General features: G+C 39.3%; 9 protein-coding genes and 2 long non-coding RNA genes across 39 annotated transcripts; 8 read left to right on the top strand and 3 right to left on the bottom strand.

Moving 5' to 3' along the window:
* Window positions 1-7191: 7191 nt before the first annotated feature.
* Window positions 7192-11000, top strand: LOC125561389. The gene is made up of 2 exons (XR_007307415.1): window positions 7192-9352; window positions 10918-11000. It is a non-coding gene; the product is annotated as an uncharacterized LOC125561389 (long non-coding RNA).
* A 3699-nt stretch (window positions 11001-14699) lies between these two features.
* On the top strand, window positions 14700-23470 carry LOC125561126 (uncharacterized protein DDB_G0271670-like). The gene is made up of 11 exons (XM_048724464.1): window positions 14700-15318; window positions 16020-16120; window positions 16296-16339; window positions 16429-16583; window positions 16783-16873; window positions 20471-20757; window positions 21459-21559; window positions 21735-21778; window positions 21868-22022; window positions 22222-23087; window positions 23402-23470. The coding sequence occupies exons 2-11, from the start codon at window positions 16055-16057 to the stop codon at window positions 23468-23470; spliced, it is 1878 nt and encodes a 625-aa protein (XP_048580421.1). The 5' UTR covers window positions 14700-15318; window positions 16020-16054.
* A 1002-nt stretch (window positions 23471-24472) lies between these two features.
* On the top strand, window positions 24473-32569 carry LOC116604799. The gene is made up of 7 exons (XM_048725260.1): window positions 24473-24672; window positions 26721-26824; window positions 26942-26985; window positions 28498-28664; window positions 29005-29058; window positions 30061-30183; window positions 30767-32569. The coding sequence occupies exons 2-7, from the start codon at window positions 26774-26776 to the stop codon at window positions 30820-30822; spliced, it is 495 nt and encodes a 164-aa protein (XP_048581217.1). The 5' UTR covers window positions 24473-24672; window positions 26721-26773; the 3' UTR covers window positions 30823-32569.
* Window positions 32570-36291: 3722 nt separating this feature from the next.
* On the top strand, window positions 36292-47903 carry LOC5522312 (cell wall protein DAN4). 3 transcript variants are annotated; one of them, XM_032367415.2, is made up of 10 exons: window positions 36292-36509; window positions 37890-37961; window positions 38106-38306; window positions 39668-39718; window positions 41357-41448; window positions 42302-42339; window positions 44903-45069; window positions 46075-46137; window positions 46438-46536; window positions 47016-47903. In XM_032367415.2, exons 1-10 carry the CDS (start codon window positions 36431-36433, stop codon window positions 47036-47038), a joined length of 885 nt encoding a protein of 294 aa, XP_032223306.1. In that variant the 5' UTR covers window positions 36292-36430; the 3' UTR covers window positions 47039-47903. The 3 variants fall into 3 exon arrangements, with proteins under 3 accessions (XP_032223306.1, XP_032223302.1, XP_032223304.1); XM_032367413.2 differs by adding an exon at window positions 36796-36885 and having other exon boundaries at window positions 36362-36509; window positions 37890-38306; XM_032367411.2 differs by having other exon boundaries at window positions 36297-36509; window positions 37890-38306.
* On the bottom strand, window positions 39173-44178 carry LOC116604702. The gene is made up of 2 exons (XR_004291196.2): window positions 42361-44178; window positions 39173-39428 (listed from the first exon to the last, which is right to left on the bottom strand). It is a non-coding gene; the product is annotated as an uncharacterized LOC116604702 (long non-coding RNA).
* Window positions 47904-48091: 188 nt separating the features above from the next.
* On the top strand, window positions 48092-54776 carry LOC116604701 (putative GPI-anchored protein pfl2). The gene is made up of 3 exons (XM_032367416.2): window positions 48092-48339; window positions 50013-52262; window positions 52602-54776. The coding sequence occupies exons 1-3, from the start codon at window positions 48279-48281 to the stop codon at window positions 52667-52669; spliced, it is 2379 nt and encodes a 792-aa protein (XP_032223307.2). The 5' UTR covers window positions 48092-48278; the 3' UTR covers window positions 52670-54776.
* Window positions 54616-57695, bottom strand: LOC5522310 (methylthioribose-1-phosphate isomerase). The gene is made up of 3 exons (XM_001641895.3): window positions 57478-57695; window positions 56102-56753; window positions 54616-55480 (listed from the first exon to the last, which is right to left on the bottom strand). The coding sequence occupies exons 1-3, from the start codon at window positions 57607-57609 to the stop codon at window positions 55212-55214; spliced, it is 1053 nt and encodes a 350-aa protein (XP_001641945.1). The 5' UTR covers window positions 57610-57695; the 3' UTR covers window positions 54616-55211.
* A 199-nt stretch (window positions 57696-57894) lies between these two features.
* Window positions 57895-63937, top strand: LOC5522195. Its single transcript, XM_001642012.3, has 3 exons — window positions 57895-58182; window positions 59800-60171; window positions 60520-63937. The coding sequence occupies exons 1-3, from the start codon at window positions 57942-57944 to the stop codon at window positions 63636-63638; spliced, it is 3732 nt and encodes a 1243-aa protein (XP_001642062.2). The 5' UTR covers window positions 57895-57941; the 3' UTR covers window positions 63639-63937.
* LOC5522194 (signal recognition particle receptor subunit beta) lies at window positions 63745-69595 on the bottom strand. Its single transcript, XM_001641894.3, has 8 exons — window positions 69442-69595; window positions 68857-68951; window positions 68696-68773; window positions 67281-67366; window positions 66914-66973; window positions 65746-65822; window positions 65000-65054; window positions 63745-64708 (listed from the first exon to the last, which is right to left on the bottom strand). Exons 1-8 carry the CDS (start codon window positions 69539-69541, stop codon window positions 64498-64500), a joined length of 762 nt encoding a protein of 253 aa, XP_001641944.2. The 5' UTR covers window positions 69542-69595; the 3' UTR covers window positions 63745-64497.
* Window positions 69596-69599: 4 nt separating this feature from the next.
* Window positions 69600-73786, top strand: LOC5522309 (DDB1- and CUL4-associated factor 10). Its single transcript, XM_001642011.3, has 2 exons — window positions 69600-70830; window positions 73343-73786. The coding sequence occupies exons 1-2, from the start codon at window positions 69855-69857 to the stop codon at window positions 73687-73689; spliced, it is 1323 nt and encodes a 440-aa protein (XP_001642061.1). The 5' UTR covers window positions 69600-69854; the 3' UTR covers window positions 73690-73786.
* Window positions 73787-76573: 2787 nt separating this feature from the next.
* Window positions 76574-116523, top strand: LOC116604733 (serine-rich adhesin for platelets). Of its 27 annotated transcripts, XM_048725266.1 has the most exons (87): window positions 76574-76732; window positions 76999-77120; window positions 83257-83301; window positions 83404-83448; window positions 83558-83602; window positions 84070-84120; window positions 84525-84566; window positions 84668-84712; window positions 84875-84916; window positions 85030-85074; window positions 85186-85236; window positions 85642-85686; window positions 85785-85829; window positions 85993-86034; window positions 86148-86192; window positions 86458-86508; window positions 86767-86811; window positions 87096-87140; window positions 87425-87469; window positions 87754-87798; window positions 88083-88127; window positions 88258-88302; window positions 88587-88631; window positions 89070-89111; window positions 89242-89286; window positions 89399-89440; window positions 89571-89615; window positions 89728-89769; window positions 89900-89944; window positions 90210-90260; window positions 90518-90562; window positions 90847-90891; window positions 91004-91045; window positions 91176-91217; window positions 91656-91700; window positions 91986-92030; window positions 92143-92184; window positions 92315-92359; window positions 92798-92839; window positions 92970-93014; window positions 93127-93168; window positions 93299-93343; window positions 93782-93823; window positions 93954-93998; window positions 94111-94152; window positions 94283-94327; window positions 94593-94643; window positions 94901-94945; window positions 95230-95274; window positions 95387-95428; window positions 95559-95600; window positions 96039-96083; window positions 96369-96413; window positions 96681-96725; window positions 96856-96900; window positions 97338-97379; window positions 97664-97708; window positions 97994-98038; window positions 98151-98192; window positions 98476-98520; window positions 98621-98674; window positions 98805-98849; window positions 98962-99012; window positions 99250-99291; window positions 99407-99475; window positions 99700-99729; window positions 99894-99974; window positions 100301-100350; window positions 101099-101234; window positions 105336-105587; window positions 105833-106020; window positions 106389-106599; window positions 107041-107406; window positions 107702-108084; window positions 108431-108707; window positions 109308-109533; window positions 110012-110205; window positions 110641-110743; window positions 111426-111568; window positions 111684-111817; window positions 112420-112603; window positions 112733-112998; window positions 113087-113353; window positions 113507-113783; window positions 114196-114332; window positions 115134-115329; window positions 115691-116523. In XM_048725266.1, the coding sequence occupies exons 2-87, from the start codon at window positions 77045-77047 to the stop codon at window positions 115906-115908; spliced, it is 7245 nt and encodes a 2414-aa protein (XP_048581223.1). In that variant the 5' UTR covers window positions 76574-76732; window positions 76999-77044; the 3' UTR covers window positions 115909-116523. The 27 variants fall into 27 exon arrangements, with proteins under 27 accessions (XP_048581223.1, XP_048581224.1, XP_048581225.1 ...); XM_048725267.1 differs by lacking the exons at window positions 97338-97379; window positions 98151-98192 and adding an exon at window positions 97013-97054; XM_048725268.1 differs by lacking the exon at window positions 98151-98192.
* Window positions 116524-118752: the final 2229 nt, after the last annotated feature.

Consider the following 118752-nt stretch of genomic DNA (forward strand, 5'->3'; position numbering starts at 1 on the left):
AAAAATGATACTGACTATAAGTGCCCCACTTAAATGTAACTTAGAAATACTATTTAATTTAAGTTACATTTCGTATTTGTCTTGAATTTATTTAAATTCCTTATTTCGTCCAGTATCATCTTATTTTTGTTTGAAACACTCTTGTTTAACATAAAATAGCATTGTTCAAGCGGTTAGTATTCTCCCTCTATCTGTACTAGAAAAGGATACCACTTTATACATTCAGGTGGCGTCCACCAGTCTCATACTTTTTAATACAAAAATGGCCAGCATAAATATTATATATTTTTTTATTTTATTTCTACCAAATGTACGAAATGTATAGTGAAACATTATAATGATAATACAACATGGTGAGGCATATTCAGTGTTTGTCAGTTATGTACATGGTAAGATGGCACTGTCCGATAAATCTAGATTGTTTTGTAAACAGAAGCAACAACATACTGCGTTATAATCATTAAACAAATTACTGTCGCGAATGGGGGGAGGGGGGGACTGGGGGGTGTCAGTGAAACCCGACTGGCGCCCGCCGTTCGGCTCGCCGCGCCCCCCATCCCGTTTTCCGTGGCCTGGGGTATACCGTCTGGGGAAGCAGATAGGGGTTCACGTACATAAACAACTGGGGCAACTGTGTATAAAGGCCGGGCGCGTCCGGACTGGGGGGTTTCGTACAAGCGGGAATAACCCGCGCCGCGCCCCCCAGCCCGTTTTTTCAACCCGATAAATCCACGGTTGTGAACGAGGCATTCAGAGGCGCTACCTTCAAGAATACCCATGGATGGCCTACAGCCCCTCCGAAGATGGTGCATATTGTAAATAACGCGCCGCGATGTCGATAATAAGTGGAGACAGCAGAAAGGTCCACTTTATACAAGCCCCCTTCACGAAGTGGTACAAGCTTGGAAAAAAAGCGGGAAAACATCAAGTGTCACCAAGAGTGCATGATCAGTGCATGATCATGTCAGTGAAACCTCCCTTCCCCCTTTCTAATGTTGGATGTAACCATGCTGAATTCCTAAGATTTACACCCCGAATTGGACAACATTGTACTGGGGGGAGGGGGGAGAAGCGGGCAGGAGGAGTGGGTAACATTGAAACCCCTATGCAGTGGAAAATCAAAAAAGGCGACAACAGTTTTGTCCAGCATTGTGGGTCCTGTAGGATTTGCCGTACTCGGGTGGGCCGTTATTTGTACAAAAGACAAGTGCAAAAGGAATACAAGGAAAACAAGTGCAAAAGGAATATGGATAAAAAGTTAATGATGTTGGTCTTTATATGTAGTCTTTGTTGGAGTAAAAGACCTAAAAATATATAATAGGCAAGGGGTGTATGCGCTATAGTAACAAGCATATGTAGCTTGAAAAAAATCCATAGACGACGGTATATAAGGCACCGGTACTCTCAGTTTTGTGAGACCTGAAAGATGATTAAGGGAGAAAATGCTGGACGTTTTCCAACTTAAATACTCAACATTTGTTGAGGAAGTCGTAAAAAGAGCAGATATGGGGCCACTAAGCAGGGAAGTTAAGAGGAGAAGATAGGTTATGATAGACAACATCCGATTTTTTTGCAGGGGCGGAGCAAGGGGTAGGGCACTGGTGCACACCTTAACCCCCCCCCCCCCCCCACCTCAAACCCCTTAAAACTTACCCCAGGACACGAAACGATTGCGAGCAGTTCCGAAATGAGCTCCAAGGGATTGCTGCAATGGACTAAGGGAAAGCTTAAAGAACTTACATGCAATTCTAAGCTTAATAAAGGGTTTCCAGCAAATGAATTTATTTAAAAAACGTGTCTCTTAAAAGCTACAAATTCCAATACAATAACTCTATTTATTACATACAATGCCACAGCGTCTGATCTGTGATAAATACGGCTAAACCCATTCACACACACACACATTTGTGTGGGATGCTTTTGTATGGAGTCCTATTTTTTTACCCTATGGCTGGGGGAGGGGCGTGTCCAATGGGAGGACCTTTTTTTCGCATATTTTTTTGCAAAAATCATAGCCCCCCCCCCCCCCCCCACTACCACCCGCTAAATAATGACACGACCCTTAGATTTCTAAACCAAGAGTGTTAGACCCCTCGGTTGCTGGGGATAAAATGGTTCTGATGGGAAACATGTGGAGTTAAACTTGTTGTGTTACGAATATTTTTTGGGGCGCTTGAGCGGATGCTTAGGAAAATCGCCCCGATGGGTTATACGGGCAATAATTCATGTGCTTAAATGTCTAACCAGTCTCTCCAGCTGTCCCCACGTCTTGCCCATATGCTTGGCGTCTGCATCCAAATCTCGGCGCCAGGTGTTACGAGGCCTCCCTCTCTTCCTCTTTCCTTTGGGATTCCAAGTGAGGGATTGTCTTGTGATGTTGGTTGCAGGCTTTGGAAGGGTGTGGCCAATCCATCGCCAGCGTCTGTGAAGGACGTCTTGATCAACAGGCTGCTGCTTTGTACGCTGCCATAATTCCTCGTTGCTGATCTTGTCGGGCCAGCGGATCTTCAGGATCTTCCTCAGGCAGGTGTTGATGAAAACCTGGATTTTCTTCATGGTGGTGACGGTGTTTCTCCAGGTCTCGGCTCCGTAGAGTAGTATTGGCTTTATGATGGTGTTGAAGAGCCTGATCTTGGTGGTGATGCTGATCTCGCTGGATCCCCAGATGTTCTTTAGTTGATGGAACGCTGCTAGGGCTTTACCAATACGGGTTCTGATGTCGGCATCCGTTCCTCCCTGATTGTCCAGGATGCTGCCGAGGTAGGTGAAGGTGTCCACCTCTTCCAGCGCCTCGCCTTGGACTGTGATGGGTGTCTCGTTGGATGCGTTTGTCTTGAACACCTTGCTCTTCCCTCTGTTGATGTTGAGGCCCAGCCTGGCTGCGTTGTCCGCAACAATGTTAGTCTTTTCCTGCATCTGTTGCTGGGTGTGAGAGAGAAGAGCCAGGTCATCGGCGAAGTCGAGGTAGTCCAGCTGCTTCCAAAGTGTCCACTGAATACCGTTTCGTTTCTGGTCTGTTGACGTCTTCATGATCCAGTCTATGGCCAGCAGGAACAGGAAGGGCGAGAGTAAGCAGCCTTGCCTCACTCCGGTTCTTATTTCAAAGGCTGTCTGCCATGCACTACTATGCAGGTCATTCCTTCATATGACTTCCTGATGATGTTGGTTATTTTCTCTGACACTCCGTAGTGTCTCAGTAGTCTCCGGAGGGTCTGCCTGTCAACGCTGTCAAACGCCTTCTCATAGTCGATAAAGTTGACGCAGAGGGGCGAGTTCCACTGCAGGGACTGCTCCAGAATGATGCGCAGGGTTGCGATCTGGTCCGTGCACGATCTCTCCTTTCGGAAGCCGGCTTGTTGGTCACGGAGATGCGGGTCCACGGCGTCTTTCATTCTGTTCAGCAGGATGTGGTTAAACGCCTTCCCTGGGATGGACAACAGCGTTATCTAGACTCGACGTCAGCCTTCAGCGCTTCTGCCGGGATGCTGTCGGGTCCTGCAGGCTTGCCGTTCTTCAATTGCTTGATGGCGCTGCAGATTTCTTCCTTCGTGGGTGCGCAGCACTCGATTGGCAGGTCACTGTCAGCTGGCGGTATCTCCGGTGGGTTTGCAGGAGCTGGCCTGTTGAGTAGCTCCTGGAAGTGCTCGATCCACCTCTTCTTCTGTCCTTCTTCGTCTGATATTACTCCTCCATTCTTGTCCTTTACTGGCCTCTCTGGCTTGGCAAACTTGCCCGATATTTTCTTGATGATGGAATACAGGTCCTTGGTGCTGTCCTGGTGAGCTGCTTCTTCTGCTTCTGTTGCCAGTGTCTCTATGTAGCTTCGCTTGTCTGCTCTGATGCTTCGCTTGACGACTCTGTTTGCTTCTGTGTATTCCTCTTGTGCTTTCGCTTCCGTTTCCGTTCTGCCTCAACCTCCGTCTGGGGAAACTCTTAACTGGCATCTTTGCAGAAAGGGTCCACGATACCTTTCTGTAAACAACCTTTTGCATGATCAACAAAAAGTTTGCCGCGAAAGCGCTAGAGGTACGAAGGACCATCTTTCTGTATAAAAGCTGTTTTGAAGAGCAATGAACGAAGGAAGATAAATCTATGCATGGAATGGGTGGAGATTTAACAAAGCTTATGAATTTGCTACCCACTCTTGGGTAGTTAAGTGCCTAGGAATAGGTGAGCATGCCCGGGAGAGGGACTTCGAGAAAAACAGACGGATGTGCTCGAGAGCAAAATCAGTTTTTACCCTAAGGGATAGGGGCATTAAGGGCGTGGTAAACAAAACTTCTTACCCCTAAGAGATAGCACATTGGGTAGGAATTTTTAACCCTAAAAACAATGCCCGTTTTAATTCGCTGACGTACCCTGTATTCTATGTTACCGACAATAAAGCCGGAAGTATCAACCGATCAGATGACTTGTGGTTTATTGTAGAATACGTTTCGAGCGGAAGGGCCACTATTTTGTGAGACACCCTAAAGGATAGCAGCATCGGAAAAAATCCTAAAACACCCCCCCCCCCCCCCCCAAGAGATAGCATAGAAGACAGGTCGATCTCCTCCGTCTACTTTTCTGGAGAGCCCCCCCCCCCCCCCCACCGGAGAGCATGCCCACTTGGAAAACTAATTTGTATACCAACAACCAACTTACTGGATCAGTCAGTATAAAAAGAAGTATTTTCCAAGGTGATTCTTTCTCGCCACTTCTTTTTGTCATCACCATGTTTACAATGGTGAGCTCATAAATGATTTCTCTCCTTTTTTATGCATTTTAATGTTCCTCTTCACAGTTCTTGATCCCCTTTCTTTGCGGCGTTTAGCTCGGCCAGCCTACTATGGTACCTCTCACATTCCTCGCCCATTCCTCCGGTGGTGGTGAACACTAATAGGGTGTAATCCTCCCCTTTCTTTGCGGCGTTTAGCTCGGCCAGCCTACTATGGTACCTCTCACATTCCTCGCCCATTCCTCCGGTGGTGGTGAACACTAATAGGGTGAAAGTTCGCCAGTTTTCATGGTTGAGGTGGGGGGATCCAGGTGGGATATGGTCCTTGTGGATCCGTCCTTGTTAGAGGCATTTTGTTTTTACCCGATAACGCTTCATCGGGTATTTATATTTACTTTTACCCGATGACGCTTTATCGGGTATTTATATTTTCTTTTACCCGATAACCTGATAACGCTTTATCGGGTATTTATATTTTGTTTTACCCGATAACGCTTTATCGGGTATTTATATTTACTTTTACCCGATAACGCTTCATCGGGTATTTATATTTTGTTTTACCCGATAACCTGATAACGCTTTATCGGGTATTTGTATTTTGTTTTACCCGATAACGCTTCATCGGGTATTTATATTTACTTTTACCCGATAACGCTTCATCGGGTATTTATATTTTGTTTTACCCGATAACCTGATAACGCTTTACCGGGTATTTATATTTGAAATAACTTTTACCCGATGAAATGTTACCGGGTATTATGCTTTTAACCTACTCCAAATTCATCGGGTATTAATAACCTTTACCAGATACCTTTTATTTATACCTGGTGGCCCTAAAGTCCAATTGATCCGTAAGTTGTTCGTTGGTCACTAAAATTTGGAAAGAGTTTTTGCGCCAAATAGACCAAGGGTGTCGCGGGGATCGGGCACACAGGGAGCGCGTGAGAAACAAAGAGGAGTGAAAGACCTCTTTTTCCTTCTCGCATGCTCCCTGTGTGCCCGATCTCCGCGACGCCCTGGGTCGCCGAGGATGATTCTAGAGTTGAGAATGCGTCCTACAAACATTTCGACGTTTGAAAGCACTTTGAATTGTCTTTTTACTTCGACCAATCAATGGCTAGAAGCCCGTCATACCACTACGTTATCACGCAAAACTCACGCTAAATCCCAAAATAGCTAAAAATGTGTTTTTGCGTATCGCGCCACCATCGCCGTGATCCTAGATACTAATTCCTCAGATACTAATTCCTCAGATAATAATTCCCAGATACTAATTAGGGTGGAAAAGGGGGGTATGGATCACCTTTTCACAGACCGAAAAAAGACTTTCACGTTTCACTCCAAAGTGCTACATCTCGCTTCACGGGAAGAGTTGGATCACGTTTCACGGACGTCGAAATTGAAGATTTCGCGTTTCTCGCATTGAAAAATGGCAAAATCTCGTTTCAAGAAAAAACCCTTTACCACCCTGACTAATCAGAATCTAAACAGATACTAAAAGCGCTCAGTTATTACAGTAACTGCGCTACATCGCAACAATCTGGAGAGTTAAATGGCGTTTCACGCTCAACTGGATAGCGCAATATCTATAAAAATAAGTGTCCGATTTCTCAGAAATGAGTTACTAAGAGCTGGGTATGATAATTGGATTGGTCTCTGACAAAACATGCAAAATATAATATCCATAATCAAAGCTACCGACGATTATACCCAAGAATATTGATAACATAGACTAAAAAGATAATTAAACAACTTTTTCCGATTTCCCTATGAATAGCACCCATAAGATCTTCCTAAATATGGGGCGATAAAAGTGACCATAATTTTTTACGCAAATATCATTCTCGACCCGCGATCAAAGATTTTTCAAAATACTGTTTTCTGGCACTGGCTGATTCGGGTGGTACAAAAAACAAAATTCTGTTTGCCTTTTGTGTGAAATGCTGGTCAAAGAATATATCTCTACAGTTTAAAAACAGTACGGGTTTGTGTCGTAAAATTACACATGCGCCATGTTGATCCTGGGGTTAATAAAGTACCGCTAAAAATTAATACAAACAGTTAATAAAAAACAAGATGTATCGTCTTCTCTTCAAGCAATCAATTTATACATGTAACGCTTGATTCATAATAAGGTATGTAAATCGCGCGGTGCAGAGCCAAGAACCTATACTTTAGCTCAAGCTATAAAACCAGGTTCCGCTTTCAATAATTTCACGTTTACTGTCAGCAAGTAGATTGCACGTCAAATACCTAGAAATAAAGTAATATTTTCACGCGGGGAATTGACGCAAGGTGGCGGGTTTCTCAATTGTACTTGACCCTTGTAGGAGTCCTCACTGTTTCCAAGTGATACTCTAGAATCGTAAATCGAGCGCCTATTTCCGTTCCGTACGCATAAACTATCGGTAGAAAGTTGGATCTGACTTCTCGAGCAGGTAACTCTAGGTAACGTCTAAGTGTATTGAGACTCTGGTATAGCCAGGTTCGGTATTAAAAAAGCAAGTGCAAATAATTGGGGTATTGTGTCAATCATTGTAGTCACGTGTGAAACTTGCCATGGACACTAGCACAGCAAGCATGTGGTGTGTTACCACCGTTGCCAGTAGCGACCACAGCAGTCCAAGGGTAACTCGCTGGTACACCCACGTAGGAAGGCTTGTAAGTTTTTGTATGATTTTGTTTATTTGTTAAAACTGTTGAAAAAAGAGGTCCAATCTTACATGCTAAAAAAACATGCGGCATTATATAAAGCTTCATCACGTGATTAGGGTATTATATAATGTTTCATAACGTTTCATGTTCGTTATTATGTTTTTTTTATCTATTAAACTCCAATATTTGCCAGGGTACAACTTCTGTTCCCTGACCATACGCTTCAGGTTTGTTTGGTGTATTGCCCTGGGGTAGAAAGCCCCTCTCACGTTTTCAAGAAGGTCAACCGATAGAACAACATGTGTATTGAATATTGATGAGTGGGATTCCATGCGGTTTATAGCAAAGATGTCCTGAGGATGGAAGTTTCAAGATAGAATCAAATCATAGCAGGTGATTAATTGAGCGCAATCATGAACAATTCTACACGGCAGGCTAGACATTTCTATCTTCGGATTTTTTTAATAGTGTTCAACGAGAATCGAAAGAGATTGCGCCCGCCTCGTTTCGCTAGACCCACCAAAATATCTGTGGTTTGTGCAAAAGCTTCCCATTAGCGTCCCAGACAAGTTGTCTGTTTACATGAGCGGCCACTAAACTGACGACAGTAATTACTTTGCGTAAAACCCATTCTATTTTGCTATTGAAGTCTTGGCCTGTGCTTAGGACAGCAAGTATTTATCGCAAGTCGTTTTTGTAAACGAGCTGCTAAATACACGATTACACAGCCAGTTATACGCTTATTGCAGAAATAATCACAGATAGGGCATTAAATTATGGAAGAGGGTAAATGAAAGGCTACCGCTCATTTAGCTTACGCAAGACCTTGAGCGCAAGACCATATAGCGTTATTCTCAACCCATCACGTCTATCTGTTGGGATTATTTTTAATAAAGATCTTATTATTTTTACTGCTGATCGATACAATTTACTAAATTCCACTGCAAATGCTATGGCAAAGTATATCAAATTAAGCCATGGAATATCACTGTATTTAGAAACAAACAGATAAAATATAATGTAATGAGTCATGGCAACAATGTCCTAGCTGTGACTAGTGAATTCTTGCTTCACAGTAGGATAAAAACCATTCAATTCCAAGAAGCATCATAATTTGTAAAACTCAACAAGAGATCTATAGTCTAAACAACCGATGGAGCGTTACGTGAGTTGTCTTTTCAAATGACCTCCAAATTTTTCTTGATTATTTGATAATTTATAAACTAGTGCAGATATAGAGTGCTAGGAACACAATTTTTACGAAGAAGCCTTTTTTTAAGATTAGTATGGTATCTCTATTAGGCGATTATCCTTGGGCCCCGAGACAAGCATCCGTTGATATCTAAATACTGCAGCATTTTAATAAAAACCAAATATATTTCGGGCTCTATATAGTGGTTGCCTGAAAAGATGCAGCATTTTAATGAAAAGCAAATCTCTTTTGAGTTCTATATAGTGGTCGCCTGAAAAGAGGTTGGCTGCTTGATCAAGGTACCGCCAGTGCCATACTTCGAGAATCTGTGCCGTAACATCAAAGCGTCAAGGTATCAAATAAATGGGCAAATCTTATACGTTAACATTCGGTTCAGTTGAAAATCTTTGAAAATTCGATTAAGTTGAAAGTATTTGAAAGGATGCGTCATCGAAATTGCCCGAAGGGCAGACTACAATTGTAAAGCAGCATGAAACTTGAGATAAAAAACATGAGTCAAACTTTGTTTTGGTTATAAATTCCATAGCAGTAAAACTGTCGGTGTCCAACCAACTGCATAGGGGAGGGCATTGTGTTCTAGTGATCCGTGCGTGTCCAATAATGCATACCGCAAAATACAAAAATAAGCAGCGAAAACAGTTCGGTGTTCATTCTCACCAAGTGCTGTTCAGGTAGAGTGTGGGAAATGGCTAAGATGAGGCGCATCTGTGTGGTTGCGCTTTTGATTTCATTCGCTATTTCCGTCAATACACAGAACTCGACAACAGGTAGGTGCGGTTCGATAGCTATTTTGAAAGTCTGTTTTCTGCGCGGTTCACAACATTCTCAACAAGGCTCAATGCTCGTCATTTCAAGAGTTATGTAACCAGCCAGTGGTTAATGTCTTTCTTGCTTTGTACGGGACTTGCCGATACACTAAAATCCCGGGTTTTGATTGTTTTTTATTCTTATGTAATCAAGTGGTTAAAGTATAAAAAGTGTTCACTTATCTCTCTCTCCTCGCTTGTCTTGTCTCGTGTTTTTCACTCACGCTTTGCTCCCTCTCTATGTCACACACTCCCTCTCATATTACAATCATGGAATCAAAAGACTATTCACAATTTGTCACACGCTGGCACCAAATCAGTTCTGGTCAGCTTGTGACTGAGACTAATCTTGCAAGCTGCTAGAAAAGGTGAATTCATTTATGATTTTCGTAAAATTGCGATTAGAAGTGTATAGGGTATCATGTTTTCACAACCTGCATTTAATAATTCGTAAAAGTTGCATTGCAAGTTGCAGAAATGCAGTTTATTGATTGATATTTTACTATTGTCGGACTGTTTCGTAATCCAAGCGATATCTAGTTGGGGATGTTGATCTGGTCCTTACCTGAAAGTTTTACTACTAGATATATTTATACGCACTGCAAAAGGGGAGCCCCACACCTATTAATGTTCGTATCTATAGGAACAACAGAAACAGTTAAAAGCAGTCTGTTAGATATCCAAGAGCTGTTATAAAAATATGTGAAACTTCAACAAGTGTGTTGAACTATCTATAAATCCTGTAATTTCAAATCAAACGTAGGCCTCAGTACCCAGGCCTTTGGACGGATAATTAGTGTCTAATATTACCTGCAGTATATACAGTTGATATCAGCTAAAATCTTTCTTCTTTTTTATGGCCGAGCACGTTTGCCGAATAATGTTTTGCTTTCAACAAAGTAAGATAAATATACTTTGAATTATTTTTCATGGAATGAATGCACCAAGATTGAACTAATGGTAATGGTGTAACAACTCTTTTTGGAATGTAGGCCCATAAACGGTAAAAAGATTTCTTCTAGAAAATGTAAGGACAAACAGAAGGTTTGGAACAGATGTGAATGACGTCATTGCAAATTTGACAATTTGGGGTGAACAAAAACTTGAGGCATCTGACGACTAACGGAGTTCCAAATATTGTAATGACTAATGAAGCCATCAATAACGTCATCGTTGTGGAATTAAAGCTTTCCTGCTGATGTTATTTTCATCTTGTAATATTTTTGCCTGTATGTCATATCTACAATCAATAATTATTTATATATACTCGAAACGAGTCCTATTTCAAAAGACTTTGAAATCTCCGGATTTTCTTGCCTATTTAATTTTAAGTATTTATGATATATTTTTGTAAATAATAACTGACTCAGCATAAAGTATTATTCCATTTTCTTCAAACACAGCGATTGATATTTGGTCGAATTCTATAAAAATAAATAGGGTTTGCCTTTGCCTTACACTGTAGATTAAAACCTAAAATCACCCTTTACCCAAAGTTAATACGACCTTATTATCGATTGTAACAGCCACTTCGATAATAACGTCATCTAGCAGTGTGGCGCCATCTACAACAGACTCCAGTAGTGTGACACCATCTACAACATCGAAATTATCTAGCAGTGTGTCTTTATCTACAACATCGACATCATCTAGTAGTGAGTCACCATCTACAACACCGACATCATCAAGCAGTGTGACACCATCTACAACATCGACATCATCTAGCAGTGTGACAACATCTACAACATCGACATCATCTAGCAGTGGGTCACCATCTACAACATCGACATCATCTAGCAGTGGGTCACCATCTACAACATCGACATCATCTAGCAGTGTGACACCATCCACAACATCGACATCATCTAGCAGTGTGACACCATCTACAACATCGACATCATCCAGCAGTGGGTCACCATCTACAACACCGACATCATCAAGCAGTGTGACACCATCTACATCATCGACATCATCTGGAAGTGTGACACCATCTACAACATCAACATCATCTATTAGTGTGACACCATCTACATCATCGACATCATCTAGCAGTGTGTCTTCATCTACAACATCGACATCATCTAGCAGTGTGACACCATCTACAACATCAACATCGTCTAGCAGTGTGACACCATCTACAACATCAACATCATCTAGCAGTGGGTCACCATCTACAACATCGACATCATCTAGCAGTGTGACACCATCTACAACATCGACATCATCTAGCAGTGTGACACCATCTACAACATCAACATCGTCTAGCAGTGTGACACCATCTACAACATCAACATCATCTAGCAGTGGATCACCATCTACAACATCAACATCGTCTAGCAGTGGGTCACCATCTACAACATCGACATCGTCCAGCAGTGGGTCACCGTCTACAACATCGACATCATCTAGCAGTGTGACACAATCTACAACATCGACATCATCTAGCAGTGTTACACCATCTACAACATCGACATCATCTAGCAGTGTGTCACCATCTACAACATCGACATCATCTAGCAGTGTGTCACCATCTACAACATCAACATCATCCAGCAATGTGACACCATCTACAACATTGACGTCATCTAGCAGTGGGTCACCATCTACAACATCGACATCGTCAAGCAGTTTGTCACCGTCTACAACATCGGCATCATCTAGCAGTGTTACACCATCTACAACATCGACATCATCTAGCAGTGTGACACCACCTACAACATCGACATCATCTAGTAGTGTGACACCATCTACAACATTGACATCGTCCAGCAGTGGGTCACCATCTACAACATCGACATCATCAAGTAGTGTGACACCATCTACAACACCGACATCATCTAGCAGTATGACACCATCTACAACATCGACATCGTCCAGCATTGGGTCGCCATCTTCAACATCGACATCATCTAGCAGTGTGGCACCATCTACAACATCAACATCGTCTAGCAGTGTGACACCATCTACAACATCAACATCATCTAGCAGTGGGTCACCACCTACAACATCGACATCATCTAGCAGTGTGACACCATCTACAACATCGACATCGTCCAGCATTGGGTCGCCATCTACAACACCGACATCATCTAGCAGTGTGGCACCATCTACAACATCAACATCGTCTAGCAGTGTGACACCATCTACAACATCAACATCATCTAGCAGTGGGTCACCATCTACAACATCGACATCATCTAGCAGTGTGACACTATCTACAACATCAACACCGTCTAGCAGTGTGACACCACCTACAACATCGACATCATCTAGCAGTGTGACACCATCGACATCATCTAGCAGTGTGACACTATCTACAACATCAACATCGTCTAGCAGTGTGACACCATCTACAATATCGACATCATCTAGCAGTGTGACACCATCTACAACATCGACATCCTCTAGCAGTCCAACATCTTCCACAACATCGACATCATCTAGTAGTGTGTCACCATCTACAACATCGACATCATCTAGCAGTGTGTCACCATCAACAACATCGACATCATCTAGCAGTCCAACATCTTCCACAACATCGACATCATCTAGTAGTGTGACACCATCTACAACATCGACATCCTCTAGCAGTCCAACATCTTCCACAACATCGACATCATCTAGTAGTGTGTCACCATCTACAACATCGACATCTTCGAGCAGTGTGACACCATCTACAACATCGACATCGTCCAGCAGTGGGTCACCATCTACAACATTGACATCATCTAGCAGTGTGACACCATCTACAACATCGACATCCTCTAGCAGTGTGACACCATCTACAACATCGACATCGTCTAGCAGTGGGTCACTATCTACAACATCGACATCGTCCAGCAGTGGGTCACCATCTACAACATCGACATCATCTAGCAGTGTGACACCATCTACAACATCGACATCATCAAGCAGTGTGACACCATCTACAACACCGACATCATCTAGCAGTATGACACCATCTACAACATCGACATCGTCCAGCATTGGGTCGCCATCTACAACACCGACATCATCTAGCAGTGTGGCACCATCTACAACATCAACATCGTCTAGCAGTGTGACACCATCTACAACATCAACATCATCTAGCAGTGGGTCACCATCTACAACATCGACATCATCTAGCAGTGTGACACTATCTACAACATCAACATCGTCTAGCAGTGTGACACCATCTACAACATCGACATCATCTAGCAGTGTGACACTATCTACAACATCAACATCGTCTAGCAGTGTGACACCATCTACAATATCGACATCATCTAGCAGTGTGACACCATCTACAACATCGACATCCTCTAGCAGTCCAACATCTTCCACAACATCGACATCATCTAGTAGTGTGTCACCATCTACAACATCGACATCATCTAGCAGTGTGTCACCATCAACAACATCGACATCATCTAGCAGTGTGGCACCATCTACAACATCGACATCATTTAGCAGTGTGACACCATCTACAACATCGACATCATCTAGCAGTGTGTCTTCATCTACAACATCGACATCGTCCAGCAGTGTGTCACCATCTACAACATCGACATCATCTAGCAGTGGGTCACCATCTACAACATCGACATCGTCCAGCAGTGTGACACCATCTACAACATCGACATCGTCCAGCAGTGGGTCACCATCTACAACATCGACATCATCTAGCAGTGTGACACCATCTACAACATCGACATCCTTTAGCAGTGTGACACCATCTACAACATCGACATCGTCTAGCAGTGGGTCACTATCTACAACATCGACATCGTCCAGCAGTGTGTCACCATCTACAACATCGACATCATCTAGCAGTGTGACACCATCTACAACATCGACATCATCAAGTAGTGTGACACCATCTACAACACCGACATCATCTAGCAGTATGACACCATCTACAACATCGACATCGTCCAGCATTGGGTCGCCATCTACAACACCGACATCATCTAGCAGTGTGGCACCATCTACAACATCAACATCGTCTAGCAGTGTGACACCATCTACAACATCAACATCATCTAGCAGTGGGTCACCATCTACAACATCGACATCGTCCAGCATTGGGTCACCATCTACAACATCGACATCATCTAGCAGTGTGACACCATCTACAACATCAACATCCTCTAGCAGTGTGACACCATCTACAACATCGACATCGTCTAGCAGTGGGTCACTATCTACAACATCGACATCGTCCAGCAGTGTGTCACCATCTACAACATCGACATCATCTAGCAGTGTGACATCAACATCGTCTAGCAGTGTGACACCATCTACAACATCGACATCATCTAGCAGTGTGACACCATCGACATCATCTAGCAGTGTGACACTATCTACAACATCAACATCGTCTAGCAGTGTGACACCATCTACAATATCGACATCATCTAGCAGTGTGACACCATCTACAACATCGACATCCTCTAGCAGTCCAACATCTTCCACAACATCGACATCATCTAGTAGTGTGTCACCATCTACAACATCGACATTATCTAGCAGTGTGTCACCATCTACAACATCGACATCATCTAGCAGTGTGGCACCATCTACAACATCGACATCATCTAGCAGTGGGTCACCATCTACAACATCGACATCATCTAGCAGTCCCACATCTTCTACAACATCGACATCATCTAGCAGTGGGTCACCATCTACAACATCGACATCCTCTAGTAGTCCCACATCTTCCACAACATCGACATCGTCCAGCAGTGTGTCTTTATCTACAACATCGACATCATCTAGCAGTGTGTCTTTATCTACATCATCGACATCATCTAGCAGTGTGTCACCATCTACAACATCGACATTATCTAGCAGTGTGTCTTTATCTACAACATTGACATCAACTAGTATTGTGACACCATCTACAACATCGACACCGTCAACTGGCAGCTCTAATACAGAAGGTATTTGACACGGCAGGTGCCAGATACCAAAGTTTTGCTATGCAATTTATGCTATTGCATGAAGTTATTGTTAAGATTATTAAACACTTTAATTCACAGGATAGCTACAGCTTAGCTGAAATATTGTGATAATATCTTTGAAAATATGAACCTGTATTTAAAATGTTAAGCTATTACCAAACAAAACGCAAATCCGCGTAAGATGACGCAAGTTTTGCTACTTGTCGTCAGCATAAATAGGAAAAACCTTGATGAAAATAAACTTGTGAATTTGCATTTTTAATGTAAAGCCTTGGACAAACAAAATGCAAGTCAGCGCATAGTTGTGTTACGTTTTGCTACTTGTCGAAAGCATGGTGTACAGGGGCTCAAAACAGCCGACTTAAATCACATCTTTCGTTTCGTTTAGCCACTTCATGGCAATTAACGCAAGTCGAAACCTGCGACAAGTTGCGCTGACTTGCGTCTTGTTTAGCCAGCGCTTAATTCTAATAAGTTTTGCTTCGGTGGTGGTTTAATGTAACTTAATGCTTTCCCAGTTTCTAACTAGTTTTGTTTTTGTTTGTACAAAAATTCGTGCCCGACAGAAGGGGTAAATGAAATCATTTATAAATGAAACTCGACCTTCCCCTCCTCACCAACAATATCTGCAATCGTATTGATATTGATAAGATTTGATGTATTAATTCTATTTCTTTCAGTGATTGTTGAATTTGGATTAAAACTCGAAAACTTGATGTACGAAGAAAACATGAAGAACGAAAGTTACTGCAGGGAGAAATTAAGTGGGGTAATAAATGAGGTAAGCATTTAATGGTTAATGTTTTAAAGCTTTTAGTAAGATACCAGGAATATTGAATTAAGTGATATGTATTTTATATTTATATTTATTGCAGTATCTTTTTGTTATATTTAGTATCACTTCGATTGGCTATCATGCTTCAGCAATTTGCTTTGTTTACCACATATTATGACAGGTTGAAAAGAATGGTAATACAGCGGTCAAGAAAGTGGAGTGCTTGTAAGTAAGCAATCACCCTATTTGTGATGGATCTAAGACTTGTTTTCATAAAGCTGATCTTCTGATATTCTTTTGATAATGATATTTAGGCCAGGCAGCGTTATTGCCAACATGGAAGTAGCAGTTGCTGACGAGCAGGCAGCCAACACATTCGTACAAACAATGAATGAAACTGTGAATTCAGGTTCGATTGGAAATTTCACGGTTGATTCGAATTACCCATTGGGGGCTAATATCACCATCAGTAAGTATCAACTTTACCCTTCGATATCACTTCCAGCCCAAAATGCTATATCAATTGCTTTCTTGTGCAGCTATAATCTGTATCGTTATAACTGCAACTCACCTTAGAGAACCTCTGTTACCACTAGTATTGCTAACAATGTTTCTTTCTCCTAACCTTTTGTATAAACAAACCCTGATTGTTTCTATTCAATTCTTAGCTAATTCTACGTCATCATCTATTATGGCATCAACGATGGCAATCACCATTTCGACAATGACATCCACTAGCAGTGTGGCACCATCTACAACATTTACACCCACTAGCAGTCAAATATCTTCCACAACATCGACATCGTCAAGCAGTGTGTCACCATCTACAACAACGACATCATCTAGCAGTCCCACATCTTCCACAACATCGACATCGTCCAGCAGTGTGGCACCATCGACAACATCGACATCATCTAGCAGTGTGTCACCATCTACAACATCGACATCATCTAGCAGTGTGGCACCATCTACAACATCGACATCATCTAGCAGTGGGTCACCATCTACAACATCGACATCATCTAGCAGTCCCACATCTTCCACAACATCGACATCCTCCAGCAGTGTGGCACCATCGACAACATCGACATCCTCTAGCAGTCCTACATCTTCCACAACATCGACATTGTCCAGCAGTGTGTCTTTATCTACAACATCGACATCATCTATAAGTGTGTCTTTATCTACATCATCGACATCATCTAGCAGTGTGTCACCATCTACAATATCGACATCATCTAGCAGTGTGTCTTTATCTACAACATCGACATCATCTAGCAGTGTGTCTTTATCTACAACATCGACATCATCTAGCAGTGTGTCACCATCTACAACATCGGCATCATCTAGCAGTGTGACACCATCTACAACATCGACATCATCAAGCAGTTTGTCACCATCTACAACATCGACATCATCTAGCAGTGTGACACCATCTACAACATCGACATCATCTAGCAGTGTGACACCATCTACAACATCGACATTGTCAAGCAGTTTGTCACCGTCTACAACATCGACATCATCTAGCAGTGTGACACCATCGACATCATCTAGCAGTGTGACACTATCTACAACATCAACATCGTCTAGCAGTGTGACACCATCTACAATATCGACATCATCTAGCAGTGTGACACCATCTACAACATCGACATCCTCTAGCAGTCCAACATCTTCCACAACATCGACATCATCTAGTAGTGTGTCACCATCTACAACATCGACATCATCTAGCAGTGTGTCACCATCAACAACATCGACATCATCTAGCAGTGTGGCACCATCTACAACATCGACATCGTCTAGCAGTGGGTCACTATCTACAACATCGACATCGTCCAGCAGTGGGTCACCATCTACAACATCGACATCCTCTAGCAGTGTGACACCATCTACAACATCGACATCATCTAGCAGTGTGGCACCATCTACAACATCGACATCGTCCAGCAGTGGGTCACCATCTACAACATTGACATCATCTAGAAGTGTGACACCATCTACAACATCGACATCGTCCAGCAGTGGGTCACCATCTACAACATCGACATCATCTAGCAGTGTGACACCATCTACAACATCGACATCATCTAGCAGTGTGACACCATCTACAACATCGACATCGTCTAGCAGTGGGTCACTATCTACAACATCGACATCGTCCAGCAGTGGGTCACCATCTACAACATCGACATCCTCTAGCAGTGTGACACCATCTACAACATCGACATCATCTAGCAGTGTGGCACCATCTACAACATCGACATCGTCCAGCAGTGGGTCACCATCTACAACATCGACATCCTCTAGCAGTGTGACACCATCTACAACATCGACATCGTCCAGCAGTGGGTCACCATCTACAACATCGACATCATCTAGCAGTGTGACACCATCTACAACATCGACATCATCTAGCAGTGTGACACCATCTACAACATCGACATCGTCTAGCAGTGGGTCACTATCTACAACATCGACATCGTCCAGCAGTGGGTCACCATCTACAACATCGACATCATCTAGCAGTGTGACACCATCTACAACATCGACATCATCAAGCAGTGTGACACCATCTACAACACCGACATCATCTAGCAGTATGACACCATCTACAACATCGACATCGTCCAGCATTGGGTCGCCATCTACAACACCGACATCATCTAGCAGTGTGGCACCATCTACAACATCAACATCGTCTAGCAGTGTGACACCATCTACAACATCAACATCATCTAGCAGTGGGTCACCATCTACAACATCGACATCATCTAGCAGTGTGACACTATCTACAACATCAACATCGTCTAGCAGTGTGACACCATCTACAACATCGACATCATCTAGCAGTGTGACACCATCGACATCATCTAGCAGTGTGACACTATCTACAACATCAACATCGTCTAGCAGTGTGACACCATCTACAATATCGACATCATCTAGCAGTGTGACACCATCTACAACATCGACATCCTCTAGCAGTCCAACATCTTCCACAACATCGACATCATCTAGTAGTGTGTCACCATCTACAACATCGACATCATCTAGCAGTGTGTCACCATCAACAACATCGACATCATCTAGCAGTGTGGCACCATCTACAACATCGACATCATTTAGCAGTGTGACACCATCTACAACATCGACATCATCTAGCACTGTGTCTTCATCTACAACATCGACATCGTCCAGCAGTGTGTCACCATCTACAACATCGACATCATCTAGCAGTGGGTCACCATCTACAACATCGACATCGTCCAGCAGTGTGACACCATCTACAACATCGACATCGTCCAGCAGTGGGTCACCATCTACAACATCGACATCATCTAGCAGTGTGACACCATCTACAACATCGACATCCTCTAGCAGTGTGACACCATCTACAACATCGACATCGTCTAGCAGTGGGTCACTATCTCTAACATCGACATCGTCCAGCAGTGTGTCACCATCTACAACATCGACATCATCTAGCAGTGTGACACCATCTACAACATCGACATCATCAAGTAGTGTGACACCATCTACAACACCGACATCATCTAGCAGTATGACACCATCTACAACATCGACATCGTCCAGCATTGGGTCGCCATCTACAACACCGACATCATCTAGCAGTGTGGCACCATCTACAACATCAACATCGTCTAGCAGTGTTACACCATCTACAACATCGACATCGTCCAGCAGTGGGTCACCATCTACAACATCGACATCATCTAGCAGTGTGACACCATCTACAACATCGACATCCTCTAGCAGTGTGACACCATCTACAACATCGACATCGTCTAGCAGTGGGTCACTATCTACAACATCGACATTGTCCAGCAGTGTGTCACCATCTACAACATCGACATCATCTAGCAGTGTGACATCAACATCGTCTAGCAGTGTGACACCATCTACAACATCGACATCATCTAGCAGTGGGACACCATCGACATCATCTAGCAGTGTGACACTATCTACAACATCAACATCGTCTAGCAGTGTGACACCATCTACAATATCGACATCATCTAGCAGTGTGACACCATCTACAACATCGACATCCTCTAGCAGTCCAACATCTTCCACAACATCGACATCATCTAGTAGTGTGTCACCATCTACAACATCGACATCATCTAGCAGTGTGTCACCATCTACAACATCGACATCATCTAGCAGTGTGGCACCATCTACAACATCGACATCATCTAGCAGTGGGTCACCATCTACAACATCGACATATTCTAGCAGTGTGGCACCATCTACAACATCGACATATTCTAGCAGTGTGGCACCATCTACAACATCGACATCATCTAGCAGTCCCACATCTTCTACAACATCGACATCATCTAGCAGTGGGTCACCATCTACAACATCGACATCCTCTAGCAGTCCCACATCTTCCACAACATCGACATCGTCCAGCAGTGTGTCTTTATCTACAACATCGACATCATCTAGCAGTGTGTCTTTATCTACATCATCGACATCATCTAGCAGTGTGTCACCATCTACAACATCGACATTATCTAGCAGTGTGTCTTTATCTACAACATTGACATCAACTAGTATTGTGACACCATCTACAACATCGACACCGTCAACTGGCAGCTCTAATACAGAAGGTATTTGACACGGCAGGTGCCAGATACCAAAGTTTTGCTATGCAATTTATGCTATTGCATGAAGTTATTGTTAAGATTATTAAACACTTTAATTCACAGGATAGCTACAGCTTAGCTGAAATATTGTGATAATATCTTTGAAAATATGAACCTGTATTTAAAATGTTAAGCTATTACCAAACAAAACGCAAATCCGCGTAAGATGACGCAAGTTTTGCTACTTGTCGTCAGCATAAATAAGAAAAACCTTGATGAAAATAAACTTGTGAATTTGCATTTTTAATGTAAAGCCTTGGACAAACAAAACGCAAGTCAGCGCATAGTTGTGTTACGTTTTGCTACTTGTCGAAAGCATGGTGTACAGGGGCTCAAAACAGCCGACTTAAATCACATCTTTCGTTTCGTTTAGCCACTTCATGGCAATTAACGCAAGTCGAAACCTGCGACAAGTTGCGCTGACTTGCGTCTTGTTTAGACAGCGCTTAATTCTAATAAGTTTTGCTTCGGTGGTGGTTTAATGTAACTTAATGCTTTCCCAGTTTCTAACTAGTTTTGTTTTTGTTTGTACAAAAATTCGTGCCCAACAGAAGGGGTAAATGAAATCATTTATAAATGAAACTCGACCTTCCCCTCCTCACCAACAATATCTGCAATCGTATTGATATTGATAAGATTTGATGTATTAATTCTATTTCTTTCAGTGATTGTTGAATTTGGATTAAAACTCGAAAACTTGATGTACGAAGAAAACATGAAGAACGAAAGTTACTGCAGGGAGAAATTAAGTGGGGTAATAAATGAGGTAAGCATTTAATGGTTAATGTTTTAAAGCTTTTAGTAAGATACCAGGAATATTGAATTAAGTGATATGTATTTTATATTTATATTTATTGCAGTATCTTTTTGTTATATTTAGTATCACTTCGATTGGCTATCATGCTTCAGCAATTTGCTTTGTTTACCACATATTATGACAGGTTGAAAAGAATGGTAATACAGCGGTCAAGAAAGTGGAGTGCTTGTAAGTAAGCAATCACCCCATTTGTGATGGATCTAAGACTTGTTTTCATAAAGCTGATCTTCTGATATTCTTTTGATAATGATATTTAGGCCAGGCAGCGTTATTGCCAACATGGAAGTAGCAGTTGCTGACGAGCAGGCAGCCAACACATTCGTACAAACAATGAATGAAACTGTGAATTCAGGTTCGATTGGAAATTTCACGGTTGATTCGAATTACCCATTGGGGGCTAATATCACCATCAGTAAGTATCAACTTTACCCTTCGATATCACTTCCAGCCCAAAATGCTATATCAATTGCTTTCTTGTGCAGCTATAATCTGTATCGTTATAACTGCAACTCACCTTAGAGAACCTCTGTTACCACTAGTATTGCTAACAATGTTTCTTTCTCCTAACCTTTTGTATAAACAAACCCTGATTGTTTCTATTCAATTCTTAGCTAATTCTACGTCATCATCTATTATGGCATCAACGATGGCAATCACCATTTCGACAATGACATTCACTAGCAGTGTGGCACCATCTACAACATTTACACCCACTAGCAGTCAAATATCTTCCACAACATCGACATCGTCAAGCAGTGTGTCACAATCTACAACAACGACATCATCTAGCAGTCCCACATCTTCCACAACATCGACATCGTCCAGCAGTGTGGCACCATCGACAACATCGACATCATCTAGCAGTGTGTCACCATCTACAACATCGACATCATCTAGCAGTGTGGCACCATCTACAACATCGACATCATCTAGCAGTCCCACATCTTCCACAACATCGACATCGTCCAGCAGTGTGGCACCATCGACAACATCGACATCCTCTAGCAGTCCTACATCTTCCACAACATCGACATTGTCCAGCAGTGTGTCTTTATCTACAACATCGACATCATCTATAAGTGTGTCTTTATCTACATCATCGACATTATCTAGCAGTGTGTCACCATCTACAACATCGACATTGTCAAGCAGTTTGTCACCGTCTACAACATCGACATCATCTAGCAGTGTGACACCATCTACAACATCGACATCATCGAGCAGTGTGTCACCATCTACAACATCAACATCATCTAGCAGTGTGACACCATCTACAACATCGACATCATCTGGCAGTGTGTCTCTATCTACAACATCGACATCTTCAAGCAGTTTGTCACCGTCTACAACATCGACATCATCGAGCATTGTGACACCATCTACAACATCGACATCATCTAGCAGTGTGTCACCATCCACAACATCTACATCATCTAGCAGTGTGTCTTCATCTACAACATCGACATCAGCTAGCAGTGTATCTTCATCTACAACATCGACATCATCTAGCAGTGTGTCACCATCTACATCATCGACATCATCCAGCAGTGTGTCACCATCTACAACATCGGCATCATCTAGCAGTGTGTCACCATCTACAACATTGATATCGTCAAGCAGTTTGTTACCTTCTACAACATCGACATCCTCTAGCAGTCCAACATCTTCAACAACATCGACATCGTCCAGCAGTGTGGCACTATCTACAACATCGACATCCTCTAGCAGTCAAACATCTTCAACAACATCGACATCGTCCAGTAGTGTGTCATTATCAACATCGTCTAACAGTGTTTCACCATCGCCAACATCGACATCATTAAGCAGTGTGACATCATCTACAACATCGACATCATCTAGCAGTGTGTCACAATCTACAACATCAACATCATCGAGCATTGTGGTGACACCATCTACAACATCGACATATTCGAGCAGTTTGTCACTATCTACAACATCGACATCATCTAGCAGTGTGTCACCATCTACAACATCGACATCATTAAGCAGTGTGACACCGTCTACAACATCGACATCATTGAGCAGTGTGACACCATCTACAACAACGACATCATCTAGCAGTGTTTCACCATCTACAACATCGACATCATCTAGCAGGGTGTCACCATCTACATCATCGACATCATCTAGCAGTGTGATACCATCTACAACATCGACATCATCTAGCAGTCCAACATCTTCAACAACATCGACATCGTTCAGCAGTGGGTCACCATCGACAACATCAACATCGTCTAGCAGTGTGTCTTTATCTACAACTTCGACATCATCTAGCAGTGTGTCACCATCTACAACATCGACATCATCTAGCAGTGTGACACCATCTACAACATCGACATCATCGAGCATTGTGACACCATCTACAACATCGACATCATCTAGCAGTGTGTCTTCATCTACAACATCGACATCATCTAGCAGTGTGACACCATCTACATTACTGACATCATCTAGCAGTATGACACCATCTACAACATCGACATCATCGAGCATTGTGATACCATCTACAACATCGACATCATCTAGCAGTGTGTCTTCATCTACAACATCAACATCATCTAGCAGTGTGACACCATCTACAACACCGACATTATCTAGCAGTCCAACATCTTCAACAACATCGACATCGTCTAGCAGTGTGACACCATCTACAACATCAACATCGTCTAGCAGTGTGACACCATCTACAACATCAACATCATCTAGCAGTGTGACACCATCTACAACATCAACATCATCTAGCAGTGGGTCACCATCGACAACATCAACATCGTCTAGCAGTGTGTCTTTATCTACAACATCGACATCATCTAGCAGTGTGTCACCATCTACAACATCGACACCGTCCAGCAGTGGGTCACCATCGACAACATCAACATCGTCTAGCAGTGTGTCTTTATCTACAACATCGACATCATCTAGCAGTGTGTCTTCATCTACAACACCGACATCATCTAGCAGTGTGTCACCTACTACAGCATCTAGTATAGTTGCAGGCTCATCATCTGCAGCTCCTACTCAAGCAGTTCCTATTGAAGAAAGTGAGTCGAGAAAAATCTTGTACTACTTGCTAAACCATACACACACCAAATGGGGTGAAGCAGTCTTTATTCCATGTAACAAATATATGAACTACATGAACTACATCACTACATCATATTACAATCTTAATTGATTATGTAACTAATCTGTGATTACTCTACTACTTTACTAAACTCTACAACATATAATTACAACTAAAGACTGCTAAAGGCGAGGGTGAGCGGGATAACGAAAAACTTGCGCACTATATTTGTATGCGTATTGCACGCGCGCGAAGCATAGAGTGTAACTGGAGCATGTACTGTTCAACTTAGCACTATAGGTCTAAGTGTTGCGTTTCCCGCCTGCCTTAGGCACGCGGGATGCCGGAGTTGAGCGTCACAGAATTCAGACTTCTGGACCCCAGCGGGATAGTTCCGGTCTAGATTTACGTTAATAGTCGCGCTATTAATATTCACATTTCGACTCCAGAGTCTGTAATTACAAGAAGGGACACGTCAGTTTGTTAAGATCATTTGAATCAACTATATTTTTCTGTGTGGCTGAGTTTAATTGAACGACGCAAAAATCCACGGCTAAGCGACTTGAAAAACCTGACTCGGCGATCTGTGAAGTCTGTTTTCAAGCTTTTTGTATGCTTTTATGTAGATGATTGGAAAATTATATAGGAAGGGGTTCTGCAATTATTTAGCTAAACATACCTAGGATAAGGTTTTTTTCTTTTTTTTAATTTATCGGCTGTGGTTCATATTATCGGACAGACCGAAGTTAATAAATTATTTATTATATGGCTTTTTTGAATATTTGTACGAGAAGTAAAACTTATGCTGCTGAAGTGAGAGAAGAAACCCTTTCTGGTTTACAAGCCACCAGTGCTGAACTCCAAAGCTCGAAACTCGATTTTTAAGATTTGTCGATTTATAAAGTAACCATCGAAAATTGCTTTTTACGCCGATTCTAACGACCTTCACGTAAAACATCATTTCTTTTCATGTTATTTCCTTCAGATTAGTTGTCTTTAGGGAAAATCGTCTTCAAACTCCCTTTGTATGACAATTTCCCGCCATAATGATTTTGGAACGCGCGCGATAATTTCAAGTTTGCTGAAATTTTATTTGCGATAAAAAAGGTTGCAAATCGTCTCTTTATTGGGGGGGGGGGGGGGCTTTATACGGGGAATAAAGGCAAATCACTCAAGGAATTTACCTGCATAATGTATCTTCATTCAAGAGAGTATTCAAGAGTATTTTAGTGAATATATCTGTCTGTGGAGAATTCAAGTGAAAGAAAACATCTCTACGATCAATTCGAGTGGAAAGCGACGATCAATTGGGACTAAAAGTAAATTATTTTTAAAAAAAATTGTTGGTAAAAATTCAGAGGATATCTTTAATTAGAAGTTCTGCATTTGTGAATGATTTAAAGCATTGTGTGGAAATACGAACTGGATTTCACTGAATGGTCATTGCGAACAAAATCTTCAAGAACATCAGCGAAACTCTCAGAAGCAAGGTTAACAAAGTTGGAAATTATATTGAGGAAAAAAAAATAAATAAGATAAGTAAGCTTATGTAATAAAACTCACTGTCTGAATGAATATAACTATTGAAACTCATCCTTGCAGAAAAATGGCAATAAATTGCTATTACAGTGTTGTTAATTTTCTCGAGAGAGTCGTCGGTCCGGAAATTTTTTTTGTGACGACCGCGGTCGTTACAGGAGGATACGGACCGCTCAACAGCCAAACAGGGTGCGCCATTCCACCGGAAGTGTTTGTTGCCATATAGTAAGGACTCTTAAAGCGCAAACCTTAATATGTAAAATTAGTGCATAAAAGTGTTCACATTTGTGACCTTCCATGGGAAAACATACACCGTGCTCAAGGGAAGAAATTCCGTGCTCACGGAAAGAAACTCGTGAGCATGGAAAAAAATCCCGTGGGCATGGAATGAAATCCCGTGTACTAGGCTTGTATTTTCAGCCTTCACAAGGAAAACCATTATAGTTTTCCCATGAGGGTCATATTTCTTTGGTTTCTTTGTTCCAGCACAAAGAATTGAGTTTGAAACAAGATTTCTAAGTTTAGAGTACGATGAAAGAATGGAAAACGAGTCATACTGTAGAGAGACCCTAAAAGGCCCCATAAAACATGTAAGTTTATCCTGGCTTTGATTACCATACAAAGTCGCAGTTGTTCCTGTTGTTTCATCGGTTCTTTTATTTTTCCAATGTTCTTTCTCTTTGATGGCTATCCTTTTTTCATTACAGTTTGAAAATAATTATGGAGCAGATGTCAAAAAGGTGGAATGCAAGTGAGTCAGTTGAACCTTTTTTCACATACATTTACATCCCTATCCCTATTCTTATTTTAAGACGCAAATACGTTCTAGTTTTTATAGCAATAAAGGCGATAGTTTAGTTTAATTAGTTTAGTTTAAGTAGCAATAACGGCGATGGCAGACGAAATATATCAATCCTTATAAATATCAATCCTTATAAATATCAATCCTTATAAAAACCAGTTTGGAGTTAGGCTCCAATGGCCCTAGAAGGCCTCAAAATATTTGGGAGGGGCGAAATACAGAGACATTAAATACACAATGGAGGTGCATAGCTTACCTTTACTAGTCGTTTCCTGAAAATACTGGGGAAACAAGGGCCCCACAACCCCATGCTATTTATAGATCCGACGCGCGCACGAATATCAAATCAGAAAGCAGCAAATAGAAGCCAGCGAAGTGCAACCCAAATGTCCCACAAAAGTCCCACAAATTGTACAACATGTCGGATGAGGTCAGTGAGTCCTGCCCGGAGTTATTTTAAGTACAGACGTTTATAGGGGTTTTCCTGCGACTTGAAAAAAAATACACAGTAACCTAACATGATGGAAACTTGTCTTGTTGTCCAAGCTTGGTGAAAATCTTGTGAAAATGAAGCATAGAAATAGATAACTACGAGTTTGGTTGTTGAATGGAAGAGGCACGAATCCAGCTCGAAATACGAAATATTGGAAATGATAAGATAAAGCGGTGCTCTCTACGGTAGGTGCTAAGTGTTTATGTGTTTTCAAAGCTATTTTTGTCACTTTGCAGTGATTTAAGTGCGGGGAAAATCAGAAGAGAAAGCCGAATTCGCTGTTTACGACCGACTTCTAACTACAAGTTTTATCGGCAAACGTCAAAATCTACAGTAAAAATACAAACGACAGTCTCATTCTTATATGTAATTGAAATGACCTAGGTATAATATCAAACACAAGTTGCTCTTGTAAGTGGTTTGTTTGCTTTTTGTTTTTCGTTTCTTCGTAGTAAATTTTACGTGTTTTTCTACAATTGAGTACCAACTTTACACTAAAAGTGGCCGAGCAAAGAAAACAGGGCTAGCACTTTCTACGCTGACCGGAAAATGCTTATTTGCTTGTCCAGATTCGCAGAAAACCAATCTTTTTCGGCGTCGATTGCCGACTTCTTGTGGGACATTTGTGGGACAACATGGCTGTTATTGAACCATCTTTTTCCTGATTGGCTATTTGTGCGCGCGTGATTGACATGTCGGATCTATGAATTGCCCTGGCGCTTAGCGTGAAAAGGCTGAAAGGACTTCTTGCCTCCCGTGGACGCCAAAAAATGGGTCATTATTTATTGTAGGACCGTCAAAAAGTATCCTTTTTTCATATGACACCTATGATGGTGCATCTTCTCTCAGCAATTTCTAAGAACGCGCCTGCCCCGTCAATCTCGTCCCCCATGCTAAAGCTCCCTTGTGTATATGTTCGCAGTTGTTAACAAATATACTCATAATTGATTATATTCGTCTATCTTAAGGCCCGGCAGCGTCATCGCCAAGTTCCAAGTAGTCGTAAACGCGACAGGTGACCAGAATGCCGGAACAGCATTCATACAAGCAGTCCGTAAGGATATCGATTCTGGCATGCTGGGAAATTTAGCTGTCGATAAGAAACATCCGTTAGGGGCAAAACTTACAACTACAAGTGAGTATTGATAACCTCAGTCACGACTTGCCGAATATTGATTTTGATCGACGCACAATCACCAGTATCAAAAAAGTATTCATTCTAAGTCTTGATTTAACTGGGCGTCTCTAATTCCACAACGGGTTACACATGAGATGGCGATTATCGTATTAAATAAGAGAGTCACCACCGACAGCAAACGGACATTCGTTAGTTTGTGTGACGGGAGCCAGAAGGGGTTTTCAGTTGGAGGTTTATAACGACCTCGGAGAGTAAATAGAATCAAATAAACTCACATTAAATCTAAGTAATATTTTCGGCGGGGTCACAGGCAGCCAAACTTTTATTTTCTTTTTAGCTGTTGTCAAAGACTTAACTCCATCTCCAACAACCAGCAATGTCAAAATCGATGGTGAGTTAAGAAATTTCCTTCAATTTATCTATTTATTTATTTTATAAAAGACTCTGGATCCGACTTGTGTATTGTGAGGGTTTTATTGAAATATCTTGCCATTTGTAAAATATCATTTTGTTAATGTATTAATGTATTTGTACTATGGATGTATTATATTAGTGCCCGTCATTTAGCCATCATGTTTCCGTCCTTTAGCTATCATGTGCCCGTTATCCAGCCACGACATGACCGTCATCTAGTATCACGTACAAGTCCTCTTTAGCCATCTCGTCTCTAACCTCTAGGTATCACGTGCCCGTCTACTAGCTACAACTTGCCCGTCCTCTAGTATCACGTACAAGTCCTATAGCTGCCATGCACCTAACCTCTAGGTATCACGTGCCCGTCGAATAGCTACAACATGCCCGTCCTCCAGTACATCGTACAAGTCCTATTTAGCTCTCTCGTCTCAGTCCTCTAGCTACCACATGCCCGTCCTCTAGTATCACGTACAAGTCCTCTAGCTACCACATGCCTGTCCTCTAGTATCACGTACAAGTCCTCTAGCTACCACATGCCCGTCCTCTAGTATCACGTACAAGTCCTCTAGCTACCACATGCCCGTCCTCTAGTATCACGTACAAGTCCTCTAGCTACCACATGCCCGTCCTCTAGTGTCACGTACAAATCCTCTTTAGCTATCTCGTCTCTAACCTCTAACTATCACGTGCCTGTCTACTAGCTACAACATGCCCGTCCTCTAGTATCACGTACAAGTCCTCTAGCTATACCGTATACCCGTCCTCTAGGTATAACATTTTCGTTCTTAGACTTCCTTGTGCTCGTCTATTTTGTCTAGTTTTACACGTGACTAATGCTTTTCATTACAGTCCTTTAAATTGGACTCGACTCGATATTTGAGCTTATTATATTTTACTAATGGAGGGACGCGAGGAAAGACCAAATGCTTCATCTGCTTTCACACTGTATCTTAACTATTAATTGTTTGATTTGTTCTAGATATAAGCTTAGCCTTACTGGTCTTGCTGGGCGTGTGCATCGGTTTATTGGTGCTTGCCATAGTCGTCGCTTCTGCGTGTTTCTGTTGTTACAGAAGAAGAAGAAGAAGAAGAAGAAGAAGAAGTAAGTACACATTTGTTTATCATTGTCATAGCCAAATTTTACGTAGGAGTCACGAATCGTTGATGAATTATTCTTAAATCTTACAGTTAGTTTTGAATTTAGAATGATTTTGATGAGTTCTGAGCTCGGGGGTGGGTATACTCCGATAAAAACAGACGGGGATGATTGTCGGCAATGTCAATTTTATAAGGGATAGCACTTTGGGTGTGTTCAACAGAAATTCTCACCCCAAAGAGATAGCAAATTTGATGTGGTAGAAGGAATAGCAGTTGGTCAAATTTTATACCCTAAGAGATAGCAGAATCGAAAAAATCCTTCAACATCAAATCCCCCCCCCCCCCCCCCCCGGCTCTGAGGGTCAAGGTTTGCTGTACGCAAGTGAAACAGAATTCTTCTTTTACCATTGAACTCTCAAAATATATCTCACTATGTTTTAGCCAATCAGGACGCGCATGAGAAATCATCTAATAACATTTTATCGGAAGTATTTTTACTTCACGAATGGTGTTTAGATTGTACAAAATTTGTACAATTTGTATAATTATAACGATTCTAATCAAATATAATGATTTTTTTTTTCCAGAGGCAAGCTTAAACACCTATGCTGGTGTCTCCGATTTGGAAAAGTCATTTTTCTAACGCAGTATAATCTACGTTGAAAACGTACTACTGCTTTCTGATTATACTTGGCATAAGCAATAGTTTCTCACTTAGTATTCTGTAAAACTTGAAGCACTAGAAAAGGAATAGAGCAATAACGTAATATTGATTAAAGAATTGTAACACAGAAGCTTCATGAATTTAAAGCTTTTTAATATAATACGATTTCGCATCGTAGGAATTTCGCATTTATAGAAACTGTAACTAGCCAGCAATTAGGTTAGTAAACATTTCCATTGGTCTGCTTTTTGATGCCAACAAGATTTCGGAAAAATAAAAAAAAGGCAGGATCAAAAAAGGACCCCCAATTTTGTTTTTTATTGCATTGAATTTCTCTCTAGTGCGACATTTTTTTTATCCTGTTGCCCTAAACAGGTCTCCTGTGGTGGTTAAGGGAGTGTGACGACACAGAAGAGTTTGTCCCAGGCCTCACCTTTTTTTACGCTTTTCTTTATTACAGGAATCCTTTAACAGGCATAAGAGACAAGTTTTTACTCCGTAATTGGGGCAGAATCTATGACTACACTTATTTTAAAATTGCTGGGCGACTTCCTACTAAGAACTAAAAATAGACTTTGACGGTACTAGAGTATCTCTTACCAAGGCTGAATATACCATAACTTCTAGAAATCACACGAATAAGTAGGTTTTGTACAGCTGTATCATGTTGGTTTTGTACAGCTGTATCATGGGTCATCAGGCCCGTACCCAGGATTTTTCTTGGGGTGGTGCGGAATCCTGGGGGGTGAGTTCTTTGATAAAAATCTAACCACACCCGATAAAGCAAAAAAGGATATTTTATGCCTTTGCAGTATCCCATTGAGAACCGAAAGTGGACCTTCGGCCGGGGACCTTCGAGGGTACAGGGGGTGTGTTCGCACCCCCTGCTAGGCCTTTCCAGATTGCGCTCGGCACTATTATAGCGTAATTTAGGTTTGGGAGCACTATTTTGTTCAGAAAGCACTTAATTTCTAGCTTTTTTAACCCAAGTTACTAGATTTTGTTGTCTTATATAGACATTTCTAGTTTCCTTAACTACAAATAATATTATCTCAACTAGGCTAAGACTGTAAAACAGATGATTTCGACATTTTAATGGGTAGCCTGTGCTTTGGGAACCACAAACATTGGGTAGCCTGTGGGGTTCATTACAATAATAGAATGAATTATCTAGAAGATCTGTTTGCCATGTTTTCCTGTTTTACATCTATTGTAATTATTTCTCGTTAGGATATTGTTATAATTAAGGTCTGTTATCAGGTTTGACATTATCGACATGATGTTTGTAAATGAACATTGTTTTTATTAGTATCCAAATAACAATGGTAAACAAACACAAAAGAGAACAAAGTCATTTTTTATACACTAAAGTGTGATTTACCCGTTCATGGACAACAATATAAGATACTCTAATGCATGTATTTAATAAAAGCAATATTCTTTCTTTTATTCAAATTTTAATTAAAACACAACTCATCTCTAAATTGTTTTAAAAATATACGCTAATTTTCTTTTCGCCAATGAGCACTATTTGAGCACTATTTTGGTTTTGGAGCACATTTTAAACACTTTTTGGGTGATTATGGGAGCACTTTTCTGGCTTTTTGGGAGCACCTGGCCTGATCATGGGATGATCTTTATCGCAACGGGCCACTATATTTTATAAATGCTCATATCCTTGTAGTATTGTAGAAGCGTATTTGAATAAAGTAATCGAGCAAAAGTCTGTATGTGATGGACTGATTTTTAAATGTTTGCCATTTTTTTTTACCAAAACAAATGTCATTCTTCTACAGCGTCGCATGGGTATAAAACTCTCGTTTTTCTCATATAATAAAAATGGTAATATTTTTTAAGACATTATAACTCTTTATCTCTTGGGGCGGGTCTTGGGGTAAGGAATAAAAAGCAATTCCTTTTGATACTTGAAAAGGGGGGACTGTAGTGGGTTCGGGAATCCGTACTGGAAGTAAAGAATGCGGAAAACGTTCAAATAGTATACTGGATGCTGAGAGTGTACGAGCTAGGAAAACAATGTAGCGAAGTAAGGCCTGCGCCACGCATGGGACAGGCGAGTAGCCAAAATAGAGGCAGAAAAGAAGGTAGGCGTGTAGTTGTGAAAAGTGATAAACACATCATTTGTGAAATGCACTCTTTTTTTATAAGAACGTCTGAATATGTTCTAAACGATGTTCTAAAATGTATATAAGTATATATGAATTATTAGGAAGGGAATTACACTAATAATCAATAGCAATAATAAGGTTGTTACTATGAGCACAATTTGATTATGCATTTTAGAACGCATCAGGACTAAACAAATTTTTTTGCTGCAATCGGAGCCTCGGCATGTTCTTAGCATGTTTTTAAAATTTGGTGAATTTGGTGAAGTTCTTATAAAAAAGGTTCTTATATAAAAAAAAATTGTATAATCACGAATCAATTGCTACAGGACACTTAGGTAAGAATTGGCGTATCAGGGCGTTTGAATAGATGAATTTCTCAAAGAGTTTTTCTAAATTCCCCGTCCAAGGGGGGAGGCCACTTTTGACCCCTCAACCCTGGATCCGCCACCGGGAGACTGGTACTGGGATATGAGCCGTTGCTTACCGCTCTGTTAGCGACGGTCAGCAAACGTCGAGTTGTTGTACAGAATATTAGGCTTGAAAATCTGTGTAACTAGTTTCTGACTTATGCTAAACTATATGTATGTGGTTCTTTAGCTGATAACAATAGAAGCAGTCCAAAAATATATGACTTTCACAATTGCGTCAAATGAAAACATAAACAGTTACAACTTGTATATCTCATTTGTTTAAATTACTTAAATGTAACGATGAGCGGTGAAACGATGGCCCCGCAACATAAGCAACGAAGTTTAGCCTAACACTGCTCAAACACCCCTTCACGAATTGTCAACTAAGGGGTCGTTCTCCGTCGCCGCAATTCGTTTTAACCGATATAAGTCAATTTCGAAAAACTTCACCTGTCTACATCATTCATAGCCTGGCCAAAGAAACTGGTGTAGACTGATGGACGAGGCTTGTGGCAACATGAATCTACAGCACTGTAGCCATGGTGACCCTGAAAGAAACCAAATCAATTGCGTCCATTCATGCTAACATATAAAACATGTATCATCCAGGTATCAGGCAAACGAAAATATAGGATTTCTATGGCTTTGATTTTTGGTAATAATGGGTTTTCCCTACAAATTTTTTGCCTGGGATAGCTTTTTTTCTATAACATACACCTGCTATCAACCACGGAGACAAAAATCAGCACAAGGTTGAAGGGATATGTTCTTACATCTGTTTGAAAAAAAGAATAAGCCACGAGCAAAAAAATTCAAATCTTCTACGAGAAAAAGACTGTTTGGCTCTTTTTACGAGCTTGAAACTACAGTGATTGCATACCAGTCCGTGATACAAGAGGGGCTTGCGGAACCCTTTCGAATTAGTACGATATTTACACACATTTTCGATACAATGTGTAGTTCCAGAAAATATCCATCCCTTCCCTCCATGGAGGGGGTCGGAGGTATGACCCCCTACCCCTCTGGAATTTCCATCCCCCTGGAAAAAAATGAATACGGTAACTGTTAAGAAGAAAGCCAATTCACCCCCCCCCCTCCCCCTATAGTATGGGTATGGAACTACACAATTCGATAAAATGTGCAAAGTTGTTTTTTATCCATTGACCCCTGGCTATTTCTAAAATGAATTTATACATAACAGACCAAAAACAGAACAAAAACATATTACTCCCCCCCCTATTTTTAGTGTTTTTACAGCCCGTAGGAGTGAAGGAGTTTCGCAGTACAGTTACTAATAAGAAATATGTTATTAATTTTGACTTGGACTGTAACTCAGATTTTGTTGTTTATCTAATTACTTGCTCTATTTGTAGCAAGCAATACGTAGCGTCTACTATCAATAGTTTTGAGAAGCGTTTTAATAATCATAAAAGTAGGTTAAATAAGCACCCTAGTTTACCGGTTAGTGAAAGAGTTAAGGATGACCTTATCTATCAACATTTTCATTGCGACAATCATTTAGGTCTTAATAATGTTATGGTACAACTTATAGATAAGTGTAACTCTGAGGCTCAGCTTAGGGAAAGGGAAGGCCAGTGGGCTTATCGGCTTAAGTCTATCTACCCGCGGGGTCTTAATAGTGATGACTTTTTTTTGCAGTAGGAACCCACGTAGAGATGTGTAAATTCTTTTTATCCATAGCGCGCGCTATTCTAAAAAATGCGCGTTTTTGTCAGTTGTAATGTTTTTGCGTCTCGCGCCACTATTCTTATGTAAATAAGCTTGTAACGATTCACCTTCTTCAGTCTGCCCTGAAGAAGTCTTATTAAAGACGAAAATTTGGCAGAGTCGATTTCCAGTTTTTGGTGTATTGTATTCATTGTTCTGGTACGAGATCGCGACAGTTTGGGCTTTTTGATTCTATTTTGAATGACTGTATAGTAAAACAAAGACACTGAGTTGAAGCGCTTCAATGATTTTAATCCATGCCCATGAGCAAATTTTCTTTTGTGTTTATGTTTGTTTGAATCGGATATAAGTTAACTGATTGTCAATAAACGCTACTGATTGCTCAAATGTGTAAATGAATTTCCAAACGCCATTCCAGCTATCAGCATGCAAGCACACACACCATACAGTGCGCGCTTCGTTTGATGTAAGCTTAAAAAAAGCGCGCGCTGCATTCTGGTAGTTGAGGTAGCTGGAATGGCCTTTTGCGGGCAAAAGAATAATGCTAATGAATTTTGACGATATTCAAGTATTGTTATTAATCGAATAATCGCGCAGTGCCGTGCGATGCAATGATTTTTCGTGTGATGATAATGGCGCACAAAACACGTCACCGATGCAGCTTTTGGCTTAAACGAATGTCCCTTTCCTGTCAATGAACAGCGTAAGGTGTAATACAACATTGTATCAATGAAAAAGTTCTAAAAGCGCCAAAATGGCCAAAAGACTGCAAATAAACTTCCCCTTTTAATACTTCCGAACCTAAATTTATCTTTCGCGTCAGCAAACTGTACTCATTTGATGAGAAAATTGTCCTGGTAACCTAAACAACACATCTTTGCAGAAAGAAAAAGATGTTTATCATGTATGCTAATCATTATTCCATTTGAATAGAATATATTATTATCTTAATTATCTATATTAAACTACGAGCAGCCATTCCCATAGACCTGCAATCTAATCCAGCGTGCAGTTTGCGTCAAAATGGCGACTTATGCCATCGAAAATATAACATCAGACATCATCCGACTGTTCATCTATTAGGATATCTTATTCCAATAGTATTGTTTTTCATAAGGAGTAAAAGCGTCCAATTATATGGCTTTTATTCTTTTTGCGCATATATAGTAAAAAAAATGATAACACGTCAGGATTTCTATGACGCTAATAAACGAGAACAGTGATTGGCGAAGACCCCTTATGGTGCGATACGGCTCGCTGGATAAAGACAAAAGAGCTCTTGCCAGATCACAGAAACCACGAAACAAAAATTTTCATTTCACAAAAGTAAGAGCGAAGACAGACCGCTTTGAGAAGTAAAAGATGGGCTTTATCTTTGTAATTACGCTAATGCTGGTGTCACTAAGTGGTACAAATGGCCAAAATAGCAGCACGGCAACAGGTAGGCTTATACATGACAATGTGTATCTCTATTTCTAAATACGTAGTCAGCGCAAATGGTGAATGGCAATTGCCAAATGGCGGTGCTGCAATCCAAAAATACCCTGGGACTCGTCATATTTTTACTGAATGCAGAAAAATGTGAATAACTCTTGCATTAGATTAGTTAACTTGTATTTATCGTTAGGGATATATATATATATATAGAAGCAGTGAAAAGTTTTATAACCAGCATTTATCATTCGCACTGAGAGCGTTTTTTAAATAGGCGTATGCTGTTTTTGTAGAACACAAAGCTATACAAAGAGAGAAAGTCTCTCCAGGTTTTCAATTGCGATTGACGATGTAATCCGGCGATGAGTTAACCAATGGTGATGGTGAGTGTGTTGGTGTCGATTTGGCATTAAATCGTGAGTGATGGGGTACGTGTGAGCATAGACGAAGGATTCACTGTCTCAGATTTACAGAAAGACTGACTTTTGCATGTGCCGGAAATAAACATAAACATAAGTCTGGACCACTGAACCATCGCGACTCTCTCTAGAGAGTTCTGGGTCAGTTAACTCTTATAGGAAAAGAGTGGTTATTGATCAAAAAAGACACTTTGAGTAGTAGCATTTGTGATGCACCAATTACCAAATCCTGAGATTTGTAGCATAAATCTCATAAGATGGAATGGTAATAGTGCATCAACCCTTCTGCAGACTTCTCTTGCCTGTGTCTTATAGACGTGAAAAATCCACTTCTCTCGATCACATAGATCCATTTCTCTAATCAACAATTAAAAATCAATTAGAACTCAAACAGGCTTATAAAAATTTTAAATGACAGAAAAATAAAAAAGTCAGAAGCTAACAGCACTCAAATAATCACCCCAAAAGAACTGACTTCTTCAATTACCAAGCTCATAACACGTCAAAGCTACTCTCCCCCTCTCCCTTCGGCGTCATGAAGAACGTGCAGTTATGTGTTTATGCGCTTGATAGACAACAATGATGACAAAGCTAGGTAATTCACACCCAGTCAACCATGCAACCAAATGATGTCATGAGTCAACCAAACAATATACTTTACGCATATTATTTGAACACCCCGGTTGTTTAATCATTTAAGAGCAGTTAGACAACCGATTCTGATTCCAATTTTCAATAGATTTTTTTATCATACAGAACGTCAAAATATAACAAGACTTGCATATTATGGGTGTTCCCAAACGATGAAATTACAAGCAGCAAAACATGATGCCGGCATTTTTAATAAAACGAGTGATTTTAACTGTATGATTATTTCTTTTCCATTGTATATAAAGATAATCATTAGCTACTGTAAACTATCATTGTAGCATTTTGGCTTTTTATTTGAAACATTTCCAATTCAACAGTATCAGAGTCTACGAGTGCAGCCAGTATGACGTCGTCTGTCTCCTTGACGCCGTCTCCTAGTGTGACTTCAGATTCGTCCATGTCGCCCAGTGCGACACCAACGTCATCTGCCACGCCGTCTTCCAGTGCGACTTCATCTGCAGGTTCGTCCATGTCGCTAATTGGGACACCAATGTCATCTGCCACGCCGTCTTCCAGTGCGACTTCATTTGCAGATTCGTCCATGTCGCCCAGTGCGACACCAACGTCATCTGCCACGCCGTCTTCCAGTGCGACTTCATCTGCAGATTCGTCCATGTCAGCAAGTGCACCAATGTCATCTGCAAAATCATCTACGAATGTGCCAAGTGGTACATCATCAGCAACACCGGCCTCCGCTACCTCAGGAGCTTTCAGTTCAACAGTGCAAGCACCTGGTAAGTTTTCGTGGCAAAGCGCAGGCCCGTAGCCAGGGGGGGGGGGGGGAATCTATATACATTATCTATATACATTATCCATTTACATTAATTTACAATGTTAATTTTTGGAGAGCCATAGCAAAGGAGCAAACGGATCGACACTCCTTTGTCTCTTGTGGGAGCGAGTTCCAGAGTTTTGCGCCGCTGTACTCAAATGTTCTCTTTCCATAATTATGTTTTATCCTCGGTAACACGAGATCGTTCTTTGCTTGGCGAGTGTTTTTTAATTGAACGTCAGTAAATCTCTTGAATTTAGCCATGAGGTGGTCTGGAGCCATTCCATTAAGGACTTTAAATACCATTGTGCACTTGATTCTCCTATCTCGTTTAGTGAAAGGCTCTATGTTGAGCTCTTCAAATAGCGCCATCGAGTGATCGTACCATTTCTTTAAAATGACTATAAAAATCTTTTTTATAATAATTATCTTTATTATTATCTCTATATGTTAAAAAGTACCCTATTAATAACATTTTAAATACAAGATTGATTGCCTGATGCAATAAGGCGAGGAGGGGAGTATACCGGAAATTTGGTCCGCTGAAATGGATAAACGAACCACCCCGCTCAAAATCCTTGCTACGGGCCTAAAGCGCAAGATACTATTCGACACGAACGCGACTAGACCAGGGCTTAGGAAATATCGAAAAATCAAAGCCGCAGATTGCCTCAAATCTGTTTTTGAGAACACTGTTTCCCACATGCAAGGCAATAACAGAAAACTGTAGGGAATCTATAACAAGGACGACAAAAAGTGCGACTAAAATTAAATTAAAAAAAACCGCGCTCGTCTGAAATATGCTTCTCTATTGCGAGCTCGTGAGAATAAGAAAAACTGATTTTTTTATTTATTTTAAAGCCTTTCAAATCTCTATCAATCTCATCTCCTGTAGCCCCTGTCTTTTGCTTCTTGTAAGGGAGCTCTGCACTGAACGAGGTCTGGGAATGACGACTAACCGAAGGCACGTCCTTGTTATAGCGTGTGTTTGATATATAGCAGAATAACTACCATCCTAGCGCGCCGATGTCCACCTCTCTCATACCGCTAGGGAGTGGCCACAATGTGCTTCTTTCTATTTTCCCTACGCAAAACAAAAAAAGTTTTATAAACTCTTTATAGTTTGTGCTTCCACTACGGGTGACATTGCATAAACAAGATACACAGTAGCTGAGTATTTTAAATATGACACACAACAATAATTCCAGACTCACATTGTGCTTGGAATTTCTATATCCTAATTATTAGATTTGATAGATCAAACCTTGGGAAACTTTCGAATCTACAGTGTTACTAAATGATATACTTTTCTGATTTGCTTAGCAAACGGCTCCTCTGTAGCACCAACCACCCAGACACCCAAGCCTGGTCAAGGTATGTCGTTTGGAGAAATAGAAATAGTTAGAAATACCAAGTTAGTGTGAGAAATACCAAGTTAGTGTGAGAAATACCAAGTTAGAAATACCAAGTTAGTGTGAGAAATACCAAGTTAGAAATACCAAGTTAGTGTGAGAATTACCAAGTTAGAAATACTATTAAAGACGAATTCCAGTTTTTGTTGTATTGTATTTTATTTAACACAATCAAGAATATAGATAAAACGAAGAATGTCAAAACAAAACCTGTTATGCTCAAATAATTTGATTACTAAAATAAGTACTCGCATTCTCAAAGCATACAAAAAGGACAACAAAAAGCCTAATAACTGTCATATCCTCAATAGACAATACAAATCGTCGTCCAAAACTCACCATGCATTGTTTTTTTTATCGTTTTCTTGTGGTTCTTTTCGCTTTTTAATGTGAACTGTTACTTCTTAAATTTACTAGCTAAAACCAGATAAATCTTGGCGTGAATCAATGTTAGTAGATCTCCTCTAGTTGACTTTATCCTTAAGTCACAAAATTCGAGGCAAAATAAATAATCATCGCATAATCGACAAAAACTTTTTCCCTTGCTCCGTGCTTGTATTTAGTCGCCATTTCGGGTCCGAGTGGGGCCTGGGAGTCGCGCGGCGAGTGACACCACAGGGTACCCGCGCGATGACCACAAAAACCAAGTCGCATACCTATACCATATTTCTATGCCTATGGGGCTACGCTTAGCTCCGCTATAAACAGCTTTGCGAAATTATTAGTTTTTCTACAAAATGAGACTTTATTTACTTGTTCTTTGTCTTTCTTTCGAAAAATGTCGATGCCACAGCAATTTTTGGGGTGCAAGTTGTCTACAGACATCGACAAAACTAGGATTTCAATAACTATTTAGCCAATCTATTCATAACTTTTGGAAATTATAATTTACTTGTCGGGAACCCGTGTCGGCGCACTACGCAAAAGCTTTGTTTTGATAAACACTCTTCCTCGCCAGGGAGTTCGAAAACTTTTCTAAATAACCGGTAATTGCCGGGTCTGTTAGGTTACCGGGAGAGTTTTTGGGATAATTTTTCGGGCAAAGGAGCGTGTCTGAAAAATGTGTGCAGCTACAATTTTTAATTGGACAAATAAACGACGATCAAAAATAGTTCATTGGCGTGCACATGAGGATACTTCCTCCGTGAAAAGCACCACAAAATTCGCTGGATTACCTCATTAGGATCACTGATTCCATATGAAACTTTCGCGCTGTATAGCCATTTAGGAAACAAGGTAGACTAAATAATAACAGAAATTTTTGGGGGGTCGTAGCTTTTGGGGTCGTAGCTTTAGGGGTCGTAGCTTTTGGGGTCACAGGTTTTAGGTATTAGGTTTTAGGTCTTCGTTTTGTAGACACCCAAGTTTAAGTGTGAGAAAAACCAAGTTAGTGTGAGAAACATCAATTTAGTGTGAGAAATACCAAGTTGGTATGAGAAAAACCAAGTCAGTGTGAGAAATATGGGTAAGGCAAGAAATGAAATGTAAGTGGACCCTTGCAAACCTTATAAATTGGTGTAACATAATTATATGTTATCGCGGAAAAATATAGACAGATGTGATTGGATAATTGATTGGATCTATCTTCTATCTCAAACAGTACAATACGCAGCTTTTGAGATGAGGATTATGGGGATCGACTACAATCCTAATCAGGACTGCAAAGATCAAATTCCAGGAGTTGTAAAAAAGGTAAACTACATCTAAACAAATTAAAATATATATCGAGCGATTTGTCACAGTCTTGTTGCGTTTCGCGCCGGCTCAAGCCGAGCACCATAGGTATATAGAAAGTGGTTAACCATGCGATCAAGACCCCGTGGTTACGACAGTGTTACTGCGGCGAGGCGTTTTCATGTACGTATAACAATTTCGAGAGTAAATAATTTTCCGTATATTCGCTATAACTTTCAAAAACGTTTTTCGCAAAGGTGCAAGCAGTGTGGATAACTTCCGACATTCAAAAGCTACATCCTAAATTTATGAAAAATAAGGAAACTACCTCTAGAAGCTACATTTTAAATCCATGCAAAAAAGCAAACAACCTCACTAAGACACGACTTCTGACCGTCGCTAATCGAAGTTCTAATGAATTTTCTCTAAAGTATTGTTATCGTCGTTTTTAGTCATGTCAGCGCCATTGTCATCATCATCATAATTAAGATTAATTCGGTGCTAGGGGTTCGTGATGTATTAAAGGAAAAAGAGCGAAATTTTCGTGTTGAATTTGTGTTAATTCAGTGTTCTATGTCAAATTGGCGTTCCGAATAACTGTGCATATGAAGTTCTAAAAAGACTTTTTTACAGTTAGACGTTTTTATATGAAACACCTATGCTACGAGGCTACATTTTTGTGAAAACTATGTATGGACGAGTTGACTCTATTTTTGTGGACGAGTTGACTCTACTTGTGCACAAATTTGTGGACGAGTTGGTTGTGGACGACACGGTTTGTGGACGACACGGTTTGTGGACGAAGTGACTGTAAACCCACCACCACTGTTACCGTAAGCATAACTCCTTCTGCTTTTCAAAATCTCAATAGATAGAGGAAAAAGGCAAGGTGACAGACCTCAAGTGCAAGTGGGTATTTAAATCTCACACCTTTTACTTTGTAATGTGTAGTTCCAGGAAATATCCATGCCCCCGAATTGTCAGCGGTTTTCCAAACCATGTAAAAAAAAACATGGCGGCCGTAGTTGAATTTACTTTGTAATGTGTAGTTCCAGGAAATATCCATGCCCCCCCCCCCCATTGTAAATTCAAACGCCCAGGAATTTCCAGAGGGGAGGGGGGGAAAAATGCCCTTATTAAGTGGATAGCGAAGTTATTCAGGACTTTTTGCGGTTAGCGGGGTTGTCACTCGCTAATAGCTAATCGTCGACTCAAGTGTAACCTATAGCCAATAATAACTCTTCTATTATCACAACTCTTGGCCAATCAAATCAAATGTTTTAGCGAAAAAGCCCGCGAATTGTCAGCGGTTTTCCAAACCATGTCAAAAAAAACATGGCGGCCGTAGTTGAATTCTTTGAAGGTTAAGACTATGATTTAACGTCATTCCTGCCTTTTTTGCCAATTATAAATCGAGCCACATTCGATAAATAGCTATCTGAATGCAAGTTTTCGCTTCAAAGTCCGTTCGTTATCAGTTCAGCTTTCACGATATATCATGTTGTCAACACACGAAACGCCACTGGTAAGCCATTTCCACTTCCCCTTTACTACTGCTGGCTGTGCACCAAATTCTTTGTTTATTTCTTGCATGCATGCTTGCTGGATTAGCTCCAACACATTCTTGCTCTTATAATTTAAGCTTCGGAATTTATCCGCACTTTGCTACGAGTAGCATTGTCTCCAATGTCTCCATGAATTTCTTGACTGAACTTCGTTTGCCAAGAGCAGGAATCAGTTCTTTAAATGTCTGTAAGCAAAATCACCCAAGAGCTGGAGGGTCCCTTTCCATCAATGGTATCTGGGTCGACTGGTTGTCCCCAGGGAATCAATCAGATGGGCATTGAATTACCTCAAGCAGTTATTCCAATATCACAGTAGTACCTTTGTTTACACTTGTCTAAGACAAAATACCCTATGTATAAATAAAACCACATAAAGCCAAGAAATTTATTGGTTTGGTCCATACTCTACATACCATTTTACTCTAAAGTGTGTTAAAATAAATGCACCAAAACCAAGCTTTTGTCTCAAATTACCATTTTATTATCCATGACTTGGCAAGGGCCTTGTCTTTTGATTCCTTAAGGTCTCGGTAAAGGTAAACGACCTGTCCGTGTGTTTTCACTACATTTACAAACTATATATCAACTAAAAGATAAAAGATTGAATTATCTCATGCAAGTTTTATTTTTGCAATAGCTAATTCCGTGTTTAAGTTTTGAGGCCTCAAACTCAAAAGTACGGAGTTTACTCTAGAGCGTAATGCACCTTCGTGTTATTGCGCATGCACTTGCACGTAATTGCATCTCAATGACAGATAGATGATCTATCAAAGTGTGTGGGGGCTTTTTTTTGACAATGTAAACAAAATATCACGAATCAAAGTTGAAAATCTCATTTCTGGCGAAATTTGATCACGAAAAGTGCTATAAAAGCGATTTTCATTTGAAAATTCCTTACACACTTTATGACATGGCATAATTATCTATCAGATCCCGAAAATTTGAAGGCGATAATCTTAAAACTCGTCGCATGGTTACGCCCGACAAGCTTGAGTTCTCGCCTCAAAATAATACACTAGAAAAGTCAAAGATTTGGCGTGAATTCAAGGTCAACAAGTCACGGGAAACAGCAAAGGCCCATTTTCGCAGTCTTAAATGCGATTTATGGATTTTTTTTTGCAAAAATAAAGTTTAAGAACTATTGATACAGGTTTTGCAAAACCCACAAAAACAAACAGTGGTGTCAAATTTACCTTTACTAAGACATTAACTGTTACTGTATTTATTTTTTTCCAGGGGGTTGGAATTTCAGGGGGGTGGAGGGTCATACCTCCGACCCCCCCAATACGGGGGTATGGATATTTCCTGGAACTACACAATAGAAATTCGTCATAATAGAATCGTTGTAGAGTGGTTTTCAAAAACCGTGAAATACTATTTAATTTATTTAGTGCTAATACACTGAAAAGTCTTTGTTCTCTTTTGTTCTGGCTTGATCATTACAATTTAACAGTTACATTTTGTTGCACGGGATTTTGAAAACCACTCTAATAAAAGCTTAAAATAACAACTAGTATTGCAAATAGGATTGCAAATTGGTTTTCAAAAGCCTGTGAAATACTATAAGTTATTTATAGTACTGATTTGACTAATACATTTTAACAATTACATTTTGTTGCACAGGATTTTAAAAACCACTCTATTGTAATATAATTTAATCATCTAATTCTCGATCTAAAATCCTACCAAATAGTATAAAAATGCGCAGTTAAAAACATAAGTTGATAACTGCGAAATATAAATGCAATAAATTATTATTATTGTTACAATAATAGCATAGAAGATCAGATAGTATAGAAGATCACATAACACAGAAGATCACATAGCATAGAAGATCACATAGCATAGAAGATCAAGCAGCATAACGATCACATAGCATAGAAATTCACATGTGTGTATTATTTCAGAAATGGAAGCATCATTGCGGAGTTCACCGTTGAGGTAAACAGCACAGGCAACCCAAATGCCGCCCAAGAATTCCTTGAGACGCTCTACAAGGAGATCCAGTCGGGAACGTTTGGGAATTTGACGGTGGATGAGAAGCACCCGATGGGAGCCAAAATAACGAAAACGGGTAAGATTTCACACGCTGTATTGCATTAGGAACTTATAGTAACTGTGATTTTGAGTAATCTCCAAACTCAACCTTAATTAAAGCCACATTGTCACCAGTTTACTTCCAGACGATTACGTAACAGTTTCTGCTGATTTTTAACGGAAACTACGGAAAATATTTCAAAATTTTAAAAACAGTTTGTCTTTTTGGAAGTTTCTTCGAGGATTTGACTGATAATTTAGAGCGGATGGCCCGTTTTATAGCGCGGATTCTAATAGATTCTTTTGTCTTTTGGTGGTTGAGGTTTCCGACAGACCTCCGGAAGTAAACTGGTGACAATGCGGCTTTAATGTCAAGCGACAAGAAACATTTTGGCTTCTGACAGTGAAGAGCCTTGAACTGTTTATATTGGGTTAAACTTTGATGGCTTCCTAACAAGCACTGCATTGACCAATCAGAGAGTACAAAAAAGCTCGGTTGACAGGAGTGGGGAGGGAGCTTGAGTATTCTAGGAATCGTTGGCGAGAGTTCTCAAAATACATAAAAGGGGCAGAAAAATGGGGGACACGGCAGAGTGTGACGAGACAACGTGAACTCTTCTTGAACACTTCACCAAGTCTCAGATAGACAGGTTTTGCTTGTAATATTAGATTATCAGAGGGTCTAACTTACCACACAATGACCACACCTCGTGAAAAATGAGATACTCGTAATAAAAAGCCTTCCATGTTTATTAAAATGTGAATTCAAATGAGAACATTCTTTAATAAGCACATTCTTAATCAGCATTTCTATTACAGTACGGTAAAAGAGCTTATAAGAACTCGTGGAAGCTACCTCAGAGAACATCTAGATTTTTATAGTTTTAACTCATTGTTGGCAATATATTTCACTACTAAACCCACGTAGTTTGACTCGAAACTCGTAGATTGTTTGGCCTAATAGAAGTTTGAAGTCCAATACACCCTGTGCACCCCCTGTGTACGCCCCTGGGCTGACGTTGAACTGTTGATAACTTTTCAGAAATAATTGGGGATCCTACTGCTAAACCGAAACCTAAGGATGAAGCTTCAACCAGCTTTGAAGGTTAGTAGAAAATGCTAATTTTATTTTTATTCATACACAAATGAGCCACTGTTAGAGAGAAAACATTATAAGGTTACTCTTGAGAATCCACATCAAATCCAGGATGTGAAATTTAATCGTTTTTATTCGTCATATGCATTTTAACACCAGCAGGGTTTTTCAAGACTGCGCATTTATTGTTTATTTGTCACCCATGATGCAACACAGACCCTCACAGTGCAAAGCTCATTAGAAATATCTGTAAGCCGCTGGAAGGTCACTTTTGGTTGTGAGATAACAATGTTTAACGTTCTCTCCAAGGAATGGCGTTGGTAGTGTTGATCCTGCTCTGCGTGTCTATTGGCATTCTACTGTTTGTCATACTTGCGGCGTGTGTGTGCTTTCTCCGCATCAAACGAAGTAAGTAACAAGGCAAAGTACCCCGCTATAATAATTTGGCTTTCCATTTTACGTTACATCGCTATTCCAGAATCCTAAAAAATTACACGAGTAAGAATCTTCTTTTTACGTTTTGTTTTCCTTCATTCAGCTTAATTGGATCTCAGCTTTTTACCGTAGTATATCGTGTGTTTTTTGTCCTACCGTTAAACCAACATTACACTTACAGCCTTACAAGCTAACCCTGCAATCTTTAAGCCCGGTGCTCACGGTGTGGACAATTTTATGCATTGACTTTACTCACTGAATCTCACTGTGCGGACATCGATCTAACCCGCTGACGTCTAACACGCAACTGTGGCAAAATTATTTCATGCTTGTGATTTTTTGTCATCGCGAAGCAGTGAACAAAGTGCACGCGCGCTTGGCTTTAAGGGCGCTCCTCGCGCGGCGGGAAATCGCACATTCACTGTCAATGAGAATTATTCATTTACTTGCAGGAATGGAGCTGAAAGAACCGTAGAGGGTCGATTCGCCTAAAAAAGCGGGTCGCGTTTCAGCAACTGCGATAGACAATAAGATTACACGATTGAAGTATACAGGTCATAGTAAAGTAGATTACAGCAAGTTAACGCCCAGTACGCAGACCAATAAGGTAGCTGACAGCGGTCCCAGTAAGGTAGTTGACAATAAATATAGTAGGCAGACCCAGTAATATAGTTAACAGTAAGCCTTGCAGTACAGACCCTGTAAGGTAGTTGACAGTAAGCCTTGCAGTACAGACCCTGTAAGGTAGTTGACAGTAAGTCTAGCAGTGCAGACCCTGTAAGGTAGTTGACAGTAAGCCTTGCAGTACAGACGATGTAAGGTAGTTGACAACAAGTCTAGCAGTACAGACCCTGTAAGGTTGTTGACAGTAAACCTTGCAGTACAGAACCTGTAAGGTTGTTGACAGTAAGCCTAGCAGTACAGACCCTGTAAGGTAGTTGACAGTAAGCCTAGCAGTACAGACCCTGTAAGGTAGTTGACAGTAAGCCTAGCAGTACAGACCCTGTAAGGTAGTTGACGGTAAGCCTTGCAGTACAGACGATGTAAGGTAGTTGACAGTAAGCCTTGTAGTACAGGTAGTTGTCAAAAAGTCTATAAAATGCAGGCATCAGTGAGGCTTCAAGAAGCGAGAAAAGAGTGGTAGAGTCAAATGCGCAGTAGAGACCGTTTTCAGGTAGAACACTTAGCTAGTAAAAGATGAGAGCCATCATAAGAAGACATTTACATGAGTGTTACAGCATTCACCTAAATAGAGATACAAATTATGTATTGCAAAGAACAAAATTCTACGGACGTATAGCAGCTAATTGGATCACAATAAAAGATATCTTTGACACCAATTCTTTATTTCTTATATTTTTTTATTATTTCAATTTTATTTGCATATTCTAAAGGCCACTTACTCCTTGGACTGATGCCTGAGTATCTTGATCTTGTTGTGTTTATTTTGCACTTTTGGAATTTTTTGGCTTGTGGGTTCTTCTCAAGGGCGGTGCAGGGCGGTACAGGGATCAAAGGGTTAAAGACATTCCCCTGCCAAAATAAGACATATTTCAATGACTGTACAGTAAAGCTAAGCACTGAGTTGAAGCGCTTCAGTGATTTTTACCCGTGCCCACGAGAAGGATGACGCGTGACCCACATCCGCGAGCATCTTTCGTCAATCGACCTTTAGTTGTTTTAGTCTACTGAGCAAGTGACCAACAAATCTAGTCATGACGCGAATGACAACAAGTCTTCTGCTTTTACTCCCTCTTGTCACCGGCCAGACATCACGTAAGAAATAATCAATGTCATCACAATACATTTGAACGTTATGTGAGTCTTATCAGTCATCTGACTAAGACGTTTTTCAGTTGAAATCTTATTACATACACCTTTCATATATCGCAATTCGCAAGCCTTTGACAAGGCTATTCGACGTGTTCGTCAGCTTTACCTTACTTAAGTTTCTTTACTTAAGTAATATAATTAATAAACGAAAAATAATAAAATAAATCCGAGGTTCGTAACTATTTCATTTGTAACTATTTCTTAGAGTTGTTTTCAAGACCCCTGGAATACTTTTTAGTTTATTTAGTACTAATATCCATTTTAATGTCTTTGTTCTCTTTTGTTCTGGCTTGACTATTACTAACAACGACATTTTGTTGCACGGGATTTTGAAAACTACTCTATTTGTACAGTGTTTATTTTAATCTTTATTCTTAAACAACTTTAAGATGCATAAAACCCTTACCATACCTTCTGTCAAGGATGTGGTATGCAGCGAATATTGTACCGATCGTGGTGTTGTGTCCTACCTTATACACTCTTTTCTTATTTAAACGTCACGTTTTTAATTGAGGCTGGGCCGTTCTTATTTTTGAAGCATTTTAAGGCTAAAAATAGTCAACAATGTTCTAAAATTTTAGTGAATCTAGAAATATAATACCCAATAAATTATCAGGAAGAGGATTAAACAAATGATCAAAAGCAATATTTCATTAACACAATTTTATTCTGCATTTTAGAACACATCAGACAAACAAAGAAATATTTTTAAAAACAAGCAATATTTAAAAAAAAAATGTATACATCATGTGATTATTTTCTATAACAAACAGCGACCAATACATGTTTGACAAGGTCTGCCGAACCCACGGAAAAGTATGCATCTATTTTGGTGCCGCTTAGATTAGTTTTGATATAGGCATTAAGAAAAAGCTGGTGTCGTGCTAACAAGCACATACAGCATGCGGAACCCATCAATATATCTAAGTGTTCCTTTTTTACCCTTCAAGTGTTTTTAGACCACACCATCGCAATGTAGGTGTTAATCTAAGTCAAATGCTTTCCTTTAATGAAAAAAGACGATAAATGTAGATCTAACCATACTTATTTGACAAAGGATACTTTTATTGCTATAAATATAGTTCAGACAATTCTTCCAGAAATATCTTATTAATTGCACTAACGACTGATAGTATTTCGACCGGTTGATGACGTTAAGAGGGAAGCACCTCGTCTACTGCATTGTCTGTCAAGTGTTTGTTTCAAGGCATACCAATATAACTCCTTTCTCACATAACACATATTAACATCAGAAAGCATTCGCAGTGTCGACGAAACTGGGTCGAGTCGCCTCTGCAGTTAAGTATTTAAAAGCTAAAAAGATACACCCTGTGAAACAAAAAATTCAAAAAGGAATAGCTACGCTACTGAATAGATTGGAATTACTTTTTAAAAACTGTACACCTATTTCAAATAACGTTACACTCGGAAGTACCTTAAGCCGTGTAAACAGCACCAACAAGACGGGCTGTAATGCTGGCGCGGTGCAAAAAAAAAAAAAAATTTTGAAAAATCGTGAAAAGGATCATATCAAGGGATGCGTTTAGGCAAAAGTGCAAGAACGAGTTTTAAAGAAAAAACTGCAAATTATTTATATGATCAATTGTTTATTTCAGTGATCAACGATTCCAGAAGTGAAGATGCTATTTCTGATAGCATGGCTCAAACAACCAGTCTTAGTGTAATAAACAATCCTAGTATGTTTATAACAAGCAGTCCTAATGTCAGTATGACAAGCAGTCCTAATGTCAGTATGACAAGCCGTCCAAGTATCAGTATGACAAGCAATCCTAGTATCAGTATGACAAGCAGTCCTGAAGTCAGTATGACAAGCAGTCCTAGTATCAGTTTGACAAGCAGTCGTAATGTCAGTATGACAAGCAGTCCTAATGTCAGTATGACAAGCAGTTCTAGTATCAGTATGACAAGCAGTCCTAATGTCAGTATGACAAGCAGTCCTAATGTCAGTATGACAAGCAGTCCTAGTGTTGGTATGACAAGCAGTCCTAGTATCAGTATGACAAGCAGTCCTAATGTCAGTATGACAAGCAGTCCTAGTATCAGTATGACAAGCAGTCCTAATGTCAGTATGACAAGCAGTCCTAATGTCAGTATGACAAGCAGTTCTAGTATGAGTTCGACAAGCAGTCCAAGTGTTGGTATGACAAGCAGTCCTAGTATCAGTATGACAAGCAGTCCTAGTATCAGTATGACAAGCAGTCCTAGTATCAGTATGACAAGCAGTCCTAATGTCAGTATGACAAGCAGTCCTAGTATCAGTATGACAAGCAGTCCTAGTATCAGTATGACAAGCAGTCCTAGCATCAGTATGACAAGCAGTCCTAATGTCAGTATGACAAGCAGTCCTAATGTCAGTATGACAAGCAGTTCTAGTATCAGTATGACAAGCAGTCCAAGTGTTGGTATAACAATCAGTCCTAGTATCAGTATGACAAGCAGTCCTAGTATCAGTATGACAAGCAGTCGTAATGTCAGTATGACAAGCAGTCCTAATGTCAGTATGACAAGCAGTCCTAGTGTTGGTATAACAAGCAGTCCTAGTATCAGTATGACAAGCAGTCCTAGTATCATTATGACAAGCAGTCCTAATGTCAGTATGACAAGCAGTCCAAGTGTTGGTATGACAAGCAGTCCTAGTATCAGTATGACAAGCAGTCCTAGTATCAGTATGACAAGCAGTCCTAATGTCAGTATGACAAGCAGTCCTAGTATCAGTATGACAAGCAGTCCTAGTATCAGTTTGACAAGCAGTCCTAATATCAGTATGACAAGCAGTCCTAGTATCAGTATGACAAGCAGTCCTAGTATCAGTATGACAAGCAGTCCTAGTATCAGTTTGACAAGCAGTCCTAATATCAGTATGACAAGCAGTCCTAATGTCAGTATGACAAGCAGTCTTAGTATCAGTTTGACAAGCAGTCCTAATGTCAGTATGACAAGCAGTCCTGATGTCAGTATGACGAGCAGTCCTAATGTTAGTATGACAAGCAGTCCTAGTATCAGTATGACAAGCAGTCGTAATGTCAGTATGACAAGCAGTCCTAATGTCAGTATGACAAGCAGTCCTAGTATCAGTATGACAAGCAGTCCTAATGTCAGTATGACAAGCAGTCCAAGTGTTGGTATGACAAGCAGTCGTAATGTCAGTATGACAAGCAGTCCTAATGTCAGTATGACAAGCAGTCCTAGTATCAGTATGACAAGCAGTCCTAATGTCAGTATGACAAGCAGCCCAAGTATCAGTATGACAAGCAGTCCTAATGTCAGTATGACAAGCAGTCCTAGTATCAGTATGACAAGCAGTCCTAGTGTTGGTATAACAAGCAGTCCTAGTATCAGTTTGACAAGCAGTCCTAATGTCAGTATAACAAGCAGTCCTAGTATCAGTTTGACAAGCAGTCCTAATGTCAGTGTGACAAGCAGTCCTAGTATCAGTATGACAAGCAGTCCTAATGTCAGTTTGACAAGCAGTCCTAATGTCAGTATGACAAGCAGTCCTAATGTCAGTATGACAAGCAGTCCTAGTGTTGGTATAACAAGCAGTCCTAGTATCAGTATGACAAGCAGTCCTAGTGTTGGTATAACAAGCAGTCCTAGTATCAGTTTGACAAGCAGTCCTAATGTCAGTATGACAAGCAGTCCTAGTATCAGTTTGATAAGCAGTCCTAATGTCAGTATAACAAGCAGTCCTAGTATCAGTTTGACAAGCAGTCCTAATGTCAGTATGACAAGCAGTTCTAGTATCAGTTTGACAAGCAGTCCTAATGTCAGTATGACAAGCAGTCCTAATGTCAGTATAACAAGCAGTCCTAGTATTGGAATATCAAGCAGTCCTGACACGAAAGGTATGTTTATCTCACTGTTTTTATTAATGAAAATACAGTAAATGAGCAACAGCTTACTTACAGGGCAAGGAATGCCTATTCTAAAGAAACATTACTTTCAGTCACAGAATATAGAAATTATTGAAAGTAATAATTTCGAAAGTTAGTTGGAAACATACCTCCACACATCTGTATTGTTTCAACGTTTACCCCTCCCTTACTTACCAAAGAAAATCAACAAACACACAAACACAAAATAATTTGCTGTCTCCTCTGCTTACATATTTCAAGAAATTATAATAATTCACAGCTCAAATAAAAAAAATGAAACCCTACTCTTTCATTGTTTAATCTTTTCAGTAAGACCTACTCTTGACTGCATTATCAATGAAAAAGGTAACTTACAATACTTCTATTACAAAGTGTAGCCTTTTATTTGAAATTCAAAATGCATCATAATCTTTTATTTGCTGACATTTTTTATTGTTGACGTTTATATGGGAAATGATGTCAAATTATTTCAATTGTTTAAAAAATGTTGAATAAAAATGATTTTTTATTTGGATTATCAGAACCTGGTAAGGGTTGGACAAGTGTTTTCAGATTGCTGAAAGATAAGGTTTTAAGAATCTGAGATCTAGATTTTTCTGTTTTCAGAATACAGTAATAGAAAACAAATCTGAGTTTATTAAACTGATTTTCCAACATACAGTGTTAAAATGTATAGCAATTAAAAAACATGCTTTTAAAGCTTGTAATATTTGAGGTAGGAATGACTTGAAGATTGGAGAAAAATACAATAGTGAGACTCACTGAAGAAAGTATGAAATTCTGAGATATTGGCCATTTCTAAAGAGCATTTGCCAACAATCTGAGTGTTTCAAGCGGAGCGTATTTTTTGTGTTACAGTGATTCAGAGAAATAATGTTGAAAATTGTACAGCTTACCTAAGTCATTTTTTGTATAGTTCATGATTGGTGCATTTCCTTGGCATTATTTTGAAAGAAAATAAACCAAAAGCTCTTCTCAGAAAAATAAATTCTCTGTGGGATATAATTTTAGCCCAAATATCAGGCGATTTTCTTTTTCAAAAGTCAGCGAGGAAAAATAAAAATACCTCATTTTTCGCTTCCGAGAATATACTTCATAGGGAACAATAAAAGGGCCTGATATAAGGCATAAATAATTTGAAGGCCCATCCTGTTCACAAGGTCATTAGTATTGTTCTCTGGCAAACTTTTAACAACAAAATAAGGTACAATGTCACAAAAGCAGTTTACTCTGTATGTTTTTGTGGTGCCAACAATAAGCAGCTGCCACAAAAGCTAGTGTATACTACAGTATGTGTTTGTGGCAGCCATAATCGCTAGCGCAATACAATACTTGTTACAGTAGCCATAGTATACTACAGTATATTGTAAAATATGGCATACAGTATACAGTAGTATACTGTCCTGTACTATTATTACTTCTTACCTGACTGAGTGTTCTGTGGTACTCATGTTGTACTATACCTTACCATTAGGTGATACAACAGTATGTAACACCTGATGGTGTATTACATTATACAACAAAGTGTGCCAGCTACAGTATTGTGTACTGTAACATACCAATGATGCTATTGTATGTGACAACAATAGTATACAGTATAAATACGTGGTACATGTACATCATAGTACTGGATATTGTGACAACAGAGGTACTGTAAATTATATAATACAGTACTACAGTTGTTTATGTGAAATGTGTGGTACTATTATAATCATACCACCTGGTCTTATTTGACATTTGTGGTATTGTATTTTATTATTATATACTACTGGGTGTGATACATAATGGTACTGTTATTGTTATCATATTACAGAGTGTTAAAGTATACCTGTTTCACTGTAAATTATATTGTATCAATACCACTGGAGTGTTGTGACATGCATGGTACTGCAAATAATATAATATACCAATGGTTGTTGTGTGACACTTGTGGTACTGTATCAAATAACCTCGTACCATTGGATATGTGACACTACCTGTAGTATGTCTTGTTATGATGCTCTATATACTCATCATAGTTTGTGATTTAACATTGTGTCTTTCTGTTTTGTCAATCAATCAATGAATATGTGTTATTTGTTCCATTATATATGATTTCATAATTCTTTAAAAAACACATTATTCATGAAAATGTAGAAAAGATAGTATTTTAAAAAAATCTTTATGACCTCTTCTGTCTTGAAGAAAACAAGAAGAACTGCAATTTCAAATTAGTAGCCAACGAAGCTTTGCTCCCATTAAAAATCACTTAATCTCTTCTTTATCTCCACAGAAACCAAAAGATCGATGAACTCATGAGATCAGCAAACTCAATTATGAGTAGTCAAGGCTATTCTGCTTTTATTCGACATCATTATGCTTTCTCTCCACATAGCAAAGAAAAAATGTAATTTTACTGTACATTTAACTAATTCCTTGCTGTTTTGATCTGTTTTTATTCTACTTAGACAATACTGTTTTGGATGGGTCAATACACAAGATGACGAAAAAAAAAACTCCCTCATTAGCAACAGGTACAGTAAAGTCTTTAGCCTTTCTGCTTTTAACACAAAAACATTACATAGCTATACAATAAATGTACACAGATTATGTTGTTCGGATAGTTCTAATTACCATGGTAGTGGTGCAGGATCATGTAGTCCAGGGGTGGGTGGCAGCCTCCTCTATTACCCCATGGACAGAACTTTACAAAGGAATAAAATAAAATGCTGCCTGCTCCCCAAATTCAAGGAATAACTGTGGCCACCCCCCCCCCCCCCCCCACCCACAAAAAAGGGGGGATTGTATGGCCATAGGGAAAGAATGGAACTAACCTTCAGCCTTTTGCTCTGACATTGTGCTGCAGACTGTCTCTATCAAATCATACTTTAAATGTTCTTTTTTTCCCTCTGATTTTCAATAATGTCAAAATCCTTCGAGTCATCCCTTCAGTGCAAGCAGTTTGTCTTTCATCTCCTGAGGGGAGAAGGTCCCATGCTCGGTGACAATGCCAGTTATGAGTCCTGCAGGTGTTACATCAAAGGCTGGGTTCCAGACCCCAATCCCTGATGCTGCCACAGGTATTCCTTTAACAGATGTCAGTTCCAAAGGTGATCTCTCCTCTATCACAATAGCATCTCCATTGACCAAAGAGAAATCAATTGAGGTCACAGGAGCAGCTACATAGAAAGGAATCTCATGATGCTTAGCTGGAGCAAAAAAAGAAACATTTTCATTATGACAATTATTCAATGTATTGTCCTTTCAAACCCTAGACAAACAAAACACAAGTACATGAAAGTTGTCGCAAGCTTTGACTTGCACTAACTTGCTATGAAGTGGGCAAACAAAAAGCAAGTTTTGATGCAAGTTGGCTGTTTTGAGTTCCAGCACGTGCTGTTGACAACAAAGCCATTAGTGCAGCCACTCAGGAACATTAGTGTGTATTGGCTTTAACTACAAATAACTTGCATTTTGCATCTTGAGTTGAAATTGATTCTAATCCTGATCACAGGTTTCTTAAAAAAGAGTCAAAAGCTGACAAAAAACACTGGGTGCTGGTTCCTGAACATAGATGGCTGCTTTTGGAACACCCTGGAAAACCTCTTTTACTGGAAATCTCCTTTTTCTATGGGAAACAAAGCAATAGTCAAGTATAATCTTCATACTAATCAGATTCAACATTGAAAAAACATGGCCATTTGTTGGAAACACAAGAAAAAAGTTATAACGCCAAATAAACAAACAAAAACCTTTGTTACTGTATTTAGCCAAGATAAGATATGTAAGGCCATCATATCTTCTACGTAATTTAATATGTGAGAACTCACCTGCAAGTGCTAACTGATAGGTGCCAATCTTATTAGCGGTATCACCATTACATGCTATCCTATCAGCCCCCACAACAACAGCACTAATCTTCTTTGTTTTCATTGCCATAGATACTGCGGAGTCAGCAATCAGTGTTGATGGTATCTTTTCATACACCAGTTCATATGCAGTCAGCCTAGAGCCCTGGTTGTATGGCCTGGTCTCTGTGCAGTATACATGCTCAAGTTGCTTCATTTCATGTATGGAGCGTATAACTCCTAAGCCTGTGCCATACCCAGCTGTAGCCAATGAGCCTGTGTTGCAGTGAGTAAGCATGCGGACTGGACCACCAACAGCACCAAGAATACTCTCTGCTCCGAATTTCCCAATTGCTTTATTCTGAGCAATGTCCTCAGAAAGCATACCTTCTATTTTTGAAAGAAGCTTTTGTTTCATATCTTTTGGAGAACATTTGGTTAAATCTGCTACAAATGCAGTAAGCTCTATAACAGCATTGGTCATGTTTACGGCTGTGGGCCTTGCTGTGTTTAGATATTGCAGTTTTTGCTTCACAAACTCTGCAAGTTCTTCTGATGATGCAAAGGGTTTGGAATAGATTTCTGCGGCCAAACTCAGAGCACCAACAATGGCAATTGCAGGGGCCCCACGTACCTAAAAGAACCAAATTACAGTATTATAACATGAATACACATATTTGCATATAGTAAGACTTTCATTTTTCTTTGGGGGGGGGGGGTTGCTTTATTGTTGGAAGTTTGTGAGAGTAGCCAAAAGCAGACTTTAGATCCAAAAACCATGCAATTCAATTTCTAGACATGATTGTTTGCACAGTCTACACACATGGGTACAATATTATGGTGATATGATATAAATGTTCCTGCGATTGTCATCAAGGCCTTTCCCTTATCCAGCACATTAACTCTTCTATGCAGCTACATAGCTGTCAACCTTGCTTTAGGAAAAAATATTGAGAAAATACAGTGAATGTAACAGAAGTACCTAGATAGCTAATTCGGGAGAATACAGTTCATGTATGGATATTTCAAGAAAATAAGGCTCAAGAAAAGTTTGAAAATCTTAAGAACCCCGTCTAATGCGGGAGAGTTGACAGGTATGCAGCTATGTCAACCTGTGAGCTACCAGAAGACCACAGGGAGACTGAGTTGTGTAGGAGAGTTTAGGTGTGAGCAATGCCTAGTCTAGCCTGGTTTATCTGACAAGTGTAACGAACGATCACGTGCCGTCAATAATCATGTGCCGTCTGATAAATCAGGCTTTGACTAGTCTCACATCCAACAAAAGTGATAAGTTATAGATATAACAATTAGTCACGTGTGGTCCATGTGTACAGAAGTGAATACAGTGACCATGACACCTTCATTTCTCTAATAGCCTTCCAGCCGTCTTCTGTGTCCGACACGACCTCATACGTGGACTCATGAGGCAAAAGCAACTGATTCAGGATCTCGAGCCTCCCTTTTTTATATTTTATCGCTTCTAAGCTCATTTTATATTTGCTCGGATGCAGTCCTCTGTACCATAGTTCTACTTATTCCCGCTTTGTAGCTGCGTAACCTAGCCAGTTACACACAGGGAACCCAATTTTAGAACAGCAACAAAGGATGAATGGCGTTGCCTATGACTTAAAAGTCATAAACAAGTTATATAGATAGATGGAAAAATTACGAGAACTTGAATATATGAGCTAGATGAGAATTGAAGGTTTTCACTCTGAAATTAAACTTTTTTAGATAAAATGTGCGGTACACAAGAGTACCACAGGTAACCCAAAGCTAACGAAAGTGAAAGTAAAGAGTTCGGGGAAATTCCCTAATCAAAATGGCTGACATGCAAAGTCTTTATGACGCGGTCATAGAGGCTTTGAATAGCTCAGGCTCGCCGCTTACAATCGACGAACTAATGGCTTATACTGGAATAGACTTTGAAGCAGAACTGGAGACCGTGGTCGATGGGTTATCTAGGTCTGGGATTGTGCATTGTAGAACCCAAAATCCAAATGCCTGGGTACTTGTTCCTGGATCTTTTCATCAAGACGAAAACATGGAATGGCCTTTTCAAGGTAATGCTAACTTACTTAGCGTATGCTACTTGGTGTAAATGATTTCTGCAATGTGAGTTTAGTAATGATTTCGATTTTGTCATGTCACAAAGTTGTCACTCTTTCCTTATCCAAACATTTTCCCCCAGCAAATTCTAGCTATGCATCTGAGCAGAGGCCAAATGTACTCATGAAGGCAGGTAGCTCACACTGCCTAAAAAAAATATGCGGGAGATGCTATTTTATTATGGGAAGGGAGATGTAGAATAACTAGGATATCAATAGTTTTTTCTTCACAAAAAGTTAGAAAGTTCAATTATAAGCAAGAGTACAGTATTACAATAAGTTATAATAGCATGGCACAAGGGAAATTTAGTGATTAAATGTCTCTGAACTGAGGGAAGATTAGTGGACTTTAACTAGTCATCCTGAGGTTAATAATATAATACCATGATCACCAAGGAAAAAACTGGCAACTACAAGTAATATTAGGTTGGATGAGCAAACACTGTTCAATGAATCAGGGCATTGCATACACATTGTTTTATCCCTCTAGAGACCATTACATTTTTACAAATAATTCTCAAATCAAACATAGTTGTACATAGTTGCTCTACATATCTACAGTTTAGTTGTTTGACGTCATTAGCACGCATGTGTATCAATCAAAATCATCCCACATGGGGATGACGGAAATTTTGGAAACTAAATCTCCCTCATCATTAATACATAAAAACAAAAGAACCCTAGGTGATCATGCTATTACTTATGGTTATTATTATATCAGAGTTCATTCAGTAAAATCTTTTTTACCATTTTACAGGGGGTGTAGCAATCACAAATCACAGACCACATTTTCACAGAAGGAGTTAAAAAAGTGGTTTTCATGAATTACAGAAATTATATTATTATAGTGGCTTAAAATATAAAAGCAGAATGCAAAATCAATAAATAAAAAGTCATAAACATGATTAAAATTGCAAACAATTATTCTGTTTTGTATGTATATAGACCAAAAGTTACATTTCACTGATGTCAAGGTTTGAACTCGTGTTTTTTATGCAAGAGAAAGTTGTTAATTCACATGTCACAAGGACATAGGATATCTCATTAGTCATATAATTTCCGTTTTCACGAATCATGGAGCAAAATTGGGTCTTATCACAGGTCAAGGATAACCTTTCCCCGACCCCCTGATTTAAAAAAAAATTAGCATTTAACTTGACTAATTGACTACTATTGGCTATGTAATTGTTTAGTTGTCTTCCATTAAAATGAACCTTTAAAATAATGGTTCAAGTTACCATGAGTTTGAGGTTATTGAGGGTGAAAAGAATATAAGAAAAAAAAACTCGAGAGAAATAGAAATAAAGTTTTGGGAGGTTCAATTTTCCAAAGCTTCAAGTTATCAGGAAAAAAGTGGTCACAGAGGTTTGTTACCAGCAAGAATTCAAGAACCTTTTTTTGTCTACGAATAGTGCAATAGTCAGTCAACCATCTAGGATGGCAATTTTTGGTCAGGTTGTACAACTAACTTTACATGCTATTCCCAGATGAGAGTAGATTTTCAATTCTCGGCAGTTAGAAAACTACAAATTTTGCTATAATCATATTTAATTCCTTTTTTTTTCTGAGTAGATGAAAATGACTATTACAACAGTGAATCGCATGTTGACATAGACGAAGCCCCCATTGATCCTTGGGTGGATGAAGATCTGATTGATCCATATGGCAGCCTAGCAGACCAAATCATGGATGTATTGAGCGCAGGCAATGGATCCTTTACCATCACTGGAATACTTGACAATGTAGTGATGTCCACATGTAATACCGATGTGATGGACTGCTTGCTATCACTTGAGAGGCAGGGTGTGGTGGTGAAAGCGAGAAATGACCCACCATGCTGGCGGGTGTCTGAAACGGCTTTGCATGAGAGATTGCCCAGTGCATCATCTGAAAGAGAAGGGCTCAGGCAGGATAACAATGAGATGAGCACATCTCCCATCGCTGGTAGGTATTTTGATTTTGGATAAATTTCTGTTTGAGGGAGTTCATTCCCCTTAGCATTACAATATTCTGCAACATTTACCTGTGTTGATTTGTGTCCTTAATATACAGGTGCATAGGGCAATTGAACATGAAAATTTTGCCTTACCTTCTTAAAATATGATGTTTATCTTCTGGTGTGTGCATTTTGTTATTATGAATTAGGTAATCATTCTAAAAATGATAATATAAATATATATAATTAGGCAGAGAGAATTAGTGCATAAGAAGCAATGCTAATTGGGATTATGAGCAGAAGTATTGAGTTCTATGCTTTTTTTGCTTCTCTAATGTCTTCTTATTTTATTTAAGAACAAGCCGGCGGCCCTGTTAATGACTTTATGGGTAAACAGAATCGCATTATCCCGAATAACATGAATAACAGTACGTCATCTCAACATATGCAAGAAGGACAAGCTATTCATTCAGAAGAAAAACCCAAAATGAATTTGCAGTATCAGCAACAACCACAACAGCAGCGACAGCAGCGACAACAACTACAACAGCAGCAAATACAACACCACAAACAGCACCTGCAACAACAGCGGCAGCAGCGACAACAACTACAACAGCAGCAAATACAACACCATAAACAGCACCTGCAACAACAGCGGCAGCAGGAGATACAACCAGTTCAACCCAGCAGACCGCCTCCCAGAGGAGGATGTCCCCCTCCTCCATCCGCTGCACTCTTTCAATCCCTGATGACACAAAGCACAAGGCCTGCTGCCCCAGTTATTCTGGCAGGGTGCGGGAGGGCTATACAGAACCAGCCACCAATGAACCCGGCACCCACTCGTCATATACCAGGGATCGCACCTACTTTTAACAATCCAAGACCAATGCCATCTGTACGGCCAGGATTTCAGCAGCCTCAGACTAATGCCTCTATGACGTTTGCTGGACGAGGTCGAGGAAATTCGGCTAAAGGTTTACCTAGTCTTATGGATCAAATGGTGCACACCCAGAACAATTATCCTGTCAACGAGGGTAATACTTCTGACAGACATAACAATATAAGCGAAGAAACACCTCAAAACCCGCATAACACATCTTTTACCCCAACTGTTCCATCGTTTGGACGAGGTCAAATTCTGAACAGGATACAGAATGATGTAAACTTGAATACAAATCAGGTCAAGCCTAGTGTAGAAAAGCCCCAGATCCCCTCTTCCTCATCTTCAGGAGGACGTCCAAAGAACCTCCCTCCTCCTCCAACGGCAGGTTTATATCAGAATCTTGTAGACAGAGGCCCACAGTCGACCAGGGCAAGATTATCCCGGTCACATTCTAGTAATTCCACGAAAAGTTTAACTGCTCTAGAGTCGCGTGTATTAGAGTTTATGAGACGAGAGAGTCGCCCTTGTCAGGTGTTACAGATAGCCAAAAGCGTTGGCTGCCAAACCAAGAAAGAGGTCAACCCAACCTTGTACCATTTGCAGACGCTAGGGCTTATTATCAAGATGCACGATCATCCCCCGACATGGCGGCTTAGGTCAGAGACAAGTGCTCTGGACATCTCCCTCGAGATTGCAGAGAGACCGCGCGATGAGGAAGACGTCGAGTTTTATCAAGATGAGAGCCACAGCGCAGGACATGTGCTTCCCCAGAAGCGACCACACTCTACTGAAGGGCGCAGGGAGACTCCCTCTCCAGGGGCTGGGAGACAACTCGTGTCAAGAGGGCCACCGGCTCCACCAGCCCAGCTTTTGCAGCGTGACAGTACTCCTATGCAGTCAGCTGTAGCACCCATGCAGATGGAAGGTGGCTCGCAGTATTCAAGAGGAGTGCCTATGCAGACGGGTGATGGTCAACTGCAGCGTGGAACGCTTCTGTTACAGCAGACTAGGGGTTCAGCGCCTCAGAGCAGAGATCAAGCTATGCCGCTGTATGGGGGTCCGTCTGGTTCACCTTCTCCCAGATTCGAAGGACCTCAGATGCAGTCACTCTCTAGAGAGGCCTACGCTGCTATCAACAAAAACCCAGTAAGTGCCCTCAACGAATACGCGCAGAAGAACCGCATGGAAGTCGCCTTTGAGGTCGTCAAAGACGGCCGTAACTTTAACAGGCCACCTTTCACGATGTTCGCCAGGGTAGGGCCGCACAGATTCCCATCTGCCACATCAAGCAATATGAAAGATGCGCGTCGGGAGGCTGCCGATATGGCACTTCGGGCAATAGTAGGACAAAGCGCGTCTGGTTCTGGTCCAACTTCGGGTAGGTCCAAAGAGGTATTCTTATCACAGCCATCCCCTGGCAGCTTGTCAGGAGTTCGTACGCATTTTGATCTGATCGCAGCGTTGGCGCACCACGCGTTTTTGCAAATTGCGGCTTCCATCCCGGACAAATTTGCAGGTCGTAAGGTCGTAGCCTGCATTATTATGAAAGCATCACTTGAGGATTCCGGTCGAGTTGTGTCTCTCGGTGCTGGCAACCGCTGTGTGACGGGACAGAGACTAAGCATGGAGGGAAAAGTAGTTAATGACTCTCATGCCGAGATAATCGCACGCCGGTCTTTACTGAGGTTCTTTTACGCCCAACTGCACGCACATTTCGATGGACAAAAGTCTATATTTGAAAAGCGAAACAATAGCCGTAGGTTGGCCGTACGGCAAGGCGTGTCCTTCCATTTATACATAAGCACTGCACCTTGTGGTGACGGAGCCCTGTTTACACCAAGAGAGGGATTGAACACTGATCTCTCGGAGAGTAAAATGGAACATAAGCCAGCTTTCACGTCCAAGCTACAAGGAATTCTGAGAACCAAGATCGAAGACGGAGAAGGTACGATTCCGGTGGACCCATCGGACGGGCCTCAAACATGGGACGGACTGGTTCAGGGTGGCAGGCTCCGGACTATGTCATGCAGTGATAAGATTTGTAGGTGGAATGCGTTGGGTCTACAGGGCGCGTTACTCAGTCACTTCATCGAGCCGGTATATCTAGAGTCGCTCACATTGGGTTACCTATACGACCACGGGCACCTCGCGCGGGCAGTCTGTTGTCGACTCCAGCACAAGGTGGACCTAGGGGCGGAGCTCACGGGCTCGTTCCGCGTCAATCACCCATGGCTAGGACGCGTGACTGCCTACGATCCACCGCGCGAGACGGAGAAAACAAATAACCTGAGCGTGAACTGGATGCACACTGACACGTGCGCTGAGGTCACCGATGGGAGGACTGGGGCGTGTCTGACGCGCACTAACAACAGCTTCACGCCCTCGCGGTTGTGCAAGGCCGCGTTATTCGAGTCGTTTAAAGAACTGTGTCAGAGAACTGACAGAGAAGATCTGCTTCACGCTGACACTTACAGCCAAGCTAAGCAAATGGCGGTGGAGTTCCAGAATGCTAAGCGAGAACTCTTTGAGTGCTTTCAGAAGTCAAGATATGGGCAGTGGGTCAGTAAGCCAATGGAGCAAGAAATGTTTTAGGATGCATCCTTGGCATCAAAAGAATGTGTGCTTCTATAGCAAATAGTTGTCCTGCAGGCGACCGTTCGCAATTAGGAAATACATAATTAAAGAGACTGCTAGGCACTTGGATTCACATTTTTATTTCATATTTTACTTGTTAATGTCTTTTTTTATTTCAATCATTACTTGTTCATGATTTTCGTTGAGTAAACTTAAAGTAGTTAGACTATATAGGTTTAGACACATAAACACTACGATGTTTAGAAAACTACACAGGTTAAAATGGAAGTTTCCAGAATAAAGCTCTTTCTCGAGTAGTCTGGCCCTTTTGTCTTTGTTTCCACAATGTTATCACATGCATTTGGACTACAAAGACCGTCATCGGGTGCGTTATCGGATGCGAGCGTTTGGACTACAAAGATCACGTCTATAGTACTACAAATGAATAAAGTGAAGTAAACAAATGCAAGAACTAGTAAAAGTCCAAGTTTACTTGGACAAAAGTTCAATCGCTATGCGAACGTATATTTCACTGTTCGTCCCCTCTTTTTAATCAGTCCCACAATAAAACACTTGTCAGCTGAGTCGTGTACATAAAGGATTAGACAGCCTAGGTCGGTGGTTATGCATTGCCTTTATTATATTATTATATACTTAAATTATAACAATATCTACGGTCTGGTGGTTTAGTACGTAACTCACTTTAAACAACGAAAAACTGCCAAGAATATGTTCATTTTGTCTTGATCGCTGAAACCAACTCTGGACTGATTTTGGATAAGAACCCCAAAATCTAAGAGCCAAATCAGGCTAGACTGCAGAAACATAATATACAGGAGTTCAGCACTTGGCACTATTATACAGTATTAGCTAGACCTTAAACAGCTTTTTCTATCCAATCATGCAAAGCATCTATTTGTGGATTTTTGTTATCTGCGTTACCCTTAGCACTACACTCGACAAACTCCACCTTGACGGGTTCAACATCCGCAAACTCAAAGTCCTTGCCCTTCTTCCCTACTAGAGCACTCTTGGACGAGCCATCAAGCCCTTGTAGGGCTGCAGAACGGGTGACGCGCTGAGTGTTGCTGCGGAATAAGTAATATTATCATCTGGCTATGGGAAAAATGCAATGTAAAAACATGGAAATGAAATGAATGATTGATTTTTCCAAATCCACTTTATCCAACACTGTACTACTCAATAAAACACTAGTCAGTGAACCCCTTGGTTCAACCACAACTTACCATTTTCTTGATTGATTATTTCACCTGATTACATGCGGGGTGATGGGTAGTTTAGTACTGTTTAGCATAATTCACGGCAGCTATCGTCCACTAGTAATAAAAGTAGGCCTGAGCTATATAAGAAGTACTTACATTTCCTTTTCCAGCTGTGCTTTAATGGCTCGTGCTGATTTCGCCATTGCAAAATCTATTGAGAAAAGCGATTGTGTTCAACAATTTTATTTTTCAACATACAGTATTACAGCAATACTGATTTTGTTTCTGCAGTAACACATGATATAGTATATGGTATATCTCATGCATGAGAAGTGCATTAAAAGCAATCTAAGAGAAAATACCAATTTCTGCAACCTTTTCATCCATAACAGGGCGATTTTAAAATGGAGGGGTGAAAAATTACCGGATAGACAGCTTATAACTGATCAAGTGGTTCTTGGTAGGTCACTACATACAATACTTCATGCCGAATTAGATTTGTCGCATCAGCAAAATCAAGCTATTTGCTACAAACAAAGTAATTTTTTTACTCAAAAATGGCGGGGAGGGGGGGGGGGGGTGGTATCCACCCCTGCATAACAACAGTACCCACCCATTAGCATCATGCTAAATAAGTAAATGGTTTATGCCCCCTCGCTTGTGTCAGCAATACAAAATTCTGGATAAAAGCATTTTTGAAAAACAGCAAGGGACCAGTTGTTCATCTACTGTAGTTTGTCTCATTTGGGCCATACAACTGAGCAAATGAGCAAGAGAACTGCGAAAAGCAATGTAGGGTTTTCTAAGCTTTACATCCTCTAATGTTGGGTTATTGAGAAGATTGTGGCCCCAGGGAACTCATGACATATCCCCTTTAAGAATGCACTGAGCAAGTTGCATACCCTGCTTGTTGCAAACCACAAGTATTGGCACAGCTGCCCTCATTAGTGTTTTATGGCTAAGAATATCATACATCTGCCTGTATTTTTAAAGAAAAAGACGACAATCAAACAAATTAGTATTAATGGCATACAATAATTAAACATCTTGTATGCAATTCTCACTTTTTTGCCACCATAACAGCCACCATAACCTTCACAATCACGAGCAGCATTATCATCTAGTTGCTGTCAGAATGTTACCTCTTATCTGTTCAAATGCAATCACCATGACCAGCATCATAATCATCATCAATGCCACCATGCAATGAATGGAACAATCATTTTTTAAACATCATTTAACTATCTTCGTCAAGAACACTACAGTGGAACCTGGATTTTACGATAACCTCCAATTTACGATGGCATTCCTTTCTCACGGTGGGAAAACAGTGATTAGAAGTGAATAAGAATTTACCTCGATTTTACGATATTGGATACAACGATATTCTCGATTTTAAGATATAAATCTGTTCTCCCGAGCGTAATTTATACCTCGATTCAATAATATGAATGATTCTGTACTCCAAAGATAACAGTTACAATATTATATTTTTTTTACAATATTATAATTTTTCAGTAAAAGTTGATAATTAACCCGATGATATTTTCAATGGATTTTCCTTTATATCGTAAAATCAAGGACCTCTTTGCAACGATACCTCTATTTTACGATACATTTTCTTTCTCCCCAGGCATATCTTCAAATCCAGGTTCCACTGTATTATCATTAGCATCACCATAGAATCCTCAACATACAAAAAATTACAACAATTAACGGGTATTCCTTGGTGTTACGGCGAGCTTTGTTTTTGGTGCTCAAGGCCTTTGTACTCTATCCCATTGTCTTGTTCTAAGGTCTTTGTTTTTGGCTTTTGTCCCATTGTGTTTTTAGTGCTGGTACTCCGTAACACCAAAAAACTACCCAATTAACAGTATTGCATTATTATAATAACTACCAACCCCCCACCATTACATACAACCACAACCATGAGCATCATACTATAATTACACTCAAAACACTGAGCAATCATATAACCAAATAGTATAATCATCAAATACCCCAATAATATCTATCACGACTTCACCACCAGCTTCATGCTAATCATGATCATTATTGCCATAAACTTACTCTGCAACATCTCTGACTTCTCTTGGGAAGTTGACACTATCAACTACAAACAAGATGGCCCTAGAAAAAAAAAGAATATCTACTGGTACTGGCCATAACATAACTATCCTTTTTTCTTGAGGCAAGGCATTCAGTATCATTGTAGCTGAGAACTAAGATCACTCAACCACATAAAATAAAAAATTATACCTTTTTTTTCAAAATAGACTGTAAAAAAAATAAGAGCAACATTATTTAATCTTTTGTCAGCTGTGAGCAACAGAAATTAAAAAAAAATAGGTCATTGGTGAGCACTGAACCGAACTTCTGAATACAGTATGTACCTTCCTGTGCAATACAGTTTATATGCTATACATAATGTACATACCTAGCCTGCTCTTTGTATTTTTCCAAAAACTGGGATCTTATTCTGTCATGACCGGGAAGATCAACCATGTTGACTTGCTTACCACTCTGGGGGGAAATCATCAAAAACATCATAAAGATCATATCCCAGATAAAAACAACTTTTGATGAATACATATCAGGCGCCAAACGTTTCAAAATTCATTTTCACACTTATAGTATCAATTTGCAAATCAAGTTCATGGAGGTATCCTGTGAGCGCACCTCGGCCTTCATGTGAATTCCCAATATTCGGAAACAAAATACATTTCCGAATGAGAGCCGGCTATACTTGCATGGATTCTGTATACTTGCATGGATTTTTTATACTTGCATGGATTTTGTATACTTGCATGGATTTTGTATACTTGCATGGATTTTTGTATACTTGCATGGATTTTGTATACTTGCATGGATTTTTGTATACTTGCATAAATTTTTGTATATTTGCATGGATTCTGTATACTTGCATGGATTCTGTATACTTGCATGGATTTTTTATACTTGCATGGATTTTTTATACTTGCATGGATTTTTTTATACTTGCATGGATTTTGTATACTTGCATGGATTTTTTTATGCTTGCATGGTTTTTTTTATACTTGCATGGATTTTTTATACTTGCATGGATTTTTTTATACTTGCATGGATTTTTTTATACTTGCATGGATTTTGTATACTTGCATGGATTCTGTATACTTGCATGGATTCTGTATACTTGCATGGTTTTTTTTATATTTGCATGTTTTTTTTTTATACTTGCATGGATTTTGTATACTTGCATGTTTTTTTTTTATACTTGCATGGATTTTTATACTTGCATGGATTTTTTATACTTGCATGTTTTTTTATAATACTTTTTGTTAACTCACGGAATCTTTACATCCTAGCAAAGTTTTTTGCATACTCTTGTGAATTTGTATACTTGCAATGATTATTTAATAGTTGCACGGATAGTTTGGCATAACTTGATTTGCAAATTGATACTATAGTGCAAAAATGAATTTTGAAACGTTTGGCGCCTGATAAATACAACTCAATTATTTTCAAGTCGAGAACCTTTATTTTATTGGTTAAAACCTCATTTTATACTAGTTTCAAAATTGATGCGCTAAATGTGACCATGTCCCCTCGGTAAAACGGTAAAACCTTAATTAATTACCATAAGCAAAAATTTTTACTGTGCTGTTATAAAGGCACCAATTCCTCTTTCTGCAGAGCTCACATCCAGATCCTATGTAAATGATGGAGGAGGCTTTAGATTTGTTTCTTCAAATTTGGTATTCCAAGTGCAATGAACATATTTTAGGAGTTATTTTTTTTCTTTCTGTGGATTTGTGTTGCAAATAGGCTAATGCATATTATTTGTGTGAGACTCTACCATCCTCTTTCATTTACCTTTTTTCCTTTCAATTTGTATGACCCAACATTCTCCTTCATAGACGTGTGGGTCATCACATGACTTCCATCAAGAAGCTAAAAGGATATTCACCAAAGATTTAGTGAAGGCATAGAAAGGTCACACCAACAAGAAGACAACAAAATGTAATCACACCCACCCTATTGAAAAGCAAGGTCTTGCCACTATCTGTAAGACCGACAAACAGCAAGGAATTTCCACGTCTCCTCTGCTTTCTGAGCAACACAAGTAAAACTAGAGCAAACAAGAACATTAATGTCAACAGGGTGGGCGGTTTGTACACCGTGGTGGATCTAAAGGAGGGGTTGTAACCCCTCCCCCTCCCCCTCTGCCAACCCACCACAACCACCCTATGAGATAAAAAAAACATTAAATCAAAATTTTTCAACAACTTCTCACCAGACCATCCAAATGCCCCTTCTCAATTTTTCAAATTTAAATTAGTCTGACTCTTATTTTTAATGGGAAATCTAAAATTTTGACTAGGGACATGTTATTTTATAGACGACAGAAATAAACAAATAACAGGGCATGTCTTAGTATTGTGGATTAATAAATAGATCTATACACTTTCTCACTTCAAAAAAAAATGGGAAGTGTAGAGTATAATAAAATGACATTAAGCTTAAATGGTGTAGGTTACTATGAATGGCCAATCGATAAATAAATCAGTTCAAATATGAAAGTGAAGGCATAATTAACGACGAAGTAAAACAATTCTTACCTATAGTACATAAAACAACAACAACCCCTGTAACAAGCGCTATGAATTCCCCGTTTGGGCCTTCAAAGATCTGACGGAGACTAGAAGTGCCGGCCGCCATGATGGATGAATCATCAAAGAAAGTGAACAAAAAGAACACTAACCACAGGAAACCCATGACAGAGACTGGGTTCGAGGTGCCCTACACGTTAGAGGAAAAACCCAAGATGGCGGCCGTCGTCAAAGATTTCTCGAGTTTAATTGGGAATGAAAAACTGTGAAAATTGCAATGCACTGGGGCATTTTCAACGGAATTTTCGAACGCCGATAAATAAGTATCTCTTCTCTTAAAATGACAACGAACAATGTAGAACGACGCTAGAAAACTAAGGAACATATGAGGTGCAAATTGCGCCTAAAATTAAGTTGACATTATGGGAGAGTTTAAAATCAAGACAGAGTACAACTTCGGTTCCTCAAGAAGTACGAATTCTCCGAAAGCATGGAGTTCTCTGATGTACCTCACCGAGCGCGAGAGGGGTGCTGCGTACAAGAACGACTCGGTCATGGCCCGTTACTACAAGTATATCGCCTTACGAAAAATCTGGGATCCACAAAGCACAGCTGTGGAAGAGGGCCATGGAGCTGTATTCAATATAGAATTCTCTCCTAATGGGAGCTTGCTTGTGGCGGCATGTGAACGGGCAAGCTTCCTTGTTTTTGACCCAGTCAGCCAACAGTTAATCAAAAGCAAACGCAAGGCGCACAGTGATTGCGTTAATTGTGTGAGGTTTCTGGACTCAAGATCTTTTTTGACTTGTTCAGATGACAAGACAATATGCCTATGGGATGCTCGCAATCTGAAGTCTAATGTTTTTAGTCTTGTTGGTCACACCAGCTGGGTGAAGAGTATAGAATATTGTAGAGAATCTGGTAAGCTAGTAACCTCTGCGTTTGATGACACTATACGTACTTGGGATCTCAATCGGTACATGGAATCTGGAAACCCTCGTGGGAAGGTGCTTCTCAATGTATCAAACTTGACACGCATGAAGCTAACCCCTTGTGGTGGTAAAATGATTATCTCTTCAATTCCTGGACATTTGGTGGTGATACACAATCTTGACTTGGATTTCCTGGAAAAACACATGGATGAGCACACTTTACCCTTTTGGAGCTTCCCAGGGAATCAGCCAGGAATGAGTATACCTAACCAGAACAAACCATGGACTGCTAAGAATAAATTTGAGGTGATAGCAGAATTTCCAGACAATGTTATACCTTGGTGTATCTCATCCCTGGAAATACACCCACAGGGTTGGTGCGTAGTGTCACGTTATTCTAGTGCTGGATGGAACCAGGAGTGGACTGCCGTCTATGATATACAGACCTCACATCTCAAGGACTCTGGTAGGAATATTGCCTAGCATACCTAAATAAGTCTACTACTTGAACCATGGAGTGTTATGCTAAATAGTGGGTTTTTGGGGGTTTACCTCGCAGGGACCTCGCATCCGTTAGCAGCCCCCCTCCCATCACATTGTGATTGCAGCCTCTAAATAAATAAATAAATAAATAAATAAATAAATAAATAAATAAATAAATAAATAAATAAATAAATAAATAAATAAATAAATAAATAAATAAATAAATAAATAAGTAAGTAAGTAAGTAAGTAAGTAAGTAAGTAAGTAAGTAAGTAAGTAAGTAAGTAAGTAAGTAAGTAAGTAAGTAAATAAATAAATAAATAAATAAATAAATAAATAAATAAATAAATAAATAAATAAATAAATAAATAAATAAATAAATAAATAAATAAATAAATAAATAAATAAATAAATAAATAAATAAATAAATAAATAAATAAATAAATAAATAAATAAATAAATAAATAAATAAATAAATAAATAAATAAATAAATAAATAAATAAATAAATAAATAAATAAATAAATAAATAAATAAATAAATAAATAAATAAATAAATAAATAAATAAATAAATAAATAAATAAATAAATAAATAAATAAATAAATAAATAAATAAATAAATAAATAAATAAATAAATAAATAAATAAATAAATAAATAAATAAATAAATAAATAAATAAATAAATAAATAAATAAATAAATAAATAAATAAATAAATAAATAAATAAATAAATAAATAAATAAATAAATAAATAAATAAATAAATAAATAAATAAATAAATAAATAAATAAATAAATAAATAAATAAATAAATAAATAAATAAATAAATAAATAAATAAATAAATAAATAAATAAATAAATAAATAAATAAATAAATAAATAAATAAATAAATAAATAAATAAATAAATAAATAAATAAATAAATAAATAAATAAATAAATAAATAAATAAATAAATAAATAAATAAATAAATAAATAAATAAATAAATAAATAAATAAATAAATAAATAAATAAATAAATAAATAAATAAATAAATAAATAAATAAATAAATAAATAAATAAATAAATAAATAAATAAATAAATAAATAAATAAATAAATAAATAAATAAATAAATAAATAAATAAATAAATAAATAAATAAATAAATAAATAAATAAATAAATAAATAAATAAATAAATAAATAAATAAATAAATAAATAAATAAATAAATAAATAAATAAATAAATAAATAAATAAATAAATAAATAAATAAATAAATAAATAAATAAATAAATAAATAAATAAATAAATAAATAAATAAATAAATAAATAAATAAATAAATAAATAAATAAATAAATAAATAAATAAATAAATAAATAAATAAATAAATAAATAAATAAATAAATAAATAAATAAATAAATAAATAAATAAATAAATAAATAAATAAATAAATAAATAAATAAATAAATAAATAAATAAATAAATAAATAAATAAATAAATAAATAAATAAATAAATAAATAAATAAATAAATAAATAAATAAATAAATAAATAAATAAATAAATAAATAAATAAATAAATAAAATAAAATAAATAGCTTATGAAAGGAGGGGATGGGGGAGAAAATCAGCTGTATACAATCGTTTGACAAAAGGTCGTAGTCAACCGGCTTTGGGACTACGCGACAAGCCCGCATGTAAGCTCCATATATTAGCCACTGCATAACTTCAGACTTAGACATGGTAGTGGTGGCTAATATATGCAGCTAGGTGCTTCAGTAGTTTTTACCCATGCTTACATGAGGGCTTGTCAGGTAGTCACAAAGCCGGTTGACAACAACCTTTTGTCAAAAGAATGTAGATGAAGGTTGGGTCTGACAGCACCAAAAATTTGATTCTCTACATAGGTAATAGAGAGGGTAGGGAAAAAAACGCTTTGTAATCCCATACACTCTAAGGGTGCGTTTTTTTACTCATGATTCCGAAATGAGAATGATCAGAATAGAAAAAGTTTGTTTATCCCACGTTCCAATTCCGGAATGGAATGATGGAATTCTGCTACCTGTAGCAGAATGAGTCAGATGCCATTCTGAACATTCTCTACCAACCATTCCCATTCCAGATAAGGAAATAACGTGCCCTAAAATAGCTTACTTTTTAAAGTTTTAGGTACATTTTGCAACAAAACAGCTGCACATCATTATGAGTTGAAAAGAAAAATGAGTTTCCAATACACATATTTACTGAAAAGTTAAATGTTGAGCCCTCGACTTACAGCTTTAATCCCCCCCCAAAAAAAAGAACAGATAAAGTTTCCAACACCAAAATGCACACATTACACAAAAAAAACATTTTTTTAATACCTGAGTACCCTCCTTGTGCTCAAAGGGTATATTTAAAATTACAGTAAATTTAAAGAACACTGCAGTAGATCTATTGTTTTCTTATTGCTGTGCTATCATTATTTGTTGTCATGAATAACAGATGTATAATTTCTCTTTGATCACCAAGGTCTGGAGCCAGTAAATCAAGATGGGGCATCCACCACACCTGAGAGACTAATCTATTGCATAGAAGAACCCAATGTGGCAAGGGGCTACATCAAAGAGCCATGCTTCAGTTGCGATGGCCGCACAATTGGTTCACCTTTTGGGAACACCTCAAGACTACTAGGGTTTAGTAGTGAATGTGAAGAGCTGCCAAAATGTCTGTTGAAAAATCCCTCAGAATTACTTGATTTGAAAATCCTTGTGAGTCATAAAAACCCTGTGCTAACATGTCGCTTCTCACCCACACATCCAACACTGGCAACAGGCTGTCTGGGTGGAAAAGTGTCTTTTCACTTTCCAAAACTTTGAGAAGTTTGCACAGTGGTTGATTCACAGGAAAGATTAGCCATGATAGATGGACTGTAATCTTATGTCAATGCAATAAATTATGCGGTTTATAAACTAAGAGAGGTTTTTTGTGATAATGTCTGTTCAGAAGTTCTAGGATACAGTCTAGTTGAAACACTGACATCAACTATTCCTACTCCTTTTCTTCCACAACCAAACCAAAATGAAAGCAAGATATATATTTCTTACACATCAGCTCGAAATTAAAGGGATTCTGTCACCCTTGTAGGAATGGGGGAACAGAAAAGGTCGTGGTGTTCCTGGCGGCTCAAAATAGAGGTTAAAGGGGTGGGAATACATCGAAAAAGGTCACCAGAACAAATTATACTACGATTCTACTGTCCAAAAACATGAGCTTTTGATTTTAAAATTTGCACAGGTTGTATAGTTACAATACTTGATCGTGATTTGCATGGAATGTTCAGCTGGCCTTGTTGTTGATAGCAAGTCTAGCATCAGATCGAGGCTCTATTTTAACCTTGCGCTCGCTAAAATCGAAAATTTATAAACTTTTTAAAAACGTCATCAATTGTTGTTAAAATGGAGTTAAAATTATCGATTTTAACGCGTTTTGGAAAGTTATTCCTTTCTTATTTGAAAGTGTGTGGGGGGGGGGGGGGGGGGGAGGGGGATGGGAGGGCATGTGTCGAGACGGGTTCGACACCGGTTGATCCCTTCGTTAGTATTTAAGAAGACGGTAGAGGCGGATCTAGCTTTTCGCTAAGGGGAAGAGGGGATTGGCTCAGTAACATAGGGGGGAAGGGGAAATTTATTTGTTACATATGGCTTTCTGGCATCCCGAAGGTATGGTTTAAACCCCCCCCCCCCCCCTAGATCCTTTGCTGAGGGAAGCCTGTGAGTCCTTAGAAATCCTATACTGAAGGAAGCCTGTGAGTCCTTAGAAATCCTTCACTGAGGGAAGCCTGTGAGCCCTTAGAAATCCTTCACTGAAGGAAGCCTGTGAGTCCTTAGAAATCCTTCACTGAAGGAAGCCTGTGAGTCCTTAGAAATCCTTCACTGAAGGAAGCCCGTGAGTCCTTAGAAATCCTTCACTGAAGGAAGCCTGTGAGTCCTTAGAAATCCTTCACTGAAGGAAGCCTGTGAGTCCTTAGAAATCCTTCACTGAAGGAAGCCCGTGAGTCCTTAGAAATCCTTCACTCAAAGAAGCCCGTGAGTCCTTAGAAATCCTTCACTCAAAGAAGCATGTGAGTCCTTAGAAATCCTTCACTGAAGGAGGCCTGTGAGTCCTTAGAAATCCTTCACTGAAGGAAGCCTGTGAGTCAGCGCTTTTTTTTCGAAAACAGGTCAGAATTTGTCCTGGACCCGCGCCTTGAGCTATAAGGAAATTGTCACAGAATTCTTCTAATTCCCAACTACATACCAACGATTCTCCTCCTTACAATGTGCCTCATCAAAGCAAAACGAGCAAACAGCCTGGTGACGTCAAAGGATAACAGCAAGTTGATCACAAAAAAGACTAGCATCACGGTGCCACAGGAAGACCAAGAACTCGACAACTGACATCACAAAAAGAATAGAATCACGGTGCCCCAGGAAAACCAAGAACTCGACAACTGACATCACAAAAAGACTAGCATTCACGGTGCACCAGGAAGACCAAGAACTCGACTACTGACATCACAAAAAGGCTAGCATCACGGTGCACCAGGAAAACCAAGAACGCGACAGCTGACATCACAAAAAGGCTAGCATCACGGTGCACCAGGAAGACCAAGCAAATTTGACAAAACAGGGGTGGTGAAGAGGTGGTGCCCATCATGAATCACGAAGTTATTTTCCAGGCTTTCACGAATCACGAATTTAAAAAAGAAGCTTCCACGAATCACGGTTTTAACTTTTGCTTTGCTCATGAATTTATGATTTAAAATACATAGATCAACGCCGCGGTTGATCTACTCCTCAGTTAAACTAACACACAATGACATCATTTTTTTTTATTTCTACGTATAAATGTATGAATAGTGACGAGAAAAACAGTCGACGCGGAGTGATTGTTCTACAGCTCCTGTCAAGTTAAGCACTGTTTTGCAGTCGCTCCCGTTACATGAATTTCGTGTTTTAATTATTCATGGCGTCTACGGTCACCTTTCACGACATGCAAAATCACTATCGAGTCACGAAAGTAAAAATACCCCAATCACGGATCACGATAGAGTACTCGATCACGATTCACGGATTTATTTTTAAGCTTATCACGAATCACGGATTGAATTTAGGGCCAATCACGAATCACGAAAATATATACTCTTGACCACCCTGAACAATATGGCTTAGGTGATGTCACGTGTATTTAGGGATTTTGCCAAACTGTTGAACTGGATCACATACCGGATGTTTTGATTTGACAAATTGTATTGTCTGTGTTACCTAGGGCGCTTGGCTCTAAACCAAAAATGAAAAATAGGTGTTTGATGATGGACTCTTAAAATAGCTTATATGTGGAACTATGAGAATTTTAGAGTTCTTTTTTATATACACAGAATTTAGGCTAACAAACATTGTTCCTACCGTCCAAATGGTAAATACAAGTATCTGTAGTATAAATATAATTTGATTCTGCATTTTCAGAAAGCATCACTCTAATACAAATATTTTTGCTGATATCTTTGCCTGGGGATTTTTTTATAGAATTAGAATTTGATGAAATCTCAGTCTAAACGTGCTCATAAAAAGGTTCTTATAAGGCAAAATGAGTGGTTATGTTTTTCATTACGATTGAAGCGATTTTTTTGCGCAGGTGTTATCTCCTGCCTATATCTCCTGCCGTGAGGCTCAAAAATCGTTTTGTACTATAACAATAATTTTTCCCCGAACCATCAAAATTACAATCGGAATGTTTTCTAGTGGTGCGTTGCCATCAACAAATGAATGTTGTTAAAATAAGTCTTGATAACATTAATACCCACACAAACCTGGCTTGTGATCAGATAGAACGGACAGGACTTTTTTTCGAGGCAATCATCAAACCAAAGTCAGCAAACTAGTACGTACAGTTAATAATTATTATACTTTATAAGAGGGTGTATGCCTTTTTCTCTTGAGCCTTTGGGAATTTGGTGGTATTCCATTTTCTTCTAGGTTTGTAAACGTTTCTACTCACTTCTCGCAACAGTTTCAGTTCATTTGGTCTACCTCGTTCACATTGACTGGATACTCACAGTACTTAATACTCACGGTACTAAGTACTTAGTGAGTTATTTTAGACCTCTAATGTTCAGCCTAAACATTACACCGACACATTATTTGCAGGAAAATATCAGGAGAAGAAGCCTAAAGAGGGATCATTTCTTGTAAGATGTCTCTGCTTGACCGAAACCTCTTCAGCCTCGTCGTTGTCGCTTTTCTAATTATTCAAGCAGCGTCACAGGAAAGTAAGGCGCAACACTAAGAAATTACTTATGTTATCTTTTACTTTTTTGCACACTTATGCTTGAGTTAAAAGTTCACAATGTTTTTGGGAAACCATTCCGCTATGTTTTTTGGAATGGGAAATCCATTTATTACAGTATTTTTTTTTGCATTCACTATATTTTTTTTACTAAATGTTAGCGCTAATGTTGGATATTTTAAAAAGCAGAAGAAGAAGAAGAAGAAGAAGAAATAGGGACGAAAGTTTTTTAAATAATTTTGGATTTTCATTTTCCATATACCGCCATCTTATAATGAGCTATTATTTTAGATTAATAAAAAGGTTTTGACATTCATTTTAGCTGCGGTTTTGGTTGCCATAACAAATTGTAGCAATTTTGATACTTTTTCTTTGTTTCAAAATATTATTAATGGTGATTGGTGACGGAATGCAGTTAGAAAAAGATCCCATTTTGTTAAGAAACAGTCCTAATTTCATGGTGCAAATTTGAATACCAGATTTGTCTGTTCTAGTAGGGAGCTTCGGATTACTTCGTAATTACAGAAAGTCTATATAATATGTATTTTGAATACATAACTGAAAATTGTGGTATGTTAAGTTTGGATCACATTTTAAAAAGGAAGTTTTTCGCATTTGCTACATATGCTACGATTTCCGCGTTTCAAAACTTTTTTGTTAAAAATTATCGCGTGATATTTGTGCTTTTGTTTATCATTTAGTTGTTTTCGTGACATCTACGGTAAGAGCATATTTAAAATTATAAATTCGCAAAACACAAAGCGAAGTAGATTCCCTGCTAGCAGAGGCCTCTTTTCGCTTTACTTCGCTGTGCTGGCGTTGCCATGGGTCGAGACTGTTTTTGTTGCGCATGCGTGAGCGTTAATAAGCGACTGACGTGCAAAAACCCGTACCATCGAAAGCTGTCAATATGCTAATATGCTTTGCATGGGTTTAGTCGTAAATCATGAATCAAACTCCGGTTAGTTCTCCTCTTCGAAAAAAGAAAACAACTGTTCAATTTCAATCATCTAAAACGTCACTAAAACGATTGAACAGCAAACGCAGCAAAGACGAGTTTTGTCTTGTTTGTGGGATTAATTTCAAGACTTCTGGGCAGGCGAGTTTCTTCAATGTAAATATCGCACAGTTGGACTCGAAGAAAATATTACAAAACTTTTTGGTAAACTTAGATCAGCTATTTCCAGAAGAATATTCAAAATCTGTAAATAGAAGATTGACTCGTTAGTCAAAAGAGAGAAAATTCTGAATGAAGATAAGGCGTTGAATGGCTTCTTTTATAATTCGTCGCGTGATATTTCTACAGGGCACGCCGTTTCGAATGCGGGCTTATTATTCCGCAGCGGATATACGTTTCATGCATGCGCTAGTCATTGAAGGCTCAAATAGTGGCCAGTAATTAATGAACGGAGCATGCGCTCTGAATCTCCCGTCCACGATCGCGGTTAGATCAAACGAACTTGCTACCCATGGCAGAGGTATCTTTTCCTCGCGAACTCCAGCCCAGCGAAATACAAAGAACAGAGGCCTCTGCTAGCAGGGAACGAAGTAGAATAGAATAACACATGCAAGGAGGTCACACTTGATTTCGGCCTTTTCTCAACAAAAAAAAAAAAAAAACATTTTGGGTTGCAATGTGACAAAAATAAGAATGCATGTGTAAGCCGGTAATGTTTTCAGGGTTAGGGAGAAAGAATAGCCTTAGCAAACTTTGAAGTTTTCGTTAAAATGCTAAAGTATTATGAGTATATTCCAGCTTTCAAGTCATCAATAGAGTGGAATTTGTAAGGAACGTGATTTAGCAGGTTTGACAGACGTAAAAATTAATGTTTACCTCTTAAGCTTTACATGAATAGAACATAACATTCACGCTATTATGAAACTATTTACATAAGCGCTTATTATTAAAAAAAAAACTTAAAAAATAAATCCAAAGGCAAAGTTGTTCCCTTTAATTGCTAACACATCTATACACATCCTTGACCAATATCAATTTTCAAGCACTGATCAACGTTAATTCTCTTAGGGTTCTGTCTCGCAAACTGATTAACCATTTGATCTAGGTCACGTCTGTGTAGCCTAGGTCACGTCTGTGTCGGCGTGTGTGTTGTAGTAAGTGGATAAGTGGATAAGGTTCAATGCCGAAAGCCTCTCTCGCCCCATGACTAAGGACTATCTATTATACGTGTGGAGGCGTCGCCGAGCACTCGCGCTTTTTTGGCATTCGCAGCTTGTAGATTATATAATGCAACATATCCTTAGCATGGAGATATTGGGAAAAATATCACTATGAGAATCCTTCAGATGTTGCACTGCTGTGCTTGGTCTTTTTTTTCTTTTTGAAGAGCTATCATAAGGTTCCCCATCCATTGAGCTGAAAAGCATGCTTCTCATCTTTGCTGTTGACACTGAACTCTCCTCGTCCGGCAAGTAAATGCACAGCCCCAAAACAGCACAGCTTTCCAACACATTTGATTAAATGCTTGTTACACCGCTTCTTGTCATCAAGGAGTAGTTTAAAGTTTTATGATAAAAGTCTGACGACCCTCGAAAGAACCTAAAAACGTTTTTATGCCATTGCAGTATTTCCAGTTCATCCCCCTGGGTACGGGTGAGAAAATCAAGTTGCCACAAGTTGGAAAGCTGTTGCTATAGAAACAAAATATTTACTTTTTATCTCACGATTCGTTTGCAGCCTTTAAAGCTTGACCAACATTCCAATATCAAGTTAAAGGTGTGACAAAACTTATTTTTTAAGGATGAAAACAAAGTTACCAGACAATCGGTACAGTTTCCTTTTTTTTTCTTAGAAGGCCCATTGTTGTTGAGGGAACATTAGCAAAATTCCCAACAGCATGATACCAGCTTAATGGTGCTATTTTGGGCTATTTTGGCTCGGACACCTACTGTGTCATTATATTCTTCTTATCCTCTTCGTAAAAGCAATAAGCAAAATATTCGAATAGTTAATACCACCATATAATATTAGATAAAGCCACCGAAACCATAAACCACCCCTTTAAAAGCCACTAAAAAATGGGCTATATCAATACAAACACTCTCAATACAATAGAAATATTAACTACTTATTATTTTACTTCTTGTCAAAATGTTAATTTACAATCAGGATAATAATACTCCGACTCAAAGTGCTCGTCGTCGCCCAATTCTCAACTTTTAAGACCTGTTTGTTTGTTTTTTGGTTGAGTTTGGATTTTGGTCGATTTTATTTTCTCTAACTCACTCGTTTTGTCGCCTGCTGCGACAAAATATCCTAAACTGTCATAACATAACATTCACGCTATTATGAAACTATTTACATAAGCGCTTATTATTAAAAAAACTTAAAAAATAAATCCAAAGGCAAAGTTGTTCCCTTTAATTGCTAACACATCTATACACATCCTTGACCAATATCAATTTTCAAGCACTGATCAACGTTAATTCTCTTAGGGTGCTGTCTCGCAAACTGATTAACCATTTGATCTAGGTCACGTCTGTGTAGCCTAGGTCTAGGTCTGTGTAGTCTAGGTCACGTCTGTGTCGGCGTTAGTTTTTTGGTTGAGTTTGGATTTTGGTCGATTTTATTTTCTCTAACTCACTCGTTTTGTCGCCTGCTGCGACAAAATATCCTAAACTGTCCACGGAGGATTCCAGCCCGCTCAAGAGCCAATCAGAGCGCGCGTACCATCGTAGCCGTATAATAAGACATATATAAAGATTTATCGTGTCAACAATAGTCATATCACTTCATTGTATAACATATTTTGACCACGCCTTTAAGCTAATTCAGCAGCCCTGGTAAAGCTACTAGCTTCTAGTGTTTGGGGCCGTGCTTTTAATTTCGATATCAGTTTTCGTGAGCAAATAATATAATGGTTACAGCTGGCTACAATCCCCCCGGGTGATTATTTACGAGACTGTATGTAAATCGAGTCATCCTCGAGCGGTGTCGCTATTGGCTTATTTAGTGCGTCATTGTCACCAGTTTACTTCCAGAGATTCGATTGTTTTCGCTGTTTTCAGGGCTAGGGATTCCTGTGGCAAGCAAGAAAACGAGAAAAGGGGAGGGGGAGTAGCCTGCTAGCCGGCACTCATTGTGGCTTATTCGGTAATGTTTTATTTTCGAATATTGGGAACCCTGTGCGCGCGCGAAGGCCGCGGTCAAGCGCACCTCGGCCTTCGCGCGCGCACAGAGTTCCCAATATTCGAAAATAAAACATTTCCGAATAAGCCACAATGAGAGCCGGCTAGCAGGCTAGCGATTCGACGGAAACCTCATCCGGCAAGAGACAAAATAATCTATTAGAATCTGCGCTAACAGGCCATATCCGCTCTAAATTATCAGTAACATCCTCGAAGAAATAGACACACTGCTTCTACAATTTTGAAACATTTTTCGCGTTTCCGTTAAAAATCACCGAAGATTTATTATGAAATCGACCGGAAGTAAACGGGTGACAATGCACAGACTTCATGCAGTGACGCTCAGCCAAACGCGACGAATCCCTTTGTTTAAGCGTCACTGGATGAGAGACGTCTGGAGGCTCTGATACCCCCGGTAGTGTCGACATGTAACAGAAGTGTATGTGACTCTGTATCCTTTCTAAATAAATTAAAAAAAAAAACAGGAACCATTATCATCTTACTTTAATGACTACTCTCACAATTTTGCATGAGCATTTTTTTTTTCATTTTAGCATTTTCTCTAGACAACAGAAAAATCTGATATATTAAAAATGTGTTAACTAAATCCATAAAAAAAACTTTTATTATATTTGCGTGCATATCTTCAGTAAAAAATAAAATACACATAAAAATATTAAATACTTGAATAAATAAATAAATAAATAAACAAACAAACAAACAAACAAACAAACAAACAAACAAACAAACAAACAAACAAACAAACAAACAAACAAACAAACAAACAAACAAACAAATAAATAAATAAATAAATAAATAAATAAATAAATAAATAAATAAATAAATAAATAAATAAATAAATAAATGGATAGATGGATGGATGGATGGATTAATTAATAAATAATTGAATGAATGAATGAATAAAAAAACTGAATGAATGCATAAATGAATGAATGAATCCATTTTTATTGCACACGTACGATCAGGCGGGTGACATTATTCATTGTAATTAAATAGAGCTCCTGTCACTTTAATTCTAAGTGCACGCTATTTTCATACTGCCTCGTACACATGCGAGAGAATGGCTCACGCAAATAGTACTTGGAAGCTTCAACCTTCTAAACTGAGCACGAGGGAGATCGTCATTTCAGCCTTCTCCTCGACTATCATCTATTGCTACTCCCTTTCCTTTTTATTCCAATAATATCTATTTTTGGAATGACATAAAGATATATAGTAAGTGGCACTTACCAAAAACCTTTTTTATGCCACCTTAAGCATCTCGAACTTGCGTAAGAAGAAACAAAAATCACCTAACCTATTCAATAAAGGAAATATTTTCACACAATTTCGCATGCACTCGTTTTATTGCGGCATCCTCTTCTATTCAGGCATCACCATTTAGTGAAAGAAAAAAAAAATGACCTACTTAATTGAAAACTTTTTCTCGCAACTTTGTATTGACACTTTTGATCCTAGCATCCTTCCGGACCCAGGCGTCATCTATTATGCTATATTGTCAATACTGTAAGAGTGTTTCTGACCACCACTGTAATTCAGTGTATACTGCCAAGTGGTCAATAAACGATTATTATCATCATCATCATCATCATCATCAAAATCATCATCATCATCATCATCATCATCATCATCATCATCATCATCATCATCATCATCATCATCATCATCATCATCATCATCATCATCATCATCATCATTATCATTATCATTATCATTATCATTATCATTATTATTATTATTATTATTATTATTATTATTATTATTATTATTATTATTATTATTATTATTATTATTATTATTATTATTATTATTAATGTTATTAATAGCCATAATCTACTTCCAAGCGCTTTTAGGAAAAAAATATTGCATTTGTAAAAAAATATCCTTATGCTAACATCGCCTAGTCAATTAGAGCATATTTTTTTTTAATATGGAACCTTTTTTATTTTCAGCATCCTCTTCGATACAGGAGTCATCATCTACTTCTCCAAGCGCATGTAAAAAAAAAAATTCTTGCATTTGTAAAAAAAAATTCTTATGCTTACATAGCCTAGTCAATTAGAGCATATTTTTTCTTAATTTGGCACTTTTTATTTCAGCATCCTCTATGATACAGGAGTCATCATCTACTTCTCCCAGCGCATGTAAGAAAAAAAAAATCTTGCATTTGTAAAAAAAAAAAAATAATTCTTATGCTAACATAGCCTAGTCAATTAGAGCATATTTTTCTTAATTTGGCACTTTTTATTTCAGCATCCTCTGTGATACAGGAGTCATCATCTACTTCTCCAAGCGCATGTAAGAAAAACATTCTTGCATTTGTAAAAAAAAAAATAATTCTTATGCTAACATAGCCTAGTCAATTAGAGCATATTTTTTTTCTCAATTTGGCACTTTTTAATAAGCATCCTCTTCGATCCAGAAGTCATCACATTCTTCTCCAAACGCATGTAAGAAATATTTTGTATTGCGTTTTATAGGGATTGTTGAAATATAGGGCTTAACTGCCTTATGAGCTGGCACGGATAACAGCTAGAATAATCACAGTAACTTTGTCTTATAAATCAAGGGACTTTTTTCTCACAATTTTGCATCGGCACTTCTCTTTCCAACCTCCTCTTCGGTCCAGGCGATATCATCTACTTCTAGTGCATGTAAGAAAATAATTTCGATTTGTAGATAACAGCTAGAATAATCACCGTTACTTTGCTTGTAAATCAAGAGTACTTTTTCTCACAATTTTGCTTCGGCACTTTTCCTTGCAGTATCCTCTTCGATCCTAGAGATCCAGGCGACATCATCTACTTCTAGTGCATGTAAGAAAATAAGTTCTATTTGTAGATCGAGTGGTTTCAAAATCCCATGTAACAAAATGTAATTGTTAAAGTGAAATAGCCAAGCCAGGCGAAAAGAAAAAAAAGACATTACCAGTTTATTATTACTATTAAAACTGAATAGTATTTCACGGGTTTTTGAAATCTACTCTAACAGTTTAAGAATAATCACTGTAACTTTGCCTTCTATTTAAGAGTACTTTTCTCACAATTTTGTACGGGCAATTTTCCTTCCAGTATACTCTTCGATCCAGGCGTCATCATCTACTTTTCTAAGCACATATAAGAAAATAATTCTTGCATTTGTAAAAAAAAAATGATCCTTATGCTAACATAGCCTAGTCAATTAGAGCATATTTTTCTTAATTTGGCACTTTTTATTTCAGCATACAGGATACAGGAGTCATCATCTACTTCTCCCAGCGCATGTAAGAAAAAAAAAATTGCATTTGGAAAAAGTAATCCTTACGATAACATAGCCTCGTCAATTAGAGCATATTTTCTTACAATTTGAAACTTTTTATTTTAGCATCCTCTTCGATTCAGGAGTCATCATATTCTTCTCCAAGCGCATGTAAGAAATATTTTGTATTGCGTTTTAAAGGGATTGTTGAAATATAGGGCTTAACTGCATTATGACTGGCACGAATAACAGCTAGAATAATCACAGTAACTTTGCCTTGTAAATCAAAGGACTTTTTTTCTCACAATTGTGCATGGGCACGTTTCCTTCCAGTATCCTCTTCGATCCAGGCGACACCATCTACTTCTAGTGCATGTAAGAAAATAAGTTCCATTTGTAGATAACAGCTAGAAAAATCACCGTAACATTACCATGTAAATCAAAAGTACTTTTTTTCACAATTAATGCATGGGAACTTTTCCTTCCAGCATCCTCTTTGATCCAGGCGACAACATCTTCTTCTCTAAGCACATGTAAGAAAATAATTTCCATTGGTAGATACCAGCTAGAATAATCACCGTAACTTTGCTTGTAAATCAAGAGTACTTTTACTCACAATTTTGCTTCGGCACTTTTCCTTCCAGCATCCTCTTCGATCCTAGGGATCCAGGCGACACCATCTACTTCTAGTGCATGTAAGAAAATAAGTTCCATTCGTAGATCGAGTGGTTTTCAAAATCCCGTGTAACAAAATGTAATTGTTAAAGTGAAATAGCCAAGCCAGGCGAAAAGAAAAAAAAGACATTACCAGTGAATTATTACTATTTAAACTAAATAGTATTTCACGGGTTTTGAAATCTACTCTAACTGTTTAAGAATAATCACCGTAACTTTGCTTGTAAATCAAGAGTACTTTTCTCACAATTTTGTACGGGCAATTTTCCTTCCAGTATACTCTTCGATCCAGGCGTCATCATCTACTTTTCTAAGCACATATAAGAAAATAATTCTTGCATTTGTAAAAAAAAAAATGATCCTTATGCTAACATAGCCTAGTCAATTAGAGCATATTTTTCTTAATTTGGCACTTTTTATTTCAGCATCTTCTTCAATACAGGAGTCATCATCTACTTCTCCCAGCGCATGTAAGAAAAAAATTGCATTTGGAAATAGTAATCCTTACGATAACATAGCCTCGTCAATTAGAACATATTTTCTTACAATTTGAAACTTTTTATTTTAGCATCCTCTTCGATTCAGGAGTCATCATATTCTTCTCCAAGCGCATGTAAGAAATATTTTGTATTGCGTTTTAAAGGGATTGTTGAAATATAGGGCTTAACTGCCTTATGACTGGCACGAATAACATCTAGAATAATCACAGTAACTTTGCCTTGTAAATCAAAGGACTTTTTTTTCTCACAATTGTGCATGGGCACATTTCCTTCCAGTATCCTCTTCGATCCAGGCAACATCATCTACTTCGAGTGCATGTAAGAAAATAAGTCCCATTTACAGATAAAAGCTAGAAAAATCACCGTAACATTACCATGTAAATCAAGTGTACTTTTACTCACAATTAATGCATGGGCACTTTTCCTTTCAGCATCCTCTTCGATCCAGGCGACAACATCTTCTTCTCTAAGCACATGTAAGAAAATAATTTCCTTTGGTAGATAACAGTTAGAATAATCAGCGTAACTTTACTTTCTAAATCAAGGGTACTTTTTCTCACAATTTTGCATCGGCACTTCTCCTTCCGACATCCTCTTCGATCCAGGCGATACCATCTACTTCTAGTGCATGTCAGAAAATAAGTTCCATTTGTAGATAACAGCTAGAATCATCACAGTAACTTTGCTTGTAAATCAAGAGTACTTTTTCTCACAATTGTGCATGGGCACTTTTCCTTCCAGCATCCTCTTCGATCCTAGAGATCCAGGCGACATCATCTACTTCAAGTGCATGTAAGAAAATAAGTTCCATTCGTAGATCGAGTGGTTTTCAAAATCCCGTGTAACAAAATGTAATTGTTAAAGTGTAATAGCTAAGCCAGGCGAAAAGAAAAAAAAGACATTACCAGTTTATTATTACTATTTAAAGTAAATAGTATTTCACGGGTTTTGAAATCTACTCTAACAGTTTAAGAATAATCAGCGTAACTTTACTTTGTAAATCAAGAGTACTTTTTCTCACAATAAATGCATGGGCACTTTTCCTTCTAGCATCCTCTTCGATCCAGGCGACAACATCTTCTTCTCTAAGCACATGTAAGAAAATAATTTCCATTGGTAGATAACAGTTAGAATAATCAGAGTAACTTTACTTTGTAAATCAAGAGTACTTTTTCTCACACTTTTGCATCGGCACTTCTCTTTCCAACATCCTCTTCGGTCCAGGCGATATCATCTACTTCTAAAGCATGTAATAAAATAAGTTCCATTTGTAGATAACAGCTAGAAAAATCACCGTAACTTAACCTGTAAATCAAGAGTACTTTTTCTCACAATTGTTGAGAGTCTTACAATTAATGCATGGGCACTTTTCCTTCTAGCATCCTCTTCGATCCAGGCGACAACATCTTCTTCTCTAAGCACATGTAAGAAAATAATTTCCATTGGTAGATAACAGTTAGAATAATCAGAGTAACTTTACTTTGTAAATCAAGAGTACTTTTTCTCACACTTTTGCATCGGCACTTCTCTTTCCAACATCCTCTTCGGTCCAGGCGATATCATCTACTTCTAAAGCATGTAATAAAATAAGTTCCATTTGTAGATAACAGCTAGAAAAATCACCGTAACTTAACCTGTAAATCAAGAGTACTTTTTCTCACAATTGTTGAGAGTCTTACAATTAATGCATGGGCACTTTTCCTTCTAGCATCCTCTTCGATCCAGGCGACAACATCTTCTTCTCTAAGCACATGTAAGAAAATAATTTCCATTGGTAGATAACAGTTAGAATAATCAGAGTAACTTTACTTTGTAAATCAAGAGTACTTTTTCTCACACTTTTGCATCGGCACTTCTCTTTCCAACATCCTCTTCGGTCCAGGCGATATCATCTACTTCTAAAGCATGTAATAAAATAAGTTCCATTTGTAGATAACAGCTAGAAAAATCACCGTAACTTAACCTGTAAATCAAGAGTACTTTTTCTCACAATTGTTGAGAGTCTTACAATTAATGCATGGGCACTTTTCCTTCTAGCATCCTCTTCGATCCAGGCGACAACATCTTCTTCTCTAAGCACATGTAAGAAAATAATTTCCATTGGTAGATAACAGTTAGAATAATCAGAGTAACTTTACTTTGTAAATCAAGAGTACTTTTTCTCACACTTTTGCATCGGCACTTCTCTTTCCAACATCCTCTTCGGTCCAGGCGATATCATCTACTTCTAAAGCATGTAATAAAATAAGTTCCATTTGTAGATAACAGCTAGAAAAATCACCGTAACTTAACCTGTAAATCAAGAGTACTTTTTCTCACAATTGTTGAGAGTCTTACAATTAATGCATGGGCACTTTTCCTTCTAGCATCCTCTTTGATCCAGGCGACAACATCTTCTTCTCTAAGCACATGTAAGAAAATAATTTCCATTGGTAGATAACAGTTAGAATAATCAGAGTAACTTTGCTTGTAAATCAAGAGTACTTTTTCTCACAATTGTTGAGAGTCTTACAATTAATGCATGGGCACTTTTCCTTCCAGCATCCTCTTCAATCCAGGCGACAACATCTTCTTCTCTAAGCACATGTAAGAAAATAATTTCCATTGGTAGATAACAGTTAGAATAATCAGAGTAACTTTACTTTGTAAATCAAGAGTACTTTTTCTCACAATTTTGCATCGGCACTTCTCTATCCAACATCCTCTTCGATCCAGGCGATACCATCTACTTCTAGTGCATGTAATAAAATAAGTTCCATTTGTAGATAACAGCTAGAATAATCACCGTTACTTTGCTTTTAAATCAAGAGTACTTTTTCTCACAATTGTTGAGAGTCTTACAATTAATGCATGGGCACTTTTCCTTCTAGCATCCTCTTCGATCCAGGCGACAACATCTTCTTCTCTAAGCACATGTAAGAAAATAATTTCCATTGGTAGATAACAGCTAGAATAATCAGCGTAACTTTTCTTTGTAAATCAAGAGTACTTTTTTTCACACTTTTGCATCGGCACTTCTCTTTCCAACCTCCTCTTCGGTCCAGGCGATACCATCTACTTCTAGTGCATGTAAGAAAATAAGTTCCATTTGTAGATAACAGCTAGAATAATCAGCGTAACTTTACTTTGTAAATCAAGAGTACTTTTTCTCACAATTTTACATCGTCACTTCTCCTTCCAACATCCTCTTCGTTCCAGGCGATACCATCTACTTCTAGTGCATGTAAGAAAATAAGTTTTATTTGTAGATAACAGCTAGAATAATCACCGTTACTTTGCTTGTAAATCAAGAGTACTTTTTCTCACAATTGTTGAGAGTCTTACAATTAATGCATGGGCACTTTTCCTTCTAGCATCCTCTTTGATCCAGGCGATACCATCTACTTCTAGTGCATGTAAGAAAATAAGTTTTATTTGTAGATAACAGCTAGAATAATCACCGTTACTTTGCTTGTAAATCAAGAGTACTTTTTCTCACAATTGTTGAGAGTCTTACAATTAATGCATGGGCACTTTTCCTTCTAGCATTCTCTTCGATCCAGGCGACAACATCTTCTTCTCTAAGCACATGTAAGAAAATAATTTCCATTGGTAGATAACAGTTAGAATAATCAGAGTAACTTTACTTTGTAAATCAAGAGTACTTTTTCTCACAATTTTGCATCGGCACTTCTCTTTCCAACATCCTCTTCGATCCAGGCGATACCATCTACTTCTAGTGCATGTAATAAAATAAGTTCCATTTGTAGATAACAGCTAGAATAATCACCGTTACTTTGCTTTTAAATCAAGAGTACTTTTTCTCACAATTGTTGAGAGTCTTACAATTAATGCATGGGCACTTTTCCTTCTAGCATCCTCTTCGATCCAGGCGACAACATCTTCTTCTCTAAGCACATGTAAGAAAATAATTTCCATTGGTAGATAACAGCTAGAATAATCAGCGTAACTTTACTTTGTAAATCAAGAGTACTTTTTCTCACAATTTTGCATCGGCACTTCTCTTTCCAACATCCTCTTCGATCCAGGCGATACCATCTACTTCTAGTGCATGTAATAAAATAAGTTCCATTTGTAGATAACAGCTAGAATAATCACCGTTACTTTGCTTGTAAATCAAGAGTACTTTTTCTCACAATTGTTGAGAGTCTTACAATTAATGCATGGGCACTTTTCCTTCTAGCATCCTCTTCGATCCAGGCGAGAACATCTTCTTCTCTAAGCACATGTAAGAAAATAATTTTCATTGGTAGATAACAGTAAGAAAAATCAGAGTAACTTCACTTTGTAAATCAAGAGTACTTTTTCTCACAATTTTGCATCGGCACTTCTCTTTCCAACCTCCTCTTCGGTCCAGGCGATACCATCTACTTCTAGTGCATGTCAGAAAATAATTTCCATTTGTAGATAACAGCTAGAATAATCAGCGTAACTTAACTTGTAAATCAAGAGTACTTTTTCTGACAATTTTGCTTCGGCACTTTTCCTTCCAGCATCCTCTTCGATCCTAGAGATCCAGGCGACATCATCTACTTCAAGTGCATGTAAGAAAATAAGTTCCATTTGTAGATCGAGTGGTTTCAAAATCCCGTGTAACAAAATGTAATTGTTAAAGTGAAATAGCCAAGCCAGGCGAAAAGAAAAAAAAGACATTACCAGTTTATTATTACTATTTAAAGTAAATAGTATTTCACGGGTTTTGAAATCTACTCTAACAGTTTAAGAATAATCAGCGTAACTTTACTTTGTAAATCAAGAGTACTTTTTCTCACAATAAATGCATGGGCACTTTTCCTTCTAGCATCCTCTTCGATCCAGGCGACAACATCTTCTTCTCTAAGCACATGTAAGAAAATAATTTCCATTGGTAGATAACAGCTAGAATAATCAGCGTAACTTTACTTTGTAAATCAAGAGTACTTTTTCTCACACTTTTGCATCGGCACTTCTCTTTCCAACATCCTCTTCGGTCCAGGCGATACCACCTACTTCTAGTGCATGTCAGAAAATAAGTTCCATTTGTAGATAACAGCTAGAATAATCACCGTTACTTTGCTTGTAAATCAAGAATACTTTTTCTCACAATTGTTGAGAGTCTTACAATTAATGCATGGGCACTTTTCCTTCTAGCATCCTCTTCGATCCAGGCGACAACATCTTCTTCTCTAAGCACATGTAAGAAAATAATTTCCATTGGTAGATAACAGTTAGAATAATCAGCGTAACTTTACTTTGTAAATCAAGAGTACTTTTTCTCACAATTTTGCATCGGCACTTCTCTTTCCAACATCCTCTTCGATCCAGGCGATACCATCTACTTCTAGTGCATGTCAGAAAATAAGTTCCATTTGTAGATAACAGCTAGAATAATCACCGTTACTTTGCTTGTAAATCAAGAGTACTTTTTCTCACAATTGTTGAGAGTCTTACATATAATGCATGGGCACGTTTCCTTCTAGCATCCTCTTCGATCCAGGCGACATCTTCTTCTCTAAGCACATGTAAGAAAATAATTTCCATTGGTAGATAACAGTTAGAAAAATCAGAGTAACTTCACTTTGTAAATCAAGAGTACTTTTTCTCACAATTTTGAATCGGCACTTCTCTTTCCAACCTCCTCTTCGGTCCAGGCGATATCATCTACTTCTAGTGCATGTAAGAAAATAATTTCCATTGGTAGATAACATTTAGAAAAATCAGAGTAACTTCACTTTGTAAATCAAGAGTACTTTTTCTCACAATTTTGCATCGGCACTTCTCTTTCCAACATCCTCTTCGGTCCAGGCGATACCATCTACTTCTAGTGCATGTCAGAAAATAAGTTCCATTTGTAGATAACAGCTAGAATAATCAGCGTAACTTTGCTTGTAAATCAAGAGTACTTTTTCTCACAATTGTTGAGAGTCTTACATATAATGCATGGGCACTTTTCCTTCTAGCATCCTCTTCGATCCAGGCGACAACATCTTCTTCTCTAAGCACATGTAAGAAAATAATTTCCATTGGTAGATAACAGTTAGAATAATCAGCGTAACTTTACTTAGTAAATCAAGAGTACTTTTTCTCACAATTTTGCATGGGCACTTCTCTTTCCAACATCCTCTTCGATCCAGGCGATATCATCTACTTCTAGTGCATGTCAGAAAATAAGTTCCATTTGTAGATAACAGCTAGAATAATCACCTTAACTTTACTTTGTAAATCAAGAGTACTTTTTCTCACAATTGTTGAGAGTCTTACATATAATGCATGGGCACTTTTCCTTCTAGCATCCTCTTCGATCCAGGCGACAACATCTTCTTCTCTAAGCACATGTAAGAAAATAATTTCCATTGGTAGATAACAGTTAGAATAATCAGAGTAACTTTACTTTGTAAATCAAGAGTACTTTTTCTCACACTTTTGCATCGGCACTTCTCTTTCCAACATCCTCTTCGATCCAGGCGATACCATCTACTTCTAGTGCATGTAAGAAAATAAGTTCCATTTATAGATAACAGCTAGAAAAATCACCGTTACTTTGCTTGTAAATCAAGAATACTTTTTCTCACAATTGTTGAGAGTCTTACAATTAATGCATGGGCACTTTTCCTTCTAGCATCCTCTTCGATCCAGGCGACAACATCTTCTTCTCTAAGCACATGTAAGAAAATAATTTCCATTGGTAGATAACAGTTAGAACAATCAGAGTAACTTTTCTTTGTAAATCAAGAGTACTTTTTCTCACACTTTTGCATCGGCACTTCTCTTTCCAACCTCCTCTTCGGTCCAGGCGATACCATCTACTTCTAGTGCATGTAAGAAAATAAGTTCCATTTGTAGATAACAGCTAGAATAATCAGCGTAACTTTACTTTGTAAATCAAGAGTACTTTTTCTCACAATTTTACATCGTCACTTCTCCTTCCAACATCCTCTTCGTTCCAGGCGATACCATCTACTTCTAGTGCATGTAAGAAAATAAGTTTTATTTGTAGATAACAGCTAGAATAATCACCGTTACTTTGCTTGTAAATCAAGAGTACTTTTTCTCACAATTGTTGAGAGTCTTACAATTAATGCATGGGCACTTTTCCTTCTAGCATCCTCTTTGATCCAGGCGATACCATCTACTTCTAGTGCATGTAAGAAAATAAGTTTTATTTGTAGATAACAGCTAGAATAATCACCGTTACTTTGCTTGTAAATCAAGAGTACTTTTTCTCACAATTGTTGAGAGTCTTACAATTAATGCATGGGCACTTTTCCTTCTAGCATCCTCTTCGATCCAGGCGACAACATCTTCTTCTCTAAGCACATGTAAGAAAATAATTTCCATTGGTAGATAACAGTTAGAATAATCAGAGTAACTTTACTTTGTAAATCAAGAGTACTTTTTCTCACAATTTTGCATCGGCACTTCTCTATCCAACATCCTCTTCGATCCAGGCGATACCATCTACTTCTAGTGCATGTAATAAAATAAGTTCCATTTGTAGATAACAGCTAGAATAATCACCGTTACTTTGCTTTTAAATCAAGAGTACTTTTTCTCACAATTGTTGAGAGTCTTACAATTAATGCATGGGCACTTTTCCTTCTAGCATCCTCTTCGATCCAGGCGACAACATCTTCTTCTCTAAGCACATGTAAGAAAATAATTTCCATTGGTAGATAAAAGCTAGAATAATCAGCGTAACTTTTCTTTGTAAATCAAGAGTACTTTTTTTCACACTTTTGCATCGGCACTTCTCTTTCCAACCTCCTCTTCGGTCCAGGCGATACCATCTACTTCTAGTGCATGTAAGAAAATAAGTTCCATTTGTAGATAACAGCTAGAATAATCAGCGTAACTTTACTTTGTAAATCAAGAGTACTTTTTCTCACAATTTTACATCGTCACTTCTCCTTCCAACATCCTCTTCGTTCCAGGCGATACCATCTACTTCTAGTGCATGTAAGAAAATAAGTTTTATTTGTAGATAACAGCTAGAATAATCACCGTTACTTTGCTTGTAAATCAAGAGTACTTTTTCTCACAATTGTTGAGAGTCTTACAATTAATGCATGGGCACTTTTCCTTCTAGCATCCTCTTTGATCCAGGCGATACCATCTACTTCTAGTGCATGTAAGAAAATAAGTTTTATTTGTAGATAACAGCTAGAATAATCACCGTTACTTTGCTTGTAAATCAAGAGTACTTTTTCTCACAATTGTTGAGAGTCTTACAATTAATGCATGGGCACTTTTCCTTCTAGCATTCTCTTCGATCCAGGCGACAACATCTTCTTCTCTAAGCACATGTAAGAAAATAATTTCCATTGGTAGATAACAGTTAGAATAATCAGAGTAACTTTACTTTGTAAATCAAGAGTACTTTTTCTCACAATTTTGCATCGGCACTTCTCTTTCCAACATCCTCTTCGATCCAGGCGATACCATCTACTTCTAGTGCATGTAATAAAATAAGTTCCATTTGTAGATAACAGCTAGAATAATCACCGTTACTTTGCTTTTAAATCAAGAGTACTTTTTCTCACAATTGTTGAGAGTCTTACAATTAATGCATGGGCACTTTTCCTTCTAGCATCCTCTTCGATCCAGGCGACAACATCTTCTTCTCTAAGCACATGTAAGAAAATAATTTCCATTGGTAGATAACAGCTAGAATAATCAGCGTAACTTTACTTTGTAAATCAAGAGTACTTTTTCTCACAATTTTGCATCGGCACTTCTCTTTCCAACCTCCTCTTCGGTCCAGGCGATACCATCTACTTCTAGTGCATGCCAGAAAATAATTTCCATTTGTAGATAACAGCTAGAATAATCAGCGTAACTTAACTTGTAAATCAAGAGTACTTTTTCTGACAATTTTGCTTCGGCACTTTTCCTTCCAGCATCCTCTTCGATCCTAGAGATCCAGGCGACATCATCTACTTCAAGTGCATGTAAGAAAATAAGTTCCATTTGTAGATCGAGTGGTTTCAAAATCCCGTGTAACAAAATGTAATTGTTAAAGTGAAATAGCCAAGCCAGACGAAAAGAAAAAAAAGACATTACCAGTTTATTATTACTATTTAAAGTAAATAGTATTTCACGGGTTTTGAAATCTACTCTAACAGTTTAAGAATAATCAGCGTAACTTTACTTTGTAAATCAAGAGTACTTTTTCTCACAATAAATGCATGGGCACTTTTCCTTCTAGCATCCTCTTCGATCCAGGCGACAACATCTTCTTCTCTAAGCACATGTAAGAAAATAATTTCCATTGGTAGATAACAGCTAGAATAATCAGCGTAACTTTACTTTGTAAATCAAGAGTACTTTTTCTCACACTTTTGCATCGGCACTTCTCTTTCCAACATCCTCTTCGGTCCAGGCGATACCACCTACTTCTAGTGCATGTCAGAAAATAAGTTCCATTTGTAGATAACAGCTAGAATAATCACCGTTACTTTGCTTGTAAATCAAGAATACTTTTTCTCACAATTGTTGAGAGTCTTACAATTAATGCATGGGCACTTTTCCTTCTAGCATCCTCTTCGATCCAGGCGACAACATCTTCTTCTCTAAGCACATGTAAGAAAATAATTTCCATTGGTAGATAACAGTTAGAATAATCAGCGTAACTTTACTTTGTAAATCAAGAGTACTTTTTCTCACAATTTTGCATCGGCACTTCTCTTTCCAACATCCTCTTCGATCCAGGCGATACCATCTACTTCTAGTGCATGTCAGAAAATAAGTTCCATTTGTAGATAACAGCTAGAATAATCACCGTTACTTTGCTTGTAAATCAAGAGTACTTTTTCTCACAATTGTTGAGAGTCTTACATATAATGCATGGGCACGTTTCCTTCTAGCATCCTCTTCGATCCAGGCGACATCTTCTTCTCTAAGCACATGTAAGAAAATAATTTCCATTGGTAGATAACAGTTAGAAAAATCAGAGTAACTTCACTTTGTAAATCAAGAGTACTTTTTCTCACAATTTTGAATCGGCACTTCTCTTTCCAACCTCCTCTTCGGTCCAGGCGATATCATCTACTTCTAGTGCATGTAAGAAAATAATTTCCATTGGTAGATAACATTTAGAAAAATCAGAGTAACTTCACTTTGTAAATCAAGAGTACTTTTTCTCACAATTTTGCATCGGCACTTCTCTTTCCAACATCCTCTTCGGTCCAGGCGATACCATCTACTTCTAGTGCATGTCAGAAAATAAGTTCCATTTGTAGATAACAGCTAGAATAATCAGCGTAACTTTGCTTGTAAATCAAGAGTACTTTTTCTCACAATTGTTGAGAGTCTTACATATAATGCATGGGCACTTTTCCTTCTAGCATCCTCTTCGATCCAGGCGACAACATCTTCTTCTCTAAGCACATGTAAGAAAATAATTTCCATTGGTAGATAACAGTTAGAATAATCAGCGTAACTTTACTTAGTAAATCAAGAGTACTTTTTCTCACAATTTTGCATGGGCACTTCTCTTTCCAACATCCTCTTCGATCCAGGCGATATCATCTACTTCTAGTGCATGTCAGAAAATAAGTTCCATTTGTAGATAACAGCTAGAATAATCACCTTAACTTTACTTTGTAAATCAAGAGTACTTTTTCTCACAATTGTTGAGAGTCTTACATATAATGCATGGGCACTTTTCCTTCTAGCATCCTCTTCGATCCAGGCGACAACATCTTCTTCTCTAAGCACATGTAAGAAAATAATTTCCATTGGTAGATAACAGTTAGAATAATCAGCGTAACTTTACTTAGTAAATCAAGAGTACTTTTTCTCACAATTTTGCATGGGCACTTCTCTTTCCAACATCCTCTTCGATCCAGGCGATATCATCTACTTCTAGTGCATGTCAGAAAATAAGTTCCATTTGTAGATAACAGCTAGAATAATCACCGTAACATTGCCATGTAAATCAAGAGTACTTTTTCTCACAATTAATGCATGGGCACTTTTCCTTCTAGCATCCTCTTTGATCCAGGCGACAACATCTTCTTCTCTAAGCACATGTAAGAAAATAATTTCCATTGGTAGATAACAGTTAGAATAATCAGAGTAACTTTGCTTGTAAATCAAGAGTACTTTTTCTCACAATTGTTGAGAGTCTTACAATTAATGCATGGGCACTTTTCCTTCCAGCATCCTCTTCAATCCAGGCGACAACATCTTCTTCTCTAAGCACATGTAAGAAAATAATTTCCATTGGTAGATAACAGTTAGAATAATCAGAGTAACTTTACTTTGTAAATCAAGAGTACTTTTTCTCACAATTTTGCATCGGCACTTCTCTTTCCAACCTCCTCTTCGATCCAGGCGATACCATCTACTTCTAGTGCATGTCAGAAAATAAGTTCCATTTGTAGATAACAGCTAGAATAATCAGCGTAACTTTATTTGTAAATCAAGAGTACTTTTTCTCACAATTTTGCATGGGCACTTCTCTTTCCAACATCCTCTTCGGTCCAGGCGATACCATCTACTTCTAGTGCATGTCAGAAAATAAGTTCCATTTGTAGATAACAGCTAGAATAATCAGCGTAACTTTGCTTGTAAATCAAGAGTACTTTTTCTCACAATTGTTGAGAGTCTTACATATAATGCATGGGCACTTTTCCTTCTAGCATCCTCTTCGATCCAGGCGACATCTTCTTCTCTAAGCACATGTAAGAAAATAATTTCCATTGGTAGATAACAGTTAGAAAAATCAGAGTAACTTCACTTTGTAAATCAAGAATACTTTTTCTCACAATTTTGCATCGGCACTTCTCTTTCCAACTTCCTCTTCGGTCCAGGCGATACCATCTACTTCTAGTGCTTGTAAGAAAATAAGTTCCATTTACAGATAACAGCTAGAATCATCAGCGTAACTTTTCTTGTAAATCAAGAGTACTTTTTCTCACAATTGTTGAGAGTCTTACAATTAATGCATGGGCACTTTTCCTTCCAGCATCCTCTTCAATCCAGGCGACAACATCTTCTTCTCTAAGCACATGTAAGAAAATAATTTCCATTGGTAGATAACAGTTAGAATAATCAGAGTAACTTTACTTTGTAAATCAAGAGTACTTTTTCTCACAATTTTGCATCGGCACTTCTCTTTCCAACCTCCTCTTCGATCCAGGCGATACCATCTACTTCTAGTGCATGTAAGAAAATAAGTTCCATTTGTAGATAACAGCTAGAATAATCACCGTAACTTTACTTTGTAAATCAAGAGTACTTTTTCTCACAATTGTTGAGAGTCTTACATATAATGCATGGGCACTTTTCCTTCTAGCATCCTCTTCGATCCAGGCGACAACATCTTCTTCTCTAAGCACATGTAAGAAAATAATTTCCATTGGTAGATAACAGTTAGAATAATCAGAGTAACTTTACTTTGTAAATCAAGAGTACTCTTTCTCACACTTTTGCATCGGCACTTCTCTTTCCAACATCCTCTTCGGTCCAGGCGATACCATCTACTTCTAGTGCATGTCAGAAAATAAGTTCCATTTGTAGATAACAGCTAGAATAATCAGCGTAACTTTGCTTGTAAATCAAGAGTACTTTTTCTCACAATTTTGCATCGGCACTTCTCTTTCCAACCTCCTCTTCGATCCAGGCGACATCATCTACTTCTAGTGCATGTCAGAAAATAAGTTCCATTTGTAGATAACAGCTAGAATAATCACCGTTACTTTTCTTGTAAATAAAGAGTACTTTTTCTCACAATTGTTGAGAGTCTTACAATTAATGCATGGGCACTTTTCCTTCCAGCATCCTCTTCAATCCAGGCGACAACATCTTCTTCTCTAAGCACATGTAAGAAAATAATTTCCATTGGTAGATAACAGTTAGAATAATCAGAGTAACTTTACTTTGTAAATCAAGAGTACTTTTTCTCACAATTTTGCATCGGCAGTTCTCTTTCCAACCTCCTCTTCTGTCCAGGCGATATCATCTACTTCTAGTGCATGTAAGAAAATAAGTTTTATTTGTAGATAACAGCTAGAATAATCACCGTTACTTTGCTTGTAAATCAAGAGTACTTTTTCTCACAATTGTTGAGAGTCTTACATATAATGCATGGGCACTTTTCCTTCTAGCATCCTCTTCGATCCAGGCGACAACATCTTCTTCTCTAAGCACATGTAAGGAAATAATTTCCATTTGTAGATAACAGTTAGAATAATCAGCGTAACTTTACTTTCTAGATCAAGAGTACTTTTTCTTACAATTTTGCATGGGCACTTTTCCTTGCAGCATCCTCTTCGATCCTAGAGATCCAGGCGACATCATCTACTTCTAGTGCATGTAAGAAATCGAGTTCCTTTTGTAGATCGATGGGTTTTCAAAATCCCGTGCAACAAAATGTAATTGTCAAAGTGTAATAGCCAAGTCAGGCGAAAAGAGAATGAAGACATATTATTACTATTAATTACTTTTAACAGTTCCATTTGTAGATAACAGCTAATATAATCACCATAACTTAGCCTTGTAAATCTAGAGTACTTTTTCTCACAATAAATGCATGTGCACTTTTCCTTCCAGCATCCTCTTCTATCCAGGCGTCATCTTCTACTTCTAGTGCATGTAAGAAAATAAGTGTATTTAGATCTAACAGCGCTTATAACCAATATTTACCTTGTATACATATATTTTGCGACGGATAATGAGAAGATTACTTAGTTATAAACCTATTTTTCAGCACCATCCTCTGTGACTTCGGTTTCCAGCAGCGCCTCCCCTACACCATCTAGCACGCCCATACCATCGGGTAATGAATCTCCAATATTTGCATTTATCAGGTATTATGGCGCCGAGGAGACGACGTAAGGCTTCCACTTTCTTACAAATAAATATTGTCGGCGTTTACTCGGTGGGGGGGCTTGCCGGCACTAAGCGTGCGCGTGTCCTCTAATAACACATGGATCATTGACCAATCAGAGCGCGCGATTTTCGAGTGTCGTAGTATAAATTCAATCTCTTTTCTTGTTTCAGCGTCAACATCTCCTGTATCACACAGTGCCCGTAAGTGAGAGGCTTATAAAATCTAATTTGATATCGATAAACAGCTCCGGGTGCTAGCGATGTTTCCCCTACCCCCTCCCTTTGCACTATGAATTTTAAGATGATGTGAACTAAAATCCCCACCCTCTTTTCGCGCGCCCTTAAACTGTTCATCTTATTCATAGCGTCTTCCACGTTAATTTCACCAAGCCCTTCGTCATCTTCCATTGCTATTTCCAGCTCCGTTTGTAACCCCGACTGCCATGGTGAGTGTGATTTATCATCTTCTTTCTTTCGTAGTGGAGTAATACCAACTAAGACTGCCATTGTCAATATAGTAGAGTTAATATCATATCATTGTTAGGAAGGTAATACCATCTGCGACTGCCATGGTCGGTATAATAGAGTTATCATCATATCCAAGGGTAATTACAAGGGTAATGCCACCTGCGACTGTCATATTGTTGATAGACGAGTAAATGTATATATTTATCTTTCATACATCGACTAAAGTTCATGAAAAAGAGCAATGATCTATTTCTCATCGTTTTTCTTCCCCTGGAAGGCTTCATGGTCCTCTTTCTTTCTCTAGGAACATGTAATGGAGCAGCGCAACAGAATGAATGTGGTGTTTGCTATGGGGTAAGTAAACCTCTCAGTATGTCTACCTGGCCTACCCTCATCTATCCCTCCATCCATTCATTCGTCATCCGTTTGTCCGACACCCATTGATCCAGAGCGCTTTTTGTAACGTGTCCGTCCACTTAGTTATACTTTGGAAACGGCATTTTTATTCATAGATTTAAATGTACAACAACAAAATCTGGCTGAGATTTAGAATCTCGTCAGATATATCAATATATATTCAATTCAATTTCAATCTTTTTCCTTTTCACTTAGACATGTACATCCCACAAAAAAGCGTTTTATCTAGGTGGGATGAGTTTTGCATATAGTTGGATTTTGTTTTGTATCTATCTCACCGTCTGTCCATCCGTTCATTTGTCTATCGATCCGTCAGCCTGGCCGTTTCGATCCTCCCCCTGTCATTCTCCTCACCTATCACTGCATCTCTCTATCCATCTATCCTTTCGTTTGCCCGTTTGTCTGTTCATCTGTCTGTCAGCCCTTCTTTTACGTTCGTATCTCCATACATATCCCTCTGTCAACTCGCTGGTGCGTCTGTGTGCTCGGTACATCGGTTCGTCGCTTTATCTGTCCATCCTACCGTTTCCATCATCGCCATCATAGAAAATAATTGGGTTTGAAATAAGTGGGTTTGAACTTCACTGATCCGTGGTCAGTGTCTCACTACTCTGGACCCCACCCTGCGCTTTTCTCTAGACACGCCCCTGATCACTCTGCCCTATCTACATTACCTCCGGTACAGGGCTTGACAGGGAAGTACAGTAATAGTAGTAAGGATTGTAGCGGCACGTGCCACGGAGCCGCGACCGTTGATAGCTGTGGCAACTGCACTGGAGGCACCACAGGCAGGACCGCTGAATCTGCAAAGGATGTTTGTGGTACGTACAGTGCAAACAGAGCAAACAGACAAGTCATGTGTCTAAGTGGGAACAGCGCAAACAGACACATCATACATACGCGTACATCAAAAATACAAGTCATACGTCTTAGTGCGAACAGCGCAAACAGACAAGTCATACGTCTTAGTGCGAACAACGCAAACAGAATAGTCATACGCGTACATCAAACAGACAAGTCATACGTCTTAGTGCGAACAGCGCAAACAGACAAGTCATACTTCTTAGTGCGATGAGCGCAAACAGACAAGTCATTCGTCTTATTGCGAACAGCGCAAATAGACAAGTCATACGTCTTAGTGCGAACAGCGCAAACATACAAGTCATACGTCTTAGTGCGAACAGCGCAAACAGACAAGTCATACGTCTTAGTGCGAACAGCGCAAACAGACAAGTCATACGTCTTAGTGCGAACAGCGCAAACAGACAAGTCATACGTCTTAGTGCGAACAGCGCAAACAGACAAGTCATACGTCTTAGTGCGAACAGCGCAAACAGACAAGTCATACGTCTTAGTGCGAACAACGCACACATACAAGTCATACGTCTTAGTGCGAACAGCGCAAACAGACAAGTCATACGTCTTAGTGCGAACAACGCAAACAGACAAGTCATACGTCTTAGTGCGAACAACGCAAACAGACAAGTCATATACGTCTTAGTGCGAACAGCGCAAACAGACAAGTCATACGTCTTAGTGCAAATAACGCAAACAGACAAGTCATACGTCTTAGTGCGAACAGCGCAAACAGACAAGTCATACGCCTTAGTGCGAACAACGCAAACAGACAAGTCATACGTCTTAGTGCGAACAGCGCAAACAGACAAGTCATGCGTCTTAGTGCGAACAACGCAAACAGACAAGTCATACGTTTTAGTGCGAACAACGCAAACAGACAAGTCATACGTCTTAGTGCGAACAGCGCAAACAGACAAGTCATACGTCTTAGTGCGAACAACGCAAACAGACAAGTCATACGTCTTAGTGCGAACAACGCAGACATACAAGTCATACGTCTTAGTGCGAACAATGCAAACAGACAAGTCATACGTCTTAGTGCGAACAAAGCAAACAGACAAGTCATACGTCTTAGTGCGAACAGCGCAAACAGACAAGTCATACGTCTTAGTGCGAACAACGCAAACAGACAAGTCATACGTCTTAAGCCAAGTGCGGCAAACACCGGCCAGCAATGCTACACTACTGAGGATGACTGCAAGACAAAGGAAATGCTTACGAATTACTCCAAAGTGCCTCACAACATGAAGTATAAACAGAACCAGTATTGCTAGGGCTATTTGCAAGAGCCTGTTCGTGGCCTAAAATCATAGATCCGACGCGCGCACGAATATCCAACCAGAAAGCAGCAAATAGAAGTCAGCGAAGTGCAACAAAAGTCCCACAAATTGTACAACATGTCGGATGAGGTCAGTGAGTTCTCCCCGGATTTATTTAAAATACAGACGTTTATAGCGGAGCCAGCGTGGCCGCAGGCCGCGCGCGGAGCTCCATAGGTATAGAAATATGGTAAGCTATGCGACTTGGTTTTGTGGTCATCGCGCGGTCACCCTGTGGTGTCACAAATCCAGCAGCGCAACTCTCAGGCCCCTCTCGGTTTTACGCTTTTATGTGTTTTTAGTTCAAATTTCGTATGTTCACAGAAAAAAGGCAGTATTTAATGAGAAAATATGCGGATTCAAATGGACTGAAGTCTTTTAGGAACCGTTTTGTCTGAAGTGCGAGTCGATAGTAAAATCTACCAGGGTGTTCGTGAATCCCGCCCGTCGCAACAGCTAAAAAGAGGACTATAGAGGAGGACTATGGAGGATCTACACTACCATTGTATATTCATTCACGTCTACATTTATGTAAGGAGATCCTGAGAAGAAAGGGCCTTGATGTCTGTTTTCAGCTATAAAAATCATTCGCTTGTGTCGACGAGTTCCTTGCTAGCAGAAATTCGACAACTTCACAGTTTACAACAAAAGCGAACACACAACCACAACAGAAAGCGAAAAAAAAAAACTGCCAAGGTGAGTTTTAGACGACGATTTGTATTGAGAATATGAAAGTTATTTTTCTTTTATTGTTGTGCTTTTATAATGCTCGTTTGTTCGTTGTTTTTTCCATAACCAATCGCTCAGACTAAAACACCGTACCAGCTTTAGTTTGACGTCAAGATGCCATATCAAAGTCATATTATATCTTTGTTTTGATGTAAATACGTAAATACTTACAAGTTCTATAAATTCAGGCGTATATTCCTCACGGTAAGTAAGAATTTAACGACAGAAATACGTAGTAGTCTAGTTACTGTATCAATGCCACTTAGCTTGTTGGATTTATAGATTTGTTTCTAGAGTTTGCTTTGAGAATTCGTGGTCTAATCAAACATGTTGAGCATAACACATCCTTCGATAATCTTCGTTCTCTCTATACTTTATTGACTGCGTTGAGATATTTAATAAAGGCTGACAAATATTATCCTGCCATATATTGCTAAAGAAGACCTTTCTTGTCTTTATATTCTGTGTATTTAGTCTTTTCAAAGATACAGCAACATTTTTTCAACATTATCATAACTACTTTAACTTTACAATTACAAAAAAAAAATTCTCTTCGAAAAAAAATACAACCCTTATTACCTATATTGTTTTTGCTTTGATATTGTCTGCGTCTTGCATACTTTCTAATGTGTTTATTTATTTTTATTCAAATAGTTGTGGGAAATTAGTAAGGTTATAAATGGCATGATGAAAATATTGTTTTTGAAAGAAAAAAAATAATTAATTGTTTTCACTTTTATTTAGGTAAAACCAACCAAGGACTACCTAAGGGCCATGATTGATTCTAAAGGCTGAAAGGCATAATAATAGGCAAATATTAAGATAATATAGTAGGGGATTTCTTACTTTTATATTACAACAGTATAAGTGTAATAGGTTTTTTAGAGCAAGATACTTGCTCTCAATGATAAATCTGTAAAGAAAACATTTATCTATCAACCTAAAGATAATGAGGAAAGGGGAAATGTTAGAGTGTTGTTGCATTATTGTTAATTTTTTTATCAAAGATATACTCCCAATTCTTCCTTTTTTCTCTCTGCTGACTATTTTTGTATGCAATTGATATTATTTGCTGTTTTCCCTCTGCGCCCTAAATAAATTAAAATATGTTAGCTTTGAAATAAGACATTTTCATTTAGCACTACTTTCAGTAATATCAAGGTTTTTTTTTTTTAGAATTTGCTTCCCAAGTTAATTTGTTCTTCTCCATTGCATTTAATTTTGGAGTAGCATTAGCATGTGTGGATCCAGGGTTTCTATAAAACAGCAGGCCACACGCTAAAGGGTGGGTGCACCAATATGTAATGCATGACTGTAATATCCTTGGTGATGGAGTATTACCAGTATGTGATAGACAAAACTTCCATATGGCACCTGGAATGTATAACTGTGTCATTATATCTTTGGAATGCTGTTTCATTCATTATTTGTTTCTTTGCAAGGGCAAAGCTGGTCAGAATGTAGCTTTGATACAAGTTCTATACTTCTATAAAGGGAAGAGGTTTTTATTAGATCAAAGTTACTTAAATTATATAAAGATAACAACAAACTTGTGCTTTTTCAATAATAAATTTGTAAAGAAAACAGTTTTATATCAATCCTAAAGGTAATAGGGAAAGGGAAAAATACTAGGAAAGTGCTCGTGTTTTTCTACAATTTGAGTCCCAAACTCTACACTAAAAGTGGCCGGTCAAAGAAAACAGGGCTAGCACTTCCTACTCTGACCGGAAAATGCTTATTTGTTTGTCCAGCTTCTCAAACCAATTTTTTTCGGCGCCGATTGACGACTTTTTGTGGGACTTGTAGGACCACATGGCTGTTATTGCACCATCTCTTTCCTGATTGGCTATTCGTGCGCGCGTGATTGACATGTCGGATCTATGAATTCTCGCAGAGATCGTCATTCATTATTGAAATTATAGAAGTAATGATACACGACTTGATCCCCCAATAATTCGATCTAATCTCGATTTCCCTTGGATGTCATATAAAATGAGGCGCTGTGCCTTTTCTCAGGTGTTTGTCATGGTACCGGTAGCACGTGTCAAGGCTGTGATGGTGTGGCCAAAAGCGGAAAGGTTAAGGATTCTTGCGGCGTATGCGGAGGGGACGGAACCAGCTGCACTGCTCTTTCCGGTGTAAAGTGTCCAGCTGTTGATAAAAGATCCGCTGTGATAACATTCTTTGGCGGTGGTCTCAATAACGGTACTGCTGTCAATTGTAAAATTCGGGACCCCAGTACTGGAGCAGTATTGCAAACGGCACAAGGTAAACTGTTCGTAGTAGGCTTTGGAATCATTTCGACTTTCCCTGTTATGTCCAATGCTTACTTTATTCACTTCCTCAAAGCTTCTTTTCTTACCCTTACTTCTGTATTCTTTGTGTTAAGCTTCCAGCGTGTCTTGCAGAAGCTACCAATTTCTTTCAGTTTCTGGCGTGATTGTAACGCAAGGCAAATATCCTATATCTTAGCCTCCGGCGAAACCTTACTAAAAGCTTTCTCGTCCCCTAAGCCTCTGACGTGACAGTAACGCAAGGAACCTGTACCATCGCTACATGGAGTGGATTTGCTGCCGGCTGGTACAACTTGTCTATTTCCATCCTGCAAAGTGATGGAACGCAAGTCAACGTGACTGGCACTCAACAGCTGTACTTCTTCGACGGCGCGGTCACGAATTTCACAAGCATCGACAAAACCTCGGTATGTAGAAACCTAGAGACCTGTCAGGTTCGAACCCACGCAGTTATCTATACTGTATTTTTCTAGTGCAAAAGAAAACTAAAAATAGATGGGTCATTCCCTGATTTCTTGCTCATAACCCCAGCATCAAGTAATAAAACCAAAACGTACTTTTGCGACGATTAGTGTCCTATCCAGTTCATCTTGTTACTTGTATTATATGGCGCTTAATAGATCACGACATTTTTGTTTGGTTCCTCTTCGTGATAAGCTTTTTATTTGACGTCTTGTTCCGGGCTCGTTACAAGGGAAATGGAGTCTTTAGACGCGTATTCCATCTAATCAAATAATCAATTAAGTTCACGTTTCATTTGTTAAACTCTTCTTAGATTCTGCTGACGGATCTTCCACAAGATATTTTCATCAAAGGCAGTGGCTTTTTCTCTGGTGGCGGACAGTACTGCTATCTTGGAACTTCCAAAGTTCCAGCTACCTTCATAAATGAGACTACTCTCAAGTGTACTACACCGGCCACCGCCGTCTCGGCTAGGATACTTCTGCTCGTCACTTTCAACGATGGGTGCAGCAACATCACAACAAGTGCGTTTGTAATGCTGATGAATTCATCTATACAGAAAACAACAGACAATTGGTATATTTCTTTCTAGGATAGTTAGTCAAAGTTAATAGTGATGCGACCAAACACGAAAGAAGGGTTTGGAGAGTCTGAAACGGAATATAATTCCATGGTGGGTTGTATGAATAAGATAGAGCAGAAAAAAAAGGGGAAAGGTTAGAGGAGAGGCAGGTTTTGGGAGGAGGGGGGGGAGGGGGTGGGAGGGGGATAATGGGGCGAACCAACCTGGTCCCACCTTTTCGGAGGTAAGTTTAACAAGAAATGTATGGAAGCTAAATCCACATATCTACCACTCGCCATATGTTTTTTTATATGGGCGCCAGCCCTTCAGTAACGTGCTCTCCCCATCTAGAAATCCTAGATCCCTGTCCGCTTGAGATAATTATATTTTTTCTGCTTCGTAGATTTGCAGGTTACTCTCGAAGCACCTGCTCCAGTCTTAACCAAGACTCAGTTCACAGACAGCGGAGCCCAGATCGGGGTGACGTTCAATACCGAAGTGGCGACAGCAGGCCTGATGACGTGCTCTAATATATTTGATGGCCCGACGATGGACAAACTTGGCACAAATCCCACCTGCACCTGGACGAGCAAATCTACAGTAATGATCACGCCTGGACCTTCCGCTACTCTCAGCCCCGGTGACACTATGACTCTCAATCCAAACGTTATAAAGGCTGACGGACAGGCGTATGCAAAGTTTGCCTCGGGCTCGGCATCTATTATTCAAGCTCCTGCGAACCCACAGAGCGCCCAGCCAGTCATAACAGGTATAGAAATTAAAGCCGCATTGTCACCAGTTTACTTCCGAAGGTCCGACGGAAACCTCAACCGTTAAAAGACAAAAGAATCTATTAAAATCCGAGATATTTAACAGGCCATCCGCTCTAAATTATCAATCACATCCTCAAAGAAACTTCTGCTCTAGCTTACAATATTAAAATAAGGTTTTAGACCCTGGTGTATTGTGGGATCCAAGCTTTTAAACCCAGTCAATTGTCTTAGACCTAGCGTTCAGGGAACACGCAGCATGGGTAAACTAATTCTGGATTATTTTCTTTCTAGGTCCCACGTCCCTCTCGGTTTGTGGTAATCTATCACTAGCTGGAATCCAGTCTTCAGGTAGCGGTGGTAGACCGCTGAAATATGAATGGCGCCTCAAGACGTCACCATCAGGGGTTGACACTAGTGCGCTGACAGCCTTTCTTGATGGGAAAAATTCATCCAGTCTGACTATTAATGGAAACCTAATGCAGTCAGGGCAAACCTATGTATTTGAGCTGTGTGTGTCTAATTTCTTGAACTACGCGAACAAAGCCTGTGTCCAACACACATTGTCTAAGACTTCAGTAGCTGGTCCAAGGATAACGGTATCAGCGCCCTTAAGTGACCTGAACGCCAAGTCAGTGTTTGTCTCCCAATCATTTTTCATCAAAGCGAAAGCCGAGGTATAAAAAAATATATAATATTTACAAGCAGCCCCCAGGGAGGTCCCTCCCTCCCCCCCCCCCCCCCCCCTGCTAGGTCATTGCCCTCAGTATAAACCATGTTGCATGTGAGGCAAAGAATCAAGAAAATTGACTAAAAGCAGACTTGAATGAAAAAGAAAAGCTGTGGCACAGAATTTAGAGCAGCTTATGAAACTCCAGTATAAACGGACAGCACAAAGTTCATATAAAGCTTAAACACTTTACCCCTGCACGGAGCTCGAGGTTTTTCGCGTTCTAAAACTAGCAATTTATCAAAAAGCCCACAAGATTGAATGTTTTCTAAACGTAACTCTTCAACCCACAGGCTGCCTCATGCTCTAACATCTCCGCACCGAAGATCAACTTTGAGTGGCGCGTGACCTGCGCAGACTTAGAGGCCAAGGCGGCCATCGAGGGCAACGCTGACTTCACAAAAACAAAGAACACAGCAAACCTGCAGATTGCTGCGCGCGTGTTAAAGGCCGGGAAGACGTGTACGTTCACTGTCAAGGGGATCATGCAAAGCCAGGTTGCAGTTTATTCTGAAGAATCTATAGAGATCAACCCGCAATCAACGCCTTTGGGTGCTCTGGTTATTGGAGGTAATACGTCACCATCAGGTGTTAACACGAGTGCACTGACAGCCTCCCTTAATGGGAAAAATTCATCCAGTGTGACTTTTAAAGGAAACCTAATGCAGTCAGGGCAAACATATGTATTTGAGCTGTGTGTGAATAATTTCTTGAACTACGCGAACAAAGCCTGTGAGAGATGGAGATGTATTTCAAAAGGATTATGTTTCTAGGCCGTTCAACTTCAACTTATGAAGTGATTGATCAGGTTATCGATCCAAAGACAAAACAACACGTTAAGGTGCTCTGTTTTGTCCTGATTCTTTACTATCACGCAAAGTATTTCTTTATAAAGTGTTTTTCGGTATATCATAAATTCCAATACTATAACGATCACAGGTCTGTAGCCAGTATAGGTAGGCCGATTCATTTGCACGTGTTATATTTTATTTTTGGCCACGAGCCTGATCCGATGATTCAATACCACTGAGGGTACTCAAAGAAAACCTTTATTAAAAGAAAGAGAAAATATACATATAAACATTTTCCCGAGATACTGTATCAGGGGAATTTGTCTGGAACCGGGAGTTCTAAAGATTGCTGTGTCAGATTTGTTTTGTTGTCTCCAAGGTAACCGAGAAACCGGTCGAACCTGCAGCGAGCTGCGCCTCCAGGCTCAAGTGACGGACCTCGACTTGGAAGATGTCGTTCCTAACTGTACATGGGCGTGTCAGACAAGCACCGGGGCTACCTGTGGATCGGCCACGCGAGTCGGACAGACCATCAGTCCGGCCAGCTCGTGTGACTCCAGGGTCCCGTGCGAGGAGTTCAGGGTCGGCACAACATACATCTTCACGTAAGCTGGTCAAAGTATTAATTCTCTATAACATGACAAATTGATTACCATTGGCAGTTTACAAGAAACTGATGAAAGCCAGCTTGTTGCATTCAGTGGCACTATTTTCGAATTTCTTTTTTTAGCATGATACTTTTTCTAACAAGCCATAGTTGTCCAATAGGGAGTACGCAGGCATATATACCATATGCAAGATGTCTAAGGTTAGGAGAATTTCTCAATAAGAAAAAAACGCGTTTTAGTGTCCTAGGGATGGACGGTTCGGAGAGGGGCAGGGTATGGGGACAGGGCGCGTGCCTCCTTTTCGCCCACTCCTAGTTACGTATGACAGAAATAACTTCTGCGGCAGCCATCATTGGCGTGCACATGCAAAGACCAATTGGTCTTCGATAAATGCCCTTTCCTCCTTCCCAGAAAATTAAATGTCTAGATAGAGCTATACCTATATATTCGCTAACGTTTCGTGCGCCTTTGCCAGGGTGACGGCCATGAAACGTTCTCGCACAACTACGGCCCAAACTCAGATCAAGGTGGTTTCTGGGAGTCCACCGGAAGTATGGGTGAAACAAGCAGAGGTCAAGGTCGTGGCCTCTAACGGCTTTACCTTGGAGGGATATTATAAGTCCGGCCTGGAACCAAGCCTCGTCGAATGGAAAAGCATATCAAAAGAGGGTATGTATTAGTCAGTTATGGAGATGAAGATGGAGAAGACAGGCACATCCATTCGATTTCATATGCCTCTGCTGGGTGTCGCTGGCGGGAGGCAGCTTGCTCCTTCCCTCCACACCCGGTAGACCCGAGGCAAATACAAAGAAATACTGTGACTTGTAATATAAATTTGGTGAAGCTGAATAGACTTGGACGAGCACGCGGAGACGAGGCTTTCAAGTTACAAAAAACAACGGCAAAATACCTCAGCTGCAATGCTTGTTATAAAAAAAAGTAAAGCTGAGCTCGTCAGCCTGTGTAAAAACGCAAAATCGCTAACCATTCGCGTCTCGTTTCCATGAAGCGCTCGCACCAGTCCACTCATGTCATATCGAGCATGGGCTATTACGTTCGATTTTTAAACTTTTATTTTTAACTCTTGTTATTAATCTTTGTTAGGTTACCTTGTGGCGCAACCTGGAAGTCTGTTCCAGTCCTATACAAAGGGAAGTACATCATTGGCTTATTCCGTCTTCCGGCAGAGTCTCACAAAAGGAGCAATGTAAGCAAGGCTCACAACGAAAACAGCGAAACATTCTTCTCCTTGCAACTCTTCAGAGACACTAACTCATCAGAAACATTCTCACCTCCTTGCAACACGAACTTTTCAGAAGCATTCTCACCTTCTTGCAAAACAAACTCTTTAGAAACATTCTTACCTCCTGCAACACGGAATCTTCAGAAACATTCTTACCTCCTGCAACACGAACTCATCAGAAACATTCTTACCTCCTTGCAACACGAACTTTTCAGAAGCATTCTCACCTTCTTGCAAAACAAACTCTTTAGAAACATTCTTACCTCCTGCAACACGGAATCTTCAGAAACATTCTTACCTCCTGCAACACGAACTCTTCAGAAACATTCTTACCTCCTTGCAACACGAACTCTTCAGGAACATTTTACCTCATTGCATCACGAAGTCTTAAGAAACGTTCCTACTTCCTTGCATACCGAACTCTTTAGAAACATTCTTACTTCCTTGCAACACAGTTAATTCAACACGGCGTGCAAACAGCATTGAAGGGCCAAAGTTCTACTGCTGATACTGTTTAAACGAGGCTTCATGAATTTTTAACATTAAAATGTTTGGAGACATGCTCACATATAATCAATATTTTTCTGACTAAAAATAAAAACTGTGCGGCCGTTGACATTCAGTCACATGAACTACCGTCTTTCAGGTATCGTTTTGAGCTTCAAGTGACGCTAGACGGCGCGATCGGCAGGGCTTACATTGACGTCATCACACGACAAGGCCCAACTTCCGGAAAGCTAGTCGCTAGTGCTGCTACTGCCGAGGCCTTCTCGTCCGTAGAGCTGACAGGTATTCCAAAATTTGGGTGCCATTGCTTCCGTCGCAATAGGAGCAAAATAAAGTCAGAAAGAATATATCTTAACTTGGCAAAAGGTTTCAACAATGGTATGATATTTCTTTGTAGCGTTCGGTTGGATACCAGAAGATGACGGTGCCAAACCTTTGACCTACACCTTCAAACAAGGGAAAATTACCGTGTACTCGGGTACTTCAGCCAGCTGCACTGCCGTCGTGTCAACCGGGCAGTTCTCTCTGAAGGTGATCTAAATTTATTTTTGCCCAGCTTGATAATAATCATGATAACAATGTATAGCCCATAGTGTGTCTGTTGGCAATCAACGATTCCTTTGACCGAAGATAGTAGCGCAACAACACCGGGCCCGTAGCCAGGGAGGGGGGGGGGGTGTTCGGGGGGGGTTCGGATGAACCCCACACTCGGCTTGAAGGTCCGCTCAGAGCAAACAAAAATATATAACGTTTGGCTGGATTACCGTACAGATCAATATGTCTTTAAAATGACAACAGAAATCTTTTGTTCAATTATCATCTTGATTATTATCGCTATATGTTAAAAAGCACCCTATTAATAGGGTGCTTTAAAATACATTTTAAATACAAGATTTAATTTATTTGAAGTAATGATTGGCTAATGTAATAAGGCGAGGGGAGGGGTATACCGGAAATTTGGTCCGCTGAAATGGAAAAACGAACCAACCCGCTCAAAATCTTGGCTACGGGCCTGAACACAGGTTACCGAAGTACGATCAGATACAAACCTCCTAAATCGAGAAAACGAGTGATTCGCAGTCCCTAATGATGACTCATCAAATGTATATTCAATTGTTTTTCGATTTCTGCAGGTTACAGACGCATATGGCTCATCATCGTTTGCAAACCTCAACATCACGGTGACAGCACCAACCGATCCGAGTGCAGCTGTGTCTAGCGTGTTAGCAGCTGCTAGTACGCTTTCAGACTCTGGCGATCCCACTCAAGCCGTGTCGAGCTTGGCGATGCTTACAGGTTCCTCGGCTCTTGCAAGCGGTAAGCGAACTCGAATTATTATTATATTTATATTATTATAATTTTTCTTTGGGGAGTGGGGGGTAGGGAGGGACGCAAAAGGTCAGTCTGGAATAAATGACAAAAAATAAACGATATGTTTTCTATTAGAGGAGGATAAGAAGAAGGTTCAAACGGCTCTTCAAGACGCAGTCATTGAAGCTACCAAAGGCGGAGTGTCGGCCGAGACGGCAGAGGTTGTTTTTAGTGCGCTTAGTGAAAACCCCACCGAGGTCACTGGAACAAGATCAGACGAATTGGCAAATACCGCATCAAAGGTAATAGGTAGCCTTCCTAACCCGACCCCGGAGATACTTCAAGACGCTGCAAAGATCGTCGAGTCTCTTGACCCCACAGCTAGTGCCGGCTCTGCACAGGTAAGGGGAAAAGGGCCACCATCGCGCCTTCGCCTGGTATATTTTGGACCACTCTTATGCACTTACCCTCTTCTCTTTATTCTCGTAGAAAATCAGTGATTTATACGATCAGATAGGAGACACAGCGGTAAAGTCGCTGAAACCTGGAGACACATTTTCTATTGACACCAAGGACATAAAGCTCTCGGTATCGCTAACCACAGGCAAGGAGCCTGTGACGAGTGCTGACGGAACAAAGGCTGATGTCCCACCGTCGGCCTTTTGCAGTACAGATCCTTGTGAACCAGTGGCTGCATCGATAGCAAAACCAAGCGCTGCCCTGATCCCATCGGGCGAGACCATAGATCCAAACATGGTAAGTTGTATGTGTGCTGCCGTTCGTCCGTTTGTTTTCCTATCCGTCCGTCTTTTTGTCGGCTGTCGCTGTTGTAAGGAATTTGACATTAAAATACAAATGTTTTTAGCTTTTCGCTGCTTTGTTTATAAGTTTCTTCATGTTCTTTTCCAGGCTGTCAAATTTAGTCTGACTAACGCCGAAGGTCAAAAGATAGCCGTCAACAATCTCGCCGAACCAATTGTTATAAGTCTCCCGATATCCGGTTCCTCTCCGCCTGGGAATACGTTTGTGTGCATGTTCTATGACAGTGCAAGGAACGTTTGGTCATCCGACCACGTCACGACACAGTACACCGTGGGAGACACAGAGGTTAAGTGCCTCACGACTCATCTGACAACATTTGGTGCTCCTTCTAAGCCTTCAACACCAGACGTCAGGACGCCCCCACGTACGTTCAGTTCATGTTCGAGGCCTGTCGACAGATTTAGCTGGGAGGGTTTCGAACTGCTATCGTCCACAACACCTCACATCCATCATTGATGATTGCCATGATGGCATAAGTACCATTACCTTCGTCGTCAAAATTGGCATCGTCATCATCACCATTTCATTAGCAGCACTACCACGGGTCGGGGAAGGTGTGCATAGTAATAGATGCCATGCGCGTAAGATTTGCCGACTCTTCGAAGAAACGAGTTTGCTTTTGAATACCGGAGGGTGGAGGGGGGGGGGGGGGGGGGATGGGTGATGGTGGAGGATTAGACATCGAGACGTTTTCCCATAAAATATGAATACGTAGTCATCATCACAAATACTATGGTTGTCACGTAGCATACGATTTGATTTTTTTTGCTCCTTAGCGGGTGTAGAGCCTGCGAAGCACCGACTTGCTGTCGAAATCAACAAGGCGTTCTTCACCAACGGCTGGAATGACACAGTGATGGCTAATACGTCCAGCCCTGAGTACCAGGCCGCCCTGATCCAGGTGCAAAACGCGGTAAGAATAGTAGCCAAATAGAAAGTGAAGATTTATGATTCAAGTGCAGCTGTCTCTAGATGAGGCTTTTCGTACTTGACTAGGTTGTGTTGGTACATGACTTAATGGTAGTAAACACGGTAGTACAGCTTGTATGCGCAATGTAAGGTGATGCCTAGGTGTCGCTTGTGTGGTGCAGTGCTGTTGTGTATTGCTCACTAGGTTGCCCCTAGGCAGTCCCTAGATACAGCTTTTGTGGTGCCGTGTGTTAGTGTATGGATCACTGTGCAGGTATTCCCTAGATACAGCTTTTGTGGTGAAGTGTGTTAGTGTATGGATCACTGTGCAGGTATTCCCTAGATACAGCTTTTGTGGTGAGGTGTGTTAGTGTATGGATCACTGTGCAGGTGGTCCCTAGGTACAGTTTTTGTGGTGAAGTGTGTTAGTGTATGGATTACTGTGCAGGTGGTCCCTAGGTACACTTGTGTGGTGAAGTGTGTTAGTGTATGGATCACTGTGCAGGTGGTCCGTAGGTACAGCTTGTGTGGTGCAGTGTGTTAGTGCATGGCTCACTGTGCAGGTGGTCCCTAGGTACAGCTTGTGTGGTGCAGTGTGTTAGTACATGGCTCACTGTGCAGGTGGTCCCTAGGTACAGCTTGTGTGTTGCTGTGTGTTAGTGCATGGCTCACTGTGCAGGTGGTCCTAGGTATAGCTTGTGTTGTGCAGGGTGTTATACGGCTCCAGTCGTTACGATCGTCTTCTGTTTGAAAACTAGTGTTACATTATTGTGTTTAATCCCACGAATTTCTCATATACCTCCAGCTCGCCAGGATCTTCGCCAACCAGTCGTACTATGGCGCCAGCGAAATCATCCTGTCATCAAAGGACGGTAAGGTGCTCTTGACAGCGCTGCTGAAATTCTCCCCCGACACGACTGGCGTCCTGGAGGCGTTCAAGGCCGGTGTGACGAGGGAAGGCTATCAGATTAACAGCGACTCTGCTGTTGTGACGAAAGAATGTAAGTACTATGGAAGGATGTCATATGATGGTACTATTAGTCGTATCTATAACAAGAGTCCTAAGGGTGACTGTTTTGTCACTTGAAAAGCTATTGCCTCAAGAATAGAAACAGACACTTTACTTTAAGTCTAAATCGACAAATGCAAAGTCAAATTAACAAAGTAAATTGTTGCTTGTGAGATATAGTCAAATTTATGTCATTTTAATCACTGTTTTGTTTGTGAGTCTGTCCTCCAACAGGTGGCATCACAACATGCAATCAATAATTTCCGTCACGTTATGTACGTGTTAAAGCTTAGAGAGAGACGTCAAAATTAGCTCTTACTAGCTCTGTATAATCCCAATTCCATTCCTTACAGCACCCGCAGGGTCAGTTCCATCGGAAGACGACGACACGGCAGCCATCATCGGGGGGTGCGTTGGTGGCGCGGTCGCGCTACTGCTCTTGATAGGGATAGTGGTCTACTGCAACAAGGCAAAGAAGAACAAAATCAAAGATGCCAGTAGCGAGCAGGCAGAAGAGGTGGGATTGACCAATCGCGCGGCGTCGTCACCTGACGTCAATAACAGCGCATAATTTATTTTCTGTTTGCTAATCACGTGATTTTTTATTATTCCAAAAACGCTACCTGCTGGAGATGATTGTAAATTTGTACTCTAACTTCATCCGGGTATAGACTACACAAAACTATGAATAGGCATTAAAATTCTTGCTTTGTAAATGAGCTAAGGATTTCCAAACTGGTTTCACCAGCACCGAACACGTAGAATGTGGGAGGGGGGTCTGAACCATCGCTCAATATGTTTTGTTCGGTGTAATCACAAAAGAAAGCTCAGTGCTGCATTGGACGAGTAAATGGTTATGATATAAGTATAGTTTACACAACTCAGTGAAGCTGTCAATAATATTGTGAACAGCTACAGAGATCAGGCAAAGCTGTCGGTGCGTAGCGGAGTTTTACTCAAGAAAAGTGCAAACATATAAGATCCTTCACACACAAAGGCTGGAACTATGGCACTTCTGTAATAGAACAATCATCGCGTTAGGCCTTTTATTAGCTACTTGCTAGGTATTGCAGGTATTGGTTCAACTCCAAGGTCCAAGAAAGGGGCAGACATTTCAAGATGTGTTTTCCACTAATTTGATACTTATGCATGCTTTTTAAAGTTTTGAATAAATTTTCGCAGTCAAGATGTTGTAGTCTTTGAAGTTTTTTTTAGTAGTTCAATATAATTAATATTTCCCACGCTCCCTTTATGCCTTTTATGCCCCACCTCTCCTTACCAATATTATCTCCCCTCGCTTTGCTTGAATATAAAAGAGGAATGTTTTGATCAGCAAGCGGTATTATTTTAATATCCTAGTGTCTAAATAATTCTCTTCGAGATTTAAGTTTTGCTTCTTTTAAGAAGCAAAACTCGCCGTTTCTAGTTAGCTCCTTAAATCTCGAAGTTAAAACTTTTATAACCTTGGCCATACTATTACACTTTTTCTCGGTAGGAAGAGACGCATAGAAAATAAAATTCTAATGTTATACACATCCTGGATTTCTTTATTGCGTTTTTATCGCCTGCCTTACTCTGGTAAACGCACGCAGCGTCAATTATTCCAAAGTGTTATTTTTTACAAACTAATTATTTGCAATAATCATAAAAAAAAACACCGATTTTAATCCTGATAGCATAAACCATTTGCCGCTATCTTGCTTTAGAATCTTATGATAAATCGCTTAAGTGCTTTTACATCGCAAAGTTTACTTAATTCAATGATAATCGAACTTATATCTTGGTGGTTTTAGGCATTTATGACCCGATGGTTTCCTACCAAATTGTTGCTATGTTAATGCGATGTGAATGTTATTGGCTACAACGGGTGGGCACAGGTGGTCGCAGAGCCGCGGGCAAGACAACATTTTTCTTAGTGGGGTAGGGAAGGCTAAGTAATTTCCCCACGGATTTTCCGAATACTTATAACTCGTGTTGACAAATGCCATACCTACACAGCGTTCCAATTATTCCACAAATTCAGAACATAAGATTTCCCGATTTTTTATTTAATAAATAGATTAAGCAAACAGCGTTTTTTCTCGCGCTTCTATCCCACCCGACTGAGGATCAGTAACTTAAAGATCAGGATATGTTTATCATTTTACAAAGTTGTGGCTAGCTTTGCATTGCCAGATGGTCTTAAGATAATTAAGCGCCAACACGAGAAACAGAAACAGTGGACCGGCGTGCAGGACTATGTGTTTTGTCAGAGATGCTTTCCTCCTGGCACAAACAATTTGCGTGTCGCTAGCGATATTTTTTATGCTGAGAGAGCGCTATTTTTTTGAATGCACCACACACCAATGTGTCAGTTCAGAAGTGGAGAATTCTGCGCAGGGCTCTTGGAGTTTGATATTCGGATCTTCGGAGAGCGAACGCGTTCAATGTGCATGCTGCGTCACGGCGAAGAATGCCTATCGAGCTGTTGTGTTTGTCATTCTGGCGTCGTTGCAATTGGGGATTTCCAGTGCGGCTATGTTGTTACAACATCGTTCTAGAAACATGACGGGAAAATATGTCTATGTTATTCTAGGAATGGGGGTTATTTTGACATCTTTTTTAATAACAAGACTTTTCAGCCTAGAGAGGTCATCGGTGGAAAATGACACGGGAATCCTGTGGAGTTTAGTCACCGCCCCGTTTCACTACATATACAAGATATGCTTGAAGTTTACAGTGCTTTTGTTTTCAAAACTCATTGCTCATACGCTGGCGAGCTTTCTGGAAAGAGACCCTAATGTATTGGTATGCTCAATGTCTCGTCATAAGGATGAATTTCAACGAGATTTCAATTCTTCCTTTGGTATTTTTATTCTGTCCTGGTGGTATTTGATTTCCGCGGCTTTAACGGTTTATAATCTCGTAAATTGTTTACAGAAAAGTGAGCTGCATTGTGACAAAGAAACCAACTGCGAAATCATCCACGAGGTTGATTCTGAGGTATATAAAAAGATGCAAAACAACGAGGTGGCAAGTCAAAATAGTAATAAAAGCCTGCGCCAACAAAAAGTGCTGGCTGATGACTATCGTCCAAAGTCACAGACAGACGAAAAAGCTGTACAGGTCGATGAAGACTCAAAACCTGCGCATGCGCTGCGCGTAACGAATAAACTAGAAGCCGTCAATCAGTACTGGTCAGCGGCTGACGATGACGACCGCTACGATTCCTTTGTTCTTGGATGGAGACTGTAGGCTATTATATAATGGACAATGATGACTGAACTTATAGGCCTGCCTTTAAACGCAAGGCTGTCGCTTCTTACCCAGGACTTCGAGGTTACAGGCACGAGATCGAGGCGGAACAATGCCGCCGGAAGGGGATGGGGAGAGGAGAAAGGAGCTAGAAGATGTGAGGGAGGGGGAGGGAGGGTAG

This window comes from Nematostella vectensis, chromosome 3 (assembly GCF_932526225.1).
Source record: "Nematostella vectensis chromosome 3, jaNemVect1.1, whole genome shotgun sequence".
Classification (NCBI taxonomy): Eukaryota; Metazoa; Cnidaria; class Anthozoa; order Actiniaria; family Edwardsiidae; genus Nematostella; species Nematostella vectensis.

What these genes read in the sequence shown, in the direction of transcription:
- LOC125561126 (XM_048724464.1), top strand. Translation starts at nt 16,055, where the DNA reads ATGTACGAAGAAAACATGAAGAACGAAAGTTACTGCAGGGAGAAATTA. An exon ending in TAAGTGGGGTAATAAATGAG is followed by an intron (nt 16,121 to 16,295) that starts GTAAGCATTTAA and finishes ATATTATGACAG; the next exon opens with GTTGAAAAGAATGGTAATAC. An exon ending in GTCAAGAAAGTGGAGTGCTT is followed by an intron (nt 21,779 to 21,867) that starts GTAAGTAAGCAA and finishes AATGATATTTAG; the next exon opens with GCCAGGCAGCGTTATTGCCA.
- LOC116604799 (XM_048725260.1), top strand. Translation starts at nt 26,774, where the DNA reads ATGGAAAACGAGTCATACTGTAGAGAGACCCTAAAAGGCCCCATAAAA. An exon ending in GTCAAAAAGGTGGAATGCAA is followed by an intron (nt 26,986 to 28,497) that starts GTGAGTCAGTTG and finishes GTCTATCTTAAG; the next exon opens with GCCCGGCAGCGTCATCGCCA. An exon ending in AAGAAGAAGAAGAAGAAGAA is followed by an intron (nt 30,184 to 30,766) that starts GTAAGTACACAT and finishes TTTTTTTTCCAG; the next exon opens with AGGCAAGCTTAAACACCTAT.
- LOC5522312 (XM_032367411.2), top strand. Translation starts at nt 36,431, where the DNA reads ATGGGCTTTATCTTTGTAATTACGCTAATGCTGGTGTCACTAAGTGGT. An exon ending in AAATAGCAGCACGGCAACAG is followed by an intron (nt 36,510 to 37,889) that starts GTAGGCTTATAC and finishes CCAATTCAACAG; the next exon opens with TATCAGAGTCTACGAGTGCA. An exon ending in AGCTTCAACCAGCTTTGAAG is followed by an intron (nt 46,138 to 46,437) that starts GTTAGTAGAAAA and finishes GTTCTCTCCAAG; the next exon opens with GAATGGCGTTGGTAGTGTTG.
- LOC116604701 (XM_032367416.2), top strand. Translation starts at nt 48,279, where the DNA reads ATGACGCGAATGACAACAAGTCTTCTGCTTTTACTCCCTCTTGTCACC. An exon ending in TGTCACCGGCCAGACATCAC is followed by an intron (nt 48,340 to 50,012) that starts GTAAGAAATAAT and finishes TGTTTATTTCAG; the next exon opens with TGATCAACGATTCCAGAAGT. An exon ending in AAGCAGTCCTGACACGAAAG is followed by an intron (nt 52,263 to 52,601) that starts GTATGTTTATCT and finishes TAATCTTTTCAG; the next exon opens with TAAGACCTACTCTTGACTGC.
- LOC5522310 (XM_001641895.3), bottom strand. Translation starts at nt 57,609, where the DNA reads ATGAGCTTAGAAGCGATAAAATATAAAAAAGGGAGGCTCGAGATCCTG. An exon ending in AGGCTATTAGAGAAATGAAG is followed by an intron (nt 56,754 to 57,477) that starts GTGTCATGGTCA and finishes TGGTTCTTTTAG; the next exon opens with GTACGTGGGGCCCCTGCAAT. An exon ending in CTATCAGTTAGCACTTGCAG is followed by an intron (nt 55,481 to 56,101) that starts GTGAGTTCTCAC and finishes TTTTTGCTCCAG; the next exon opens with CTAAGCATCATGAGATTCCT.
- LOC5522195 (XM_001642012.3), top strand. Translation starts at nt 57,942, where the DNA reads ATGGCTGACATGCAAAGTCTTTATGACGCGGTCATAGAGGCTTTGAAT. An exon ending in CATGGAATGGCCTTTTCAAG is followed by an intron (nt 58,183 to 59,799) that starts GTAATGCTAACT and finishes TTTTCTGAGTAG; the next exon opens with ATGAAAATGACTATTACAAC. An exon ending in GAGCACATCTCCCATCGCTG is followed by an intron (nt 60,172 to 60,519) that starts GTAGGTATTTTG and finishes ATTTTATTTAAG; the next exon opens with AACAAGCCGGCGGCCCTGTT.
- LOC5522194 (XM_001641894.3), bottom strand. Translation starts at nt 69,541, where the DNA reads ATGGCGGCCGGCACTTCTAGTCTCCGTCAGATCTTTGAAGGCCCAAAC. An exon ending in ACAAATTGAAAGGAAAAAAG is followed by an intron (nt 67,367 to 68,695) that starts GTAAATGAAAGA and finishes ATTTCCCCCCAG; the next exon opens with AGTGGTAAGCAAGTCAACAT. An exon ending in AAATACAAAGAGCAGGCTAG is followed by an intron (nt 66,974 to 67,280) that starts GTATGTACATTA and finishes TTTTTTTTCTAG; the next exon opens with GGCCATCTTGTTTGTAGTTG.
- LOC5522309 (XM_001642011.3), top strand. Translation starts at nt 69,855, where the DNA reads ATGGGAGAGTTTAAAATCAAGACAGAGTACAACTTCGGTTCCTCAAGA. An exon ending in CTCACATCTCAAGGACTCTG is followed by an intron (nt 70,831 to 73,342) that starts GTAGGAATATTG and finishes TTGATCACCAAG; the next exon opens with GTCTGGAGCCAGTAAATCAA.
- LOC116604733 (XM_048725266.1), top strand. Translation starts at nt 77,045, where the DNA reads ATGTCTCTGCTTGACCGAAACCTCTTCAGCCTCGTCGTTGTCGCTTTT. An exon ending in ACCATCTACTTCTAGTGCAT is followed by an intron (nt 92,185 to 92,314) that starts GTAAGAAAATAA and finishes TTTTCCTTCTAG; the next exon opens with CATCCTCTTCGATCCAGGCG. An exon ending in ATCTTCTTCTCTAAGCACAT is followed by an intron (nt 97,709 to 97,993) that starts GTAAGAAAATAA and finishes TTTTCCTTCTAG; the next exon opens with CATCCTCTTCGATCCAGGCG.